This window comes from Vitis riparia, chromosome 4 (assembly GCF_004353265.1).
Source record: "Vitis riparia cultivar Riparia Gloire de Montpellier isolate 1030 chromosome 4, EGFV_Vit.rip_1.0, whole genome shotgun sequence".
Classification (NCBI taxonomy): Eukaryota; Viridiplantae; Streptophyta; class Magnoliopsida; order Vitales; family Vitaceae; genus Vitis; species Vitis riparia.
Genome location: NC_048434.1, coordinates 8,161,474 through 8,305,652, shown reverse-complemented (window position 1 = coordinate 8,305,652; position 144,179 = coordinate 8,161,474). Strand labels below are relative to the sequence as shown.

Sequence of the window (144,179 nt, the reverse complement as noted above, 5' to 3'; positions counted from 1 at the left end):
GGTACTCATTAGCAAAAAATAACTTGACCAACAAACCAGGGCTAAGGGAACACTCGAGCATTGATCAAATCAACTTAATCACAAAGCGACTAAAAAATGAGTCGTTCAAGTTATACTAGGTTTGTTGTTGATGTAGGAAGATCACCTGACCTACTCTTCTATGACTGTTTTGGAAAAATGAAGAGGTCATTGCTTTGACTCGATAGGATATTATGAAGAATCTTCCTATGCCTTATATCAACTCAACCTAAAGTAAAAGATGGACTAGTCCAAACCAAAGTCCATTTCCTAGTGAAAAAGTATCACTTGCCTTGCAATGCCATTCTTCAGCAACCTTTGGTACATTTTATAGTTGTAGTAACTTCCTCTTACCATCAAAAACCCAAACTGGGAAAAAGATAGTAGAAATCCTTGGAGATTGGTTAATAGCTCAACAATTTCGTTGGACTATTGCAAGAAGTCACCCACTTGAGCAAAAGAATAAATATCATACCTTTAAGAACCATGGTTGTTAATCAAGAGGAAAAGATGATCAACTTGAAAATTGTCGTCAACACCAAACTACAATAAAGTCACTACCACTACTTGAGGAACAATATTGAAGTATTTGCTTGGCAACCTCAAAGCAAGAGAGGGTAAACCCTGAGATATTCTTTCACTAACTCAATGTCTATAACTACTACCCTCTAACGCATCAGAAACCACAACCCTACAAACAACTTTCTTGTTGCATCAAGGATTGACTATGTCTTCGATCTTCATACCCAATGGAGGTGTTTACCTTTATACCATACCATTAAACCCAGTCAACCACCTTCTGTCATTACAAATGTATGTTAGTTGGCAGCAAATATACCAAATGAACACACAAGAAACTCTCCATTTCCTTGCATTTTCTTAATTTTGGCTTTGATGATGAGTAAGAGCTTAGGGAAGACTGAGTCAAAAATAGGAACATTGATTACTTTTTTTTCTTTTGTACATGCACATGATATACCACAAATTAACCTCTAAATAATAAACATGGAATGAGAAGTAAATGCCTTTGAATTATAGTGTTAGGGCGCAACAAGAATATTTGAATAAGAAGTCCAAATGATGGAGTATATGCTCTTCCAAATTTAAAAATTTGAGATAACTTAGCCAAAGGCACGGTATGACATTGGATTTGAATTTGAATTTTTTTCTCAAGAAGAAATTGAATAGAAGCTTAGCTTAGTATTGGAAAGAAGTACCAGGTCTCATATTATGAGACGCAGGGGCATTGGCTGAACGTTAGAAAATATAAATCAATATGTAGCTAGATTAATTATAACCTTAAAGATAGAGGGAAATGAAGGAAGAGGTTGATGAGTAATTTTCTTTCTATTTTTTTCTGTTCTTGTTTTTGCAGGAAAGTGAAGGAAATTTTGAGAAAAATGTGTATCTTTTTTCTTCATATGTGAGGGATGATTTCTGATAGGGGTGTCTCTATCATTTGAAATTTTATAAAAAAAAAAAATTAAGTTATCCTGGCAATAAATTTCAATTTTTTTAGAATCGAACTGGTCATTGAACCAGAAAAGTTATCGGTTCATAGTTCACTGGTCGGACCGGCAGTCAAACCACCATCTGTTGGAATTTTTATGTGTGGACTTACATAATCAATTTGATAATACCATAAATCAATGTTAATTTAATTTTTGCATTGTGGTCCATAATGGGATTGGACACATTATTGCTTGATTTCTATGGGCTCACCCTAATTCACTTGACTCGCCCATTAAGTCAAGTGATCCAAACTATGTATGTGTGATATGTGTAATATATATAGATAAGGGAAAAAGATAGGGTGGCTATCCTATTATGTTCTGTTTTTCTCTTTAGGACTGAAGAAAAGAACGTACTTCACGAATAATCTCTTCAGAGCACACACAGTTTTTGGGTGTAAAAAGGGAAGAGTCAATTGAACCTGGGGTTTCTCTCCTTCATGAATTGAGCGCATCCTTGAACACTAGAAGAACACGGGAATGGCTTTCTATGGGATCAATCAAGGTCAGCTTTTCTTAATTCCAAATGTTTATTGCATGCTTTAATGTCTTTCATGAGATCCTGTTTATGGTTTAAATTTTTCCAACAATTGGTATTAGAGCCACCATGGATGACATTTTAGCTGCATTTTTGTTTGGATTATTTAAGGTTTCCGTTTTGTTTTGGAAGCCAATTTTGGGGCTTTTTTTTTTTTTTTTGGTGTTAATTCTCCGTTTTGAAGCCAAATTGATGTTGGAGACTTGTAGAAAACACCTTTTGGAGGAAACCCCATCATTTTTTTTTTTTTTTTTGGTTTTTTGGAACTCAATTGATGGAATTTCAAAAGTTAGGGTTTCTTATGGTTCTTCGTTTATGCGTTTTTGTGCAATTGTTTTGTCAAGATTGATGGATTAATGTTTGAGGATGGAAAACTGATTGTTTGCATCGGAAATTGCATAATTTTTAGCCAAAAAATTTTTTTTTTCTTCTTCAGATCTGTTCAACCCGAACCAGGTCTATTCAGCCCATGAAGAAGACAATGACGTCATCATGACATCATTAAAAAAAAAACAAACAAATTCTTTTTTTCTTTTTTTTTGTCTTGGCATTCTTGGAATGATAATGCATATGTTGGAATTATTATGCATTTATTAAATTTGGCTTTATTGGAACAATTATTATTATTATTATTATTATTATTATTATTATTATTATTATTATTATTATTGTTGTTGTTGTTGTTGTTGTTGTTGTTGTTATTATTATTATTATTATTATTATTATTATTATTATTATTATTATTGTTGTTGTTGTTCTTGTTCTTGTTCTTGTTCTTTTGGGTATAATTTTTGTGTTATACCAATAATGTTGTCCTAAGCTATTTTTTTGAATATCTCAATTTACTATGACATTGAAGAACACTTGTGTGATTACCTATTGCAATTTCAAGTGTGTCAAGTTGTGCAAATTGAGATATTTTGAATTCATCATGACAATAGTGAACATATATGTGGTTGCCTATCATGATCTTATATGTGTCAAATTGTCTTTGTTGAGATATTTAATCTCCCACATTTTTTATTGTTTTATTATTGTGATTACTAAGGTCCATATGGGTATTGTAATTGTCCTATTGATGATTGTAATACTTGGTAGGATGCTTAGATTGGTGAAGGAAATTAATTATATATTATGAACCGTACTAATTTTCTTTGCCCTTTCAGTAATAAAATTAGTGTATCTTGGTTGTGATATTTAATTAGTTGTCTTTACCATTGTGGAATTTTCAAAATTCTAAGCTATTGGTAAATTGAGAAATTCTGGAAACTAGCAAATAGCATGATTTTGTAGTAACTTGCCTATTGTTTAATTTTGCTATTTTCCAGCTACTATCAATTTTGGTATTACTCTGTAATTGTCTGTCATCAAGCCTCTTACTGGAAACAATTTTGAGGAATGGTTTGAGTCTTTCAACGTGCATATGACTTTGCCAAATCTGGACTTGGCTTTGAGAGTTGATGAGCCAAGTAAGCCCACTGATATGAGCTCTGCAAATGAAAAATCCTTCTATGAGAAATGGGAGCACTCCAATAGGAGTTGTTTGATGGTGATGAAATACACTATGGATAAGTCCATTAAAGAATGTGTGCCAAAGATAGAAAGGGCCAAAGATTTTTTGGAATATGTGAAGGCCAATTATACCAAGACTGATAAGGCATAAATGGCAACTTACTTGAAGCTTCTCACAAGCACTGTGTATGATGGAGTAGGTGGTGTTAGAGATCACCTCATCAAGCTAAAGCACTACTTCAACAAGGCAAATGAGTTGAAAGTGGAGTTGAGTGAGAAATTCCTGAAATGGTTGATACTTGAGTCTCTTCCTACTTCCTTTGATGCAATGAAGTTAACCTATAATGCCTTGAAGGAAGAATGGACTTTGGAGAAGTTGATGTCCATTGTGGTGCAACATGAAGTCTCACTGAAGAAAAATGAGACTCACTCCATTGCTCTTGTTACTAACCAAGAGAGCAATATGAAGAAAAAACCTCCACACAAGAATTCTGGAGGCTCTAAGCAATTCAAGAGGAGAGGGAATTCGAGTCAAGGAGCCTCTAGTGGATCTGCTTCATTTAATGCTACAAAGAATGAGAAATTCAAGTGGAAGTGCAACTTTTTCCACAAGGTTTGGCATAAGCAGTTGATTGCTTCAAGTTTAAAAATTGGTTAGAGAAGAAGAAGAAAGATAAAATTGTGGTTGTGGTTGATTTGAATGCAAACATGATTGAGATTAATATTGTTGATGTTCATGCCAATTCTTGTGGTTAGATACTGGTGCCACTATTCATGTTACTAATTCTTTGCAGGAGATGACAAAGAAAATGAGGTCGTCAAAGCATGAAGAATTTGTGTATATGGGTGATGGAAGCAAAGTGAAAGTATAATTTTTTGGCATGATAAAGCTAAGATTGACCACCAAAAGCTTTTTACTATTATACGATGTTGTTTACATACCCTCACTTAGGAGGAATTTGATTTTTGTATCCGTTTTGGATAGACATGGTTACTCTTTCCACTTTGGAGATGGAAAAGTGGATATTTTTAGCAACTCAGTTTTAATTGGCAATGGTGTTTTATTTGGCAATCTTTATAGTCTCAGTTTGCATCATGGTCCTTTGTGTGATTCATTTTCTGTTAATTCTATTGTAGGTTGCAAGCGTGCTAGAATGAATTTGAGTTCTTCCATGTTGTGGCACAAACGCCTAGGTCATATTTCTAGGCAAAGATTAGAGAAATTTGTTAGAGATGGTGTGCTTTCTAATCTTGATTTCTCAGACTTTGAGACTTGTGTTGTTTGCTTAAAGGGGAAGATGATAGCTAAGACTAGAAATGAGAAGATTGATAGGTATGGAAGCACTTTAGACTTGATCCACACAGATATATGTGGTCCTTTGACACCAACTGCTTTAGGGGGTTATAAATATTTCATCACTTTTATTGATGATTTCTCTAGATATGGTTATGTTGAACTAATCCATGAGAAATCCGACTCCCTAAATGTGTTTAAGGCCTTTAAGGCTAAAGTGGAGTTTTAGTTGGAAAAGCTCATTAAAGTTGTGAAGTCTGATAGAGGTGGTGAGTATTATGGGAGATATGATGAGACTGGGCGGAATCCTGGACCATTCGCTAAGTTTCTATTAGAATGCGGCATTATTGCTAGATATACAATGCCAGGCACTTCTCAATAGAATGGGATTGCAGAAAGGAGGAATCGCACATTGCTAGATATGGTGAGGTGCATGTTGTCTAATTCTTCCTTGCCAGAATTTTTGTGGGGTGAAGCCTTAAGGATTGCGGCATATATTTTGAATCAAGTGCCCAGTAAGTCTGTGCCTAAGACACCTTATGAGCTATGGTCAGGGAAGAAACCGAGCCTTCATCATTTCCATGTTTGGGGATGTAAGGCTGATAACGGCCATATAACCCACAATCAAAGAAACTTGATCCTAAAACCATCAGTGGTTTCTTTGTTGGCTATTGCATTGGATCAAGGGGTTCCAGATTTTATTGTCCATCTCATACCACTAAGATCATTGACTCAAACAGGGTTGTATACTTTGAGGATGAAGTTAATGTTGATCCAAATTTTGTGCCTCGTGAGATACCTTTTGGAGAAGAGCATGTTGTGATTCCTTTTCCTACATCTCATGTTCCAAATGTGGATGTTCCTATTGTCCAACAGCCAGCCACAAATCAAGGAGAGCATGGTGATCAAGTGGAACCTGGCATTCCTATTGATGGTACTGTTGTTGATGGGATTCCTTTGAGAAGATCATAGAGGGTTCGTAGGCTGGCTATTTCAGATGACTACATGATTTATTTGCAGAAACATGAGTATGATGGTTATGATGCTTCTAATCCAATCACTTATCAAGAAGCAATTCATTGTCCTCAATTCACTTCTTGGAAAGAAGCCATGGATGATGAAATGAATTCTATGTATATGAATGGAGTTTGGGATTTGGTTGACTTGCCACATGGTTGTAAACTAGTTAGGTGCAAGTGGGTCTTTAAGACCAAACGTGATTCTAGCGGGCGAATAGAGAGATATAAAGCTAGACTTGTGGTTAAAGGTTATAGTCAAAGAGAAAAGATCGATTTTAAAGAAACCTTCTCACCTGTGTCGACCAATGACTCTTTTAGAGTGATTATGGCCATAGTAGCTCATTTTGATTTGGAGCTACATCAGATGGATGTCAAGACAGCTTTCTTGAATGGTGATCTGGATGAGGACGTGCATATGGAGCAGCCTATTGGTTTTACAAAAATTGGAAAGGAACACTTAGTTTGCAAGCTCAATAAGTCAATTTATGGTCTTAAACAGGCTTCGAGGCAATGGTATCTAAAGTTTGATAAGATTATCACCCAAAATGGTTTTAAAGATAATACAGTTGACAAATGCATATATTTGAGGGTCAGTGGGAGTAGTTACATATTTCTTGTTTTATATGTTGATGATATACTACTCGTATCAAATGATTCTGACTTGTTAATTGAGACAAAGCACATGTTGTCAACCCATTTTGACATGAAGGATCTTGGTGAGGCTTCTTATATTTTGGGCATAAAAATTCTTCGTGATAGGGCTAATGGGGTGCTTAAATTGTCTCAAAGAACCTATATTGAGAAAATATTGAAAAGCTTCAATATGCACAACTGTAGTTCTACTAGAGCACCAATTGTGAAGGGTGATAAGTTTTCAAAGGCTCAGTGTCCTCAAAATGATGATGAGAGAGAGGAAATGAGAACCATTCCTTATTCATATGTGGTTGGCGGCCTTATGTATGCTCAAGTATGTACACGCCCTGATATTGCTTTTGTTGTGGGCATGTTGGGAAGGTACTCAAGCAATCCTGGGAGTCAACATTGGAAAGCTGCTAAGAAGGTCCTTAGGTATTTGCAAGGAACTAAGGACTTAATGTTGACATATCGGCGCACCAACATACTTGATGTAGTTGGGTTTTGTGATGCTGATTTTGCTGGCTGCATAGATGATAAGAAATCCACTACGGGCTATATTTTTATGATGGCAGGAAGAGTTGTATCTTGGAAAAGTGTCAAGTAGACACTTACAGCATCCTCAACTATGGAGGCAGAGCATGTGGCATGTTATGAGGCTTGTTGTCATGCTATGTGAATGCGGAATTTTATTTCAGCTTTGGGAGTTGTTGACTCCATTTCTAGACCACTGAAATTATTTTGTGATAATTCCACAGCTGTTGCTTTCTCTAAGAACACTTGGAGTATTTCTCGCTCCAAACATATTGATGTAAAGTTCTATTTTGTTAAGGAGAAAGTGGCAGAGTCTCTTATTGATATTAAGCACATGTCCACAAAAAGTATGTTGGTAGATCCATTAACAAAAGGCTTACCCATAGGTGTGTTTCAGGAACATGTATCTCAAATGGGGTTGTTGGAAGCCTAGGTTGTATTAAGTTAGTGGGAGAATCTTATGGTATTGTAATATTATGTTATTGTTGGAAGGATTGCTATTATTGTATATTTCCTTGTGAATCAAGCAATAAAGCATATATGATTGCTTTTGTTTTTGTTTTGATGAGATTCTATGGGACATCGATTTATGATTATGTATATGTTGTGATGTTTGATTATGTAGTCCAAGTGGGAGAATTGTTGGAATTTTTATATGTGGACTTACATAATCAATTTGATAATGCCATAAATTAGTGTTAATTTAATTTTTGCATTGTGGTCCATAATGGGGTTGGACACATTATTGCTTGATTTCTATGGGCTCACCCTAATTCACTTGACTGGCCCATTAAGTCAAGTGGTCCAAACTGTGTATGTGTGATATGTGTAATATATATATGAATTATATATATATATATATAAGGGAAAAAGGCAGGGTGACTATCCTATTCTGTTCTATTTTTTTCTTTAGGACTGAAAAAAAGAACGTACTACACGAACGATCTCTTCAGAGCACACATAATTTTTGGGCATAGGAAGGGAAGAGTCAATTGAACCTGGGGTTTCTCTCCTTCACGAATTGAGCACATCCTTGAATACTAGAAGAACACATGAATGGCTTTCTATAGGATCAATCAAGGTCAGCTTTTCTTAATTCCAAATTTTTATTGCATGCTTTAATGTCTTTCATAAGATCCTGTTTGTGGTTTAAATTTTTCCAACACCGTCGAATCGGTGATGTCATAAATATATAATTTACATATTATTTAAATTTAAAACTAATATAAAAATAATAATAATAATAATAATAATTTATATATTATTTAAATATTAAAATTTTATTTGAAAATTCATAAAATTAGTTTCAAATTAGAAATTAAAATTAAAATTAGAATATTAATTTAAATTTTGAAATTTTAAATCAAAAACTTATTTTATAATCATAAATTATTTAAAATTATAATATTTTCATTCATTTAAATTAAAATCACAAGTTTTAAAAATCATGAAGTAAAAAAATAATAAATATAAAATAAAATAAATAATAATGTTGATGGAGTAAAAATAAAATAAAATTTGGAAAAGGCGGCCAAAAAGGTAGGAAAATGAGAATCTCGTATCTTCCTTAGGAAGGAAGGGTTTTGGGGGCATCGGAAAAGGGGTTGGGGCATTGCGAGGGGATGAGAAGAATTGTATTTAACATTTTATATTATTAAAAACAAAAATGGAATATTTTTAATTATATTAAACTAGTAGATTCATTATTTTTGTCTAATTACTAAAACATTTATGAATGTTGGAATCAAATTTATAGACTATTGTTAATGTTTAATTAATAACTAATGATCTTTAAACATGTTTTGTTTTTATTATGTAGTTTGTTTATATCTAATGATTTTTAAAATAATTATTTTATTTATTAGGAAACTATTTTAAAAAAATTTATGGTGGAAAATTGATTGTGCATTGCGTCTTGACTTGGAGTTGGAGTTGAAATGGATTGGATATTTAATAGATGAGTTTGACTTAAATTATAATTTTTATTTAATTTTGATTTAAAATCTGAAATCCCAATCCTAATGGGAAAAACTCCAACCCATTCGTGTTTAAGAAATTAAGATTATAAAAAAAATGTCATTTAAAAAAGGAAAAGTAAGAGTAAAATAAGAATGTTAGAAACAAGGGAAATTGTCAAACACGGCCTTATAGTGGCACAGCTGCAATAAATAGGCGAAAGGTGTGAGGTTTATAAAGAGAGGGAGAAGATTTGAAGCGAGTCTCCAAACCCTAACTCTCCTCCCAAATCAGCTTTCCTACCGACCACAAGGCTCTCATCTAGGGTTTTGGTTTTTAGGCTTTCTTCCTCCCAATCTCTAAAGTCTCCATGAGCAACAGCAAGGAGAACTTCAACATTGGCGATCTCGGCTCCTCTCTACATGGTGCTGTCGCTGATAACAATTTCAGCAAACCCTAAAACCTATAATCTGTCTGGTTTTTATCCTTTTTTAGTTTTTACCTTCTGTTGTATCTATAAATCTCAGTTCTTAATATTTTGATTTGATGGGGGGAGGTGAACCGTTCAGCTCACCCGAAATCGACTAAGTCATCCGGTTCACCGGTCCGACTGCGGTTCTGACTATCCGACAACGGTTCAAAGGCCCCCTAGCTCAAATGGCCGCGGATTGGTGACCGGCCAGCGGTCAAACCGGTCGAACTAGCCTATTCGGTCCGGTTTTTAAAACAATGATAAATTTTAATTGGATTATGCTTAAAATGGAGTGATCATTTTGGGCTTAATAAATAAATCTTTGGCCATAACTTTTGGGCCGGGTCAAAAGGGGAGTGCGCTCTCTTCAATAGTTTTATTTTATTTTATTTTAAATATAAATGTAAGATATTTTAAATTGTCCGTGGCAGTGTCATAGCATGGGGTTATAGCATGCGGGCACTAAAAAGACAAAATTATAGGAAAAACAAAATTTGGGCTAGGAATATAAGAATATGATGAATTGGCCAGTATCAGCACATCACTACTGTTCATCATCTTAAGTAATTTTTTCCCTTGATCATCTACGTTAATTCATACAGGCACAGATCCTTTATAATATGCGCATGGAGTTGACCTAAATTCAAACGTCAACTGAATTAGGCCAGAGTCATGGTGCTACTTTTCTGTGAAATACACAGTAGGGTATAATCAGTTATTCACATGAACTACTTCAGGTACTTTCAGCTCTTGCTTTGAATTGGCAAGCTCGATACCAAATGCTATCTCAGGAGGTGTCTGCCCATTTGGACTCATTGGATCACCATATTCGGAAGCAGGTGTTGCTTGGTCTCTGGAGAAAGCAAAATTACTCTCTGTTTGGACTGAAAGGCTTAATGGACTCGGCGGGTAGTTTGTGGCTGGAGAGGCAGTCGCTGCATCCATGCCATTGGTGCCACTTCTATCTCCCATTTCACTTTTTCTGAAAGTATGGGAGCTGAGGTCCTTGTTATCAAAGAGGGTTGCCAAGGCTTTAATTTTTCTCCATACTGAAGCTGGGGGATCCAATTGTACTAAAGTATCTGTGTTTTCATAAAGGAAAGTGGCCATGCATATGATGAGAGCTGCAGATGAAGCCACTCCAGCAATAAGGAATAGGCCCCAAAAACTATCGACTCCGATGCTGTCTGAAGACAACAAGCTGTTGAGCCCTGGGCAACTCGAATTCTGCCCAAACCATGCTTGCTCAAATTTCGCCATTTGATCTCCCTCAGTCACATTTAAGATTTGCATTGAAACGTCAGAAACCAGAGGCGAATGCTTTGGGAAGACCTGAAATTCAAAAAATAAATAAATAAATAAAAATAAAGGGCAAGAAAAAAAGGAAAAAATGAGAAACCAGCATAAGACATTTTGAGCAAATTTAGATGTGAGAGACTTACAAATCCAAAACCATCGAACTTGTACGTTGGCTGAACCACAGTATATTTGGAGCAATATTTTGCTAGAAAAAGCTTCATGTAAGGGATTTCATCAAATGCAGCAGCAATGCCACCTTTTTGGCTCCCCTTTGAAAATAATTCATCTAATTGTTCAAGAGAATTGTATATTACAAGGTTCGATTCATGGAATTTCATCCGTTCCAAAAATGCAAGAATGAAGGAGCCATTTTGGTAGCCCACGCGCTGCCCTGTTCTTATGAGCTCGTTTATGTCAGTTATAGTCGGTTTGAGCTGTTGAACCGTTAGCATCGAAGTCAAGCTGGCCGTGTAACTTTGAGTAAGAATCAGCACCACAAAAAACCATATGATCACCACGAACCGAGCCAAGTTGCTGACAATTCTCTCCCCTATAAATACGATTTAATGTCAAAGAAAAGAAAATCAACAAGAAAACATCGACATTAAATACTCAATATGAAATCTGAAACACATGAAGTAGCATGAAATTTTTAGATTCGCATACGTATGGAGTGTTATACATGAATAGAGGTTAGTTGTTGCTAGTATGGCAAACAAACAACAAGGCAATTATAGGAATTGGTTCAGTTATGTTTTCCAATATCATTATAAAATTCCAAAATCTATTTGGCATTGCTCAACATGCTACATATTAATTGTGCATTTAAATTCAAGGAAGCAGAAGAGAAATTACTCTGAGCAAACACCAATGTTGAGAAGGAGAAGCTGAAAATTGTGCCAACTTGATGTGAACGAGGCCCTCTGAAATCTTCATTTATTCGATGTTCAAGAGTCCAAATCACAAAGCCAATGAAGACAAAGAAACAAGCACTTGTCACCCAAAGGTCCCAAGTTAATGGCTTCAAAAAGACCCATGCACTTTTACTTCTGTTATCGATGATGGGCACCATCATTGATACGCCAGACTCGGTGTAAGGTAGTGTGAAGTCTACATACAAGGACCTGTTCGCTAGAATAGTAGTATCTCCCACCACAGCGTCATACTTCTGTTCATGATAAAAGTACTGGTAAAATTGATGAGATATTTCATTGTAAAAGGATGTCAGTTTCCCTCTATTTGACAGTTGATGACCATAGTTGAATGAAAATTATTATGTATTAGGGAATCTAAAGAGTATGGCTGACCTGAAAATATACTTGAGATATCAATTCATCGTAGTTACCAGCAGCATTTCCATCAGGTGTCTCAAAGGGAACGTATTCGTAAGGAACAGCATATGGTAATGTTGCCATTACGGCATCGAAGATAGCAATGCAGTAGCCAGTGACCTTTGTTGTATTAGTGATAGGATCTCGCATCACCTTCACAAATTCACTAAAACCCTCCTTCACTGGAACTCCTATCTTCAACTTCTTTCCGTTGGTAGGAAGCACCCAACCTTTAGGAACAGAAGTAGATTCTCCTGGCCATGTAATGGCTCTTAGATTGACCTTAGAAGTAGAATTCGGTCTTCTTACAATTCCATTCTCTTGTGTCCAAAATCCAACCCCTCTTTCCCCTTCACCAATCACATTAACTATCTGGAAAGCTGATGAGTGTAGTTGCCCATCTACAATTTGAAAATGTCCGATAAGGCCTCTGAATTGAGTACTTAATAGTGAATGGAGAATATTTGGTCCAATTGGGGAAACTCTAATACTCTCAAGACTGATTGAATCTCTGGAAATATTAGTCTTTTGGAAGCTGAAGTTTCCCACGCTAAGTTTTTCAACTGCTATGGCTAGTGCAGAAGCAGCATCATATGCCCGGAGTCCAAAAATGTTCAGCTCAGAGATTTCATTGATTGGATATTCTTCTTGGAATTTCTTTTTCCATCTGATTTTAACACTGTCAAGCTCTTTGGTTCTTGGAACATGAGGCTTGACGCCCAACACCCCTTGCATGGAATCAATGGCTGAAGGGTCCAAAGTACTCAAAAAGTCAGTCATCCCATCAGTTAGTATCCAAACATAGCCTTCTTCCATCATTCCAACCTCATTTGCTTTGGTAAAAAGCCGGGAGCCAAGAGGCGTAAACATATGCACAATGAAAACCCTAGTTGACATCGTCATCAACTTGTAAAGTTCTTTAACGATTTGATCATCAGTTGCCGATGGATGAATGGCGCTCCGGTAGGTCACATGGGTGTCCACCTCCTGCAAGGCACTAGTCAGAGACGGTATGACTCCATTGCCATACTCATTGTCCACGCAAATAAGCACAACTTCTCTCCATCCAAAGGCTTGGACAATTGCCTTTATTGCTGGTACTTGAGCTGAGTCATTTAGGGTGGCTCGGACAAAATATTGACTCTGGAGCGAAGAAAGAGAAGGACTTGTTGCAGAAAATGAAATGATGGGCACCCGAGCTTTGCTTCCAAGACCGATCATAAAGTTGGCCTGCATCGATGATCCCGGCCCTATTATGGCTTCCACTTCTTCATTTTGTAAAAGGTCGAGAGCTGAATTCCAAATCAGGTTCAAAAAGTAAACAAAGCATTTAAATGAATTAATAATAATAGTAATAATAATAATATATTCAAGGTGATTCCCTTATCATTTATATATTTCTTTTAATTCAATTTAAAATTTGAATTCAGTTTTATATTTATAATAATATATAATATATTTATTAATTATTTATAATAAAAATTATAATATTAATTAATTTACTAGGATTAAAAAGAACTAAAATTTTAAAATTTATTAAACCAAAATATTAATAAAATAAAACGTTAATATATATACACAACCAGAAAGAATTTGGGCGAGGTCAAAGTTCTTGAATGAAAAAAACATTCCATTTTTTAAATATTAATAATGTTAATATTATTATAAATATGTATTATTATATAATTAGAATATTAATATAATATGTATATAATAAATAAATAAATAAATATGTATATAATTATGTCATATTTTTTTTAAGGGAGAATTGTGTTTTACACTCTATTGGGCTTGAAAATTGGCCCAAGATCCTTATATCTTTTATATTTAAGCACAAGACCTAATAGAAGAGTGAAAATTAAGTTGAAGGACATTACTTTTCAAAATTTCTTGAAATGCCCTTGATTGTCAAAAATAAAAAAATAAAAAACAATGGGTTTCCCACTTCTCTCTCATTCTCTCTTTCCTTTTCTCTCTCTCTCTTTATTCACTTTACCTTTCTCTCACATATTAGTTGGTGGGACCATGTAAATTAATTCCTAGTTAAGGAAGTGTCATTATTTCTACCAATTATTTTTCTCTCAAAAAAATATTAGAAATCAATGGTTAAAAATGATTATTACTACCTTTTTTTAAGTAAATATTTTTTAAACACCTTACAAAATGGTATTATTCTTTTTTATCTAATATATATATATATATATATATATATATATATATATATATATTATATAAATATCTTTTAAGGTTATAGACAATTATTTGAATATTTTCTCTATTTTATGCATAATACATAGATATTGTCTTAATATATTCTTTTGTAACATAATCATCTTTTAACTAATGATGATAATTGATTTTTAATTGAATAATGTATTATAATTTAATAATTTGAAAAATATTAAAATACCCTTTTAAATATGGAATAGATGTGGACTTGACATGGTTTAAATTATTAAAACGTGGTGTCATCAAGTCAAGCAAATGTATCATAATTTTCTCTTTTTTTTCTTTTTTTTCCTCATACATGATTTCACAAAAAAGGTAGTACCTAAATATTGTGGTTAATTTTCCTTTATATGGGATGTAAATGTACTAAAACAAAATTGTTAAAACTACTCAAACGAAATATGCAATTACAAATTTTGGATGATGAAATTTAAAAATTCAAATTATAACAATTTTTAGGTGAAGGAATGTGTGGGGGGAAAATGTCTAATCCTCAAGTGACAAGAAAAAAAAACGATTCAGAATTTATTGAAATCTTGCATAGAAGGTAGTTTTATACACTTCTTGTATAGTTAGTATTTTTGTCTTATATAGTTAGTACATTTTCTTTGTATAGTAAGTATAACACCCTTGTACAGTAGTACAAATTTCATATACAATTCGTAGGTGACAAGAAAAATAAAGAAGTGATTCAAAATCGATTAAAATCTTTCACAAATGGTAACCTTGTACACCCCTGTACACTTAGTACATTTCTCTTGTACAGCTAGTGTAACACCATTGTACAATGATGCAATATATCCCTCTTAAGTTATGTGTCCATGTAGGTATGTTAACCATATTTCTAATGGTTTGGTTGAGAAAATGGTGGATGAATTAGGGCTAATTTTTTTTCCCCAAACATTATTACTAGGGAAAGTATTAGAATTTTCATGTGGGAGTTAAATAAAGTGCATGATATGAGTATGTAATCTGTGAGTGACAAGAAAAATGAAGAAGTGATTTAGAATTGATTAAAATCTTTCACAAATGGCAACCTTGTACACCCTTGTACACTTAGTACATTTCCCTTGTACAGTTAGTGTAATACCATTATACAATGACGCAATATATCCCTCCTAAGTAATGTGTCCACATACGTGTGTTAACCATATCTCTAATGGTTTAGCTGAGAAAATGGTGGATGAATTAGGGTTAAATTTTTTTTCCTCAAACATCATTATTGGGGAAAGTATTGGAATTTCTATGTGAGAGTTAAATAAAGTGCATGATATGTGTATGCAATTCATGGGTGACAAGAAAGATAAATGAGTGGTTTAGAATTAATTAAAATCTTTTATAAATGGTAATTTTTTACACCCCTTGTACATTTAGTACATTTCCCTTATACAATTAGTGAATACCTTTGTACAATGATACAAATTAAATATGATTTAGTAATTTGATTAAGAAAAAGAGCGAAAAACTTAAATCCAATTTTTTTTTGTGAACATATTATATTTTTGTGAAAAAATATACAATTGATCAATTTATTTATTTAATTGCCAACATATTATATTTTTTATTTTATTATTAAAATAACTAATAGAAAAAATAAAAAAGAATAATCAATAAATAAAATTTAATTCTTTTTATTATTTTCATACAAAAAAATAGTATTAAACAAGGTATTCAATTTTCATTTTTAAAAATAATTTTCTTTTTTTAATTAAACATATTTTAAAAAAGAGACAATATAGAAAATAAAATTATTTTTAAAAATAAAAGAAGTAAAAACTAAAAATATATTTTAAAACCAAACTCAAACATAATATATATATATAATTTTTAACTACCGTTTTTCATTAAAATAAGTAAATATACCATTCAACTATTTTATATAAGAAAAATTCAATCTTTATTATACTCTGTATTAATATAATCCATTTCTAAATATGAAAATATTTTAATTAAATATTTAAAATAAAAACTCTTCATCCATCCTCTTTCTCATTTTTTTTTATTTTAATAAATTTTCAATTAAGTCAAATTATTAAGAAAATTCCTTAATAAACAAATTTATAACATTTCATATAACCTATTACCAAAAGTCTATGTTAAAAAAATTATTAAAATAAAGAAGGACGAAGATTAAAAAAAATAATTTTTTTATTTTATAATAGTAAAAAAAATAAACTTTAAATTACTTTTCTAATATAAAAGAAAAAAAATAGTAAATATATTTATTTTAAATAGTGTTTTAATCATTAAATTATTTACTTCTAAAATGTAAAAGATAATTTTTATTCATTTAAATTATTTTTTTTCAAAAGTATTTTCCAAAATAGTTTTTGAATCATTAATATAATTTTTGTTTAGAAAATAATGCTAATTTTTCAATTATTTTTAAAAGAGTTTAAAAAACAATAAAAAATATTAAATAATGGAGAATTTTATGGAAGTGATATATAAAGAGTGGTCGTATAAAGATAAAAATGATGGTTATAAGTCAAAAAGGTATTTTTGTCTATTCTTATCTCATATCCTTCTAATCAATTATGGATATTTGAAGGACTTTTTATTAATTATCAAAGCCAAATGGCTTTAAAGCCTAATTCTCCCTTTTTTTAACAGGAGGATGACCCATTTATTGTTTGTTTAACACGATACAAACCTACAATTCATTTAATAAAAGAGGCCAATTGGGTTGGAAGTTTATCAAATTCACACAAAAATAACAGCAATAATTCATTTAATCCCAGTACAACTCTCAATTACCTAACACAATTAAGATTAACTTAAATCATTTAAAATTTAAATCAATTAAAAAATTTCGTTTACGTGAATTATATATTAGCATATTTTTTTAAAATAATTTATCAAAAATATAATACAATTTTTATAATTTATTAACAAAAACCTTATTTAAAAAATTAAAATATATAAGGGATAGTACCTGCTGCAGCTGCACCAACAACATCTCTTTGTGAGTCTCTGATTTTTGTAATCACCCTGGTTTTGTAGTGGCCATGAGAGGCATACCAGTCTGAGAGGGCCATGGAGATGCAGCTCAACTCCATCTTCCCAACCCATGTATCCAAGTCCAGAACCACTCCCACTTTAACTGGGATTGTTGTGTTCTGTGCCATGCCCATTTCCATGAAGAAAATCGTGGGAAAGAGAGAGATAAGGAGTTGGGTAAGGTTCTTTCTCATCTTTGCACTTGTGGGAAGCTATGGTACTCCTAATATTGGAGAGAAGGAGATTTCTTTATTTTTAGGACTTAGAATTTTGAAGCCAGAAGCCAGCTGGAAGTAGCTCCGCAGTCAACTTCAGAAGGAGACCCAACTGGAGTCGTGTCTTTACCCACGGGTGCAAGAAACTTGTCTGTCCCGTCAAATATAACAAAGTTCGTACATATATTTGCATAATCTAAAATAAAAGAATTATATTTATTTTATAATTCATTTTAAATAAAATATTATTAACATTTATCATCATTACTATTTATTTTTAACAAAAAATATATATTTTATAGATTTAATTGTTAATAAATTAGTATTTTTGTTTTATAATTTTTATTAAAATATTATCATTTTCCAACAAAAAAATACATAATTTCATTATTTTTAAAATTTAGCATCATATTATTTATTTTAATGATTATTATTTATTTCTTTTTGTTTATTTTTTATAATTTAATAAACATGTTACTTGAGTTTGGTTTTGTAATTTAGATCACTTATGGAGCAATGGGTCCAAATTATATGAACAAAAATAAAATTTTGAATTGAATAGTCCACTACCAATTGGATTGCTAACTTGGGTTGGGGAACCCACCTAAGTTTCAAGTTAACAAAAATTTAGGATTGAACTTAAGTTAAAAAACATATTGATTTAAAAATATTAGAATTAGAATTGATGTGATTAAAGATAAACCTCAATCTATACATTATTATTCATTTACTATTTTTTAATTGTATTATTCATTATTTATTTAAAATATGAAAAATATAAAAGAAATAAGGAAACAATTATAAACTTTTTCATATTTGTTGAACTATATTCAACTAATAGGTTAACACTATCTATCAATGTTTAAACTTGAGTTTGAGGTTGTTTGTTAAATTACTAATTAATGATATATTTTTTGCTTTGAGTCATGTTTAGTGGACGTTTGGTAAACCAACTTAATAAGTTAAAGTCACTTAATAACTTAATTTAAATTATTAAGTAAATTAAGTATGTTTGGTAAAATAACTTAATAACATGACTTAAAGTCAAAAACAACTTTAAGTAATAAATAAAAACAATACATCTTCATTTTACTTTTTTATCCTCATTTGTCAAAATTATATTTATAATCTTTTTTACTACTTTATAACTTTTATTATTATTTGATCTTTTTTATCTTAGTTATAATCCATGAGGATAAATATATCAATTTAATGATTTAGAATAATTTTATCAAACAACCTTAATATTTAAAGTAAAAATTAAAATTTAATTTTTAAATTAATAATTTAAGTATAATTTAACTTAAAATCAATTTAAGTTATTAAGTAATAAGCATTAAATTTTATCGAACACCCTCCAAAGTCTCACTATAACATCAAATAGGTATTTTTTTTTAAAGTAAAATTAATTAATTAATTAATAATTATATCATATCACATATATATTTTAGGTCTTATTATTTTGCATCAAATCCGATTTTATTATTTATAATTGAATCTAATTTTTTTTATGTGGATCTCATATCTTTGTATATCCATCCTATAACTTAAATCTCATGGTATATTTGTATCTTCCATGGGTATCTATTCCATGTATAGCTTACAATTTTCCATGTAATTTTCAAAACTATTTGTTCCACATGTTGTTGGAGCGGGACCTGTATGGATCACAGATTCACAATCAGAGATAACATCTCTCTAATGTAATTCGTTAACCTGTACAAAATCAAAGTCTCCTTTGTAAAATCTGCAACATCCTACAAGATACATCAAAGATATATATGCTCCCTGTACAAAGACTTTTCTGCGAAAGAGGCAAATAAATGTTGGGTCTTATCGCTGCAGGGAAGGTTAATTTGGCAGCATCCGCAAAAGTCCAACTCCAGGCATATTTATGAAACACCGCCTTTGATTTTTTTTTTTTTTTTGGTCTTTTTGGTTGGGGGTCCTAGAGGCTGAGATGTGATGTTACTTCTGCATATGAAGCTTCGTGGCGACATATATGATATCTTCTTCCTCAAGTTCAAAGTTGACCCTACCTTCTGTCGGTCTTTACGTCCAGTGTACGTAGGTTTTAGTACTCAAATATAGATAGAAAGGTTACCAGCTTCTTTTACATAGGTGAAAACTCTTCTACTCCTTTCAATTACAGTGGCACGCCTTCTTTTACTTGTTAACAAAACCTGAATGATAGAAGGCTTAAAAACAACAGTTACAGACTCAATCATTGCAAGTTCAGCGGGGAGTTCAACCTCGACTACATCCTCTGCAAATCACAATAAAAATGATTCAAATTTTACAATCCAATGGCATTTTTCCTGTATTCCATATGGAGTCCCAATACTCAGCTTCCACATGAAATCGTGTCGGTTGGCAATAGTATGGAACATGAAAGAAGTCTACATCTTCGATATTTCAAGGTTTCCAGCTTTTGATGGTAGTGCTTGGCAAGCGTTTAGGTTATATTTCCACCAAGTGTGAAAGCAAATCTTTTCTTGCGACTTGCTGTCTTCAAGAGATAAGTGAAAGGACATCAGCTTGGAATCTTGTCTTTTTTTCTACCTGCGCGCACATGCTACGACTCCAGTGGGCCTAAGTAAAAAGCTCCGAATGAGAGTAGTTCACTCTCTCTCTGAATTTAGTGTTAGGTACAGCAACAATATAGAAAAAAAATTCTAGGCCATGAGGCATATGTATGGTCTCCCAAGATTTCTATGACCTTGGAATAATTTAGGGCAAAGTCATGGTAGGAGAGAGTTGAATTTGAATTCCTGCAAAAATAACAATAATAAAAATGGAAGTAATTAATGCCATGGTCTTGGAGACTAAAGGGTCTCATATGTCATAAGATGTAAGAGCATGGACTGATCATAAAAAGACAAATCACTGTTTTCCCTTTGATCTTCTTTCAAACCAAGTAGAGAGGATTCTTCTTTTGTTTACCTTCTTTCAAATCAAGTAGAGATTCTTTCAAACAGAAGTTTTTTTATCATAGATGCAGATGAACCTGTGTCTAAAACAAGTAAGCAGTTAACCACCCCAAAGAGGAAGTTTGTTTGTTTCCTCAAAGTCTCATATTTTCTATTTTGAGTACTGTTTATATATATAGATAGATAAGTAGAAATATAGGTTTAAGACCAAATCTATAAAATGAGAGTCTCTTATCGAAGGAAATAAGAAAATGTCATTGGAAAAATGAGGGGGAAAAGGGCTTTAATTTATGTATTTGAAACACTAGGGTTTCTTGGGTGTTCAAGTGCCCCCTCAAATTTCCAATATATATATACGGCTTATAGTATATATTAAGAATTTTAACTACTAAAAAAAAAAAAAGAAAAATGAAAATCTTACCCTCCTAAAAATTTAAATTTTTGAATGTTAAAAGTTATTTATAATTAAATATCATTGGAGAAAAAACCTTTAGGGTCTGTTTGTTTTAATTTTAACTTAAGTTATTGCTTGTTTTTTTAACATAAGTATATATTATTAAAATTTAAAACAAATAATTTTAAAAGTGATTTAAGTATTATTTAGACTCATATTAAATTAAGATCTATTTAATTAATTTCAAAACAAAAACACAAAAGTAACCTTGCTTTCTATATTAAAATTTCAATAAAATTAAAAAATTAAAAATAAAATAATTTATAAATTCTACTTGATATTAGACTTATTTATTTCTTTTTTATTTTCTCTTCATTTTTTCACACAACTATTATCCTAATATATTTTCTATTATCTTAATGCATTGAAGTTTTCTTTTCTTTTTTTTAATTATGAATTTTTCAAATATGATTGAATGTTTTATGATTTTGTATTTGCTATTTTATTAAATAACAAGTTTATTAATGATGGATTCTTTTTATTTCAATTTTAAAAATTTTAAATTATATTTATTTTTATATTAGATTTTATGCTATTTGATTTTTAATAAAATTTAATCTTATTTAATTATTTACATTAAAGAATTTATTTTTAATATTAATTATAAGAGACAATATAATATAATAAGATACTTTGAATTATAAATAATAACTACAAACTTTGGGCCTTTAGTACTTGTAATGCCTTATGTAAGTGATACTCATTAAATAAAAAACTTAATATCACTTTCAATTTATTTATATTTAGTTATTTGAAAAATAAATCCAAAATCTATTATATAAATGATTTAATTCTTTGAATTTTTTGGCAAAAAATTACTAAGATTGTTGAACATTTTCTAGCTATTTTTTTAAATTCTTTTGATGAATTTCTTTGAATGCTTTTTATACAATTTTTAATAAAATTTTAAACATTTTCTAACCAATTCTTTCGGTACTTAATTTGATTATTTATCATAACTTTACTTCTAATCAATGGACTAAGCAAAGTCTATATTAAAAAATATTTTATACTTTATAACATAGAGATGTGCATGTCTTGTTTAATTAATAGATGATTCTAGAGATGAAACCAAATTTAAAAAGACAACTTGATTAAACACAAAAAAAATAAGTCCCTATATTGTCATCAATCAAGCCAGCAAAACACAAACAATTAAAGCGTAGAATGTCAATTCTTATACTTGACTATCTTCCTCATATTAGGATTAGTAAATTGATTAATGTAATTTGAAAAGTCATATATTTTGATTCTTGAAACTACTTAGAGGAGATAAATAAGTACTCCCAAGTTTTAAACCCATAATTTCGATTTTTTTTCTCATTTATAAATTTTTTTTAATCAATATGAGCTAATCAAATATCATGATAAAATCCAATGTTCATAAAAGAGACATAATCTACCAAAAACTTTATAGATATAAAAATCATGCATCTAATGAATCGTAAAGCAAATCTACTACTTTTAATAGAAAAAGTACATAAATTTACATAAATTGGACACTATCTTCTTTAAGAGGTCCAACAATATTGGGCAACACTTACCCTGTCCTCACATCTATGATGTCGTACGGCGTTCTCCTTAGTGAACTCTTCAATATTGTGAGGGATGAAGTTAACATTATGTATAGGCATGTTTTAACATAATAAGACATTTATACGGAGAAACTCTACCAAATTAAATCAAATAACACCAATAAAAGAGGAACAAAAATATGTGAAAATTGCTCTAAGTCCTTGAGTCCTTGCAAGGGATGCTTGAGTGCTATTCTCATTAAACTTTACTTTTTTGAACCCTAAATTTTACATATCATTGTAAAGACAGATATATATATATATATATATATATATATTAACCCAAACATATTTAATAATAGTTACTTGAATGACCTTAAATCAAAACTAATTATGATTTGGAGGCTTCAAGGACCAATATAAATCTTGAAAAGTATGTAGCTCACTGAAACAAAAATTTCAACCTAAAATAATTACTCTAGCTTACTAACATGATTAATTTGGATGTGCTATTAAGTACAAATCCAAGTTATTCTGATAGGCTACTCTTCATCAATTTTGTCCTATTTTTCGTGCAACCAAGTTACCCACAAAGTTCAGTGATTATGCAAAATAAAACTAATGATTTTATTTTTGTCTAAATTATATTTTTGTCAATTTTACAAAATGGGATAATTTCAAAGTTGAGGTTACCTAAAACTAGAAGAATATGAATAAGATTAAAAATGAAATGAAACCTATCAAGTATGGCCATGTTTTGAACAAAATAAAGAATTCTTTTTACAGTCACTCAAAGCCACAAATTCAACAACAATTTAATTATAAGCTAATTTAGAGAAGATTTAAGAGGGGTTTGGTTAAAAAATAGATTGAAAGAGGAAAAATAGATGGTTCCATTTATTAATTGTATTTCAAGACCAAAACCTCCATATGAGAAATGACATTTTCTATGGTATCCAAACACAAGAAAATTATTTTTTGGCATTTTTTTTCTTCTTTCATAGCACTCTTCAAGAACCAAACATGTATATACCCTAACAATCAAGGAAATGACCAAAAAAGACCCCATGAAATTTCATCTATCACTTATAATCACCTAATAAAAATATCCACTACAAGGAAAAAGGGCTATGTTGATGGTATTTAACCATCAACATTGGCCTATGTTGTTGACAAGGGTTAGTGTCATTGATCTAGGTGTCAACATATGTCTATGATACATTGAAAGCATCCTACCATCACCATAGGCATATAATGATTTTCTTAAACCGTCAATTAATGTAGTTTAACCTTAAAAATATCTACTACAAGGAAAAAGGGCTATGTTGACGGTATTTAACCATCAAGATTAGCCTATGTTGATGACGAGGGTTAGCGTCATTGATCTAGGTGTCAATATAGGTCTATGATACATTGAAAGCACCCTACCATCACCATAGGCATATATTGGTGCTCTAAAACCGTCAATGTAGTTTAACATGTGTGTGTGTGTGTGTGTGTGATCACTTGATTTCTCGTTGTTTATCGCATCAAAACACAATTTATAACCTAATTTACTATTCTAGAGTAGATTGTACCCGATCAAAATATGGTTTTAGTACAAACTACTATAATATAGTGGGTTTTAGGTGTCGTCCACTAGGATAGATTGTTCTCGGTAATTAAGTCTTGAATGAGATGAGAAGAAATGATTGTGATTAAGTGAAATTGATTTTAAAATTTATGGTGAAAAATCAATTTAACAATGGTCTCAAATTAAGAAGAAAAATGAAATGTAAAATAGAAGAAAATTAATAGAAAATGAAATTCTCAGAGTTAGGATTTTCTAGAAAACAATTTCCATGGTGAATAGATGTTGAGATCTAATTTTTATCAAGTTAGATTGAAAACCTAAATTTTCATCTAAATTGATTTTTGATTTAGCTTTAGGTCTAAATCTAATTTCTCTTGAAATTAGGTCACTTAATTCAAGAGATCAATTCAAATCATATATTCAATTCATCTTAAATTGTTTTCCAATGATTCACACAATACAACTATTCAATCTCATCAAATCTAGCTTTAAGAATTTAATAAATCTACCTTGTTTGCATTGTAGTAGTCATCCAAGACAATTTGAAGAGAAAAATCCTCAAAATTCAATTAATCAATCAATTGGATCAAATTACTTTTATAATTCAAGTTCATTTCTCTAATTCACTATAGATCTTGCCTCTAAATCCTCCCCCCACTACTACAAAAATAATTTATGGTGTCACTTTTAAAATAATGACACCATAAGGTTTATAATTAATAAAGGTGACACATAATATTAAAAATCTTCAATTGAGGTAGTTAGATGATGTTAGTTTTATATTAATAGTGTCATTTTTCGGGAAGTGACATCATATAAAATAATTTTTTTAAAATATTATAACTTAATGAGCCTACTTGAGCCCACTTTTAGAATTAATAATGAGGACCAACATATAAAAAGCCCATTGTTTCCACATGATACCCACAATCCAAAAAATCTCAGTATACAAACCCTATATATAATAAAAATCATAATCTTCTTCTACCTTTTCTCTCACCCATAGTCAACACACTCACAATCGACATTCTTCTCTTTGTGGACTCCCAAGTAAGCCAAAATCTCTTAGATCTATCATCTTTTTTCTTTTATTAATGTCATTATATTGATTGTTTCAACATTTTTGTATTATGGTTTTTATGAACTGCGTTTTTTTGAGTTGTAGGGAAGAAAAACTTAGGTTTAAAGTTCTAGCATAGAAGAAAAAACCTGTAGATTAATTGATTTTTTAATCTGAACCAAACACATGATCAACTCCATAAAAACAAGTGGAAAACAAGAAAAAAAAGAATGATTTTTAATATGTATTTGTGTGAGAACGATAGGTATAGATTTTTTTTTTTAGATATACTGCCACATAATCTTCATCCTTTCTCAAAAATGAGAGAGAGAAAAAAAAAATGATTTTTCTGTTTGTATCTAAGTGAGAATGAGATATAGAATTTCGTTGAGAGTATCCAACCCCAAAAAGACCAATCTGGGAAGACAATATCCAAGGTGTCATCACTTGCACAGTAGCGAAACAAAGACGACACCTGCTTATGAAAACGCATTAATTTTATCTCATACTGCCATGCTAGACCAAATCAGCCCTTAACGACAGCCACACTGTTTTGGGGGGGCTACTTTTGTTCCATTATATTTAAGAGGTCGTTTGGGGTTGTCACAGAATCTTCAAATCCATTCTTTGGATTGATCTGCATGAGGAAATCTGTTACTGTTAGTGACGGAAACCTGTTACTGTTAGTACCGGAGTCAATTGTTTGACTGGGTGGGTTCCAATCAGACCCTAAGGAATGGGTCCAAAGGTCATCCATCAGAGTTAATGGAATTCATTGTTGTTCTTGTGCCTTGATGTGTGAGCCCAACACGCACAGATGCAACAGTATGAGTCATGTGCAGGTAGATTTGAGTAGACACATCTTGGCATCGGGATGGCTTGAGCAAGGTGTAGTCTCCTACAATAGGAAGCATGGTGAACTAATGCATCACATGAGCAAGACTCCTATTGCATGAGACATACTCCTATCACATGAGACTTCTAGTCAAAGTGGGAGATTGAGACCTGATGCAGGAAGAGAAATGGACTCTTGACATGAGAAGACTCCTAATCGGGATAGGAAACTAAATCTTCATGCATAAGGAGATAGAGAGATGTGGCATGAGAGTTTTAGATTCAGTAGGACTTGGAGTCCTACTCAAATTTGTCTTCTGTTTGAATTTTCAACATGCTCTCCTTATCATCATCGATGCTTTTGTCATGAAACTGGTTGTTCCATCTGGAATTAGTTGTCTTTGATTGACATGTAAATCATCTTCATCAAATTATTACTAATATATGTTTTGTTGTATGATGAATTACTAGAAAATGCTAAGGAGACTGGACTACCTCCACCTGGTCCAAATGACATATTAGGTCAGGCATTGGGTAAGCCTGATCATCCAGGACGTGTGGTAGGTCAAGACCGTTTGGTTAGGCCTAGCTCATACTTTCATCAACCATCTAATGACATGAAAAAAATCAAAGAAGAAATATGGGAAATGGTACGAAAAGAGATGGAAGATGCTGCAACAAGACAAGTTATGTCTCCCCCCACACCCGATTCTGATATGGGTAGTAATAACATGAGACAACAACTTGTTTTACAACCAGTTGTAGCAAAAAAACCAATGTTTAAAATGATAGAAGAGCCCCAACCACCAGAACCACCACTGAAACACAAGGTATGCATTTACTTACTAATAATACAAGATTAATATAAGTGATATAAAGCCTATGTAAATGATATTATTTGTTGTATTGAAGGTAATTAAATGTAAATTAGCAGTGGAAAGAAAAGGAAATGTTGTTGCAACTGGTACACTAATAGAAGAAAAATGATCGAATAGGTTGGTTGTAATAAATGTTGCACACAAGCCAGATGCTAGACTCCCATTTCCAAATCCATATGAGATTATCAAAGTTGGGGATGCTATTAGCTTTGAGCTTGACTGGCCAACAAGCCTTGTCATACTTGAAACTGAACATCCTCAGGTATGTCATTTTATGCCTATGGTAAATTTGATTGTAACTTGGTATTTTATTGTTTAGGAGTATATATATCTAACATTCCTTCCTTTTTCATAGGTGTTGGATAAAGGAAAGAAGAAGATAGTGAAGACACCAATTATTCGAAAATCTAAGCCTCAAAATCATTCGGTTATTAAAAATTTTCAGAAATTTGTGGATGGTTGTCTTGGTAATGACAAGACATACCCAATACAGCTCCCCATTTCACTATTTGGTGTCGAATTTCAAACATATATATCTAGAGAGGATTGTGAATACATTATTTCATCTTTAGAGGTGTCATCAAACTGCATCTCCTTCTATTTATGGTGTGCACCTTTTATTTTCATTTGTTTTTATTTTTTAATATGAGTTGCCCATGTTGAACGAAATTGGATATGATTAATGATAATTTTCTTTTGGTGTTTTGATACAATAATAGGCACATGCATGATCAACTACATATTGCCAAAAAGGAATCACGATTTATATTTGTTAATCCTTTTACAATATCACGAGCAAGCCTTACTCCTCAAACAGAGAAAAGAGCACAATTGTTGTCAAAACGCTTAATGGAGTGTCAAGATGCTAAATATGTTTTCATACCTTACAACCCCGAGTAAGTGACAAATATTATACTTTAATTTGAGATTTTATGATTGATTTATATTTCTAATTAGATGCTACTTTTGTTTTTAATGTTTTAGCTTTCATTGGGTCTTGGTAATGATTGACCAAGGAAAATGATAGTCTACTATCTTGACCCTATGATCACAAACCATGTGAGGACTTAAAGGATATCGTAAACATGTAAGTTCTTCCTATTATTTTTCATAGTATTATTTTAAAAAAAAATACATTCATCTCAAACACTTTTTTTATTTATTTATATATATGTTAAAACATATAACATTTACATATTTTAAAAATGTACCCATTGAACTTATTTACATAGGGCTCTTCGAATATCTGCAAAGAAAACATCTAAAAGGGAGCCATCTTGGCAACTAGTGCAGGTGACATCCAAAAAATTTTCTTTACACATTAGTTTATGCATTTGCACCATTTATATATATGAGTACTAATGTTATTTTATAATTGATCGATTAGTGTCCAAGACAAGAAGGAGGGTTCGAATGTGGCTACTTTGTTTTGAGATTCATAAAAGAGATAATTTTTTATCCTACAATTATTGCTTCAAAGGTATTACAAATTTAATGAATTGTACATAGTTTTAGGCTTCTAAATGTTATGCATTTTAATGTTATTTTCTTATTTGATTTTAGTTTGGTGATAAAAAAAAAACATATTCTCAAGTAGAATTCGATGAAATTAGAGGAGAATGGGCTACTTTTGTGCTACAACTAATCATGAATCATGTTGATGCATCATCATCACCATGCATGGTGAGTCCTTTAGCTACTACATGAATTTTTCCCTAGGTTCTTTGAATAATGTTTCTATTTGAAAAAAAAAAAAATATATATATATATATATATATATATATATATATATATATATTTTCATTTATGATAACATCGATCCTTGTTTATTTTCTTCAATAAAAATCTATAAAACTCATTAAACTATGAAATGCAGGTATACACTTTTGGGATGGTGGAATGGAGACTAAAAAGAAAGAAGAAGGCAACAAGATTTTGGGTTTTTAAATGCAACTCTTATGTCATACGTTGTAGGACATAAATGTTACTTTAATTAGTACTGAGAAATTTAGATTTTTAGATGAGACTTTTATGTCATTTTATAGTTAGCTGGTTTTATGCTTATGAAATGGAGGTATACATGAATCTTGGGATCTTTAACATTTCTAAATCATGTTTTGGTATGTATTCACTCTTCTTTTTTTAGTTTTGATGGGTTTGATATGTTGGATGTACTATCTTTTTGTGAACATTTAATATACAAATATTATTAGATGATCAATGTATTATGAGTTATTCCAAAAACATTACAGAAAAATGAGTTAAATATAATATGATTGTTATATTTATGGACAAAATATAAACAGGTTAATCTTACTTATTCATAAGCATTACAAAAATCTATAACTAAAAGCAATCATATCTTCCACAATAATTTACAATGATGTAACACCATTACTCAAAGGTGATGCATTTAATATAACATCATAACTCAAAGATGATGCATTTAATGCGACACCCTATCATCACTAGAAATATATGGTGTCACTTTCGAATGGGTCACCATTTATCTACTTTGGTGTCACTTCCAAATACGTCACCAATTGGTACCCTCTATGGTGTCAGTGGAGAAGGTGACGCTATGTTGTAGTGACACCCTATGTTTATGGTGACTCGTTATAAATGTCATCATATATCTTTTTCCTTGTAGTGCTCCTCCAAGAAAAACAAGATTTAGCCACTCATGCTTAGAGATTTGGTCTCACAAGGCATGTTTGGCTGGCGAGAAAATAAGAGAAAATTAAGGAAAATAGAGAATTCTATTAAGAAAGAAAATCTAAAAAATTCTACAATTAGAAATGTCCAAAAAGTTCCTTTAATGAGAAAATCAAGTTTTTATTTATAAGCCAAGGTCAAGTGGACATTTGACGTCATCTAAGAGGTCTTCTGGAAGCTTCTTCATCAAGAAATCTAGAGTTTAATAATATAATGGTCATTTCGTACGAGATCCAGCAATTTTGCATGATTGTGTGAAATAAAAAATGTGATAAGAGCAATTTACATCTTCTTGGAGCATTTCGCATGACTGTGTGAAATTTTCACATGACTGTGCGAAATTTTCGCATGATCATGCGAAATCAACTTTGAAATTTCCCTTTGCTTGCAGCACAAATCCACCTTCTGGTCCATTTCACATAGTCATGCGAAATGGAAACATTTAATTTTTAAACTCCTTTTTGTCATTTCTTCCATTTCTTTCTTTTGAATCCACCTCAACCACCTCCAAATCAACTCCAAATCTTGGTCCAAGTGCATTGATTCTTTCTCATCATTGACATTATTTGCCCTCTTCAATTCCATTTCTCTTTTGTCACTCAATACTTCAAAAATCACCTTGAAATATCTCCAAAACTTCATAAAAACCATTAGTATCTCTTGCAAGGGCAACAATGAATTACTTGGGCATATTAGGTATAATTGCTATTCAAAAGGTATGGAATTCATGAGAATTATTATTTAAAATGTGTTGTTTTTTAGTAGTAATCTGTCTGTGTGTGTGTGTGTGTGTGTGTGTGTGTGTGTGTGTTGATTGCTATTTTCTCATTAAGGTAAGTCTTTATTGAGCTTTTTTTCAACATCACTACCAATAGAAGCTAAAATAATACATTACTAAATTTGTGTAATGAGTTAATTCCATGAAATATTTGTTAAATTGGTTTCATAGCAAATGGCTAAGAACATATGGTATGCAAGTTGCTTAAATCCATTTATGGATTAAAGAAAGCATATCGCTCATATAACAAACTTTATGATCAAATAGTCAAGTCCTTTGACTTTGTTCAAAATGAGAATGAACTTTGTGTACACAAGAAGGTGTAAGGAAGCATGATGGTCTTTATGGTCTCGTATGTTAATGATATTCTACTCATTAGTAATGATGTAGGGTTATTATCATCAATCAAGATCAGGTTGTCTACTCAGTTCTAAATAAAGGATCTAGAAGAAGCACAATATATTTTTGGGATTAAGGTCCTTAGAGACGGTAAGAATAGGAAACTGACATTGTCTCAAGCCACCTACATAGAGAAATTTTTTGTCAAGTATGTGATGCAAGATTCCAAGAAGGATTTGTTATCCTTCAAGCATGAAATTCCTCTTTCTTAGGATCAATGTCCTAAGACACCTAAGGAGATATCATTGTTCTACATTTCCGCAATGGGTAGCCTTATGTATTTGATGTTATGAACTAGGCTAGATATTTGCTTTGTAGTAGGTATGGTAAGCATATATCAATCAATTCCAAGCCCAGAACACTAAACAATTTCAAGCATATATTCAAGTATCTTAGGAGAATGAGGGATTATATGTTTGTGTTCCAGAGTGACGAGTTAGTACCTAGGGAGTACACAGATTTAGACTTATAGTATGATAAGGATTCTCATCAGTTTACCTCCATTTCTTTTCTTTTTTTTTACTCTTGGTGGTGGTGTTGTTGGTTGAAAGAGTTTGAAGCAATCTTGTATTGTTGACTCCACTAGGAAAATCAAGTATGTTTGAACTTTTGAAGTAGCAAAGGAAGTCGTTTGACTCAAAAAGTTCCTCATGGAACTAGGGGTCATACCCTTGGTTGTACAACCCATGATATTGTTTTTTTTAACAATAATGGAATCCTAAAACAATCTAAAGAACCAAGAAACCATCAGAAAGGTAAACACATTGAGAAGAAATACCACTTGATTCATGAAATAATTCAAAGAGGTGATATAGTGGTTGAGAAGATACCCTCTATGGATAACCCAAAGGATCCCTTCACCCAAACAGAGATAAGAAGAGTTTTGATAGTCTCAAGGATAGCATAGGTGTTAGATTCATACTTACCTAGTATATTTTAGAGGCATGATGTTTTGAGGGCTAGTAGGAGATTGTTAGAATAAAATCCTTAAAAGCATGACATAATGTAATAAACTTTTAGATTTTATTATTAATTAATAAAGTTTCAATTCACTTTTATATATTTCCATGCATTATACCTTGTAAGCATTCTGACTTGTATCTATTGCATTGTACATGACTTAGATGCATTAAGAGTTACATAGAAGATCTAGGTCATGAGTTCCTAGCAGGTAGATGACTTGTTCATAGTCAGTTCATGGGTTTAGGCAACCTATTAGAGGTTCTAGTGTACTAGCTTCTAATTGGAAGATGGTTAGTCTTGGCCATCGAGATGGATTTCCCATGAGTGAGTGCATTGATGTGTATGGTTGCACATTGGACAGGACTTACAATGTGATGACTTAAGGTTATCAAGTAGTCATGACTTTACCAAGCTGCTTCATTGTGTTGTCTCTTAACCATGATAGAATATTGAGTTTACACTAAAGTTAGTAGTGGTTTTGACCTATAGATGAGATTGAAAGTTGATTATATATTCCTATAGATTGGGTCACTATTGATGGAAGCCAATAGTAATAGGTATTTTCAATAAAGACATCATGATATTTCATAGGATTGAGATAGAGTGTCTCCTTAGGTGATCTTAAGAAGGTGTATTCATATAAATTATGGTCATAGTAGTTCCTTAAGTGGAACTTGACATAGGCTCTTTGAGAGCTAAGATATGTCAGTTAAACACATAATAAAAGAATTAATAACTCAAGGATTGTAGTGTTGGCATCTTAGATCTAAGCAACAGAAACAATACCAATTTGTAAAATACATTAATCTTTAGGGTTAAAGTATTACCCTTTAGGTTTGAATGTTCTTAAACCTTATATCCAAGTGTTGAAGAATCAATTGATGTCATTGAAAGTCTCATAGACCCAAGATTTTTCACTCGATGACTCAATCTTATTCCTTAGCACACAAATGGTGGGAAGTTTAAGATTGTGGAGGCTAGGACTCACTCTTCTCTTTAGGTAGTGGAAGACAAAAAGTGATGGAAACCTTAATCCCTATGGGATATTTATAAGGTTCTTGATTAGGTTTAAATCACTTAAGTCCACATGGGCTTGGGTCATTTAATCAAACCCAAGTTATGTCCTAATTGATTAATTAACCTAATAGGGTCTACTAATGAATCAAATAGCTCAATCCAAAGACCTTATTCACTTATCCATATGCAACATTGCATAATTACCAAAATGCCTTTATGCATAAGAGTGAACCTAAAGTCAATTTGACCCTTATAACTCGTACCAATAAGGCATTTGAGCTCGAAACGGGGACCACTGAGCCTATAAGAGTACTGGCTCCCTTAAAATCCATTTTTAAAGTTTATTCAACATCTCATTACAAAGAATCAATTGAACTCCAGTATCCTATGTAAATAACAACGAAACACTATGTACTTGGGCCTACGACCTGCTATCCATTGCCTTCAATCTCCCCATGAACTAGTGTCTATAGTCTAACAAAGTGAAAACTATCAAACTTTCAAAACTACCTCTACTATTGTTGAGTTACAAATCCTTCTATTGTGTGTTCAACTAACATGTCTTAGCTCTCAAAAAGTTTAAGTCAAGTTCCACTTAAGAAACTACTATGATCATAGTTTCCCTAAATACACTTTCTTAGGATTACCCAATGGAACACTTTGTCTCATTCCCATGAAATATCATGGTGTCTTTATTGAGAATACTTATTGCTATTGGTTTTTATCAATAATAACTCAATATATAAGGAATACATGATCAGCTTATGATCTCACTGACCGAAATTCTCTATTGTACCAAAATACTTAGCCTTTTTACGTAGTAACTCTGGTCAAGAAAAACTAGAGAAAGGGTCACTACGGCTTTTATAGTATTCCGGGTATCATTCTTAAGGACTGGCTTATGAAAGCTGTCAATACTAGAATAAATGAATTGTTTTTGTTTAAATCCTTAAGTGAAAAACAATATGTGAATAATGTGAAACTAAGTAAAAGAAATTAAATTAATAAGAAAAAATGAATATTGATTTTAAATTCAATTGATTCAAGTTTGGAGTTTTCCACAATCCAACCTAGGGTATAGAAATTAGAGAAAACAAGAGTATTTTAAGTAATATGATCTTAGGGTTTTAAGATCCTTGGCCGCTCGCGATCAAGTTGAGTTCTATAACTCAAGATTGCATCCAAAACCTAATTTTTCCTTTTTAAAACAGATTCCTAAAACCATCAAATGAATGAGATTGATTATCAATTTAAGATTTGGCTTTTTAACCCTTCCTACTCCTTATAGTTTTGTTTAGGGCCAAATAACGATAGGGAAGACGAGGATAACTAATGATCAAGAATTACCAAGAATCACTAGTATCAAGTAATAACCTACCGTATCATTCCCTAAATGAACTCACAAGGATAGGATAAAAAAATGATAAATTGTCACCCAACCAATAATTAATCTCATTGTTATAATAATTTACCCATTGTCCCTATAGGTTTCCTAGCCCTTAGGTTTTCATGCTTCAAACCACAAGTTGGCTCTTAGCCTCTCATGGGGGTGATGTCACATTCACAATCATAATAGGGTAAAAATCCATAATTTGAATCAAAAGAAACTAAAAACAATATATTCAATAGAGAAAAAAAAGAAAACAAACCAAAGTTCTCGTCTTCTTCCACCTTCAATGTCAAACTCTCCAGAAAAAAATCAAAGATCCCTAAAACCTAGAATTGAGAGAGTTTATATAATATCCTCAATTACCTAACATGTGGCACACTCTCATTGGCCACTTATTACAAAATAATTTCCTAAAAATGATTAAAAAAATAATAAAATGGTGATTTCTAGTCGTGTGGGGTCCACCTAGGACGGATGGAGTGCTTTAGATGCAATTCCCGAGGTAGAGGAGGCGGAACATCAAAGTGGCAGTGGGTGAATTCGAAATTGGTGTCATTTCGAAGTGGATTTCGAATTCATAAGTTGAATTTCGAAATCATAAGTTGAATTTCGAAATCATTTCGAAATGACCCTCCAGCTTGGTGCAGTTGTCTTCAAATGGCCATAACTTCTTCATTTCAGCTCCGATTTGCAAACCATTTGAAGCGTTGGACTCCTGACTTCCTGAGATTTGAAATGATATATAGTATGTATATAATGGACTCCATAAAGTGCTCCAAATTTGTCCTTAAAGTCAGAGTATATAATGCCATCAGATTTTTGAGTTCTAAATTTCCATGTAGCTAAATCTTGCTTCATGCCTCATTTCCCATGCTTTCTTGCCTTCTTTCTTACTCCATAATGGTCATTTATCATCTTCCAACCTCATGATATCCTCGTTTTGCCTTTCCTTACGTTCATTGAGTCTTGACTCACTTATTTCCTCATTTAGCCCTTTCTTGATCTTTCAAAATATAAAATCATTCAATTTGCACAATTTTCTTCCCTTGAACCTGAGATAAGTCTCCAAAGTACAAATTAAACTCATGGCTAGGGTCTTAGCATTGATTTAGGTCAAGTTGGGTGATTTGAATGTCCTTTAGTGCACAAATCATATAGAATATGTGCCATTAGAGCACATATTTTGGGTCCAATCACTCACCTGTAGGTCAAACCCAATACTAACTTTAGGACAAGCTCAATATTCTTTCAAGATTAAGAGACGACGCAATGAAGTAGCTTGGTGAAGTCATGACTACTTGAGAACCTAAAGTCATGACTCACCGTAGGTCCTATCCAATGTATAACCATACACACTAGTGTACTTACCATGGGAAACCTATCCCGATAACCAAGACAAGTCATCCTCTAATTGAGAGGTGGTGCACTATAGCCTTTAATAGGTTGCTTAGACCTATTAACCAATTGTGAACAAGTCATTCATTTGTAAGGAACTTGTGAATTGGATCTTTTGTGCAAGTGCTAATGCACCCAAATCACATACAATGCAAAAGATGTTAGGTGAAAATGCTCATAGAGTGTAATGCATGGAACAAGGATAGATAAAAGTGAAATTAGAATATCATTAAACAATAAATTCCAAATTTGTTACAATCATGTCATGCTTTTAAGGACCCTATCCTAACATGTAGAGAGGTAGTCTTGAAAGGCTAATAGTTTTCACCTTGTTAGACTACAAACACCAATTCATGGGGAGATTAAACATAATGGATAGTATGTCACAAACTCGAGCATATAGTATCTCATTGTTATTTACATAAAATATTAAAGTTCAGTTGATTTTCTATAGTGAGATATTAAATCAACTTCATAATTGGATTCTGAGGGAGTCAATACTTCTATAGGTCCCAATGGTCACTTATACCATGATAGCATTGATTATAAGGGTTGGATTGGCTCTAGGTTTACTTTTATGCATAAGTGTGTTTTGGTAATTACATAAGGTTGCATAAGAGTAAGTAAACAAGGTCTCTGGATTTAGCTAATTGATTAATTAGTAGGCTCTGTTGTGTTAATTAATTAATTAAAACTCATTTTGGGCTAGATTAAGTGACCCAAGCCTTTAGTGGGCTCGAGTCACTTAAGCCTAGTGGGGAACCCTATAAATACCCTCTTAGGGGTTAACATTTTCATAACTTTTCCATAGAACCGTCTTCCACCTCCAAAGAGAGAGAGAAAGTCATAGCCTTTACCATTTTTTCCCCTTTATCGAAAGTGTGACAAATCAAGGTTCGAGTTATCGAGCTAAAGAGTTTGGGTCTACAAGACTTCCTATAACAACAATCCTCATCTTTGTTATCTAGAAATCTGAGGTACGATTTTCGTTAACACTTCTTGAATCCTCTTAAAAGTTTAAAAATACAATTTTTCTACTATGCATATGATTTAGAAAAGCCTAGGATAGTTTCACATGTTCCTAACCTAATCTAGGCTTGGGAAATAGAGAGACCTAGGTTTCCCTACACTTTAGTAGGGTTACATCTTAATCTTGATGTACTTAAGAAAACTGCAATGTCAAATGCCAAAGCTAGTTCTACTCTATTGTGTTCCAACAAAATGTTTTCCCTTCATGATGGTATTCCATTCTCTAATCTCACTTCATATAGAAGTTCAATCAAACCTTTACAATATCTAACTATGACACACCCTAACATTGCATTTTCTATCAGTAAACTTATCCAATTCCTATATGCTCTAACTAAAAATCATTGTAAAAGAGTTCTTCATCACTTAAGGGACACCATTTATCTTAATATTCTCTTAAAACCTGCATTATGTCTTCATCTTAAAGGATTTTTTTTATGTTGATTGGGTTAGTAGCATTGATGATCGTTACTCCACCTATGGCTATTGTATCTACTTAGCATGAAACTTGATTACTTGAAGCTCTCAAAAACAAAAAGTTGTGGCTCACTCATCTATGGAGGCAAAGTATCACACCTTAGCTCAAGCCGCAACAAAGATTGTGTGGCTTCAATCTATTTTCATTAAACTAGGGATCACAATCTCTTCAATCCCTGTTCTGTGGTGTGATAATCAAAGTGCTAGTTTCATGGCTTTTAATCTTGTGTTTTATGCTAAAACAAAACATATCGAGATCCATGTACATTTAATTTGTTCGTGAATGAATTGTTGCTAATAAGCTTAATGTTCAATATTTTCCAACTAATGATCAAGGAGTTGTATATATATATCAACTCCTTTAGATTTGTACTTTGTTATGTACATTAACTTTTAGGATAACATGATTAATGGAAGTATAAAATATAATTATCTACCTTAATTAGGTGATGTTGGATGCACTTTTTATTTCTTATTTTTAAAAAATAGAAACTCCTACACAAAATATAACATGTCTTATACTTACCTCATACTCTTAAAAATAAGTATATAAGTTGTGTGATTTTCAAAATTGAAGTAAAAATTTTTCAGTCAGTACATTTTTAAAGATTGTCAAACTGAAAGAAGTTCACTTCTTCAAAATTTAAAATTTTAAAAATAATTTTTAAGAGTACAAGGTAAATATAAGAATTTTTCTATTTAATTTGTGTAGGATTTTTTTAAAAAAAAAAAAATAAGAAATAAAAAAGGTAACCAAACACATCCTTAGTGTACTATAACATGATGTGATAAAAAAAATTAAAAAGGAGGTAGAATTGGCATTAACTCAATGTATGCCTGGTTTAGAATGAAAATTAATAATGAGATAAATAAATATTTATATGGATACAGTTTAAATAAAATTATGAATTGGCTTTCAAATTGAATAGTTTGATTTAGAAAATTTATTGTTTCTATTTGTTAAGATAAATATTTTTATTTGGCATCTATACATGAGAAAAAAATAAATGAAATAAAATTTGTACTTCATATAACCATGAAGCACGTAACTTTCAATTATGGATAAAGTAGTCCTTGAGGTTAACCTCATCTCAAGTTCACGGGATTCTTGACCTCACTCTATTTCTCACATTTTGTCATGCAATTTTTCATTTGCCAACTTCCAATCTTTCAAATAATATTGCTTCTGCCATTTTGGTTAAGCTACTCCTGAGCTCATGTTTGTTACATGGGAACGTAAAATTGTAATAAAAATTTTCTTTTCATTCTCATTTTTTCTTAAATAAAAATGAATTTGATGGTTCTAATTCTTGTATTCAGATGTATGCAAAAATGTATGATTAAAATAATTATTTGTTTTTATTTCAATTATAAGTAACAATTGAAACGAGAATGAAAAAAATAAAAATAAATTGATAATAATATTTATACATATAGTTGAAAATAATTTTTTTTTTTAAAAAATTCTTATACTATATATATTTTAAAATAATTTTCTATATTTATTTTAGAAAAAGAACATTTTTTAGAGTTGTTTTTGCTAAATAATAAAAACCCATTTGGGCTTGTGATTTAAAAACAAAATTGATCTTTAAAAACTAATACTATTGTTCTGGAAAAACAATTTTTAAAAACAAAATAATAAGTTTCACAAATTTTAAAAATAGTATTAATAATTATTAATTTTAAATTATTACTATTTATTTTTAACCAAATAAATAAATTATATTTTTATAAGATGCTAAAATCCATATTTTGATAATATTTATATAAAAATAATAATTTATGATTATATCATAATATTACTACTCAGATTTTATTAAAAAATATGTATTTACTATTCATAAATAATAATTTTATTTTGTAATAAAAGCAATGGATGAAGTTACAACCTCCCTTAGGAGATACACAATGAGAACCATTAGTACGAGTATGAATACTCTGTTTATTGCACCAAAAATATCAGCTCAACAAAACTGCTCCCTCCCCTTTATTTCAACCACCAACGGAGTTTTAAGGGTTACAATCCAACCAGAGAAAAATCAACAGCTTCTATGGACACTTTTGTATTGATGAACAAAAGAAAAGAAAGGATTTGACGGATCTAACTTGACTTTGGCTGGGTGTATCGCAATATCCCATAGACGTCAATGATGCCGGGAGGGAAAACAGTATCAGTTGCAGCTCTGACAGCAACTTTAGCCACCGATTTTACATTAACTGGTGGAGTGAAGAGGGGTCCTACAAGTGGGACTTGGTTCAGTGGTTTTGCATGTTTGAGAACCTACATGGGTAAGTAAAATATGATTAGAAACTGACTAAAAACAAAGAACAGATGATTTCTTCGTTGTTGGCATACTAATGTTTCAGTGAAGGAAGCAAGAAATTAATTGGCTTAATAAATAAATCACATAGAGGAAGAACATGAGATTTACCATTTCCAACGGCGAGCCAATCACTCCAAGAGGTAACTTCATGCTCCCAACTTGGCGAGTCCCATATATAAATCCAGGCCTCAAAATTACACCTGAGAAAGGAGAAAAAAAAATTTCATGTATTCTGAGTGTCACATTGTAAAGAGAGCCATGTTATATTTATCACTTACCATACCTCAGGTTGTAATTTCAACTACACCCAATTTTTGTTTTTGCCAAAGATTAGAGCCAAAAGAAAAATTACACAGAACAACTGCAAGGCCAAGTAAGCTTGATGTTTTTATTGGGCAGCAAAGAAAAATATTCAATGAATCTATAGTGAAAAAATGTATGATGTTAAAATGGAGTAGCTGTAGCACATCTGAAGGCATAGCAAGAAAATGCATGCATTTGCTAGGAGGTAAAAGGCAACATAAATTGACAATCAAATGAGAATATGACGTTAAAGATGGTTTAGCCATCTGCAGTGAAGGCCAATGACGAATGGCTTGCACCAACATAGAGAACGAGTTTATTCAAATTGGAAGTCGAGGAAAAACAAGAGAAAAGTGGGTTGAGGTAGTAAGAGAGAAAAAAATGATTGCCAAGGATTTAACAGAGATTCTGGAACTTAATGGAGCTGAATGAGGACCTGGAATTCATGTACAGACTTTTCTAGTTAAGTTGTTCTTGGATGGATACTTCTTTCACTTCTCAAACTTTATAGTAGTCTCCTTTGCTCTCAATTATATCAACTGTTAATTGGTCTAAAAGGTTAGGCAGTGTTTGTGAAGAAGCTCACCTCCATATGGAAATTTGGTCAATAGCTCCGTCTCAGCACCTCTCTACACAAAAATAAGTAAACCAACATTTTCATGAGAACAAATTAAACGAAAAAAGGTAAAACTTCAACTGTCATACATTACTAATCTCTTTTTCCTTTACATGACAAAGATATTATCATGATTGATGTACAGTCAGATTAGAGAGGCAAGTGTTACCACTTGGTAAGAGAAACTAAGGATCTGTTTATAAACTCTTCTTGAAAACAGTTTTCTATCCTAAATAACAAAAAATTTATTTATTTTTTTATTTTTTATTAACACAACTTTTTTATTTATTTTTCAATAAAAATAGGTTGTTTTGGAACTAACTTGAAGTATTTTCATATACCTGTTGTAGGGTGTTTTGAGAAATAATTGAATATATGAAGAATACTTTGAGAACTTTTATACTGTACATAAGTGCACACTAATAAGCTAAGAAAACTGTTACCTATATTTAAATTCTCTAAGGCTATGTTTGATTGCCGGAAAATACTAAGGGAAAAAAAATGCTAAGGAAATTGGTTATCTCATGTTCGATTTTATTATAAAAAATACAAAAGAAAATCAAATATAATTAAAATTAGTTAGAAATTCATACATTTTAAAATTATTTAATCTCCTATAATCAAGAAAAATAAGTGAAATGAATTTGAAGAAGCGTGTAAAAACAATTTATTGACTTTAAAAAATAAATAAATAAAATAAAGAGAGAAGCATCCATAATAAATGTGTGAGTCTTCATTTTATATTTTTATTGCTTTTTAATAGGCAAATAAGCATTGTCTTGATAAAAATACACCCAAGAAAAAAGGGGCCCATATTGAGTACAAGTGGGGTATGCAGAAGGCGCCAAAATGGTGAGAGAAAAATAAATAAATAAAACATCCTCAATGACAATCTACTATCTAGACCCTAACCAATAAATGAGGTCCAACAAAAAAGTACTGTCAAGAAAAGTTTGTCAACATGAAGAACCATCAAAAAGAGGTCAGGACCATTAGAGAATGGTGCATTTGAGAGTATTCTTAATCAAATAATCTGAGTACTCCACACCACCAAAGTATCTACACTCCACACCACCAAAGTATCTACCATTACATTCTTCCCATATGATCCAAACTGACATAGGGGGGCTGTCATCCAAACTTTCCTCTTCCTCCCCACTAAAACTACCATGTCAGCCCTAGAGAGTCTCCCCCACTGAATTGAAGAGAATCCAAGATATTTTGGAAAGAGTAAACAAAAGATACCACAGTCCACTTGCTATTCCACACTGGCTAAGGATGCGATTAGCCGATTATTCTTCTCCCTTATGCTTGCAGCAACTAATTGCAAGAGAACACCTCCTTTTCTTAAGTCGATCTAATGTCAGAATCCTTCACTTAAGCTGCTTCTCAAGCAAACAAGTCTATCTTGGAAGGTGACACAGAGCTACAAACCTCCTTCAAGGGGAAAGCCTCTCCAGCACCTGTCTCCATAGCGTGATAGAAGGATCTAAAAGAGAACTACCCATCCATCCTTGGAACCTTTCCAAATCAACATATCCTCATCTTCTTCGAGTCCCCCTTCCTTATAAAGCCTCCTAAGAAACCCTTTAACACTTTCTACTTCCCTATCTTTTAACTACCATAAGAAACATTGGTTCTTGAGATCCTACGCACTTGAAGGGAAAGCATTGTTAGAAGCTGCAATGGAATACTGAGAAGGGAAAGCCTCCCTCAAAGGAGAGTCACCACACCAAATTGCCAAAACCTAAAAGTTTTCTCCCACGGCCCACCTCTAGCCTGGTTTTGGCATGGAATGCCCTTCCATCCTCTTCTTATTGCTTTCCACAAACCAAACCATAGCCTGCCCTCCCTCCATTAAAACACCAACCTCCCAACTCTACCACAGATCAAACAAGGACAATTAAAATACTAAAAAGGTTTTGGCATGAGTATAGTTAAATATCATATTACATTTAGCATAAAACTAACAAGATCAGTAAAACTAACAATATCATATAGTAATATAGCTATATATTTTAAGGAAATCCTTTAAAACACAAGGACTTATTGTTTCAATTTTAGCAAACAGCATGTAAGTTTCTATTCACACACATAAAATTTTAAATCAAAACTTCTAACATGTAACATATGAATACTTTAGAACAAGTGAAGTTTGCCAATAAAACATGTGTTTATATAACATATAATAATAATGCATCATCATCATTACTAACATATATATTAATATAATAAGAGAAAATCATATAACCACACACCACCTAAAAAAATAGAATTTTTGAGAACTTTAACATTTTTAGGTTTCAGAACAAGTACAGGTTGGGAAAATAATCTCATCTGCATGCACTCCAACAGTAACATTACCACAATTCCAAGACTATACACCTCTTCTACCACCAACCAACTACTTTGAATTTTTTTTTTTTTTTTTAAACTTTGACATGATAAATCAATTGGCTCACATCATGCTTGACAACTTTTTTTTCTCTTTTCTTTTTTCACTCCTCCCCCATATTACCTCAAGTGACGCCTCTTTTTTTTTTCTTAATATGTTCTCTCCTATAACCTTTTTAATTTCATTTTTTTACTCTTTCACCTTTTCATATTTATTGATTTTAATTATTTATGAATATTTTAATCACAAAATAATAATATATAATAAATAATTAATGAAAAAAAATTTGATATCTACATAAAACATAATGAACAAATTTAGAGATTTAAGATAAAAGATTTTATATATTCATACTAAATAAAATATTTATTTATTTTATAAATCTTATCACATATAAATTAAATAAAAATATATTTATCATATTATTTTATTGTTTATATTATTTAAAAATTTTTAACTTTCATGTAAAAATCAGATTCAATAATCATGGTTTTAGCTTTTTGCTTACGGTTCTAGCTTGATCATGATTATAACCTTTTGCTTGGTTAAATTTTTTAATTTTCTATTTATATAAAATAAAATATATTTTTCATGCATAATTGTATTTAATATTTTATATTAATTTTCTCTTCTTTTTTTTAGGAATTAAAATTTTTGCAGACCGAAATTACCAATGTTTTAAAAACCGGACCGGTCATTGAACCGGAAAAGTTACCTGTTCACGGTTCACTGGTCGGACCGGTGGTCGAACCGGTTGAACCGGTGACGTCATAAATATATATTTTTATATATTATTAAAATTTTAAAAAAATTATAATATTATTTTTTATATTTTTATTAATCAATTAAATATAATTTAAAATAAAATAATTAAAATTAGATTTTTTTTAATGATGAACCTTAACAAATTCAAAGAATATCATAGTCTGAGGTAGCATACATTCAACTCAAGCCACGGTTTTGATTTAATAAAAATTATGATGAATTATTAATAATTAATAATTATTTATATGGAGGAATTCTCTCGCTCGAGGCATCAAGAAGCCCTTTTCTGTTTTCTGAAGTTGCCCTCCCCTCCAGGCGACACAATCCCTAAAAGGTAAAAAAGCCCTACTTTCCTCTGCCACTCTCAATCCTTGCAGTTACTAATCTAATCATGTTTTTGTTTTTTTTCTTTGCAACCCCTGTTTGATTCCCAAGAAAATCCATTCCCCATTTGATTTCCGGGAAAATTCATCGTCGTTTGATTTCCGAGAAAATCCATGCAAAACCCCTAAGGAAAACCAAGAAAATTGTTATTTTTTTGGCTCCATGTGTTTTCTAGATCTGTTCTAGGGGTCTCTTTGCTTTTGTGCGAATGGATTTAAATTTCACGAACCCTAACTCCACGATTTTTGAGAAATATCGCCAAAATTTTTCGATATTTCAAACATTGCCGGCAACAATGGGAATAGCCGCGGGGGATGGGGGGTTGAGTGGCCGGCGATGGGGCTTTGCAGCATTTTGGGGGAGGGCTTTCCAACGCGTGGGGCCTGCTGCCAGTGGGACGACACTCCAGTGACCGGCGACAATGGGAACAGCTGCGCGGATGCTGGGAGGAAAAAAAAAAAAATTTGAGCCGGACGGTTCGAAGGGAACCGACCGGTTCGTCCGGTTCGGCGGTCTGATCGTCAGTTCGTCCGGTTCGATTCCGACTCAACCTCTTTGCAGGCCAAATGGCCGGACCGGATCGGAATGGTGACCAGTCGACGGTCAGACCGGTCGGACCGGCCGGTCCGGTCCGGTTTTTAAAACATTGGAAATTACACACCTATCAAGTGTAACTTTTAAGATACACGACTTAAATTACCAACTACTTTAAGATGCACTAACTTAGTGTTTTAGGAGGGTGCACTATTTTTGTCTAACACAAAAAGGTATGCAACTTTAGTCTATATAAATTTTAATTTCTAATAAATTTAAGAGAAAATTAATATAAAATATTAAATATATCTTTTTATGAAAAAAAAAAAAAAATATATATATATATATATATATATATATATATATATATATATATTATTTTATAAAAATTAAAAATTAAAAATCTTAACCAAGAAAAAAATTAGAACCATGGTCAAGTTTTTATTTTATATAAATAAAAATAAATAAATATTTTAACCAAGCAAAAATTAAGAACCATAGTTTAGTTAGAATCATACACAAAAAACTAAAATCATAATCATTAACTCTGATTTTCACATAAAATTTTAAAAATTTAAATAATATAAATAATAATATCATGACAAAGATATTTTTATTTAATTCTTATGTGATAAGATTTATAAAATAAATAAATATTTTATTTAGCACGAATATAGAAAATCTTATGTCCTAAACCTCAAAATTTGTTCATTTATGTATTTATGTTTACATTAAACTTGTTCTCATTAATTATTTATTGCATATTATTATTGTGTGTTTAAAGTGTCCATAAATAATTAAAATCAATAAACATAAACAGATGAAAGGGTGAAAAAATATAAAGTTAAAAAGGTTTTATGAGAGAACGTATAGTCAACATATTTAAAAAAGAAAAAAGGTGAAGTGTGACTTGAAGGTAATATGGAGAAAACAAAAAGAACAAAAAAAAAAAAAAAAAATTGACAAGCATGTCGTAAGCCACTTGACTTGTTGTGTCAAAGCTAATATGTGTGTGTGTGTGTGTCTTAGAATTATGGTAATGTTACTATTAGAGTGCATATAGGTAGGATTATTTTCCCTAACTTGTAAGTGTTCCGAATTCCATTTTTTTAGGTACTATATGGTTACATGATTTTCCCATATAATAATGAAGATTTAAACGCAATTGAAAATTTAAAAATCTATAATGAAAAAGGGAAAAGAACCGTTAACAAATTATTTGTTAGTAAAATTAATCTTCCAAGAAAAGGAAATTTTAGTCCGCGGTAAAATTATTGTAAGAAGAATCGATATTAAAAATAATAATAATTTAAGGGTAAAAATCAAGTTTAAAATTGATAACAATTTTAGAAACCACTTAACTTTGTGGCTGTAAGCATTTAAGTCCGTGTTACTTAGGCTCCATTTGGGAAAATTCTTTGCTTTTGGCTCTAACTAAAATCTATCTCACATCTCAAATCTCAAATTTGAAGTACAAGAACTCACCTAAAAAATGGCCTTGAATGGTACTTGGATGACCTTTTTTTCCATCAAAAACTGAGGTAAATAATTGATTTCATTGATGCTAAACAATTTAGATTACATTGGTAAATAAAAACTTTTGTTAGTATATTCTAGGAAATTACATATGCTGTTTAGCCATTAAGCAACATAATTCTAAGGTCAATGATAGCCTACATCACTACAATTAAAGGTAGAATACACACAAGGAAATAACACAAAAATAATTTGAAGTCATAGGAAATTAATATGGCAAAATGTCAACACCCCCATTCAAGTTGGCCCAAAAATGTTTTCTATTACCAACTTGCTTAGAATTAACTGAAATACAGACCTTGGCAACCCTTTAGTAAGGATATCAACAAGTTGATCCCTCGAAGCAATATAAGGAATGCAAATCTCTCCATTTTTAATATTTTCTTTAATAAAGTGTTGATCAATCTTCACAAACTTTGTTTGATCGTGATGGACAAGATTATGTGCAATGCTTATAGCATATTTGTTATCACAATATAGCTTGATATGATCTACTATCTTTATTCCCAAATCTTAAAGGATGACCTACTATCTTTATTCCCAAATCTAAAAGGATGATCTTTATCCAAAGAAGTTTGCATATCCCTTGAGCTAGTGATCTAAATTCCACTTTGGCATTTGATCTCGTCACCACAAATTGTTTCTTGCTCCTCCATGTGACAAGACTACCTCCAACAACCATGAAGTATCCACTAGTGGACCTTCAATTGGTGATAGTCCAAGCCCAATTTGCATCACTATAAGCTTCTACTTCCAATTTTCCACCTTTTCTAAATAAAATGCCCTTTCATAATGCTGACTTTAAATACTTAAGGATTCGGTAAGCAGCTTCCATGTGTTTTTCCTATGGTGCATGCATAAATTGGCTTACCACACTAACTAGATAGACAATATTGGGTCTAGTATAAGAGAGATAAGTATCTCAAAACTGACAGAGAAGTATCAGCAATTTGTTGCATGGTTTGAAAGATTAGCTCAATCACTCTTCAAATTTGGTTTTCATCTAAGTCAAGGAGATCGTGCTCTTTTCTTTAGAAGATAATCCATAGGGAATTTGTCGATTTGACTATACTTTTTGTTCGTGTAGACAATGTCATTATAATGGGTGATGATAGTGAGCAAGTTCGGAAACTAAAGGTCAAGTCGGCCAAAGAAAGTTATAGATCTGGATACTCTGAATTATTTTTTAGGAACCAAAGTGGCTAGGTCAAAAGAAGAGATTTACCTATTCCAAAGGAAATATGTCCTAGATCTTCTCAAGGGAACTGGAATGCTTGGAAGCAAGCCTACAAAAACTCCTATTGATCTAAACCACAAGCTCAATACAGTTACAAATGGTGCTCTAATGGATTAAAAAAAGGTACCAAAGAATTGTGGGAAGATTAATTTGTCTTTCCTGCCTGAACAAAAAACTTACAAAGCCTATCATAAAGTGTGATTAGTTAGTTCATGCACTATTCTTTAGAAACTCACATGGAAGCAGCTGAAAAAACACTGCAGCAATCCCTAAAAGCTACTCCTGGAAGTGGATTTCTATTTTCTCAAAATGGTCATGAGGACGCGGAAGCATATGTGGATGTTGATTATAGCAGCTCTATGATTGACAGAAGATCAACTTTGGCTATTGTACTCTTGTTGGAGGTAACTTAGTAACTTGGAGGAGTAAGAAGCAACCTATGGTGGCCAGGTCAAGTGTGGAAGCTGAATATGATGCCATGACACTTGGAATATGTGAGTTGATATGGATAAAGAAATTATTGAGGGGGTTGCACATAGAATCAAAGGGTCGCCCTATCAAGCTATATTGTGATAACAAGACTACCATAAGCATTGCATACAATCCGATGCAGCATGATAAAATAAATGTATCAAGATAAATACACTTCATCAAAGAGAAAAATTGCTAGTGGAGTGATTTGCACTCCATTCATTTCTTCCAAGTTGCAGCTAGTGGATGTCTTCACTAAAGGAGTTCCTAATCCAGGGTTTGGCTCAATGATCAACAAGCTAGGAATGAAGGACATTTTAGAACCAACTTGAGGGGGAGTGTTGGAAATCAGCTACTAATTTGAACCTTGATTCTAGGGGGATCTTTTACTAGTCTAAGACTATTTAGGAAATTTTGACTTAATCAAACTTAGTAATTAGGTTGACAAATATTCCTAGCACTGGTTTAGGAAGTTTATACTTATTCTTTTCTTAGATTATTTCTTCTATATAAAGATGTATACTCTATTGTAAATAACTCTATTGTGGATAATATAACATTCTTTCAATTGGATTCTAAACCAACAAATGTTCTTTCAAATGGATAATGCTTCCACTTTTCCTAATACTTAAATGAATTAGGAGGGTATTGCCTTGCTACAGAAAACAGAAGAAATTATTCAACTTTTATGATAAATACCCTTCAATGTCAGGTTGATTCCATTCTCTTGTGCCCAAGTTTAGTCTCTATTTACTGACCGATAATTTAGATAGTGTTATGATAGTACCTTTCCCTCATAATATCCTTGCAGTAAATAATTTGCCACACCAAAGTCAGCCGCAGAGATATAAACAAATCTTTTCACACCTGTTGACAAGAATGAATTACTACCAATTACTCAAATAAATAATCAGGGGAATGCTAGAAATTGAAGTGACTAAAAAGAAAAACTATTCCTTTCACCATCAAGCCTAAACCACTCTCCCATCACCCTCTATCAAGCATGAGGTAAGGTACTATAAGAAAACAAAATAAACATCTACATTATGAAGAAGAATCTTGAGGCACCCAAAATTATATTTATAATTGTAGACAAAGAGCTGATATCAGGGAGCCAAACTTTTAACAAGCAAGTGGGGGAAAATATTAAAAATCTTTATGTCCCATTGAGTAGAGAAGGGAATGTAGGTAACGGCAACACAAGTCAAAAGACACGGCTGTGGCTATTTTGTTATATATATATATGCACTCTTTTTAAATTTCTCATGCTGGAATCTGCATGTAATATATCTATGTCCCAGGTCCTTGTTACTAGCCTTTAATGTTTAATATATTGAGAAATTACAAAGATGGTTTTTTTGGGGAGGGTAGATAAGAACAGTCTTGTGTAAAATTTCGTTTATCAGGTAAAAATTCTGGGCCAAGACTCAAAAGGTTTACACCTCTTACAGGTTGGATGATTACAACTACGGCTTCCTTAAGTGGTGCCCAACAGGAAGTTGGATGATTGCAAGGCAACCTCAGCTTGCTGATGACATGTGTACCCTACAAGGCTTATGAAACAACGACCTTAAGAGAGAAAGATTCTTAACTTTGAAATACAAATGTGAAGCATAAAATATGATTGCAGACAAGGTGTTGGATAAGATTCATGCCAAGTCTCTAAAGAATCACTTCTACAAAGGAACATATTATTATCAACATTTATAAAGGAAGACGGGGATTTGTCTAATAACCAACTTTTGACATGATTAAGAGAAAGATAGAAGAACGAGTTTTTTGACCCTTTTAGGTGTTTGAACAATTCACCCTATCCAAGGGAGAATATAAAGGGTGCATGATAGAACAGTTGTCTGATAACCATTATTGGTACACTACCTAATAAATTAAGCTTTTGCTTTAATTACTGATTTAACGTGGTACAAATCACTAATTACTATTTGTTTGTCTGTGATTGCCTGATTGGTTCTCCACATAAGAGGAGGGGCCCATTCCCAAATAACTTCAACTTTTTGGGTTGGGTAATTTCACAAAAACCGCATGAGTGCCCTCTGCAGATATTTTGAAATTATCAATCCATTTTAAATAGCCTGGAAACAGAACTACTACTCAGAAATTTGGAAATACCAGTTATCTAAGGGGTAGAAAATTTTCATATGGGCATTGGCGAGTAATGAAACCTCAATAGTTAATCTTGAAACTCATCCATCATTAGTGAGTAGCATAAAAAAAAGGATCAATAATCCCTTACTATATTACAGTCTTAATTGACCAGTTCATTTGCAAAGAAAGGCTTTCTTGGTGAATGGTTTGGAATATACATATTTTATGGCCGATTTCATAGTCAGAGTTTCTAATGATGTGCTTCTTTTGCATGCAAAATGAAAGGGGGGAAATGTTCTGAATTCAGAACTAAAGCTTTTTGGTGACTGGGAAGTGCCTCCAGACCCCTGAACAGCTGCAAAAAGTGGGCCCAGTCAATGAGCATTTTGGATGAGTGGTGAAGCAATCTAGAATTCTTCCTTGTGCCCAATGTAGGGGATCCAGGGAGAGTAAACTAGAAGAAAATGAATGTTCTTTGAGAGTGATAGCTTCTGATGATATAAATGGATATGGAGTTACTTTTAGTACACAGAAAATCGGTTTCATGTATGGAAAATTTTGAAGATACAGAGTGCATCAAAGTCAAGAAAATTAGTTTAGGTTTATCTTACACATTTATATATGATTTGTCTCACTCTTCAGACATTGTTTCTATCTAGGACAGCCTGAGTAATTTACTCACCAAACCAGTTATGCTTCAAGAGGTAAAAGAAATAATAGTTTATTGAACTGAAAAGGGATACCTTTTTCTGCAGCAGCTCTGATTGCATTTATGTTTGCAGTTCCATTGATCTTATACATGTATGAGCTTGAGCCAAAACCACCAACACAAGAGATCTACAAATTTGAATTGCACTAATTAAAATAAAAATAAAATAAATAAATAAATAGAAAAAAAGAAGAAAAAAAAAACTGATATTAAACCAGCACACTTAACTTTTCTCCACTAAAAATATCCCAGGGCAAAGAATATGATGACTATAAAATTGAGATCACGTAAGAGGAAAAAACAAGAGCCCAAAAAACTACATAGTAGCCTTGCTAAAGAAATTATTGCATTTCACATTGCTCCCCATGCAAGAATCATAAATAGAACCTTCTGCTCTAATGAAATGCCAAGATAAAGGGAACCCTAGTGCATGCAAAAGCATACCAAATACCTTATACCCCAGTCATCAACAGTGAAGATTCAAGTTAGGATCTCTTTCCTTATGGGCATAATGTATTGCCAAGATAAATTTAGCACCCATGTCAATGGGAATTCCTTTTAGTATGGAATGCATAATATCAGCGCAAAGGTAATCATAAGAATTTCTTTTTATAGCATCAAAAGCATGAATTGTCAAGAATACATTCAATTCAAGAATTTTTTTGAAGGACAAATATTTGAAAATGCAACCAGAAATAGTCTTTTATTTAAAACATAACCACTGACTGAAATGAACAAAGCTCCACTCCAATGACTTAAAGTTCAAGAAATTTAAAGGATTTCAATTTGCCCAAAAATTTACCAGTTCTACATTGAAAATATTGTCAGTAATCAGGGAAGGGAGAAAAGGGAAAAATTAAAGAAAATGAAAAACCTCAACTCTACTACAATAGGATTAATTGATCAATGTAAATAGGAGCCACCAAAAGAATGTTGCATAATCCAGAATGGGGATAAGAATTGGGTAGATGGCGTAAGCCGAATTTTATTCAGAAGTCAGGAACACTATTTAAGAAAATTAAAATTTGCAACTCATTAAGATCACATTAGTAGACTCTTGGAGTTAGCAGCCCCACCAATGTGATGGAAGTCGCATATGACTCTACTGACCAGGGATCTCTGAATTGGAGCTAGATCGAGGAATATGGCAAATGATTGAGACTTGAGAACCTTCTAGAATTCTGATAAGTCGTGGAACAGCAAAATGACCAAGACCACCCACTTGAAACAATCCAAAACCTACAAAATTTTCTAGGCCGGAATACAATTGTAATAACCACTTAAGCTATGTTTGGTTCATGGAAAATTTGAGGGAAAATACAAAGGAAAGAAAATAGAAAGAAAAAGTAAAAGGGAAATAAAAAATAGATTTAAAAAATCAATAAATTATTTTTATATATTACCTTATGCTCATTTCACTAATTTTAACTCTTCTATATAAAGATTAAATGATTTGAAAATGCATAAGTTTCTAACTAATTTTAATTATATTCAATTTTCTTTCGTATTTTCCATCATAAAACCAAACATCTTATCTCTCTCTCTTTTTTTTTTTTTTTTTTGGACTTTCTTTAGCACTTTCCTGTGGAAAAAAATTACTTGGGAGAATAATTTTCTTAGTCATTTGAGAAAATTACTTGTGAGAATGTAGAAAATAGACCAATGATAACCAAAATAGACGTGTTATAATAGCAATAGGAAAATCACTCAAAATCATTAGAGAGAAAAGAAAGTCACTGAACACTCTTCATCCTCACTCACCCCACCCCATCCTATTTTTTCCTTCTCCAAAACTTAAAGATAAAAAACACAAACAAAAAAAAAAAACGATGACTATGAGTACTACAAAGGAACCTAAAAATCCTTTTTAGTATAAAAGGAACAAAAAAAAAAAACCTACTCCAGAACCTAAAACATTAAAACAATTTTTTTTTTTTAGGGGGGGGGGGGGGGGAACAGTAACAATTTCCAGCATTTATGGAATCAAAAACCGATTACAAAATAAAGACACTTGCAACAAAAGAAGTATATGGATCAGAAATACAAATAAATAAAAATATACATAACAAGTTTGCATCCATTCCATTTGACAACAATGCTAAAGCTATGTTGAAGAGTTAAAGGACTACATACAACAGAAGTCACCCCACTCAGCGCTTCCTTCCATGAATCAGATGAAAGAAGGTTTCCTGCCAAGAGGAAGAAAGTATGACAGTTTTACAACTTTTCCCATGAATAGCATAATCAAACAATACATTGTAAAGACAGCAAACCTCGATGCCACTCTATGTTGTTAGCCCAAGGATCATTTATAGATGACCTACCAGACCTGAAAAAAACAAAAAAAAAAAAAAAACAACCACGTCAGGAAACTGAAAGGAACAAGATTATACATATACACAAAATACTAGAGAGAGAATGGTGAGGACGTTGAAGGTCTCTGTGGAGAGGAAGACCTTCTTGGTTAGGTTTGAAGGTGAGTCCGGTGGTATTTGGTGCTCGCTTACAGAGCACAGTAGAGGTTTTGTTTTCACCTTAGGCTTTGAGAAGGAAGAGGTTGGCTGGTTGATTGAACATTTGACGAAGGCCATCAAGCTAAAGAGTTACATGGCTTTCAACAGAAAATACAGAGGAAAATCCAAAGTTCATTTAATGGAGGTATGCTTCAACAACCATGGTAGGTTTATAAGGCTTTCGGAGTTCGCCTCCAACAGAAAGTCAACTTTCCTGGTAATACCTGAGGGTGAGAAGGGCAAGGGATGGGAGCAACTAAAAAATGAGTTGTCTTCAATGTTGGTGGTCCCCTCCTCAAATATAGATGAAAAGGGAAGGCAGTGCAGGGACGAAAGCATAAATCACAAACATGTGGGTCCTTTGTACCGGTCCTTCGCGAATGTAGTCAGGGAGGAAGGACCGAGGAGAGGAGGCCTTGTTCCAGTTGGGAGATGGGCGAGAGATGTGGTGTGCAAATGCCTCGCTGATTTTGTTAATTGGGCTGAGGTTGGCCGTGCTCTAGCGAAAAGATTAAGGCAAAAAGGTGTGGTGACTATCCTCCCTTTCTTTGGCGGAAAAGGTTTATTTTTTGTAGAAACTTTAGAAGAAGCTTTCTCTCTCTAGGATTTAAAGGTTTCTCAAGATTAAGGGAGGGTATACAGCCCATTTGAGAAGGTGGTCGCCAAGGGAAAATTCAGAAATCGTGGGGAAGTTCAGAGGAGGATAGATTGAATTACGGGGATTGCCCTTTCATTTATGGTCTAAGGAACATCTAAAGAAAATTGTGGATCAATGGGGGACGGTGATAAAGATCAACTGGCGAACATTGAAATTGTATGATCTTTGTAAGGCAAGGATGAGAATTTTAATGAAGGAACGGTCAGTTCTTCCCGCATTGATTGAGGTGTTAGATGGGGGATGGGTTTTTACAATTTTAGTTGCAGTGGTTGGAGTTGAAGACGATAGGCGAGGTAGAGAAATGGGTGAGTCAACTCGGGAGGATTATGAGCCTCATTTGTGGACAGGTGGCAGAAGTCTGGTTGTGAAAGCTAAATCAATGACTAAAGGACGGTCTTCTGTTAGGGCAGCTGGCAGAATGAAAGAGGGTGGAGAAAGCCAAAAGACTGAAGAAGTTTCCATGGGGACACATGGCAAGAGAAGAACGGAAGTGGGGAACAACTGGTTCCAACCCTCCTTTTCGTTCAATTCGAATTCAAATAAACAGAGAACAGGGCCTATTGGGCCAAAGCAGGTTGGTGAAGTTTGAGCTGGAGGGGACAAGGCCCACTCAAATGATGAGAAGTGGTATTGGGCCTCTAATGCGATGCAAGAGAGAAGGGTCCAATCTCCTCATAAACCCAAACCACTGGTGGAAGCAAATTTGGGTCGGGAGAGGGGTGTGAATTTAGAAGGCCTATTACCGATGTTGGGCCAAGAAATAGGACGAAAATAGCCCATTTCTGAGAAGGGCTCTTTAAGCAAAGAAGACTCCTCTGTAACGGGAAAGGGGAAGGCAATGTCAGAGGTCTTTGTTTCTCAGTTGAGGGGTTCCTTGATGAAGTTCGGTTCAAAGAAGCTATGGACTACTCTTATCCCTCCAATTTCTAGAGGCCGACAAGGAGTTCAAAGTCGAAGCGAGCCTCTAATGCATGAGATTCCAGCTTCTGATTTTGTTGCTCCTCCAAAGGACGATGCTTTCGAAGCAGGAACACAGATGGAACGAAGGTTCAGTGCAAGTCCTCTTACTTTCAATAGATTGTTAGGGTTTTGAAAAAGTTGTTCGGGGAAAGGAGCTTCGTCGACAAGAGGAGACACAGATAATCAACAAAGGTCTTCTCTTAAGGCTTCTATACTTTCAAAGAGGAAGGAGAAATTGTGCAAATCCTCTAACATTGAAGAAAGAGCAGGCTCTAAGGGTTTCAAGGGTTTTGTTCACCATGGCTCTTCAATCACGGTTTTTACTTCTAATCCAATAACCAGAGAAAAAGGACTCAACTCTGTGGGGACTCATGGAATGATCGTAGTGGAAAAATTTGAGGTATCTTATTCTCCACATTCTCACTCTTCTTTGTCAATTCCCCCCCCCCCCCCCCTTGGGCTTGGCACTTCCACCTCTGAGTTCTTCTAATCCCATTTTTCTCAATTCAGTAATTCAGTCTCAGTATCCTACAAAATCTCGAGTTATTTCTGAATGTTTTTCAAAAAAATTGACGATGGTGCTTTATGTCAAGATTTTGTTGGCAATCCTAACCTAGATGTTGTGAAGTCCCAGTTAGCTTGTCTAAACCAAATGTCCGAGGGTATTAACTCCCTTAAGACCATGTCCAGCACGCCTATTGAGGCCCCCAACCTGGTTATAGTTAGCCAGGGTGAAGCTGAGTTTTCCCCTTTGGGTGGGTTTCAGATAGAAGGCTTTTCTCCCAGCAAAATGGCTAAAGTTCGTGAGGTCTTAAGTTCTATGGATATTAAGGTGTATTCTAGGCGGAAGAACAGATTCTCCACTGGTATTTGAGACCTGTTGGAACTGGTATGGAGGTTTAGGGTTAGAGAGGTTTATCCATGAAAATCATCAGTTGGAATACTAGGGGTTTGGGATTTAGGAAAAAATAAAGGGTGGTTAAAGATTTTTTACGGCTTCAAAATCTGGATGCTGTGATGTTTCAGGAAACAAAAAGGGAGGTGTGTGACAGAAGGTTTCTTAGTAGTGTCTAGTCGGTTAGGAATAAGGAGTGGGCTACTCTTCCAACGTGCGGGGCTTCAGGTGGGATTTTGATTATTTGGGACTCAAAGAAACTGTCCGATGAGAAGGTGTTAATAGGCTCCTTTTCAGTCTCAATCAAGTTTTTGTTGGATGGATGTGGACCCCTGTGGTTGTCCTCAGTTTATGGCCCAAACAATTCCTTACTTAGGAAGGATTTCTATGTGGAGCTATTAGACATTTTTAGCCTTTCTTTTCCTTTATGGTGTGTGGGCGGTGATTTTAATGTTATAAGGAGAATTTCAAAAAAAATTGGGAGGCTCTAGTTTAACTTCTAGCATGAGGGACATTGGTGGATTTAGAAAAGATTGCGAATTAGTTGACCCCCCTTTACAGAACGCCCCTTTCACTTGGTCAAACATGCAAGAGTCACCTATGTGTAAGAAATTGGACCGGTTTTTTTACTCAAATGAAATAGCTAACATTGATGCCGTTGAGCAAGAAGGGATTCTTTCTTCTGAACTTTCAGCTCAAAGAGCTTTAAGAAAAGGGGAGCTGGAGGAATTAATTTTGAAGGAAGAAATCCATTGGAGACAAAAAGGTAGGGTGAAATGGGTAAAAGAAGGGGATTGTAATTTAAAGTTTTTTCACAAAGTGGCTAATGGTAGACGAAATAGGAAATTCATCAAGTTTTTGGAGAATGAAAGAGGTTTAGTGTTGAATAATACTGAGAGCATCACATAGGAGATCTTACTTTATTTTGAAAAGCTCTACTTGAGTCCTCCTGGAGAGTCTTGGAGAGTAGAAGGCTTAGATTGATCCCCTATCTCAAAAGAGAGTGCTTCTAGGTTAGATTCCCTTTTTACTGAAGAAGAGATTTCTAAAATCATTTCTCAGTTAGATAGGGATTGATGGATTTACCATTGCAGTGTTTCAAAATTGTTGGGATGTGATCAAAGAGGGTGTTCGCAGAGTTTCACAGAAATGGGATTATTAATCAAAGCACCAATGCCACCTTCATTGTTCTTTTGCCTAAAAAAGGCCAGACAAAAAAAGTTTAAGACTTTAGACCATTTAACTTGATCACTTGTCTCTACAAGATAATAGCCAAAGTTCTATCATGACGATTAAGAGGTGTACTACATGAAACTATCCATTCTACTCAAGGTGTTTTTGTTCAAGGGAGACAAATTTTGGACACAGTTCTTATAGCCAATGAGATAGTGGATGAGAAAAGACAATCAAGGAAGGAAGGAGTTATCTTCAAAATTGACTTTGAAAAGGCTTATGACCATGTGAATTGGGATTTTTTGGATCATGTGTTGGAGAAGAAGGGGTTTAGTCCTAGATGGAGGACCTGGATGAGAGGTTGTTTGTCTTCAGTCTCTTATGCAATTTTAGTGAATGGAAGCATTAAAGGGTGGGTCAAGGCAACTAGAGGATTAAGACAAGGTGATCCTTTATCCCCTTTTCTGTTTACTATCATCGTCGATGTGTTGAGTAGGATGTTGTTGAGAGCAGAGGAAAGAAGTTGGTTGGAGGGCTTTAGTGTAGGTAGGAATAGAACAAGGGTGTCCCATCTGCAATTCGTAGATGATACCATCTTCTTTTCTAACACTTGTGTGGAAGAATTGCAAACTCTTAAGAGTTTATTGTTAGTGTTTGGGCAAATTTATGGGCTTAAGGTCAATCTAGACAAGAGTAACCTTTTTAGCATCAACCTTGATTAGGATCATCTCTCTAGGTTGGCCTTGATACTTGATTGCAAGGCTTCTGATTGGCCTATACTCTACTTGGGTCTTCCTTTGGGAGGGAATCCAAAGGCTTGTGGCTTTTAGGATCCAGTGATTGAGAGAATCTCGCAAAAATTTGATGGGTGGCAAAAGGCTTATTTATCTTTTGGAGGTAGGATAACTCTTATCCACTCATGCCTGTCTCACATTCCTAGCTACTTTCTTTCCTTATTCAAGATTCCCACTTAAGTGGCTGCAAAAATTGAGAAATTGCAAAGGGATTTCTTATGGTCAGGGATTGGGGAAGGTAAAAGAGATCATCTTATTAGTTGGGATGTAGTGTGTAAACCAAAGGCAAATGGGGGATTGGGGTTTGGGAAGATTTCTCTAAGGAATCTCGCTCTTTTAGGGAAATGATTGTGGAGGTATCTTAAGGAGAGTTCAGCTTTGTGGCATCAAGTCATTCTAAGCATTTATGGGACACATTTTAATGGTTGGGATGCCAACACTATGGTCAGATGGTCACATCATTGTCTTTGGAAGGCTATTGCACAAGTCTTTCAGGATTTTTCCAAGTATACTCGGTTTGTGGTAGGAGATGGGGAAAGAATTCGCTTTTGGGAAGACTTGTGATGGGAGGACCAACCTTTGGGATTCCAATATCCAAGACTATTTAGAGTAGTCACTGATAAAAATATTCTCATATCTTCAATTCTCGGTTCTACTTGCCCCTTCTCTTGGAACTTTAATTTTTATCGTAACCTTTCCGATTTTGAGATAGAAGATTTAGAAAGCCTCATACATTCACTTGAGTGTTTGCATTTATCCCCATCGATTTCAAATGCGAGATCCTGGTCTTCATCTTCTTCAGGGTTATTTACACTCAAGTCTTTTTTTCTAGCCTTGTCCCACCTTTCCGATTTATCTCCAATTTTCCCTACTAATTTTATATGGAATTCTCAAGTCTCTTTTAAAGTCAGGTCCTTTGTCTGGTCAGTGGCACACGAGAAGGTAAATACTAATAACTTGTTACAATTGAGAAGACCCTACAAAGCTCTTAGTCCTAACATTTGTAAGTTATGTATGAAGCATGAAGAATCAACAGATCATCTTTTCTTACATTATTTTTTTACGATGAGATTGTTACACAAATTATTTCAGTTAGCCAAGATGGATTGAGTTCCCCCGAGAAGCATTTCCGACATGATGTCCATCAATTATAAAGGTTTTGGAAAATCCAAGAGAGGGATAGTTTTGTGGCAAACTGCGTGCATTGCTTTAATTTGGGTTGTGTGGCGGGAAAGAAATGATAGGATTTTTTAGGATAAAGCTAGGAACTCCGAGAATCTATGGGATTCCATTCATTTCCTTGCTTTTCTTTGGGCTTTTTGCTCCATTGTTTTTAAGGGCATTCCCCTTAATGTGTTACAACTAGATTGGCTAGCAGTGTGTAGCTCCAATGGGAGGGTCTAGCTAAGAGAGATTGTTCATTGTTTTTACCTTTTAGCTTCTTGTTTTTGTATTCTTGTTGTTTAGTTTTCTTTGGTGGAAGGATTCCTCATCCTTCTTTTGTACTTCTTAATTCTATCAATATATTCTTTGTTGTCTCCTATCTAAAAAAGATTATACATATACACATCTACACTACAGGCCCTCTATCCTGGCACACAATTTAGTCTTGTCTACGGCAAACACATGCATAAAAATATAGTAATCTGATACAAGACAACATGGATCTGAGATATCAAAGATACAAAGACCATGAAGAAGCCAGAAACTTAAAACAAAAGGTATCTGGGGTCTTTTGCACTGACACTAAAATTGATGAGTAAATTTCAAATCTCACACCTTGTACTAAATAATAATAATTTTGAGTTCAACCTACTAAGAGCATAATAAGGGATCTATTGGAAGTGGTCATGGGACAATCAGTAAAATTATCAAAATGAAGTAAGAAGACATACAACTAGCAGCAAAGAATAAAAGATAATGGCTAGCTTCAAATGGTAAACAAAATGCTGGTGATTTTTCAGAGTTCCACAGTTAAAGTTGAGTTGATGTTATTATTAGAAGGCCACATTCACTTTCAACACATCCTTTGACCATTATATGATCTATGATCAAATAAAAATCGGAGTGTCCTTATCAGAACCTTTTTTCAAATGACTCTTGACCAATAAAATGTTAGTAGAGTACATTACTCAAGATATGACACATTATATGAATCCACCAACCAATAACTCAAGATTTAAGACATTAGATGAAGTGACCAAAGAATCCAAAAGCCCCTTAGCCTCAATAGATGGCCCAGGTTGACACATCTGTTCAGACAACCACCACCAACTAAAGAATCTTAGAAATGACTAGAAATTATTATAAGTATAGTACCTGCTAAGGCTAGCAACAGCGATACCTCGACTTAAAGCTTCTTTGCAAATATGAGAGCCAACAAATCCATTTCCACCCAACACAAGCAACTAAATTGAAGTACATAAAAGCCACACATTAATAGCAGAAGAACACATCCAAGAAATCTATAGGATGAAAAAAAAAAATAGCAAATGATAGCCCATTCTGCTGATTACCTTCTCAGTTGGAGGTGGCGGTATATCTACTGTCTCTGCTTCCTCAACTTTCAGGGGTTCATCAACCTTATTAGAATCTGTTGACAGGCATCTCCCATTTCTGAAAGCAGCCGTTGCGCTGTTTCAATAGAAAAATCACAACACACCCCTCTTATAAGCAGATGCACAAAATAAACTACAAAGTTCATGCCTTAAAGACAAATCCAAAAAGAATAAGCAAGGGGGGAAAACACAAATATGACTAATTTGGAATAAAGGAAACTGGGGCACGATCTATGGCATCAAACTCTTAGCAAACTGTAAGCATGATCATACATTTAATTGATTTTCATTTTCCAGGATCTCAATCTTCAAACTTGCTTATAGCTAGGGAGTCTAATTTCCTTACCTGATATCCTCTTAATTTCCTTTTCTAGCCCTGTACTGTGTACAGGTAACATTTGCTTAAAAAGAAGGATGTTATCAGCCATAACATCATAAACAATAAGCTTCAGAGAAACAATTATACAAACAGATGACATCAGCTCTTGAATAAAGTGCAAATCTAGAAAAATAAAAGAAATAAAAACAGAAAAACTGGTAGGCTATGGCCAAACTCCTTCACCTATGTCAACATCCAATTTCCCACTTTTCACATAGACTATCCACTTATGGCACACACTCCACTTTAACTTGTTAGTTTCTCACCAAATACCTGTAGGTGCCACCATGTGGACAGTGACCCAATGGCATGCATATCAAATAACTCACTCCATGGTTGAGGCTATGTTCATAAAAAAGGGTTTACCGCCCTTTCCAAGCGAGGGTGGCTCCCAAACTTGTTCTGTGACTGTTTCTGATCATCTCTATATTCCCTCAAATGTTACCTCTTTCTTGAGATATAGCAGCTTGATGCTATTGCATAAGCATGAATTATGAGCGAAGATCAAGAAGCCTAACATGCATTTGGTTCCCTTTTTGAATCGTCATGTTACAGCTCCCATCACAAAGTATTTGGAATTGGTTCAACGTTTTTGGTCTCATAGATAGTGAACATTCACTGGGGCAGGATAAATCTAAGCCTGTTTGACCAGCTCAAAACAAGGGATCCATCATGTTCATCATCAACACATGATGCACACATCACAGACTGACCCATCCACGTGGCAGGCCAAGGTCTCCTGTTTCAGCAGGCTTAAAAAGGCCTCCAATTCGTAAGAGAGGCCTCCTAATTCATCAAGCTTAAAAGGCCTCCAATTGTTTAAACTAGGCTCTGTTAAGTACAATTTCCCCTTGAGATCCAATATTAAAGACCAAAAGGAGCTCACTTGAAAGGAGAATGTTTTCCATCTTGAAGAGCTCTAAGCCTGATGTGAGGTTCTGTAAACTTCTTGAGATCTCTTCTAAAGGCTCCAACCTCTTTTGGGCCACTACCAACTATTTACACTCATTTCTCCTCACTCCACTCTACTTGCTTCTTAAAACTTAATAACTCATCATCCTCATGGCAGGCCTCTCCTACAAAGAACTGATAATAAACAACTTATTTGGTATAAGTCATTTTGGCATAAACTATGTCCACTTGACTGCAGCGAATCACTATATCTTTTAGATTTATTTTAAAAGGTTTTTAGTCCTTGTATTGGCTTATGTTCTTGACAAATTATAGTTGCAGCAACTTTTTTTTCCTGAAAAATAAAAGAGTGTATAAAAAGGAGCATCACAAAGTATATAGGAAATATACACCAATTGTCAAAAGGTGGAATCAACCGAAAAGAGGGGCTACAAAAAACAACACCTGCCCTCACCAAGAACCCAAGTAATCAATAAAGCTTATTAAAGACAAGGATCATCATCTATAAACACCTTAGTCCACAACCACAGAGGAAAGAACCTAAGACACACCAAAGAGAGCAAAAAGCAATTTTCATATAACTCTTGTCTTTACACAATGAACAAGGATGTGGTCAATGGATTTTTCTTCATTATGAAAAAAGAAACATCTATTTGCTATAGACCACTCCCTCCTCTTAAGGCCTTTCCCAACATCACCTCTCATGCAAAGAAGCCCACCTTAGGCGACACGCTGAAGTTCCAAATGACGCTCATCGGAAAGGAGACTAACCTCCCGGCTCCAAAGCATAATAAAGGATTTTAATTAAAAACCTTCCACTCTTTGACTCTATCCAAAGCACCTTATCTTTCTCATCCTTAAACACCCTCTTCTCCTGAAGTCTCAGATCCCTTCCACATTTTCCACCTCCCAGTTGTTGAAAGGCTTAGAGAAGCAAGGAGTCCAACCACCCCCTTCAACCGATCAATTCCAAACATCTACCATCCACACCTCTTTTGAAACAACTAATGCAAATAAAGGAAGGAAGGTAACACACGATGGTTTGTCTTTGCACCACTTGTCCTTCCAAAACCTCACCCTCCGAACATTACCCACTAAGAAAGAAACCATACTAATCAAAAGATCCCAATCCTTCCTTATGGCTTTCCATAACCCAACACCATACCCATCCCTCACTTCACGAGAGCGCCACCCTCCTTCATCCCCATACTTCCCACTTATAACTTGCTTCCAAAAAGGGCCTCCCTTTCATCAGCAAAATGTCAACTCCATTGCAGAATAAAGCCTTGTTATGTGTTGATAAGACACCTAAAGCCTAAAGCCCCCCTTCCTTTTATCTAAACAAACAATTGGTCACCTTACTAAGTATGGCTTTCAAAAGAGAGCCCTGCCACTCCAAAGAAAACCTCATTGAATCTACTCCAACCTCAATTTGATCGACCTTGGCATGCAAAACAAAGACATATAGGCATACTAGAAAGAGTGCTTCGAATAAGAGTAATTCTCCCTTCATCTTAGATATATTGTCTCTTCCATATGGCAAACCTTTTATGGAACTTGATTTCCACCCCACCCCAAGCCGCCACTGATTTAAACAAGGCTCCCAAAGGAAGACCCAAACCATGTGAAAGCCTTCACTTTAAAGACAGCTTTAGATTTCCACATGAACTTAGCCAAATCGTAACAAACAAGAGGATGAAAGTGAATGTAAAGGGCTCTAAAGAAAGAACTAATTGAGAATAAGCCTGATGAGGTCAAAGACCAAACCCTCACATTAGAGTAAAAAGGTAACAGATACACATGGGCTACTCAAGACAATAATTGAGCTAATTTCTCACATTCTTGATTCTTGAGATTTTAGCAAAAGTGAAAATTCCAAGATGGGGTGGGGAATAACGACACCAAAAAAAAAAAGTGGAAATAGAAAAATCTCTCAACCTCAGTACCTTAAAAAGATTTGGATATTGACTATAAATGGATAAATCATCACACCAAGTATCCTCCCAAAAATGGATTTTTTTGCCATCACCTATACAAAAATGCATGTAATGATAGAAATCAGGTAAGATTTGGGCAACCACCTTCTATGGACAGTACTGTGACCACCTAACACCAATATTAGCATCCTAACCATTAGAATGTGGCCCAAAGATTCTCAAATGGCCTTGTGCCATAACGCATGTTCTCCCTAGGAAGCCTCCATAGCCACTTTCCTAAGAATGATCTATTTCTCAAAGAGAAGAGCCTACACCTAAACTCCCCTCCTTTTTGGATTTACACACCACATCACACCCAATAAGGTGGTCTCTCTTACCTTCCCCCACCTTCGACCAAAGAAAATCTCTCTACAATTGCTCAATCTTATCAACCACCCTAAGTGGAACTTTGCATACCGAAAGGAAATACATAGGAATAAGAGACAAGCAAGAGTTCACAAAAATTATTTAGCCCCTAAAAGATAGATATGTTTTCTTCCAACCATCTAATTGTTTGGAAATCCTATCAATGATTGGATCCAAAAGGAAACTTCTTTTGGATTGCCCCTTAGGGGGAAACCAAATAGGTTATGGACCATTCAAACACCCCACAATCTAACAAGGAAACTAAAGCCTAAAATTGGTCCTAATTCATATTGATACCCAACGGAGTGCCCTTGTTCAAATTAATCCGGAGCCTAAAGACCCACCCAAAAACAATCAAAATTAATTTTAAATTTTGCAAGTCGAGTAGTTTACTATGTCAAAAAAAGATGGTACACCTACAAACTATAAATGGATTACCCTCACTCTAAATCCACCCCTTAAAAATCCATTTAAAATCCCACATTGCTTTGCTCTCAATATCAATCTACTCAATATATTAGCCACTATGGTTAAAAGAAAACAAGAGAGCTAGTCACCCAATCTTAAGCCTCTAGAAGCCTTAATCCATTCTTTTGCACACCCATTAATTAATATGGGAACATTAGTTGTCAATATGCATCCATACATCAAAGATCTCCACATCACTCCAAAACCTTTTTTCTAAGACATTATTTAAAATATAGCATTCCACATGGTTATAAGCTATTTTAAAATCAATCTTAAATAGCACCCTTTTTTCTTTTTTTTCTTTTTTTTTTTTTTGATAGGAAACAACAAAGAAAATCTTAAATAGCACTCTTCTTCCCCTAAATGTCTTGTTTCATCTTCCAATTCATTAACCACTAATACTTCATCTAGTATTTGTATACCTTCAATGAATTCTCCCTAAGAGAAGTGAATGGTCTCATGAAGAACTCCACCTAAGCACCAAAACACTTTAGCAATGATCTTACAAATGCTAGTTAGCAAGTTGATGGGTTTGAATTCAGAAACTCTAAAGGCTTGACCCTTCTTAGGCACAAGAGCAATGAAAGTAACATTAGTGGTTCTATTAATTGTCTTACTATCAAAGAATTCTTGAAAAACATTCAATATTTCCTACTCAATAGAGTCCCAACACTTTTGATAAAAAGCTATATTAAAACCAGTTGGGTTTGATTCCTTTTCCTTATCCATTAGAAAGATTGCTTCTTGAATTTCCATGTCTATAAAAGGCTTCTCCGATCTATTAGCACTCATCTCGAAAAGAAGGACCCAATTCAAACCTTCAAACCTTCAAACCTCCAAGTCTTCATTTGATTTACCATAGAGTTTGTTGAAGACTCATAAAATCTCATCTAAAATGTCATCTTGGTCATCCAACAAAACACCATCCTCATTCAACAACAATTTAATCACTTTTCTTGTTCCTTCTATCTTTGGCTCCCCTATGGAAAAATTTTGAATTACAATCACCTTCCTTAGCCCATCTAATTCTAGATTTTTTCCCCAGCTCACCTCTTCTTTTAGCAACAACTCTCCAATTCCACTTTCATAATAGCACTTCAAGGGGGGACTGCCTTGGTCATCTTCACTCCCTTCACCACCTCCTGACAGCCAACCATCAAAGTAATCACCTTCATGATCATCCATGGTCTCTTGAACATCACCAGAGGACAGCTCTGATACAATATCATTTTCTTCATCATCATCATCAACAATTTGTTGCTACAAGGTGGTAAAAGGTAGAAAACAATGTCAGTAGCTTCTCCTGGGGGTAAGTGTTGGTTTGGTGTTGAGTTGAAGACGTTTGAGATTGGCATAGAGGAGTTCAAAGGAAAGGTGTGTGGGAAGATTTGTGAAAGATGTCCCAAGTTCTCTTCATGGATCAAATTCGGAGGGAAAGGCTTGTCTTTATTGCTAGAAGGGGTGGAGTCTTGTTGTAGTCTAAAGGAGAGAGCTCCTTTCCGAAAGTTTTGGTCGGAAGGAGATAGAGACTACAGTCTGGAAATCCGTAGTAATAGAGCAGGGAGATTCTTGTTTTGTGTTGTGAGAGATGCGAAGAATAAAAGATTCACCTTGGCTTTTCCTAAAGGAAGAGGACTTGTTGGGGGCTAGAAACTTCTTGCTAGCAAACTGAGAAGTTTGGGAGTCTCTCCCCTTCAGGGGAATGGAGCTCTGTTGGAAAATCTCATGCCATCTCAAGCTTCGCCTTGTAGATTTGAGGGAAAAAAAGGGTCAACTGGACAAAGACATGGCAACTCTTCGGGATTGCTCTACGCCTTATGATGTTGTTTGGTTAGAAATTGAGAAAGAGGTCCTTGATAGAAACGAGGAGTTGTTGGGCAGGTGTCTCATGGGTAATTGGGAAGGAGACACTAGCCGCCTCCTTGACCTCGTCTCCTTTGGACTGTGGGCGAAAAACTCTTGGCTTTTGGAAAGGAACCTTTGGCTGTCAGACATGGGAGGAAACCTTTGGTTTCTGGAGTTTGATTTTGCAGATGAAGCAGAGAGGGTGCCTAAATCAGGGGTGAGACGTTTCAGAGGAAGAAGTTTCTGTTTAGAAAGATGGAATCCCTCCGTTGGATGTCTTGAGGGAGGAAGAGGGGGTGCGCGCCTTGTGTGGGTCAGAATTTTGGGCCTTCCTCTGCATCTTTGGGGAAGATCTTCAAGAGGTTTGGGGATTCTTGCGGGAGATTCGTGGTTGTGGATGAAAATACGGCTGAACGTCGGAATCTTCAGTGGGCCAAAGTCCTCGTCGAAACCAGAGAATGGCAGCATCCACATTCTCTGAGGAAGAAATTTTTGCAGCCTTGAGTAGCTGCTACGGTGATAAAGCCCCAGGCCCGGACGGTTTCACAATGGCATTTTGGTTGTTTTGTTGGGATGTTGTTAAATCAGATATTTTGGGGCTCTTTAGAGAGTTTTATCTCCATGGGACCTTCCAGAGAAGCTTAAATTCCACATTCCTTGTGCTTATTCCGAAAAAGGAAGGAGTCGAAGACCTAAGAGTTTTCAGGCCAATCAGCCTGGTAGGGAGTGTGTACAAATTGCTTGCCAAGGTCCTTGCTAATAAGCTGAAATTGGTGATAGGGGAGGTGATTTCTGATTTTCAGCAAGCTTTCATCCAAGGAAGACAAATTCTAGACACTGTTCTAATTGCTAGCGAAGCCCTTGATTCTAGATTGAAAGACAACACGTCGGACCTCCTCCTTAAGATGGATATTGAGAAGGCATTTGACCATGTCAATTGGGACTTTCTTATGGTTGTGATGTCCGAGATGGGATTTGGGCATAGATGGATCGATTGGATGAAATGGTGCTGCTCTATGGCTACCTTCTCGATCCTCATCAATGAGAGCCCTCCAAGATTCTTTCGTAGCTCTAGGGGATTGAGATGGGGCGACCCCCTTTCCTTTTCCTTTTGACCATGGAAGCTCTTAGCCAACTGTTGTCAAGTGCAAGAAATGGTGGCTTTATTTCCGGTTTCAAAGTGGGAGGAAGAGGAAGAGAGGGGCTGATTGTGTCCCATCTCTTGTTTGTCGATGATACCTTGATTTCCTATGACGCTGATGCAGAACAATTGCAATATCTTAGCTGGACTTTTATGTGGTTTGAGGCGATTTCAAAGTTAAAAGTTAACTTGAGCAAAAGTGAGGCCGTCCCAGTGGGTGAAGGCGTTCCTATGGAGACTCTTGCCCCGGTCTTGGGATTATAAGATTGGGATTTTACCCACCTCCTACCTGGGTCTCCCCCTTGTGGCCCCTTACAAATCCACTAGGGTGTGGGAAGTAGTAGAAGAAAGATTCAGAAAAAGGTTGTCTCTGTGGAAAAGGCAATATCTCTCCAAAGGTGGTTGGCTTACCTTGCTAAAAAGCACCCTCTCTAGCCTCCCAACCTACTTTCTTTCTCTCTTTGTGATTCCCAAGAGAGTGTGTGCAAGGCTCGAAAAGATTCAAAGAGATTTCTTGTGGGGCGAAGGCGCCTTAGAGAATAGACCTCACTTGGTGAGTTGGAAGATTATTTGTGCTGCTAAAAAGGATGGAGGCCTAGGCATCCGCAGCCTAGCTGCCTTTAATAAGGCCTTACTTGGGAAGTGGTTGTAGAGATTTGCTAATGAGAATGATCTCCTATGGAAGCAAATTATCACTGGAAAGTACGACCTTCAAGAGGGGGGGGTGCTCCAAAGGTGTAAGAGACCGTTATGGTCTAGAGGTTTGGAAGGCCATCAGAAATGGTTGGGAGAACATTAGAACTCACTCCCGCTTCATCATAGGAGATGGTACTAGAGTGAAATTTTGGAAGGACTTGTGGTGTGAAAATCAATCTCTGGAAGATGCTTTCCCAAACTTGTTTAATTTAGCAGTCAACAAAGAAGGATGGGTTGCTGAGGCTTGGGAGGAGGATGGAGTTGGGGGTAGCTGGGGGCTACGTTTTAATAGACACCTAAATGATTGGGAGGTAGGGGAAGTAGAAAGCTTGTTAAGTAAGCTTCATCCTTTGACCATTAGAAGAGGAGTGGATGACTTGCTTTGGTGGAGAGAGAACAAGAATGGGACTTTCTCAGTTAAGCCTTTTTATGACTCGTTCTCAAGGGCCACTAGACCTCCTTTCCCGGTTAGAGTTATCTGGACGCCTTGGGTTCCAATTAGGGCTAGCTTTTTTGGTTGGGAGGCGGCTTAGAGCAGGCTACTCACCATTGATCGCCTAAAGAGAACTGGTTGGAACATCCCCAACAGGTGCTATCTGTGCAAAAATGAAGAGGAAACCACATATCACTTTCTTTTGTTTTGTGAGAAGGCTAGAATGTTATAGCTTTTAATCTTCTCCCTTTTTGGGGTGCAATGGGTGATGCACTCCTCTGTTAGAAGGAACCTCTTGGGATGGCATGGTTCTTTTGTGGGCAAGAAAAGGGAGAAAGCTTGGAGAGCTGCCCCCCTCTGCTTGTTGTGGACCATTTGGAAAGAAAGGAATAAGGGGGCATTCAACGATGTTGAGAGGAATGACCAATAAATTAAATCTATTTTTTTGTACACTTTTGTGAATTGGGCTAGAGTGTATATAGAGGAACACACTTTCTCTTTGATTGATTTTGTAGACTAGTTAGCTACCAAGTAAGGGACAGGCTAGTTGCCTTGTTGTTTTTTGTTCTTTTGTTCCCTGGTATATTCCGTGCATACTCTTTAGCCTCTTTGGCTTTTAATGAATTTTTCTTTTACCTATCAAAAAAATAATAGCACTTCAAGCAACCAACTTAGAAGATTAAACTCCTTCCCCCTCCCAAGAGTCAATTCTTGTAATGTTTCTCAATATGGCTTCCTTTCTCTCATTGATATCCCCAAAAGAGTCTTTGTTCCATATTTTCTATTTAGTTTTTATTCTATCACTTATCATATCTCATGTTCAACCAACCATGAGATAGAACAAGTGGTAAGATAACTTATCCAACCTCATTTCTATATATCCTACATATGGAATGTGATAATTCTTAGTTGAGATAAGGGATATACACATCCCATGAATCATAAATTTGTTTCTATCATTTTCTTCATTTTTTTTTTTCTCAATTTTTATATTAGTCTTTATGGAAAACAAAAAAAAAAAATTAAAAAAATACATTTTAATTTGAAAAAAAAAAGAATTAAAAATATATGAATAATACAACCTAAAATAATGTTGTTGTATAGTAATATTTAATATATATATATATATATATATATATATATATATATATATATATCAAAATGCTTTTATATTTTTACAAACAAATACAATTTTTATTTATATATTTCAAATATTATAACCATAAAAATTGTGGACATTTTTCCTTATTTCTTTTTTCTTTCCTTGATTTTCATGTTGTATGGGGAATTGCATGAAGAAAATAGAGGAGGATAGCGTTAGGCGAAAACAGAGCACAAATAAAAGTTTTTGGTGAAATCACATTGTATGGTATAAGAAGAAGCCAGCTTCCTTGAAGATAGATGATAAGAGGAGTTGATCCAAAAGACTCTTTCTATGCTTAGACAACATTCTTAGGCAAACAATTGAACATTAGCCACTTGTTTTTACTAGAGAAAATCATCCCAAATTGGTGTTACATGCAAGCACAATGAGGATATGTTAGATCATTTTGATGCATTGCAAAGTGGAGCTATGACACTTTCTTCTCAATTAGGTTGCATTTCCATGGGCTTGTGCCAAAGATAGTTTTGGAGATTGTCATATGAGATGCATTGTGCTAATATACATGTGACCTTGGCATCTTTATTGAATTTTATTACCTATTGAAAAGAAATAGTGCCCTTCATTCTATCACATTAGTCTGCTCCTAGAAATTATAGGTTCTCATTCCCTATGAGAAAGGTAAAAAAATAAAAATAATACCTCATCAGGTCCATGAAAGAGAGAATGATCCAAGGCCACTAGCATAGATATGTTAATATATTATGTTAATCAAAATTTTAACACAGTCAAATAACATAAGAACAAAAATATTCTAGTAAATATAAAAAAATTAGAGAACCCTGGTTCAGGGTTGAGCATAAATTTGTACCTATAAAAAAAAAAAGGTTTAGCATAAAATTAGTTGAACAATGTCATCCTATTCATCAATGTATACAAACATATACTCAAAAGGACTCATCACAACTCAAAAAGCACTAATTCCAATTACTTGGGGGTCGAATACAAATTTACAAGAATCCATTTGCACCATTCAGCTTCAATGAGAATCACATTTCTCAGGATCTTTGGTTACAAAATTATTGCTTGCTACCTCTACCAATTTCTCCCTTTTGTCAATCATCTTGTCCTTTTAGATAGATGCCTTTCTCTTGTCCTTTCAAACAAATGTTTTGAAGGTTAAGTGTACCAACATGTGCAACTAAAATTTTTATTACTTAATTCTCTGCTAGATGGGTCAGATATATTTTTGGGTAGGGAGAGATTTTCTTTTCCAGTATTATCTGACCTATTGATCTTAACCTAAGGCTGGTGGGGAGGAGGTTTCTACTCTAATTTTGTTCTTTGGGTGATTCTTCTATGCTTCCCATGTATTGATCTTACCTCTACCAGGCTACCTTTTATGACTGCACTCTCATTTCTTATTCTATCTTCCTCTGTAGAATGAACAAGATCCCTATCACAACAAAACTACACTTTTATCTGAAGTAGTATTTCAATCCATGTGGAAAAATTAAAGAAGTAAAACTACTTGGAACCGGCATAATTGTTGTAAGACCTAAAATTTTCAATTAACTTCCTACACCTGTCTAAAAAAATGTAGAAGAGCACAAGCAAAAGTTCAAATCTAACACTCCATTTGGTTGCTGACAAAATAGGTGAAATAAAAAACTACACAAAAAATAAAGTAAAAAAAATATATATTGAAACTCATTTTTTATTGACTTGTTATAAAAAGTATTGAACATTTCAACTAAGCCAAATGGTTTCATTAGGCTCACCTAGCTAGAGTTTTCATTTCCAGATATACTGTACAGAAACATGTTATCTTTCAATTTGTCAATTTCCCTCTTTTTTTCTCTCCGACATTTTATCAGCAACTAACAGAACCGACCAACACTCCATTTGCTATTCTTCAAAATGTAGTAAAATATGGAAAATTAAAATGGTGAATTACAATTTCAATGAGCTTAAAAGTTTCTCTCCAAAATAGAAAAGGAAAACACACAATAATTTGGTTTAATTTAAGTAGGGCTTTCATCAAACTAAACCTCAAAAAAAAGGGAGATTTTTCTTTTACTTCTCCACATTTTCCCAGCAACCAAATAAAGCCCAAAATAAAAACATGACCACCCTCCAATGTAACAGAAAACCCACAAAATTTCATGACAGGAATGGTTAAAAAAAAATTAAAAACGAAAAAAAATCGTTTTATTTTCTTTTTCTTTCCTAAAATTTCACGACAACCGAACAAAAACAGGGTCACAAACGCTTATGCAGTGAAAAACAAACGAATTCAAGCAAATTTTCAAGAGGAATGGTCCAAATTTTATAAAAATAAAAAAATAATAAAAATAAAAAGGCATTCTTAAAACTTAGAATAAAAAAAAGGGACACTCTTACATTCTCCGTTTCTTTTCTACATTTTCTCAGCAACCAAACAACTAAAAGACCAAAAAAACCCACAAGATTAAAGTAAAATTAAAGTCGGTAATGTTTAAAAGGAAAAAATAAAAATAAAAAGTCTTACTAGAAACGAGACAGGGACGATCTCGAATGGATCAACTGCGAAATGATCGTCTTCATTTGAGTTCTCTTGAATTATTTTACGGGTCTTGTCCGAATCAGTTCAAGATGGTGTGGAAGAGGGCTAGGGTAGAGAGAAAAAACGGTGATCAAACACTGGCGTTTGGAACAAGTGAGGGATCCAGAGACGGGGAGAGGGGAAGAGACTGGAGTATTAACAGGACACATGACGCGTCATGCTAGTGACACGTGTCGGTGCGTACGTGGCTTTTTGCCTGCCCAGGAAAAAAAAAAGTGAGAGGACTAGAGGAGTAATAAAAAATAAAAATGACCTTCTAGAATGTGACCCCAACCATGACGGCTCAATCAATGCACAAATGTCTTATATACTTGTTGTGAGCTTTAATGTATTGTTTTTCTTCACAAAAAATAGAGATTTTTAATTAAATTCAGTATTTTTAAAAAGAAATTTGCAATATAAAAAATTAAAAAATAACTTTTAGATTGATAAAGTTTGTTAAGAATTAAGTAAAAAGTGTTTTTTAGGCAAGTGATTTTTATTGAAATAATGAAATGTGAAATTGTTACTTTTAAAAATGGTTTTATCTCAAATTACTTTTATTTTTAAAAGTAATTTTATTAGAAAAAACAAATATATAAATGATTTTGATGTGATGGGTAATGCTCAATGCAGTTGTAGTCAATGGTTTGAGATTAGGATAAGTGGGTATTTGATATATCAATTAAATAATTTAATTTAAGTTATTAAATAAATTAAATATATTTAATAAAATAGATTAATGATATAACTTAAAAGTTAAAAATAAATTTAAATAATAAATAAAAATAATTAATTTATTTTAAAATCTACATCATTATTTTACTTTTTTATCTTTATTTATATTAATTATCTCCACGTCTTTTTTACTATTTCCACAATTTTCACTCTTACTCGACCTCCTTCATTATAATTATAATTTATAAAAATAAATATGTCAATTTGCTAATTTAGAATAAATTTTAAGTTAATTTTATTAAATAACCTTAATACTTAAAAATAAAAAATAAATAATAAGTTTTGAGTCAACTATTTGAATATAATTTAACTTAAATTTAATTTAAATTATTAAATAATAAGTATTAAATTTTATTTAATACCCTAACATATAAAAAAAAAAATACAAGCTATATACATAAGAAAATAAAAAATAAAAAGAGTTAAAACAAGTATGCATTTTATTATCTTGGAAAGAGGTTACACGTGGCATTTGCCATATCCTATCTTTTTAAAAAAGCTAATTTCAATAACTTTTTTAAAGTGTTGCATTCAATAGACTTTACTCCTCAACATTTTATGTGTTTTACATTTTTGCCCCCATATATTCAATACCTATCATCTCATAAACTTGAAGAACAATATTTTGCCTTTAATTACAAGTCCTTTATAATTTATAAAGGAGGTTGCTCTTTATTGCACTCTAAGATTCCAACTTAAGATAAACCAATTTTGAAGTGAAATTTTTTTAAATGCTTTTAAAATATGGTAGCCACCAATTTTGATTTTTAATTTTAGAAAGACTTTATATGGCTATTCGTGATTTTTAAAGTGTGATAATTTCAAATTTAGATTATAGTCGTTTTTATTTGCATTTCAACATTATTTCTTCACTTAATAATTTGTTTATTGATTTTTTTTTTTTAAGTTTGGACGAAAAATTATTATTCTTTATTAAGTTTGAAGGATATGATGTTTAATTTTAATCATGAAAGAAAAATGTGTGAAACACCCCAAAGTTTAAAGGATAAGGTGTAATAATTCTAAAGTTTTTTAACAAAGGTTAGAAGTACTATTATTTTTTTTTTCAAACTTATATTTAAAAAAATGAAAATTAGGATAGGATGTAATAAAAGAAAAATATTTAAATAATTATGACTAATTTTTTACTTTTTCAATAAATAAAAAATTACAATATGTGCTAGTTTATTTAAGGAAACTAATTACTACTATTGGAATTTTAATAGTTTTTGAAATTGAAACACTATAGATTGGGTTAAGGCAATTATTTGTCTTAAATTTATAAAAATGGTAAAATAAGGATGCTTTAGTATATTTTCTTATTTAATTGTAATGATAAAAAACCAAAAATAATAATAAATATACATTATTTGAAGCCCTCTATTCTTTATTTCAAAAGTCAATGATGTTGTAAATAATTGAAATTTATATATTTATATATTTAAATTGTTTTGTTAGAATTTCTTTAAAAATAAAAGTGCTCAAAAAATACTCTTTTTTTTTAATTATGCATATTTACAACTATAATTAATGACCTTTTTAACTATTAAAAATAGAAAAGACACACTAAGTTCTATTAGTTTAAAGAGAGAAAAAAAAAATCAACTCACCCACATAAATTTTATATGAAATAACCAAAAACACAACATTACCAATATTATAAAAAAACATAAAAATCAAATCAAAACAAAATAAAAATTTATGTTGAAACAGAGAACAATTTGAAGTAAATTATGTTATTTAATAATTTTGGTAATGTTTTCCTTACAAGGTAATAAATAAACAAATAAGGAATTTTTTTAAAAAATTAATTTTAAGGAAAAAGATAAAGTTGAAATGGACAATAATTTGAATTAACATATGGTATTTAAAATTGGGATAAAGGTATTTAAACAATATGAAGGTCATTAAGAGGATTAATGAAAATAAGTTATGATTTTATAATTTCATATTAAAGAATTAATTTGTAGATAGTACCCATAGATAAATGAGTTTTTACATCTAGAAAATAAATTTTTTTTTTTATTTCCAGTAAAATGTTATAAATATAATTTTGAGTTATAAGTTTTTTGTGTGGAATAAAACATATTTCAATTTTTTATATTCAAAAAGTGAAAAATTACTAATATTTTTTTAAATATTTTTTCCTTGTTATATACTTTCTTAGAGTACATTTGATAATGTTTTTATTTGAAATAGTTTTAATAGAAGTGTTTATAGGAGAATCACCCATCAAGTGTTTATTCTGAAAACACTACAAGTGATTTTCTAACTTTTTCAAAATTTTAAGTGTTTCCTAAATTTTACTAAACACTTAATTTTTTTCAAAAACACTTTTTAACCTAAAAATGCATCTTAAAAGTACTGTCAAACAAACTATTATAATGCGTTTCACAGTATTTTTACTTATAATGTTTTTAGTAGAAGTATTTTCTTCAAGAGTATTTTTAAGATAATTAAGTATTAAGTGTTTCTTTAGAAAATATTATAAGTTATTTTCCAACACTACAAGTGATTTTCCAGAGTTTTAAAAGTGTTTTTGATATTTTGTCAAACGTGTATTTTTTTCAAAAACACTTTTTAGGCCAAAAGAGCTTCCTAGAATCATTGCCAATGGGACTTTTACTTTCTCTTTCATAGTGTCTTTAGGCTTATTTTCTAAAATCTTGAAAACAAGATGTGTGGAGCCATATGTGGGGTTTATCATCCTATTTTCTTTCATTTTTTATATTTCTCCTTATATATAGCATTATCTTTTTCAATCTTCCTTTTATGGGTTACAAAAACTTCATAAAGAAAATGTTGAGATTAATGAAATATAGAAAGCCTTTTTCATTCCTCAATTTTTTAATTATGGGATCAAAGTATAAGCTCTAATTTGAATCCTCTCATACCTGACAGCTTGTTTGATTGATGATCCATCAAATCAAAGTGTCGTTACAATTGCTCTACACCCTTTCTTAAATCCATAGACATGGACTACTTTGATAATCTGATCATCATTCTTCTATTACTACCACTTAATGGAGATACTTATTACAAATCAATGTGTATGGCCTCCAAGACAAAAAAAAACAAATTGGGTTTTATGATAGGCTCAAGCCAATGAAAAAATGATAGAAAAATTATGATTTTGATAGAACCATTTATACCTCTAGAGATGTTTTATTTTATAAGTATACTTTTTGTATCATTATTTTCATGTTTAATTGTCGTTTTACAGCACTGGTGGTAGTTTTCAACTTTAAACTTCATGGGCAGGCAATGAACTATGCTTCAATTTGTCCAATAGTACATATGAAAAAGTGAATCTCAATAATGGACTACACCTAGAGGGGAGGGGAGGAGGGTGAATAGGTGTTGTAGAGCAATTTAAAAAATCTTCTAACAAATATTACCTAACCTTAGACTTTCTCAATGTCAAGAAATTTTTCTTCCAACAACTATTCAACAAAGCATAACATCCATAAGCAAGAAAGTATACACTCTCCTAACAATTTATAAATGCAAATCACATGCAAATGCTTCAACAATCCTCAAAAATAAATCTAAAAAACAATTATCTCTTCAACTCACATCAATTCACTTCATAATATCATTAACCAAAATGAGCAGAAAAATTATTAAGAATATTCTATGGATCATCACACTTATATCACCTCATATTTCTTCCATTCAACATGTATACCCAAGTAATCAATGATATTAAAAACAGAAATTAAATCAAAGTGTAGAGTAAGAGAAAAAGACAATTAACACCGAATTTTAATGTGGAAAACCTCTGAAGAGATCAAAAACCACAGGCCTACCACCGATTGAAAAACTCCACTATGAAGAATAAAAACTGAGTACAAGGTTTTACCTAACTCAAGCCAATAAATCCTTCCCGGACCACTTGACTAGTACCTTCACTTTCAGCTTCTCACCTTCATCTTTCGGAGCACACTTGGAGTCCGCACCAAGTTCAATATCGGCCTCTTCTTGAATCCACACAAGAAGAAAATGAGTTTTTGCACAAATCCAAATAGAATGAGAGATTGAGATATGATTGAAGGAATGAATCAACTCATTTATTACTTAAGAAAATCCATTAAAAACTTGTTTGGAAAACATTAAGAGAAGTGGATTTTCTTTGCAATCAAAACCCCCCAAATTAGGAAAAAAGATGAGAAAATGAAGAACACATGGAGTGGTTGATCTCTCCACATTTTCTACAGTCACTCTACAGAAAAATGAGAGAAAATTGCTTTTTAAAGAGTAAAAAGAAGCCCTTAATTTAATGGCTGAGATTTGATCTAAAAAAATTAGTTGGATCGATCCACCCCTATACTTGGATCGATCCAGAAATAGGGGAATAAAAGTCTTGCACCAAAAACTATTTCTCCCAACTTTCTAACACATTTAAAGATTAAAAATCGGGTTGATTCACATTCAATCACCACACACTCGGCTACATACCTCGACCTCTTAGCAAAGTCTTAATCTTCAAAGTCAGGTAGTCCGAAGAGGAATTGGAAAGCCGAGTTAGGGGACACATAGGAATTTTGTTCGGAATTGCCAACCTAGCTAACACTCACAACATAGGTAACCTCTCTATTTATGCAGAGGTATGCTTATAGCTTCCTACCCATATATCTTTCAAACTCATTTTCTGAAGCACAACCATTGTTTCCACATGCATGAATATCTCTGTGGATTGGGGTGTCAAGCTCTTTCTACTTCAAAAATATAAAAATTGCAATAGTGTGGGGTTACCTGAAGGTAACTGACTTAATTTGTAAAATATGATATTTCTGTGTGGAGTTTGCAAGAAAGGCACCAAAGCAGGTACTTTTATTAGGGCCTTGATAGCATGGATTTGTTGCTCATAAAAATGATATATATATATATATATGACTTGTGCAGGGAAATTAATTTTATAAAGTAGGTGCTGCTTGGTGAATTACCTATGATGAACAGAGTAGAGAAATTGAGGAAGTCGTTTATGTAATTGAAATTTATAGGAACATGGCATGTAATGCTTGTAGAAATATATGCCCCTCGTAATTGAAGATTTTTGTGCACTTACTTGTCTTTGATCTTTGAATTGTAACAGAAGTGTTGATTGACAATGATTCTTTCAACTTGTATACCAATTTGTTAGGGCTAAAGTTTTTGGATGAAATCCTAATGCGATTGAACTTAAGGTTAATATTAGTCACACCCCCTGATATGATCCCAGTTTGGGTTGCGATTTGGGGAAAGCTTTTTCTCAAACATGTGATTGCTAGGATTATCTACAACATAATCCTCATTGGGTAAAAAGGTAAAAAAGAGAGACTGGATGAGCCGCTCATGTTTAATTATAATGGTAATTAACCAAAAATTTCAAGATCCTTATTCTAGGAACCAACCATGTTTCCAGCTTCATACAGATCTGTATAAGTTGCATTTCCTTCAACAAAGAATCCAAAATAGACCGTAGTCAGCAAAATGAAAGGGATTATTCAAGTGCTATCTCAAAATCATCATAGTAGAAAATATAAAACAATGAGGAAAAAATGTATTAAAAATTAATATAATGTCATGTTTGCTTGATTTTGTTTCATAGGGTGTGGAGGACAGAAGATGAAGCACTTGAAGATGACCACACTCTACAAATGAACAGTGGTGGCATTTCAACTACCACTTGCCCAACCTCTTTCCCCAGCAATTTCAGAAACATTATATTTATCCAAAACTTAATGCAGGTGAGACAGACAACATAACATGCATAAAACACAGGCTGATTTTGCCACAATGGCTGCCCATCGAGATGGTTTGATCGGAAAAATTACCCTCTATTTCCAACAACAAAATTTCCTCTAGAAAAAAACACTATTCTAAACTAACACGCCGGATCTTACATACAAAGTTGGGTGTTGGAAGATCAAGATGATTTCCTGCATCTGATTTTAAAAAATCCTTCAGCTGATCTCTTGGAGTTGAAAGGCATGAGTGGAATGCAGCTAGGATTGGAGGGATCGACATTGATAAAGTAGAAAGTACATTACTCAAATACTCGATGTTAGTTGATAGCTGTTGTGCTCCACGATCTGTTATGTATTGAATCCCTCACAATTATTCCATGTAAAGAGCAATAGCTATTGGAAAATTTTTATATGGGCTAACATTAATTGAATAATTTGTATTTGCAAAAACGGGTTAATGGATAGTCTATTATATAATGAGCTCAATTAACTAGTGATCACAGTTTGGATTGGGTTTTGCATCTTTTGAGTAGAAGCTCAGTTGAGTGGCAAGTGTGGGCTATGGGTCTCATTGAAGCCTATTATGGGAGGACCCAATGAGAACTCAATATTGAGTTATGCTAAGTCCCCTCTCTAATCTAGATAAAGGGTCTTTCTGTTTTCCCATAGAGCTACTATAGTTGTTATCAAGATTATAGAGAGGAAGACTTGGTTATAACAATCAATCACTTTTATTTTGTGATGGCTCAAACAGGTATGTTCTTTATAGCGATTTTCTATTGTTAGTATCATTTAATCATGTGTGATTAATTTATGTGATTATGTAAATATTCTACATGTGGTATCAGAGCCAGATTTACATGATTTATGATATACAATTAGAAATCAAAAATAAAATTTTTAGTTTCTTATTTTATTTTATTTTCGGAGCCAAATCTGTGATCCATGACTATGTATGGTTTTTTGGTTTTTTTTTTTTATTGTAAAACTTTAGGCCTTTTTTTTCCTCTTGTCACAAGTTTCAAATTGATGTATCATATGTGCAATTTCGTTGTTTAAATTAGGAGTAATTAAGTTTTTCAATTTTCGGAATTTTCTTGTTTAAAGATTCAAGAAAAAATTTATTTGTTCAAATTATTGTGTTTTACTCAAATTAAACTCTTAGATTTTGTTGTTTCATATATTATAATTGATATGTGGCATCAATTTCGATTTTTTGGCTCAATTTGGTGAAAATTGAGAATTCGAAAATATGGGTATGAACCCTAGAAAATTCGTTTTATATTTTTTTTAAAGATTGAGCAAGATTGAGAAGTTTTTTGTTTAATTAATTATTGTAGAGAGATTTCTTATATTGTTAAGGTAAAAATACATGTAAAATGAGGCCGAAATAGGTGTTAAAATAAAATTTTTCGATCTTGGCTATGGAGGTATAAAAACCGAATTTTGTTAATCAATTATGGAGATCTTTAAGTTGGTTTTTTTTTTTTTTTTTTTTTTTTTTTTTTTTTTTATGATTAAATGACTTAGAATTGTTAGAAACAACCTAAAGTTTAAAACCCCTCAAGATCCTGATCAAAAAACCTTTTTTTTTTCAATTGTTTGTAATCCGGGTAGCAACCGAGTCATTTGATCCGAATTGCAGATTTTTTGACCCGCTGCTGGAGGTTGAAGATGACCTCCAGCACATGCCACACGTACCACATGTGCCGCACGTTCCTCATTCGCGGGTCAAGTGTGTGAGGCGCGTGTAATCTCATCCATTGTCCGTTTTGAGCCTCGTTTTTCCTATGTGCTCGTTTTTTTGTCATCTATTTTTTTGAATATATAATTTTATTTTTGGGGGGTCAAAAATATTTATTAAATAATTATTACTTATTTTTGTGTTTTAATTAGCTTAAAATTATTCTTTGGTATAGTTTTCTATTGAGAATTTACAAAAAATTATGCTAATATATATGGAATAGGAGTGTAGTACTCACTCCCTCTAGATTGAAACTTTTTCAAGCATTCTCTCCTACTTGGTCTAAATCACATAAACTAATTAAATAATTAGTTTAAAGTGTAATAAAAAAAAAATTGTTGTTCAAATTCTTGTAACTATAATTGATCATTGAAAGTACATTTTGTGACGTACTTCATCTTGTTTGATCATATGCATATATATCGCTAATATGCATTATTGTTGTTGGGCAATATTGTTTTTTAATTTACCTAATTTTGGAACGTTGCATGTGAATTGTTGAGGTTGTTTCACCCAAGTGATTTAACCATCAAAATTTGCAAGTTTATAAGTTCCTATTTTGTTGATGGGGAAAATTTTAGATTAATTTGTACAATCGTCTGCCCAAATGAGGTTATTGTGCAAATTAATTTAACAACATGAAGATATTGAATGAGATAAATAATTTGATAAATTTATTTGCCCAAAGGAAATAAATTTTAATGAATTATTTATTGAACTTCATGCTTAGAGAATAGTTGTTTATTGTGGACTCTGCCCAAATGGAAGTTTATGATAATACAATTGATTTTTGTATTGTATTGCTTATGCTTATTTAAGCATTTTACCTATTGCCCATAATTGATCTAGTTGTAAATTTTTGTCAATCAGTTTCTTTTGTTGTGAACAACAATAATACTACAATTAAAATTCTAAGTGGGTCGAACTATAAGAGATGGAGACCAAACATAGAGTTTGTTTTAGGAATGATGGACTTAGACATGGCTCTACGTGAAGATGAACCCCCTAAGCCTACTAATGAAAACACTGAAGCTATGAGAGCTCATTATGTGAAATGGGAAAGATCGAACCGTTTAAGTCTCATTTCAATCAAGAGGTCCATTGTTGAGCATCTCCTTGGAGGAATACCTGAGAGCAACAATGCTAAGGAATTTCTCGTTGCTGTGACAAATAGATATCATACATCTAACAATGCCGAAGTTGGGTATTTTATGGATGAATTGATGAATATGAGGTATAATGATATGAAAGGGGTTCATGAGTATATCCTAAAAATGGTGCATCTTCAGGCTAGATTGAAAGTACTAGACATTCCCATTCCCGATAAGTTTATTGTTCATCAAGCCTTCAATACGCTACTATCTTTTTTCATCCAAATCAAGATCGCATACAACACCTTGAATCAGTCTTGGGGTGTGAATGACCTGATCACTAAGTGTGTGGCGAGGAAGAAAAATTGAAAAGAGAAAAGAATGAATCTACTCATCTCGTTGCTCTTGGAAAACCGAATAATCAGAAGAGAGTTGAAAAGGCTAGAAAGCCCAACTTCCATAGTAGAAAAGCAAGAATTTCAAGAAGAGTGGGAGTGAGAAGCAGAAGAATGGAAATGCCAAGAACACGAACCTTAAGTGCTATCACTACAATAAAAAAAGTCACAAGAGGGTTGATTGCTTGAAGTTTAAGAATTGGCTAGAAAAGAAAAAGAAGGAACAGGGTATGTTATCTGCCTATGTATGTTTTGAATCTAATTTAGTTAATGTTCCTTTAGATTCATGGTGGCTTGACAGTGATGCTACTGTTCATATTGCAACTTCTTTACAAGGGATAAGAAATCTAAGGAAGCCAAGTGAAAAAGAGTCAAAGCTTAAAGTTGGCAGTGACATTGGGATTGATGTTGAGCATATTGAGATTGTTGTTCTAGAATTAGATTCTGGTTTTCAGCTTGTTTTGGACAATGTTTTTTGTGTTCCTTCGTTTAGAAGGAATTTAATTTCTCTTTTAGTACTTGACAAAACTGGATATAGTTTCACTTTTGCAAATAAAAGAGTTGAGGTGATTTATGACTCTAAAGTGATTGGCAATTGTGCTTTGTCTGACGGGCTTTAGAGATTGACGTTATTATCTGCTTGTTCTTACAATGTTGAAAACAACGTTGCTAAAATACCTTTGACCAATGAAATATCTTCATTGTTATGGCATAAGCGTTTGAGGCACATTTCTAAAGGAGTAGAATGCTTAATTAGTTCTAGGATTCTTCCTCACCTTGATTCTGATGACTTATAAATTTGTGTTGATTGTGTGAAAGGAAAATCGACAAAGACTAAGAAAAAAAGTGCAACTCGTAGTCAAAATTTGTTGGAAATTGTTCATACAGACATTAGTGGGCCTTACTCCACTACCTTGTGTGGCAACAAGTACTTCATTACATTCATTGATGATTTTTCCCGGTATGGTTATGTATATTTGATCAAAGAAAAGACAAATGCTCTTGAAATGTTCAAAGTTTTCCGAATTGAAGTTGAGAAACAATTGGGGAAATTCATCAAGATTGTAAGATCTGATCGAGGTGGTGAGTATTATGGGAAGCATGGTGACGCTGGACAACAAAAGGGACTTTTTGTAAGGTACTTACAAGATAATGGTATTGTTGCTTAGTATACTATGCCTGGTAGTCCTGAACAGAATGACATGGCAGAAAGGCGCAACCACACTCTTATGGAAATGAAGAGGAGCATGATGAGTAGATCAAATTTGCCAGAATAATTATGGGGTGAAGCCATTAAAACAACAACCTACATTCTGAACCGTGTTCCTAGTAAGTCTGTGCCTAAAACACCGTTTGAACTATGGACAGGTAGAAAACCTAGTTTGAATTATTTTAAAGTATGAGGATGTCCAGCTGAGGTGAAAATCTATGATCCTTCTTTAAAGAAGACAGATTCGAGAACTACTAGGTGCTACTTTATTGGGTATCCTAGTCACTCAAAAGGATACAAGGATACAAGTTTTATTGTTCGACTCATGGCCCTAGAGTTGTTGAGTCTCAAGTGGCAAAGTTTTTAGAGTTGGATGTTGTTGATAGTATACCCTCTCAATCCAATGAAAGAGTGGAACCCATGGATGTTATTTCTTTACCTTTGCCAGTCTCAGACGTTAATCTTGATGTTGGAGCTTTTGATTCTAGGATTCAGCAAGGAGTTGCTACTGTCAATTTCCCCACTATCAAAATAACCCCTATTGTAAATGAGATTCCTCCTGTGGAAATGAGGAGATCGCAAAGAACTAAAAGGCTTGCCTTATCTAATGATTGTTATGTTTACCTTGGAAAGGGAGAGTATGACATTGGAAAAGAAGTGGACTCTACTACTTATCGTGAAGTTCTTAGTAGTGATAAGGCAAATGAATGGCCGATTGCCATGAGAGATGAAATGTAGTCTATGTCAGACAATGATGTTTGGGAACTTGTTGATCTTCCAAAAGGATATAAACCCATTGGATGCAAATGGGTATTCAAGACCAAAAGAGACAACAAAGGAAATGTTGAAAGATACAAGGCTCGATTGGTTGCTAAAGGGTATACACAACGAGAGGGCATTGATTTCACAAAGACTTTCTCACCAATCTCTACCAAAGATTCCTTTAGGCTAATTAAGGCGTTGGTAGCTCATTTTGACTTAGAGCTTCATTAGATGGATGTCAAGACAACTTTTCTCAATGGTGATTGAGTGAGGAGGTCTACATGTCACAACCCGAAGGATTTAAGGAAAATGGGAAAGATAACATGGTATGCAGATTGAAAAGGTCAATTTATGGTTTCAAGTAAGCTTCTCGTCAGTGGTACTTGAAATTTAACAAAATTGTGATGTCTTTTGGTTTTTTAGAGAACAAGTTTGATCAGTGTGTTTACATGAAAGTCAATGGGAGCAAGTAAATTTCCATGGTTCTCTATATCAATGACATTCTACTTGCTAGTAGCGATGTGAATCTCTTGAATGATACCAAGTGTATTTTGTCTGCTAATTTTAACATGAAGGATCTCGGAGAAGCATCTTTTGTGTTGGGTATTGGGATTTATCGTGATAGATCTCGAAACCTCCTTGGGCTATCTCAGAGAGCCTATATCAATCGTGTGCTTAAAAGATTCAATATGCAGACGTGCAAAGCTGGTGGTGTACCTATTGTGAAGGGAGATAAACTCAATAATGAATAGTATCCAAAGAATGATTTGGAAAAGGATGCCATGAAGACTATTCCTTATGCTTGTGCCATTGGTAGCCTGATGTATGCACAAGTATGTACGAGACCTAATATCGCCTTCATTATTAATGTTCTTTGTAGATATTTATCGAACCCTGGACATGATCATTGGGTTGCTACAAAAAAAGTCATGAGATATCTACAAAGAACGAAGGATTTTATGCTTGTGTATAGGAGGGTGGATAATCTCGAGGTAGTTGGATACTCAGATTCTGATTTTGGCGGTTGTTATGATGATCGCAAATCTACTCCAGGATACATTTTTATGTTAGTTGGTGGAGCCATTTCATGGAAAAGTGTCAAATAGAGCCTAATTGCATCCTCGACCATGTATGCTGAGTTTGTAGCTTGTTATGGTGCATCATCTCAAGCTATTTGGCTAAGAAATTTGATTTCAGAGTTGCTAGTTGTGGATTCCATCTTTCGACCCATTGTGATTTATTGTGACAATAATGCAGCTGTGTTCTACTCCAAGAACAATAAGATCAGTACGGGTTCTAAGCATATGGAAATCAAGTACCTTACAGTCAAGGACTTAGTGAAGAAATGAGATATTGTGATTGAGCACATAAGAACTGAGTCCATGCTAATTGATTCTCTAACCAAAGGTTTAAAGCCCATAACGTTCAAGGAACATGTTGTGAATATGGGTGTCATTAAGTCTTTTGATTCTTTGGTTTAGTGGGAGTTTTTGTGATTTTCCTTATTTCAATTATTGTTATGCAACTTGCAAAATTAATTTTTTTTTATTATGATCATCATTATTAAGTATTATATTATAGCATGTTGTAATTGAATTACATACACCATGGTATCTTAAGATATTGAACCTTGAGAATTACAGTTATAAACTATTGGATGTCACAAAAACCACTATTTTGAGTTCTTATGCTACATTGTTGGTGACATATGACTTGTTAAAGTCAAGCAATTTCATATTGTTTAGAAATTGCAACAATTTCATTTTGTTGAGAAATTGCAATTACAATTTCATTTTGCTAGTAAATTGTAATGAGGATTGATAAGAAACAATGCATATAGATGATGATCACATGTTGGCATTGATTTTTACTACACTACTGGGTTTACGATCCATGTCGATATGGTTATAAATATTTGTGACTATAAGGGGCATTATGTTTGTTGAGATTAACATATAGACCATCATAGTCCAATATTAAGACCATGTTGGACTGGATAAGTTTGTCAAGATGCTACTTATAGACAATCATTTCTTAAAAAAAAAAAAAAAAAAAAGGGTGTGGCCACACAAAATAAACTTTTCTGTACTTTACTCGAGAGTCTTATTTTCAAAATGAATTTAATGAATCCTCAAAAAACAATTAATGTAACCCAAGTGGGAGAATGTTAGAAAATTTTTATATAGGTTAACATTAATTAAATAATTTGTATTTGCAAAAACGGGTTAATGGATAGTCTATTATATAATGAGCTCAATTAACTAGTGATCACATTTTGGATTGGGTTTTGCATCTTTTGAGTAGAAACTCAGTTGAGTGGCAAGTGTAGGCTATGGGTCTCATTGAAGCCCATTATGGGAGGGCCTAATGAGAACCCAATATTGAGTTATGCTAAGTCCCTTCTCTAATCTAGATAAAGGGTCTTTCTGTTTTCCCATAAAGCCACCATAACTGTTATCAAGATCATAGAGAGGAAGACTTGGTTACAACAATCAATCACTTTTATTTTGTGATGGCTCAAACTAGTAAGTTCTTTATAGTGATTTTCTATTGTTAGTATCATTTAATCATGTATGATTAATTTATGTGATTATGTAAATATTCAACAGTAGCACCCTCAGCAACCTTTGTTACAGAAGGTATCATTAGACAAAGCATACACAAAATTTTCCGCTCATTTGAGAAAATAAATGATAAGTGAATTTAATTGATTTGTGTCTCAAGTACCAAAAGTGGGCACTTGGCACAAGCTTGCTAGGGTAGGAAACATCTGATCATTCAAAACTAGGGTCAATTTCACTCATACCTCCTGAGGTTTAGTGTAAATACATCAAATCACCATGAGTTTCAAATTCCGTCAATTAACACCTCTATAAATGTATTTCATCTATAAAATTTATTTTTCAATGGTTAGATACATGCTCCTAATCCTTTTTTTTTTTTTTTTGTTAAGTAAAAAATATATAAGAGAGATACATGCACCTAAAATCTTTTTATTTAAATCTTTCTACAAAATAAATTTATAAAATGAATACATCTATAGGGGTGCTAATCAACGAAATTAGAAATTATTGGTGACTTAATGTGATGCAAGTAAAATTAACCCTTCAAAACCATTATCCTAAATTCAACAAGTGGGTTGTTGGGTGTCTAATTTTTTTAGAAAACCAAATGCACAAAAAATTGAATGGTTCATGGCTTTTCATTTAAGGTACAGGTTGGTTACCTTGAACATCCATTCGGTTGCAAAGAACTGAGCTTCATCAGCATTGGGATCACTGCTAGAAATGCCCTCAGCAAGTGGCTCCAACTGTTTGAGGCAAAGTAAGAAGATATTCACCAACACTGGTCACATAGGCCTGAGGGTATGCATTGAAGCAAGGAAGATGAAAAGCACTTGGTTCCTCTACAGCAGACCAGATGGGCAAATGGGATACATCACTGAGGCGCTGCCGTACTTCGGATATGAGGACATCATAAACAAGTTCATTCACTGTGTCTGCAAATGCTGCAACCCTCTGAGATGCAAGTGGAAGTGCAAGAAACAAAGTGTCACAGAGAGAGAGAGAGAGAGAGAGTTAAGGCAGGCAGCCATTGATGAGCTAAAAGCAAAAAACAGAAATTCAGTAGTATTGTTGAAATATGATGAATGAAGAAGTTCTTATTAAATGGGATTTAGTTAATCAACAACAGTAATTGCCTTAAAAAATCTTAAGCTCAGAATTCTTTTGACTTCAATTGAACTTGACTTTTATTTTCTTGGACTGATCTGTTGGTCATTACCAACTGAACCAAGATATAATGGTAAAATCTTCCATATGAAAATTTTGGCGCCTGAGCTACTACCCTTCAGTTCCCAGGGAAACTAAACATCAGTTACTGAGGTATTTGAAACTAAACCCAGAAAGAATAGATTAAATAAGAAAAACAACCTATATTTTTGTATAAAAAATAATAGATATTAGCAGATTACAGCAACTTAATTGCATCAGGTCACTGTTAATTTTAACAATAAATGTGTGCTATATTCTATCATATTTCTAAGCTATCTTGTCAGCTTAGCTGCACAACAATTCAGGACCCAGCATTATGTGGGATGCATGTTTGCCCTTAGCTTACAGATGAGAATTGGTAACATATGGCTTCCAAAATAAAGTTAGGGCCCTTGAGCTTCCTTTTTCTTTTCCTTTATTTTTTCCTTTTTGTTTGTTTTATTTATTTATTTGTGTGCTATTTTTTTTTTTTTTTGCAAAGAAAAGAGATGAAATAAAAAGGACATAGACACAGAAGAACACTGACAACACAAAAAAAGGGCAAACAAAGAGGAAAAAAATCACCTAACAATTAAATACAATAATGAACAATTTGCCAGCTCCAGAGATGCCCTTGACCACCACTCCATAAGGGACTGGATGAAACTTCTTTCAATTTTTGATAACTACATAGTATATCATGAAGAAAAAATTAAGAGAAAAGGAGGAGGAGAAGGCATACAGAAGTAAAGAGCTCTGAAAAATGATGTGTTCAAAAGAAAAGCCTTGAACACATTTTAAATAGAATCCTCAATAACTCCAAAAAGAGATGATTGAACCAAATTCTAAAGACCAAAGACTTTAATTACTGTTAAATTTAGCCCTTGAATAAAACAAATTCTAACCATCAATCAAAAACTACACAAGAATTAAAAGACTAAAATCCCTTACTATCACAGTGACAGGAGTATAAGATACAGTAGCATGAAAGAATACCCACCATTGTTTACCATACTAACAGAACATTGGGTAAAACTAAACTTTCTTGCCGAACAGTATTGACTGCCTAACTCAAAACTAACTATTAAACTACCTAAGCCTACTCTGAAATGGATTTTGATGCTTCCAATATAAAGAATATCCCCAAAGACCAATTTGCCTCTTTCCTATTAACAAGCTCCATATGATCAATGTTTTCGACAGTTTATTCTTTCATTTTTCTTTTGTTGGATTCAGAGTGTAGGATATCACTATCAAGATTATGCCCAACTTAAAAATAGGACTTGGTGTTTCCACTGTCATATTCAGCAATACCTAATGTTGTCCTATCTTCTAGCGGTTGGTGTTTCTGCTGTCATATTCAGAAATACGTAATGTGTGTGTGTATGTGAGACAGAGAGATTGAGAGAGAGAGAGAGAGAGAGAACGGAAAAAGGAAATGCACAAATATTGGTTTCATTCACCTGATCTAAAAGATTGAAGAGTCTCCGAGCCTTCTGCGGAACATCAACCAGCTGCACAGATGCCACATCCAAGGCAGCCCTTCCAACCATAGACTATTCTCCATTCCCATCATTACTGGCTACATGTGACTGATTTTGGTCCAAATTTGAGCCAAACACTGAAAGGGACAAACTTGTGCTCAGTCTAGCAAGAGTGGTCTTCAAGGAAGCTTCAAAGACTGCGGATCTGCTTGTCAGACAATCTGCAACTGTGAGGATCTGCAATGCACCTTGGACAATAGACAACTCTTCCTCATTTGATATCAAGTCTACTTTGCGTGCATTATGATTTCCTTCTTTGTACCACCACCATCACCAGTATCTACTCCACATACAGCTCTCAATGATTTAAGGGTCTCTTAAGGGTAGAAATGTACTGTAACACTATGTCATCTATTGCTAGAATTAGTTCATCTATCTCAGAACCACCAGTAAAACTGATGCACCTCTCTACAGCCTCATCAAGGAACAGAATGACTTGGGGAATAGACTTCTACATCCTTTTAACCGTTTCATTGGGTTCAATCCTATTGTAGTATGTGGATCATATTATGAAAAAACATAAGGAGAAAAATGGGCAAATGCTGGAGCGAAGTGAAGTGGAATGGAGTGGAGCGATAACATTTGCCATTTAGGCTTGTACTTCTTTTGTTGTGGGGTAAATCATAGCTTGGGGAGTGCGGTTCAAGGGTATTTTTGGATTTTTCATTCCTAAGAATTAATATAAATACCCTTTTATATAACCTTAATTAGATACACAGTGAAAATCCTCTTTCCCTGTTCCCGTGGACATAGGCAATTAGTCGAACCACGTTAAATCTTCGTGTTCTTCTTTCTCGTTTTTCTAATTTTCGCCATTAATTGTTGCATGGATTCCAACAAATCCCCTGGGCTCCCACACCACACAAAACGGCTCCTCTTAGATCTACACCAGCAATTTCAGAAGAAAGTATGACACATTCCATCTGTCCATACCTAGAACACGGGTAAAATCATTGGTTATCTAAAGAAACACACATGCTCCAATTAGTAATGATGAAAAAGAAAGAAATGCAGATTAAACATGAATTAGAAGCAAGAACAGAAATAGTGACCTTATCCATCCCAGTTCCCATACTGGTCATCCTTACTCTAACTGAACAGTTAGACAGTTTGTCCAACTGCAAACCAGATATGTTCCTAAAAGAAGATTAAATTGCAGCACCAACAGCCAGACCATTGAAACAACTCAGCTCAACTGGTTCTCACAAACCAACTGGATCTCTGCATCTACAGTAAATGACCATATACAACGATAACATGACCCCAATTTCCATGACAAAGAACCCTGTTTTTCATGGAAGAATGAAGCACATTGAACTTCATCATCATTTTATTCGAGATCATGTTGCTGCAAAGGGTATGATTGTAGTCAAGTATTGTTCTTCAAAACAAATGTAGGAGGAAAGGGAGGCCATGCCCCCTCTCCCTAGTGAAAAACCAGAGGAGAAGCGCCTAAGGTACACAAGAATTTCATACCTATGTACCATTTTCTCGTCTCACTTGCAAGTCAACCATCTGAGGGCCATTGGCCAATAGTCTTGACTTGTTTACTTGATTTTTATCCTAATTTCCCATTTGTTTCTCATGAGATTAAGTTGAAACTTACGAGCATTTCTTTTCTCCCATACTCAATTTTATTTCTGGAAAGAACTACGCATTTGCTCTTGTTTGTTTTGCCAATCTAAGTGAAGTGAAAGAATGTAATGCTATTACTCCATGGGAAGAATTTTGGTTTTATTCCAGCAGTATATGAGCACGTTGGTTGAAATGTGAAGGCCAAGAGCAATACACCATGGATTTATCTCGGACAGATGAGTCCAGTATTATGTAGTATGTTATATGAGAGGAAAGGAAGATGATTCAAGTCAATGATTGCATTCATATCAGCATGTATTGGACAGCTAAAGCCTGGGAAAAATACCTCTGTTGCGCACCATTGATGTATAGATATGTTCATTTAGGGATATTATTTGGATTCTCATTAATCTCAGGTTTTTATATTTTCTCAATTTGAATATCTGCTTTGTGAACTTTGTAAACCATTTTTAGTCTTAAAGCCTGAAATTCCTCAACCCCAAGCAATGAAGATTTTAGGTCCACTAGTCAGTCAAATCTACTATACAAAGACCATTTCAAGAATTCTGTTAACTGGCTTCAGGTAATGCAGTAATTACTTAAGAGACTATTGAATTCAGACAGCTACAACAAAGCAAGGGTAAATCTTCATCTCTTAGGAAATCTTTCCTCAAACCAAACATGCTTGAAGCACATATAGTCAGATGCCTCTCCAAGAAAAGGTTCCTTGAAGGAAAATTTAGATGTATAACAGTGTAAATGAGTCTTCCCAGGAGAGCATCTTTGGTCTTGCCTCAAATTTTCACAAAAAAGAGGAGAATTAGTTCAGTTTGTGAAGGTCTTTTTAGAGTATGGGTGGTGGAAAGCTAACCATCTTCCCAACTCTGACTAAATCTGCAGTGTCCCTGCATAGTTGTGGACTTCCCTTCAGCCTTTTCTGCTCTCTTAGTCCTCTTGCCAGAACACTATGGTAGGAATCCAATAAAGATAAAAGAGATGGCAAGTGGGAATTAGGGCTGATAGAATTAACATTTGGACTAATTGATGATACTGAAACCATCCCACCTTTTTCAAATCTTCGGTCTTGTACCTTGTGAACAGGATAATCATATGAGAAGATGGCCTGATTAGGTCTTCAACCAAAAGGGCTTTTATTGATTCCCTTGGCTGAACCAGTTCATTCAACCAAAAACTTCTTATCCATACAGTTCCAGGATGGGTAAGTGTGGCAGCATTCCAAAGTATAAGCTTGAGAGAACGGTTCAAGAGAGAGGTGGATTTACCCATGGCTTGGTGACTTTGTCATAGTGAACAAGAAGAAGAGGTGCACTTTTGACTTGGGTTCTCCAGTTCCTTCTTTTGACTAAACCCTCATGGGTGGAGAAAATAAGAACTTACTCCTGTTTATGAGATAACATTCATTAACATCTAAGCCATTCTTTATGCTCTATGGATATGTAGGACCATAGGAATAAAGCTGGTTTTCCAATGTCAGCACTTTTGGCAGAGGCCAATGACCCTTTTAATGATTTTCTGCAAATCAATGAAGTGGTTGAAAGTAGAAAATTTGAACACTCAAATGCTTCTAGTCAAACATCTCATTGTTTCTGAGAGGTTTAAAGGACAAAACTGGTACCATTATATCATCTCTCATGGTATATTAATTAAACATACAAGGTAAGGTGATTCAACTGAGCTGGGATTGGGCTTCTTCGGTATGGTGCTTCATCAAATGATATACCATATTCAAAATATTAAGTGCTTGCTACAATCAGGTACCATTTTAATTTTATTACTTCGCTGTCTGATAGTCTTATTGCAGGACAATGCCAGATATAACTTGGGAAGAACTGCTTCGATCCATAATAGCGGCAGTTCAATCAAGAGCTATTTGTCTTATCAAGCTATCAGAATCCAAGAAACTCCATTTCAATCTCAGGAAGAATGAGGAAAAGAAAGCAAAATGCTGGAAGGTACTTCAAAGTGATCCTTTTCTCACATCATTTTCAGCATTAATTCTCTGGGCAGGCACCATATATATGGTCACAGCTTGATTAAGAGAACAAGCCATTTCAGCATTATGGCTCCTGATCCTAACTTTCTCAATGAATTTCACATAAGCTAGAACAAAGGAAGAATTACAAGGCCAAGAAACTGAATCAAACATCTTGTCTCAAAGGGCATCAGTGCATAATATCCATTCAACATGAACATACTTGGTATCAGATTATGAGCATATATACTTGGTATTAGAAAGATTTGGAGGCCATAAACAGTTTGCATCACCATCAACATCCAAAATTCTCTCGGAACCCATTCATACTGTGGTTGCCCAACTCACAAGACTCTATTAGATTGAGAAATCATCTGGGGTAGAAGTAATCATACCTCAAAATGAAATATTCTTATTCACAGATAGCTACTTCATTCCACTACATCCATCTAAACAGGAAAAAAAGAAAATGGATTTGAGCATAATATTCTTGTCTGCAGGTACATTCAGATAGAACTCATACATGGCAAACACCCATAATATGTACTTTTTAAGATGATGTAGGACGATGTCCCACGCATTAGATATTAAGCTGACAGACAGGATCTGTGAATATCTATTTTCAATTCTATTTTTATTCTTATGTCTTGATCAACCCAGTAAGAATCCAAAAGAACCAGGGTTGATGGGATGCTAAGACCCTTGTCCCACACATGAAAAACAGTGTAATGCTACAGCAGGATTGAGTTAATGCAACTTGCTGATGACACTAAGACTAAAGTGGCATCCACTCAGGAGGTGAGCCTTGATGGGAATAACACACTAACAAGATATCCAAGCAAAAATCAGAAGTTTCTTATATGTATGTGATTGAAGATAAAGAGGGAGGAAAGAGTTGAAAAACAAAATTGGATTCAGTGGCAGGACAAAGTGTGAGGGGCTTCGCATATAGGCAGCGAAAGACAGCCACTTAGAATGTGAGAGTCGTTCCTCAATGGGTGCATCTGTGCATTTGTACCCAAATGCATGTACTCCTGCACACTTGTATATATGAATAAATAGGGAATGGTGTTCAATATGTAGGAGATTGTCAATGCTAAAATCATTTGATGGTATAATTTTTCTTTTAACCTAGCTCTGGCTCTGTAACTTTTCATATATGCCATGTTACCTTCCAAAGTTTCTTGATTAATTCTGAAGTCTGCCGTAGCAGAAACACATGATATAGATCTCCTAGGTTGCCAAGGGCAGTGCAGATAGCTGTTTGTATATATATATATAGATTAATCTGCAAGTGTAAAAGAACATGTCTAGCTATATATGTATATATCTCCATTTATCTGGGTATACCCGAGGTTGGGTGCTAGCTGCCTCATCTGCAAGAGGAAGCATAACTAAAAAGGTGTGTGTCATAGATTCACCCAAGTGGGGGAACAAGTGCTTTCTCTCCTGTGTTGTGACGAAAGCTTCCAACACTCAGGACACACCCTTGTGTTGATATAGTAGATTAATTTGGACGCTAACCTTTGCTTATTAAAGACAAGTAGTTCTTCTCCAACCAAGTGCTCCTTCCACTATATCTTTTCAACGTATATAATATATCACACAATATGACCAGATTAATGCCTATAATAATGAGATACGATCTTATGCCTTTCTTTTCAGCTATCTGTAATAGATAATCAGTTAGTACTATACTGCTTTGTTATTGTAAAAATCAGATTAAAAGCAAAAGGTACCTGAAACTTGATCATGATCAATCATCAAAACCATAATCTATCTGCACTATATATATAAACTAATGTGTCTGCCATGGAAGCCACCTCACCTTCTCCATTCGGTAAACCACTCTAATACCCCCTTTCTGGATCAGAAACTAAAGACCAGATAATGATATATGTTGTATCAAACTGAAGTTTAAGTACAGTTTGATGGATGTTTATGGGATTCGTTTGAATGATATAACATCAGATTGAGTGAACTTGGTCTGATGGTTTCTACATAGGATTCATGCTCTTTAAACTATTAGGCAATGGGGATTAATGATTGAGAACTGTCACTAAAAGAACAAAGATTAATATGATTAAGAAGGGAGGTTAAGTACACAAAAGTGAGAATTGATTATCTGCTAATAAAGTATTTGAAAAGAAAGGTGACACTATGATTTGAAGGAATAAGATTTGGGATAGAGCATTTCAACCTCAAGTGGGCTTTATGTCAAAGGAAAGAATATTTTTTGACACCAAAAAGCAGAAGTGAAAGGAAAAACAAAAATGGAGCATCAAATTTAGTAGCATTATGTAAGATAAAAGAAAACAAAATGTGTGTGAATAGTTCTCATTGTTAAACATGTTGGATGTGTCATATTTTTTTAATGATATAGTCCTTGTTCAAGCATATAGAGGTACAATGTCCACAAAAGATTCGGATGATGTGAAGTCAATAAATTTGAAAAAAATAATTTATAGTGTTGGTAGGATATATACAAGAATTAGTTGATTAGAAAATATGAATAATCTTCATATTTGTGAATTTAACATTGTTCAATGTTTTTGTTTGAAAGTAACCATTTTTTGACATAAATTCCTTTGATTATTTCAAGTATTTACATATATGTTTCTTTTAAAAAATATGATATTTTTATAAATAAATAAATGAAAATAATAATAATGACATTTTTGTTAAAATGAGGTCAAAAAAGGATGAAGGGCTAGATTTTAAAATTTGGGTTTTTAATAATCATTTTAATCAAATAACCCTATATACAATTCTTATGTTGTGTTTTTTTCTTTCTTTCTTTAATTAATGGTAATTCCAACATAAAATGTAAGAACCTTTGTAAATGTATCTTAAAAAGATAATAATTTTAAAAATTATTTAAAAAATTAAATTATCAAAATAATAATAATAATAAGCTGCCTCAAATTATTTTATAAAAATTAATTTAACTTTAATAACATAAAATAAATTCATACATTTTATGTAAGAGTTCCTACATTTTATATACAAATTATTACTATTTTATATTTTTTTTAAATGACATCTAAATGAGCACTAAATGAATCGAGTCATGTTACATGTAACATTCAAAATAGAGATAACATTCAAAATAGAGGTGAATCACAACATCATTTGGGTGAGAAGAGCTGAAACCTATATGAATGAGTTTTTTGTTTTCATAAAAATTTTGATTCCTAGTTTTTATTTCTATTAAACAATTCAAATATAGTAATTGATGGAAATCGAATAAATTTCCCATTTCAATCACTTATTTTAGCATTATCAACATGCTCTAAAGATGAAAAAGTCGACAAACAAAAGTTAAGTTAGGGCACATTCTTTGTCCAAGTTGGCAGTTATGCGGAAAAAAAATAAAGAATTTGTATGGTATTTTATTAAACCAGGGGCTATGGTATGGAATTAATTATTAGACCCATATCAAAATGAAGAAGAGAAAGAAGAATAATATTTGCTAAAATAATACCAATGAGAGTGATATGAAGAAGAGAAAGAGGGATAACAATGGGTAAAATAAAATACAATTGAGATAGAATATTCATCGATATTGCCAAATGAGACAAGCAAATCTGAAATATATTGTTGGATATGGTGTCCTTGGGATGGTAAAGCTATGTTTAAGATTAAAAAATTCAAAGAAAATTTAAATAAAGTTAAAGCATATGTGAACATCAATTATACGTAGGGTAGCTTAAGTGACTTAATAGTAAAGTTAAGAAATAAAAGTAATCTAGATTTGACATGCAAGTGGCTAAGTGGGGTAGTTTGAACATTGTTATTGGGAAAAAAAAAAAATATTATCTACAAGAGGGATTTAGATTTGCTTAATTACCAAAAAGCCCAAAGAGTACAGTGAAAATCATTTTTGAAATTTAATCAAAGTTTTGATGATGTTATGTTTCGTCTCTAATTATTTCAAAGGATATCTTATTCAAAATATAACACTACTATAAAAAAAAATGATTGGTTTTTCGGAAATAAGAAGAATGTGTTTCCTTCAACAAAAATATCGTCAGTCAAACTTTTTATATTTATTTCACATCAAAATATTTTTTATAAAATTATATAAAAGGTATTTTGGTTCATTTGATGGTATATTTACAACTTTAAGCATATGAGGATGATTTTCAAAATAAGAAAAATATTTTAAATTTTTGGCATAAATATTTCTTATTTAAAAAGCTCAAGTTATTAAAAAGTAAATAATAATGGTTTCATGCATGATCAAAGCTAAAGAAGATGATCTTCCTTTACTAACTCAAAAGCCTTTGGAGCAATGCTCCTTCAACTCCTAATTAAGAAACTTGGTAGAAAGTTTATATCAATCAAATTAAGAAGTCAGTCTACATTGTGTGCATGTTATAACAAAAAGAAAAAAAAAAAATGAAAGCTCTAAAAATGTAACTTTCACTTTTAGTGAGGTTTTTATTAGTAGTCAAACCAAGGATTGATTTCAACCCATCAATAATCTTAGTTGACTAGTGATGCTTTGCTAAGACCATCTTCCACTTTACATGCAAACTATTTACCCATCTCAAGTCATTTTGTTCTTGCAAAAGTATTTTTTTGGTATTCTCGTTCAATAATTTAAATTTTATGTTATATCTTTAATGGTACGTAATTTTTGTTTTGTAAGTATCGCTATAATACCTTAACATTTTCCTTATATTAATTGGATGAAACAAGTAACTAAGAGCTTCGTACATGTTTCCAATAATAAAAGTTCTCAAAAATATAAAACTAAATTAATTTGATTGATAAAAAGAAAATGTCAATGAACCTTTATGAAATGGTTTCATAATATTCAACCATTTATCTTAAATCGTGAGAAATAATTAAGAAATATGAATCTATATTATCAAAGAATTTTTTGCGATTATTTCTTATATGGAGAATGAGTTAATCATCCAATTTAATATCTTATTAAACAAAAGTCGTAATTAATATCATGAATAACAATATCTAAATTATCAAATTGATTCATAATTGAGAATCGAATAAAATTTCTAAAATTAACACTACTTAGCTTTCAATTCACTTTTAAATTTTCAAATAAATTTTTGTTTTAGAAAACTACTTTCAAAACCATTTTCAAAAATTGTTTTTTTTTTTAAAAAAAAAAACCGTCAAACAAACTCTAGTTTCTATATTCCAAAATCAAATAATTAATTTTTTTTATAAAAAAATAAAATTTTAAGAATTTGACCTAAAGACAAGTTACTTTCTAGTAATATATTTTAATTATTTTCAGTTATTTTCTTAGGATTATTTCTAAAAAAATTTATAAAATATAAAAAATGTTAAAAATAAAATACTATAAATGAATTACTTTTAAAAATATGATATTTTAAGTTTTTACTAAAAAAAATATGTTTGAAGTGTTTCCGAAATTTATTTTGAAAAACTGTTTTCCAACAACCATCCCAAACAGCCCTCTTAGTGAGACTGATTATTTAGGGGTTAGGCCTAGGATACAAGTAAAACAAGTGTGTAAAATTGAGTTGGAGCCATGGTATTTTGTGGGGGCGGAAATTAGGTGGTGGATGGTGACGAATTGATAGGACCCACAAAGTGCTAGACCCGGATATGATTGGGGTGGACCCATCAGCCACGGCCGTGAATGGCAGCGCCTCTCACTCACTGTACGGCCATTCATTCTTTTCTTGTATTTATGCATAATATACAAATACAGTAGAGCCCTCTCAAAAGAAGAGGGCCCCAGGGGGCGTAGGAAATGGGGTATGCCGGGCCAAGGGGTGCCAAAGCAGAGCATAAAGTGGTGGTGGTAATGATGGAGGTGGTGCGCGGAGCCTAGTGTCCAATGTTCCCAAGGCCCCACTCCCCCCACCCCCAATTTGATCGTCATTCATGACTAGACCACCTGAGATGCTATTATTATTAGTATTATGGTGGGTAATAATCGGAGAAGGAATGGGTGTGAGGCTAAGGAAGAAGTCTCGCAATTGTCTCGAACCATCGCAAAGGTTTGTATACAAAAATATGGACAAATGTTGGGGAAAATGTTCTCAACTTAGTCTATACGTCATCTTTTGTTTTCTTCTAGTCTATTATAATCATTGTATGAAGACTTCTCAAAAACACTAACGTGGATTTAGGTTCAACCCTAAAATAAAAATTCGAACATACATGTTTGGACGGCTTGAATTTCATCTTCACTAAACATGATCTCTTGATTCACCCTCCACGGCATGATTGGAATGAGGATTACAAAAATTCTAGGGCTCATGATTATAATTAGGACAATGGGTTAAGTCACTTATGGGGTTTAGCAACACACCCACTAATTAAAATGAAGATTAATAAGAGTAGAGTGAAAGGTGAGGAGAAGAAAAAGGTCAATCAACATTCTTCGAGGAGTCAGCTACAAGGGATTTATCGTGGTGGAAAAGGAAAGAGGGAAAGAAAGAAAATTGGGTATGATTTTAATCTCCGAGCAGGACACAATAAGATGAAATCAAAAGCAAATGATGAAATGAAGGAAAAGCAGAAAGCCTGGCTCTCGCTTTACCCGCAATTGAATATATCTTTATCTTTTTTAAATGATTGCGGTTTGCTTCTCTCATTACACACTTCTTTTCACACCAAAATTGAGTGGGATTTCACTGTATCATTTGGAATGCATGGACCCCACCCACCGCAGCATTGTTTTTTTTTTTTTTTTTTTTTCCATTTTTTTAATAAATTATTATTATTATTTTTTAAATTTTAATTCAATAATCAAAGCATTACATCACTCGCTAAAAAACATTCCCTTCTAGACTTAAACAGTGGATGGATGGGCATAATTAACTCACACAGTCTCTCCCTTCTCCCCTTCAGTCAACAAATTAACAATTAATTATTTACTTAATTAACTATTTTTTTTTAATTTTAAAAATAGTTTTAATTTTATATAAGATATAAAAATTCTTAGACACTTACGTGAAAAAAATTAATGTTTTAAAAATTATTTAAAAAGTAAGGTAATTATAATTTAAAAATATAATATAAATTTTTATTTTTGTTTTGTTTTTAAATAAAATTTATCACTAATTCTTATTTTAAAAATAAAAAATAAAAATTTGTATCCAATCAAATACTAAATATTTATTTTATTTTTTTTAAAAAAAATAGAATGTTAGAAACTTTTATATAAAAATAAAACTAATATATAAATTTATGAATTTACCTTATTTTTTTACCATGAACGTTCACAATTTCTTTGTTTTCTTTCTCCTTTCTTTTTCTTGATGATTATACTTTCATTTTCATTCACTTTCTCTTTATAATTATATTCCACGTCAGTGCCACATGGGCTGCCAACAGTCTTTGCAATCCTTAAATACGAGCCACATCATCTGCCAGAACTTACTTAAATAAACAGCAATAATGAAGCAGAGCCTTTACCCTACTCATCAGTCAGCACTTTGTATTATGAAAATCAGCAACATAATTAATGCTATCTTTGGTTACAAGAATATATTAAAAAAGAAAAAAATATTAAAAATATTTTTTTAATATATTAAAAAATTATATCTTTTTTAATTATTTAATTTGAATATGAAAGAGTTAAAAAATAATTAAGTGAAATAAATTTAAAGTAATATATAAACAATAATTTATTAAACCATAATTCACATACTTGATAATTTAAGATATGGTGGAAAAGTTTAATTAGAGAAGAAATTAAGCATTTAATTAATAGTAAGATGAAATTTATATGCATATGGATATGGAATATCCCCATGCACATGAAAGATGGTGGTCCCTACCAACATACACAAATGGACAGCGCACATCCATCAAAACTCACACTCAGATGAACACCACTCCCAGGTACCAAGGATCATACTTCCCTCCAACCCTGCCCCTCTTCTTTTCAAATATTTACATCTAATGCCCTCATCCCCTGCCCTACGGCCCCCACTCATAAAACCACAAAAAAGAAATTGATAAAAAAGATAAAAGTAATAACTCTCTCTCTCTTTCTTTTCCGGGTTATAAATAAGCCAACAATCCGTTCAGTTCCTCAAGCCCAACTTCCTTCGCATTTCCTTATTCAATACAATCTTAAAAACACCCCCTCATCTCTCTGGTCAGAGAGAGAAAAAAACATAAGGATGAGAACTGGTGCACCTTTCAACGCAACAGCAGCGTCGCCGGCCACGGTGCAGCGCTCGCCGTGGCATTCTCCCGTGCCGTACCTCTTCGGAGGCTTGGCGGCTATGCTGGGTCTGATTGCTTTTGCGCTCTTGATCCTTGCTTGCTCTTACTGGAGGTTTTCTAATGGGCATTTGGACAACGGCGAAAGTGGTGGGGAAAGGGACTTGGAGAGCGGGGACGATGGCAAGGGCGGAGACTCCCGGAAGGTGGGGCCGGTGGTGTATGAGGAGAAGATTGTGGTGATAATGGCCGGAGATGAGAAGCCGAGGTTCTTAGCCACACCCATGTCGAGTAGAGCTTCTTCTTTTGGAGATAACAATGGGAAGAGCGATGGTGAGGAGAAGAAGGAGCAAGACAAAGCAGAGAAGAGCGGTGAGAAGTTGAAAGAAGACATGAATCACTATGAACAAACAACAACAAGCCATAACGGGGAAACTCAACACACCCATGAAGCCCAAGAGCAAAACCAGTGAGCTCTTAGTTCCTGTTCTCGTTGTCCTCTTTGCAGGAAGATTTTTCCAGTCTTCTTCTTTTGTTGGTGTCTTCTTTTCTTTTCCCTTTTGATTTTTTTTTCCTCTTTTTGGTCCGGGAAATGTAAATTCTACATGAGATCAAATAGAAGAGACAACAGAGCTTCTCTTTTTTCCAATCACACCATTTCCACTTTCCTTTTGTTTTTGAAAAACAATATTGATTTCAAAACACAAATTCATGCTTTAGGAAGCAAGGGATCAAAAACCCTATATGGCAAAAGCAGTTTGTAGCAACCAAAGGTCACACAAAGACAAAGACACAGACAAAGACGACTCCTTTCATAAACACAAAGCCGCTTGTTTAAGGGTTCATGCTGAGATCATGAATTAAGAAAGTGTTTTTTTGAAGTGGGTTCTTGCGTTGTGCACAGATCAAAAACAGGAACAACAATTTTTCTTATGATTTAATTCCAAGATCACTTTTTAAAATCAAATATGTAATGGGGTTTCAAGGAATAATCGTATGTAAAAGAAATGATTAAATAGTTTTATTGGAAGAATAAAGTTGGGAAAAATGATGAAGGAATTATTCGGCCACTGCAGGGAACTTCGCCGGCGACGGTGGCCGTAAAGGAAAGTACGGTTATGGGACATCGAAGAGGGTGTTAGGAAAAAGATGAGGTCAGTTATGCATTTCTTGGGATGCAAGTTGGGTACACGTGTTGGGTTTTAGTTGGACTGCCGCTGTTGGAAAGCTACGTGTAAAGTTCAGGAGTTGAGTTGTCACTGCGATGCGGCGACGCGACCGCGTAGGCTCTTAAATGGTACTTTTATTACGGAATTGCCAGTGAACAGGGAAACATGCTAGAGTGGTGGTGAGCTGTATGATGATCCACATATTGATCGCTCCGTGATCGTTCGGTCTTTAACTTTATACAAAAGCTATATTGATCATTGAATAGCTTTAGTGTCAAATAATAATATTTTAAATTTTAAATCTGGATAAGGTGCCGTGATTGGATTCAGAAATAAAAGTGTTACCATACACATCCAAAAACAAAATGTTTTGTAAGTTTGGTGGAATTCCCAAATTACAAAATTATTTCATAATTCTAATTCAAATTGGAAAATCATACCCGAAAAAGACTTCTCTTACTTATCGATAACTATCATTACACTACAAGGACATACTCTTCTATTAAGCTATGAGAATAGATTGCGAAATTGGTAGGAGAAAGAAAACACCATTACACTTAAACTTTCGATATGAAAATGAGTACTATTTGAACCAAACATAGGTACAAATTTTGAAAACGAAAATTCTGAGGAAGAGTGACAAAAAAGAAGAGGGATATACATTTTGAGACTTTGGTATTTTTAATTAATTTTAGTTTTTTTTTTCTTTTTCTCTTCTATATTCTTGGTAACCAAACAAGACCTATGAGGAGAAATCCTCCACCGTGTTGGGTTGATTTTATGTTATTTGAAGAAAACAATAAGTAAGATAGAAAAACTATTTAAGGAAAACAATAAATAAGATAGAAAAACCATTTAAGGAATTTGCATAAGGGTGAATACATTCATATCTAATATATTTCTTTTTATGATTAAATTGTGGTTGTTAATATTCTCTAAGTAGTTCCTCTCTAACTTGGTTCAAGTGATACTTGATCCTCCTTTTGATCATTGGACAACTCATTTTGATTGATCATATACAAGGTTGACATGAATCTTATGGATGAATTTAGGGTTTCATTGTCAAAACAAGAACAAAGATTAGGGTTAATTCAAAATAGTTTTGAGATTTAGATTTTATTTCCAAATTAAAGTTCTAAATTTAAACTAATCTTAAGATTTGGTTTAATCTTGGATTGATTTTTTGATATTCAAAGTTGGGAAAATTCCACTTTCTTTGAATGGATTTGAAATAAATTTATGGGCTTCTCAAGATGTCTTTTTTGATATTTTAGAAAATCTTCATTCACACTTTTATTCCTATTTATTTATATTAAGGTTTTATTGTAATTGAGATTCAACAAACAGTTGGTTCTTCTAATTAAAGTAACTAAACACATTAGTTTAGTGCTAGTAACAGAGAACAAAAATTCAAATACAAGCTAAGGTGAACCTATCTCCTATTTTTCTTGATAGAGTTTATTACATATTTACGATTTAGTATTTACATAAGAAAGATAATGTATCAAGAAAGTGGCTTTATCATTGGGAATTAACATTGTTTAGTTGTTTTTAGTTGAAATAATTAACTATTTGTTGTTAGGTTAGGTTAGCTATAGTTTTTAGGTTTGGTTGCATTGTTTAAATTTTGGTTGATATAATATGAGTTATTTGTTGAATCCTTATGTTGATTTTATTCCTATATCACAAGTCATTATCATGTAGTGATCAATTGGAAATTTTTTAACAAAAGTGGTGTAGAGATATTGGCCAATGTTGGAGGAGTTATGTAGAGTATTTACATGTTTATTCACTACATAATCTAGAATTTTAGCAAATTATAATAAAGTTTTAAATCTTAAGTTGCATCACTTTCCCAATATAATATCAAGAGGCCAACTTTTAGGCAAAACACTTTACAATTGTCTAGAGATCTTAAATGTATTGATCAAAAGAAATTTAATGTGCTATGAATAATAGAGCGAAGAACATGAAAGCATACAATGATGAACATCAAATTGAAAATGTTGAGCTTAGCTAGGAGAATGGTCAAGACTCTTCGTATGGTGCAACATTTTAATTTCCTATTGTTAATGGTGTTCCAAACAACTAACAATTAGAAGAATTTCTTAAGGAATTCATGTTCCATTATATGGAGTTCAATGTCAACCCCAAACAAATTCAATGCACAAGTTTCACAAGCTTTAGATGAAATCAATGCTCAATTAACTAATTTGTCATTTTCAGATTCAAAATAATGACGTAAATGTTGGAGCTAACTTACCTTTAATTGAAAAATTGGAGGAGTTTGATGTTATGGACCTTCTCATTAATAATGCACATGAATTTAACTAAGAAAATTTTGATGAAAACGTGCATGCATATTGAAAAAAAACTTGTTGATGGTAGAAGGGGTGACAATCATCAAATTTGCATTGAACATGTTTTTTTATACTTCATGTGAGAATAATGTGGAAGGTAAAATTGATTCAACCAAGTTTTTAATTCAAAAATCAACCTAAAGGAGTAATTTATTAAAACTTGATGGCTTCTTGGCTTGAAGGGATGAAGACTAGGTTCTCTGTTTTTTTTTTTTTTTTGGAAGATAGAATAGGTGAAACAAGCCCTAAATCCTAAGGGGGTTTATATAGGTTTGCATGTGAGCTTAAGTGACTTGAACCCATCTTAAGCTTGCATCACTTTATCTAGGTCACTAAGTCCTAATTAATTAATTAACCTTATTGAACTTTAATTAATTAATTAACCTAATCTAAAAAGATAATTTATAAGGTCTTGTATAACCTTACATTTTTTTTAACCAAAAATACTCTTATGAACACATATGAATAAAGAACCTAAATATCCTTCTAAAATTGTGCCACCAAGGAATATGAGTTCAAGTAGAGACCATTAGGATCTATAGAAAAATACTAGTTCCCTTAAAATTCAATTCTAAAATTGACATAACATTCTACTATAGAGAGTTAACTACACTTCAGTGTTTTATGATATTAAAATGAGATGAAGCTTAGGTCCATGACCTACAATTGACTACATGCTAACTCTTGATGAATTAGTTTTTGTAGTCTAATGAGATAGATGTTATCAACTTCTTAAGATTATCTTTACAATCATTAAGTCTCATATCCTCTTATTATGTAATTAATTGACATACTTTAATTCATAAAGAACATATGTTAAATTCTACTGAAAATTTTCTATGGCTATAATTTACATGATCATAAGTTCTTAGAATAACCAAAGGGAAGACAATGTCTCAATCCCTTAAGATATTATGATGCTTATCTTGAGAATATCTGTTATCACTTGCCTTAATTAACAATGACTTAATCTATAAGGAATATATTATCATTATTAACCCAAGGTTCTTCTAAGTATATTTTGATGATAACAAAACAAGATTAAGAGTATTCATGTGTTTTAAATCAAGTAAAGTTTCAAGTTTTATAGTTAAATTCAAAAGAAAACTCAAGATCACTTAGAAGAGATTCAAACGTCATAAAGATATGGATATTTGAAGATGATGTCCAGTAGCTGGTGTCTAGCCAGTCGAGGGCTAGTCAAACCTTAATCTCACTAACAATCACCTATAAAGCATTAAATGCCCTAACGCTACCCTAACAATCAAATCATAGCTCAATTGGTCAAACACTTTTTACTCAATTTTGGGCACCTAAAAAGTCTTTCTATAAATTGGAGAGCTTCTATATATGTATTTATTGATAAGAGAACACCTGCATTAATTTTCTCACCATTCATTTTTTCTCATTTAAAGTCTTTTTTCAAATACATTAGCTCCTTCATTTGTAAATCTTTTAGTGCACTCATTTGATATCATCCTTGCTATTTCTTTATATTGAACCTTGTGTTAGGATTGAGTGAATTAAAATCTCACTTCTTTGTTCAAAGTTGAGCATTTGAGACTTTAAGTTGGTGAAGAACTAAAAGGGAATGTAGTACCCATTGGAGCTTGAATCCAAAAGTACAAGATTGAAAGTTCAGTTTGAAGCCTTGATTAGTAGAACCCTCACTTGAAAAGGAGATTGAGGAGAGTGGACATAACCAAGATTGGTGAACCGCTATAAAAGTGTTTTCATCTCTCTTCACTCTATTATTTACTTACTTGCTTTAATTGTTTCTTTTTTATTATTTATTGAATCAAGTTTGAATTTTTTTTTAATCATCGAATTCACCTTTGTCCTCCTTCTCCCCCTTGAGTGTTTTCATTGATTATTTAGTCTTGTTTCACAATCACCTTAAGATCTCACCAATAGGTCAAAACCAATGAAGACCTCAACACTAACTTAATATTCTCTCAAAGTTAAAAGCTTATGTAGTATAGTAACTTAGTAAATCATGACTACTCGGTAGCTAATGCATGTCATGATTCATTGTAAGTCTTGTTCAATGTGTAACCACACACACAAGTGCACTCACCATGGGAAAATCATCCTGATGACCAAGATAAGTTATTAATTTAATTAGGAAGTAGTGCACTATACTTATCATCTGGCAAGAAACCCATAACATGGATATTTTGTACAACTACTAATGCACCAAAGTCATATATATACAATGCAAGTAATATATGCATGAAATTAAGGATAAAATAGAAATTGAAAATTGTAATAAATGTATATATTAGTAAAATCTTATTTCATTACATTATATCATGCTTTCAAGATCTTTATCTTAACAATTGCCTCAATTAGTTCTTCATGTTGTAGCAATTGTAATTTGTGTTGTGCAAAAGAAAGATAAAAAGGATTCATATCAAGGTGGCTAGCCTTGAGGTTGACGGAGTGATATTCTCATTCATCTCAAAGGGGAGCCAAATAAAGAATTAGGAGTTTTGGCAAAAAAGACTTGAATGTTTTTTTTTGGGGGGGAAGTTATAATAACCATATGCACAAGAGGTTTGGACAAGCTCGGTTATAATATCATTAAAGGAATTAGGTTAGCAAAGAAGATTTCCATAGTAAGAAAAAAACTCTTATATCCCAATCCAACTTCTCTTCATTAGGTATTTAAAGTTAAACATGAATTCTCATCATATACAGTAATTATGTGACTTAAAACTTCCTTAAGAAAAAGTGATAAGCATAGAGGGATTGTTTATGCTTGATTTTTTATTTTTTAAAATCTATTCTTGTTATCTTTTATACTTTTTTTTAGAGACTTTAATTACTAGCTTTAGTAGGTAATGTACTTATCTTTATGGAGTTTATGTAAAATGCTTCAATAAAAGGTGAAGTGTCAAAAGTGTAAATCCGAAGGATGAGAGCTCTTTAATTTTCAAGGAGTTTATGACCTTCTTTATATACATATATATATTTGCCCCTTTTCTTGTTCTTCCAATCACAATGCCCCTTATAGTGTTAGCAATTGCCAACCCAATTGAAGTAATTATCACAGAAGTGAACAAGCTTTTTCAAGTAGAGATGAACTTGTGATAATATGAGAAAGCACTTTTCTTCCCCCATTATCAAGGCGTAGTCTCTAGTTTTATCAAACACAGGATTTTTTTTTGTAGAATTCTTAACCTCATAATCAAGTTTTTCCTTTGGATGAGCAATCTCAATAGAAGCAACACTTCGCGTGGTTCCTTATTAGGGAATTGCTTTTCAACTGAAATAGAACTTTGTGCCTCACTAACCAATGAAGTCATTGGGTAGGCATTATTTGAATTTGAATCCTATAAGTTGTTTTTCCTCTCCCAAATCATTTCATCCTTGTTTATCTTTATATATTGGAAACTAATAAATCAAATTGTTTGTATTCATTTGTCTAGATACACTTTTTGAAAAATTTAAGTACAATCTTCATAAAAATAACTACATTGTTTAGCATATTAAGTACACTATATGGAATTCATATACATTAGTGCTTGTCCATAATTTATCATAAAAATTTCACTTATTTGTTCTTAAGCATGGCAGAATAAGAAAACCATGATGATTTGTAACTAGATAAATAAAATTGTACATATTCATTTGTTCTAGTACACCTTTGGTAAAAATAAGTATATCTTTTATAACATTAATGAATACATCTTTCATAAAAATAAGTAAATTGTTTAATAAGTGAGTTATACTAAAAAAAAAACTATGTACATTAGTGTTTATCCATAATTTGGTATAAAACTTTTACTAGTTTATACTTAAAGAATGATAGAATATATATGATAAAATATGATGTATATATATATAAAATAATTGGACGGCTTCTAACTTCCTTTAGCAAAAGTGATTAACACAAAGATTGTTGATGACTCACTGTTTTTTTTTTTTTTTTCTTTTTTAAATTCTATTCTTATTGTTTTTTATACTTTTGATGGAGACCTCAATTACTAGTTTTGGTAGGTAATGTACATATCTTTATGGAGTTTATGAAAAATGCTCATCACTTTCCTCCTTTTGCTAAAGAAAGTTTTAAGCCACACAAATACTTGAATAAGAACTCCATAAACACAAGTATATTACATACTAAAACTAGTAATTGATGTCTCCACAAAAGGTATAAAAGGTAATAAGAATAATTTTTTTTTAAAAAAAAGAAAAATAAAGGCACGAGCAATTCTATGCTTTTATCTAATAAAATGATACTATTCTTAGTTTGTATCTTGTTTTTCTCTAGAGCTATTCATTCTTTAATTTATGCTTCATTTTTCTTTTTGCATAAAAGAATGATGCCTACAACAATTTACAATTCATATGATAGTACTTCATAAAACCAACCTTGTATTCTCCGAGTTGACATGGTTGCAAAAAAGTAAAGAGGAAAAGCAACTCAAACATTATCCACCATAAGTTATAAATGTTCTCTTCCTTGGAGAAATAAATAGAATAGGAAGAGAGAATCAACAATTAAATCAAGCTAAGATGGAAAAGACTTAAAGAGAGAGTAGATGTGTTCTTCTCTTTTGGGTGGAAGTGGAAAAGGATAAGTATATATACTTGAAATGAATGAAAGATGGATGCTCTCGTTTTCTCTTCTCCTCTTCCCTTGTGTCTATGCTTTGTACTCCTCCACTCATTTCAAGTTCATTAAAATTTAACTTTAAAGTGGATAAGAATTGAGAGACAACAAAAAGTTTTTGTACTCTTCTTCATTATTTGATAATGAATTCGAATTTTCATTTTTTCTATACTTGACAAATTATTTGAAAATTGTCAATTTAGTATGTTTTTTGAGCCAAAAGTAAATTAAGTTACAATCATTAGCGAGTATAATGTATTTGCCTTTTTTATTTTCCTTTTTCTTAAGGTAATTACAAGCCTTTAGTAGGCTTATGACTCAAAAATACAGTCTTAATTAATCATGGATGCATTGATATAAAGCATTGTTGTTAATGGGCTTCCAAAAAAATGAATAAAGAAAAAAGTGCTTTAAAAATGAAACAATGCATTATTACAGAGAAAAAAAACATTACAATTTGGCTTCCTCTTATAGTTGGTAATGAATTTATATATAAGAAAAGGCCAAAGAGTGGTACTTATGTTTTCTTCTTTTGGTGGAAAGAGATAAGTATTGAAACCAACGAAAGATGCTCTATTTTTGGCCATGCTATTTGCAATAATTGGTAAGGTAAGATAAAAGCATATAAGTATACTTTATGCAATGCTTTTTTAATATTAAATCTTATAAATGTAGTAACCATGGAAATTTTCAAAATACTTTTTCTCTATTCTTAAGCAAAAAAGGGTTTACAATTCTATCGTACAATTTTTTTTTTCACTCAAATTTTAAATTATCAATCAATAAATTATAATTTTCATGCTTGTAATTTTAGAAAAATTTATATACATGTGATAATATTTGGCTAAAAAAAGTAACAAATTAATTCATTTTCATTTTCACTTTTCATGTCTTTGAACATCAAGACACGTATCTCACAACTTAGTAAGAGTATATAATTGAAAATAATTATATCATCAAGTTAATTAATAAAGGTAGGAAAAGTAAAAAAGAAAGCATATGTAGCTGATTTTCCTAAAAGAAAGATATGTATACAATCTTTTCTTTTCCCTCCTTGTTATACCCTAACCAATATTCTTTTTTCTTGATCCATCCATTGCAAGTTATGAATATTTAATACATTTTTTATTAAATTTTAGTTTGTTTTGTTTTGGTAAAGGGAAGTTTCTAATGTGAAAATTTGAAATAGAAATTGTAGTATCAAATAAGAAAAATGAAAAAAATAATTCCTTATCTAGCTTAATAAAATGATCTTTTTTTCTTAAAACAAAATTATATTTGTTTTATCTTTTGGAGTTTCAAGTTTTATCTAATTTGGATATAATTAATTTTGTCATTAAAGATGAAAACAAAAAGAGAAAAATAAAATTAATATTTAATTTCTTTAATCATATCATATTAGTACAACTTGGGATGTTGAAGCTTAAAGCTAATTAATTTTTTAAGGTAAAAGGGAGAGATTTTAAGGTGAGATTTGTTTTTTGGCTGAATATAAAAAGTCAAAATATTTAACTTTTTCTATTATGTTAAAAATAACTCATTGATATCAGCCAATATAATTAAAATGAACTTTTAAGGTGATATTTATTTTTTAATCGAATATAAGAAGTCAAAATATTTAATTTTTTCTATTAAATTAAAAGTAATATATTGATATTAACCAATATAATTAAGGTGAACCTATTGATAACAAGTTCACTTTAGTTATATTGGTTGATATTAACATGTAACTTTTAGCCGAATAAAAAAAAAATCAAATATTTTATTTTTTTCTATTCAATCAAAAAACAAATACTACCTAAGATTTGTTCTATAAAAATGTCTAGTACCTTGTTTGAACTAACTTTTTGAAAATTAAAAAAAAAAAAAAGTCTTTTTTAAGTTCAATAAGATTTATAAATGGGTTTTAGTAATTTAATTAAAGAGTATCTATCTTAAAAAGAAGATTAATAAAATGGTAAGAACCATCTTCTCATGACACTATAAGGTAGCATCATAATTGATTTAAAATCTTACTTAACAAGTCTTTCAATAGACAATGATTTGTGAATAAATCTTATTTCAGTCAAGTCTCTCACAAGTATATTCATTGAAAATATGCCTTACAAAAATTGAACAGTTGATTATAGGCAGCATCCTACCATCCATTTGATGATCATAAGTCACTTGGTCATGAATAGCAAGTAATACATAAATAATAACATATATATGTTCTATAACATTTCATTAATAGGGTTCAATATCAATGATAAAACTAGCCATTCTATCTGTGAAGATTGTTATATATATACTAATGCAATGATCAGCCTAGGTCATGGGAATGGGATTCCTCTTTAGTATATTGCAATGATCCCCTTTAGATGCTTTCTTGGAATGACACATATGTTCTTATATTATAGGGTTGCTTTGATTAGCCAATGTGTGGAACACGTCTGATGGCAAAGGCCTTAGTTGGGTCATGATCATATAGTGACACTGCATCAATATATCAAATCTTGGGAGGAATCTATGAATGTGGTGGATGGGTTGATCATCAATCCAAAACCTTGGTATCTAGTAAAGAGTTTTCTAGGTCAATTTTGATTCTCTATGTACTAAGAGATCAAGATATTTATATGATTTCATGTGGAACTGATGACCTGCAAAAATCATGGTGGCCTGCAAGATGGTTACAGCAGAATATATGGTTGTAAAGGATGACATGTTAGCTAATTCTCCCTCACCATTGGAGATGACACAACAACCTAGATCATGGTGGATTATACAAGAGCCCACATTCTTGGTTCTTGAAGGATCATAGGTAAGAAGATTTGTGGTCTTTGAGTTTACTTTAAAGAGAGAAGGTTCTTGCTGTTATTGGAGACATGAACATCATTGCCTGAGCAGGTTTTTCTTTCAATATTTTTATAATTCAAACAAAGTCAGCAAATAGAAGAAAAATTTGACATTACTCTTTGAAAAACCCTTGCACCTCATAGAAACCGACCAATCAATGGGGTCACCTCCTGCAACCAAGTCAGCCTAGCGTGTGGAAGAAGATCGAATTGTGGAAGCTAATTGGCTTATCGGACAAGATCAAATAAGAAAACATTAATTCCCAACCACATGAAGAGGAAAAAGCTGGGAAGGAATTTGCACAATTGGAGGACGGCCTAACGTTTCCAATATACCAAAGTTTTGAAAGCTATTGCTCACGGAAAATCATTTATTTGATGCCTTAAAATACCCGTTCACATTGACACCAACCCACAATTTGTTGGTGAAATTGACTTCTCCATGCAACCATCTTAATCTATTCAATAGTGATTATTAATTAATCGATCATCCAATTTTTTTTTCCCTTTTTTTTTTACTAAATAAAACTTTATGCAAAAGTATTTATACAATATAATCTGGGATGCATTTCATGTTTGTGGGTTGTATGTTTATCATGTCAAAACCCAATCAATTGACTAAACCGATTAATTCAAACATGACATGAATAATAATCAGGTTAAAAACATATCTATACTCATATATGACATAATTATTAAATAGATATATAATGCATTGTGTAATCCATTTAATAATAAAATTTTATTTAATAATAAGATTGAATTATGTCTTATTTGAATCAATATGATTAACGTCCCAATATGATATGTTTCTAAAACCGAGATCGAGTTCTGCTGACAGATCATGTTAAATTTTACTATCCTAAATATAATATGAATGAAAGGAAGGAAATGATGGAACTAATATATACAAAACATGGTAACTAAGTAAATTTTACTTAGTTGGGTAATTACATGGTATGCCCTAGATTTAATTCTTTTTTTTTAAATGATTTTAAATTTTTTTCCTTGATGAAAAAGGGCACTACACCACCTTTTTGAAAGAGTAGGGGATGCATTATTGCTATGATGCTAGATCAAAAACATTCTTCTTGGACTATACTGTGTGGTTTGAACCTCCCAATTATGTCATAATAAAAAGGACTGAAAATTACAACTCAAAGGTATATATATATATGTATGTGTTTGGTTGACAATGAGGGTATGGAATGTTGATGCCCACTTGACTTCCCATCCATGGGGACAAATAATAGTGGCTCATAGTGGAGTTTGAATGTGTAACCTCAGGGGGCATATTGAAAGCAATGTTTCATTTTGCTTCAAAATAACACTAGGAAAAAACCTCTGGAATGGGAATCATTGGATACCAAATGTGGAGAATTTGGAATAAGTACATGGGGGGTCCGGTCCTTTTAAATTCTATGAACAATATATGAAATAATTCTATGGAACAAAGGAGATTGGATGCTGACATCTTGGAAACCCTAGAAATGGAGTGGGGCTGATTCATGTGCCATTGTCTCACAACCAATATGATTTATGTCGACATCCCCATAACCTAGGGGTATATTTGTCAATGAAATTGATGACAAAGATGATCATTTTAACGGGAATTCTATTCCCACCATGTTTTTCGGTTTTTCCTTCTAATTCTCTAGGGCCCTTTTTTTTTTATATATATATATATATAAAAAAAAAGAATATTTCAATTTTTAATGACAATAATCATTATATAATCCCATCTTTTTTCTCTCCACAAATCTTCTTCTCCTTCCACTTACTAACCCTGTCCTAGGAGTCCAACATATAGTGGTTGGTTGATGCAATCCGAAGTTTGAATTGACTTGAATAGTTATTTTTAATAATATATTTATAACATATATTATATAATATAATAATATTTATTTATTTTTTAAAATATTGTTTTAAAAATATATTAAACCATAATCATAACTTATACTTTTATATTTTTTTTAGAAAAAATATATAAATTTATTTTATTTTTTTGTTACTTGGTCTTATTTACTATTTAAATTTTAATATATATATATATATATATTTAAAAAAAACTTGTATTGATTGTTTCTTAATTCGGATTGGACTCAGATTAATCATCAATTGGCTAATCCATCCAAATGGCAAAGCTGCATTTTCCTTTTTTTTTTTTACTTTATTTTCTTGACATACATGTATATTTTACATATCCATTTTTATTAAAAAAAATTAAAAAAATTTAAAGGAAGAGATCTTTCTTTATCTAGTTATTTATGTAAGGTACTTATAAATTATAAAATCAAGATATTTCTCGCATATTATGTTTATATTTAAAGAAGTAAATTCATACCATATGACTATGGGAAGAAGAAAATTAAGTGTAAATGATTTTTTTATTATAACTCCAATACAATTGTCAACCACACTATCTTTCAAAAAGAAAGAAAATATATAAACATTGATGTATATTAGTTTTATTGTTGAAGTATATTCATTTCATTGGTAAGAGAGAAGTCCATAAATTGTAGGTTTTTTGCCATACTTTTATAGTCATATTGACCATAAAAAAAGAAAAAAAAATGGATTATGAATCATTAATATAACTTATTGGGGTACAACAATGTCACTCTCAAGTCCAATGATAAATCACTTAAAGGATAACTTTTAAAACAAACTTATGTGGTGTGACATCGAATATTATAAAAGATTTGACATGCTTTCACTAAACATCAATTAGTTTTCAAATGAATTGGTCAGAGTTTGGTTCAATAATTGGTATTAAAGCAAAATGTGCCACTTTTAATCATAATCGTTTGATCCCTCCTTTCATTTAAGAATATTGAATAAATAAATTTATATGGAGATGATAAAAGGTTTTCTTCGTCATTTGTCATAAGTGCATGACTATTTGAAATAACTTTTTATACTAAGTTACTATGAAATCATAACACAATAAAGTGAAGATCAAGACATAAAAAAACAAACATAGACGCAAAGTAATTGAACGCTTCCAACTTATTAATGTTGTAGCCTTAAAAGGATATATTTACATTATTAATTTACATACCATAGTCCAAATGGTTATATGAAATTCATGCATGAAGGCCCTTTTATATAAACAAGAAAGAATTTTAAAATAAGCAAATTTTTAAATAATTTTTATTATATGCTTATATAAATACCAAATAAGAAAATTTGGTGTTCCTTCAATTTTTTCTTCTTTCCCTAAGGCTTTTAAACGGATGAATAAAAAAAGCTAGAAGAAGTCATAGCTTTAATAAAAAATTAATTCTTGTATTTAATCCTAACAATTAATACTTTAAGAAAATATTAAAATAAAAAAATAAAATGAAAGGGAAAAAAAGGTGGGGGAAAAAAGGAAGAAGGTAGATGGCGAGAAGACTTGGGTCAGAGTAACCCAGAAGTTTGATTGAGTTGGGTTGGAAATCTGGTAGTATGACAAAATTTGAAGCCCAACCCAAACAACCTAGGCCTCAAAACTATTTTTAGTCAGATAGACCAACCACGAAAATAGAGATCTGAGTCCAAAACCATGGTCCATTGGGCCTTAAGCCCAATTCTTTTTATTTCCTGAGATTCTCGTCTCTCTTCTTCTTCAGGGGTTTTCAGGGGGTGACTGGGTGCTTCTCAGCTGCTATAGAGCTGAAATTTGTGGAAAACCCTGGGCCATTGTATCGACTGGCACTCCCTCTAACTCCAACCCAATGGGTATCCTGTTCACTCGAATGTTTTCTTCAGTCTTCGGCAACAGAGAAGCTCGAATTCTCGTTCTCGGCCTAGACAATGCTGGAAAAACCACTATTCTCTGTATTCTCTCTTTCCATTTTTCTCTATATATTCCCAATTTCTACGATTTTTCACCCTACCATTTCTGTATATATTTCCTGTAGATCGGCTTCAAATGGGTGAGGTGGTCTCCACGATTCCAAGTATGTGTTTGCTTTTGGGTTTTTGTTTTTGTTTTTTTTTGGTTTTTGGGGGTTTTGAGTTTTGTTTTATCTATGTAGTGTTGATTTCCATTTGATCTCAAATTCCTATTTGTTTTGATGCAGCAATTGGGTTTAATGTGGAAACAGTTGAGTATAACAACATCAAGTTTCAAGTCTGGGATCTGGGTAATTTCGGATTTCCTTTTTCAATCATGTAAAGTGAATTTTGTTGTATTGTGTGTGTTTTTGCGTATGCAGTGAATTCATCTTGTTTATTGCACAATTGATGTCTAGGTGATAAAGAGGAAAAAAGTGAGCACTTATGGAAACAATAATGCGTTTTATGTAAGTTATAAACAATGTAGCATTTATATTTGGATATCTTTGGTCCACGTTAGATTTTGGGTGAGCTTGAGTCAGATTTGGAAGTCAGTTTAGGTGGGAAAAAATGAAATGAAATTGTTATAAAACTTAAATCTATATAATTTGGGAACTATGGACTAGATCTTGGAGATCCGGTGTGCTAATATCATGTGATGGTTACACCCCTAACATCATTGAAAGCAACATGCCATTTCAAAGTGCTAGGGGTTCAAGGTAGGGGATACTCTTTTGCTCTATTTATTTGTTATGGCAATGGAGACCCTTAGTTGTTTTTTGAAGATGACTAAGGAAGGCTACTTACCTGTCGGGATTTAGGGTAAGGGGAATGAGGTTTCTCATTTGTTGTTTGCAAATGATACCCTTATTTTTTGTAGGGCTTCTCAAGATCAAATAGTTTATTTAAGTTGGTTGCTCATGTCGTTCGAAGTCATCTCTTTTATTAAAATTAACCTAGAAAAGAGGGGGTTGATTCCAATTGGAAGGGTGGTTAATGAAAAGGAGTTGGCATATGAACTGGGATGTAAGGTAGGAGAGATTTTGTCTTCTTCTTTGGGGCTTCCATCGGGCAGTCCTTTTAAATCAGTGATAGCTGGGGATGGAGTGGTAGAGCGGTTTCACAAAAGGTTGTCAATATGGAAAAGACAATATATCCCTCAAGGGGGAAGGCTTATTTTGATTCTGAGCACATTATCCAGCTTGCCCATTTATTTTACGTGATGGTTTTCTATTTTGAGAAAAATAAGAATGAGGCTTGAGAAGATTCAAAGGTATTTCCTTCAGGGAGGTGGGGCTTTGGAGAAAAAAACTTTTTCTCTAGTGAAGTAGTCAATTGTCCACACCAAGTTATATCACACTCATTCGGTGCACTCTGGTAAGCATGTCTATCTATCTCATGTCCTTGATGCGTATGCCAAGAATTGTTAAAATGAGACTTGAGAAAATCCAAAGGGATTTCCTTTGGGGTGGGGGAGCGTTGGAGAAGAGGCCCATCTTGTAAAATGGGCTATTGTTTGTTCTCATAAAAAGAAGGGTGGTTTGGGGATTAGAAATCTTTCTATCCTCAATAGGCCCTTTTGTGCAAATGGAATTGGCGCTTTGTGGTTGAAAGGGAGTCTTTTTGGAAGCTTATAATTAGTAGGAAGTTTGGGGAAGAAGGTGGAGGGTGGAACTCCCGTGAGGTTAAGGAGGGCTATGGGGTGGGGTTTTGGACGGAAATTAGAAAGAAAGGTTCTCTGTTGCTTAAAAATGTTTAGGGATGGTAGAAGGGTGAGATTTTGGAAGGACATTTGGTGCTGGAATAATCCCCTTTGTGAGGTTTTTCCATCTTTGTTTGCCTTAGCGGTCTCTAAAGATGCGTGAGTAGCCGATTGCTGGGATTCGGTGGGGGATGTGGGGGTTTGGATTCCCCATTTCTCTAGAAATTTTAATGATTGGGAGGTGGAGGTGGTGGAGAGGCTCCTTTCGACCCTTCAAGGAAAGAGGCTAGCTGTTGGTTTGGAGGATAGAGTGACGTGGAAAGTACCGAAGAATGGGATTTTTTTCTGTAAATTCCCTTTACAATTCTCTTGATCCTAGCTGTGCAGTCCCGTTTCTGTGGAGTATCATTTGGAGCCCTTGTGTTCCTACAAAGGTGGGTTTTTTTGCTTAGGAAGCTTATTGGGGGAAGGTTCTAACGAAGATCAGCTCAAGAGGAGGGGCTGGATTTTAGTGAACAGGTGCTTCTTGTGTTGTGCTGAAGAGGAGACGATAAATCACATCCTTGTTCATTGCCCCAAGGCGAGGGTCTTGTGGGATCTTGTGTTTTCTTTGTTTGGTGTTAATTGGGTCCTTCCGCTTACAGTTAAAGACACTCTCTTAGGTTGGTTCGCTTCCTTTGTGGACAAGAAGCGGGGAAAGACTTGGTGGACAACTCCTCTCTGTTTATTTTGGACGGTTTGGAAGGAAAGAAACAATATAGTTTTTGATAATAAGGTTTTGTCGATTCAAAGAATGAAAAATTCTTTTGTTTGTAATTTCTTCTCTTGGGCTAAGTCTTGTTTAGAAGTAGGACCCCTTTCTTTAATTAACTTTGTTGATTGGTTGGGTTCTTGTTGAGGGCTGGTGAGTGCTTGCCTTTTTGTCTTTTGTCTTTTGGTAACTCATGTATACTCCTTGTATGCTTCGGGTTGCCTTTTAAGCTCCCTTTTTCTAATATATCTTCTGTGGGTTTATCTATCAAAAAAAATAAAATTGTCCACACCAAGGAAAGAAAGTTAGATGCCTTTCTCTACTTAATGAGGCTCTTTTGTGTAAGTGGAGTTGGCTATATGCATTTGAAAGGGGAGCTCTCTAGAGACAAGTTATAAGTGGGAAATATGAGGATGAAGAAGGAGAGTGATAGTTTTGTAATGCAATAGATGGGTATGGTGTGGGGTTATGGAAAACCATCAAGAAGGATATGGGCATTAATAGTAGAACTTCTTTTTTGGTGGGGAATGAGAGGAAGGTGAAGTTTTGGTATGATAAGTGGTGTGGGGATAAGTCCTTGTGTGTTTCTTTTCCATCTTGGTATGCTTTAGTCTTACCAAAAGAGGTTTGGATGGTAGATTTGTAGGACCAAACAAGCAAGAAGGGTCATTGGAAAATTTGTTTTTCTAGACATCTAAATGATTGGAAGTTGGATAATGTAGAGCAATTTTCCTCTAGATTACAAGGTAAGGTAGTGAGCAAAGAGAAAGAGAACATGGTAGTTTGGATGGATTCTAGGAATGTTACCTTCTCCATGAAGTCCATATGTTGCCTTAGAGTCAAGGAGTTCAATTCCTTTTCCAACAAGGGTTATTTGGAATCCTTAGGTTTCATCTATAGTAAGTTTCTTTGTATGGGAAGCTTATTAGGGAAAGGTATTAGCTCTTGATTAGCTTCAGAGAAGAGGATGAACTTTGGTTGATAGGTGCTACCTATGTAAAGCTGAAGGTCAATTGATCATATTCTTATTCACTATGTTAAGACAAGGCCCAAGTGTTCTTTAACTGTTACTCTTCTCTTTGTTTGGTGTTCCTTGGGTGTTGTCTACCATAGTCAGAGATTTTTTTAGGGTTGCATGCATTCTTTATGGGAAGAAGTCATAAGAAGGTTTGGAGAGTTGCTTCTTTGTGCATTTTTTGGACAATTTAAGAATGAGGGGCAGTCTAACCAAGTCTTAAAGAGCCTTTTCCTTAGTAATCTCTTCATGTGGGTGAGCTTGTACATAGATGTAGGCTCAATGTCTTTAATTGATTTTGTTGATTGGTTAGGTTCTCACTAAGGGGGGAAATTGTGGTTGTATCTTGGTGTTGTTTTTCTGGTGCTTGTTTATAAAATCTTATTATTGCCATGTGGTGCATTGCTGCATGCTTCCACTTTTTGCTTTTGCCAATGTTACCAATGTGTTTTCTAATGTAGTTTTCACTTTGGGAAACAAAACTGCAACAATGCAGAAGATGGTCTATGCTTTACCTTGCTATAGTAAATTTTATATGTGAGAAAAGTTTATGCATGTGCACTGTTGCACTCTGAGTTACTAATTTATGGTTTTGATGTATATTGTGGTTTGTTGAAACAGGTGGACAGACAAGTATCAGGTAACTTTCTTGCTTTGTTCCTTTGTCTCTTTTTCTGAAAAAATTGTTTTGCATTTGTTGTCAAGAATGGCAACAATCTAACACCTAATATGAATTGCTTCATCATGTGCATTGTAAATGGTATGAAAATCTACATTGTGGTTTTGCTTTTTATCAGGTGCTATATGAATCAGAAGATATACTTCTTTACATCATCTTAATTTGTTAAACACTAAATGTCCTAATTGAAAACTTGATTTTATGAAATTGCTCTTACCTTTCGACAATTTATGTCCAATGCTGCCATTTAATTCAAGTATGAACAAACACATTATTTTATTGACATGGAAACTTTCAATAATCTAGATATAGGTAATTGGCTATATATATATATATATTTAAAATGAAGTAGAAGGTATTCATTTTCTTTGTTTTGGCTTTTGTTCTCTATGGAAAAACCAGAACCATAATGAAGAAAGCAATACTTAGCTCCAATTTGACAAATCCATAATTCCAACTACTTTGGAGTCAAGTACTTGAGAAAGTAATAATATTTTTTGATAATTGTGATAGACTAATAAAGAAAGTAATAACCTTCTTTAGTAACTAATATATGTGTTGAAAGTTTAGGTCTTACGATTTTTCTCCTTTTAGGACTCTTATTGTACAACTATAAATTAGTTGGGACTTTTTGTACTTTTAGGACTCCTCTTGTACAATTGTAAATTGGTTAGGACTTTTCTTCCTTTAGGGCTCTTTGTGTACAACTGTAAATTAGTTACTAAGAGATTTGAATTGATTTGAATTACCGTGCATACTAGGAATTATCCTTTCTAGGATAGGGGAGGCTATATATATATATATATTCTGGTACATCTCTTGATTTTTGTGACTAAGAATAATTTAGAATTTCACATGGTATCAAAGCTATCTCTAGGTTTTCGATGTGCTTGGTGAAAACTTTGAGTGCCACTTATCCTCATTTGATTTTTGTGGTGTTTTGATTGCTTGACCTTTATTGTTGTATTTGATTCCTCGACCTTCATTGTTGATTTCTTTCTGATTCGTTCTGCCTGCTTTCATCACTAGTATTATGTTTGAAATGTTACACCATACTCCTACCACCAATTCTATTGAGGAGACATTTTAAGCGTCACTAAGCCAAACCACGAGGGAACTATAGAACCTTCAAGTTGCCTACCATCTTACTGAGAAGAATTATCTTCAATGGCCACTAAGCCAAACCACAGGGAAACTATAGAACCTTCAAGTTGCCTACCGTCTTACTGAGAAGAATTATCTTCAATGGTCTTAGTTGGTGCAGGCCTTCCTATAGGTAGAGGAAAATTGAGCTATTTAATTGGCGTAGGACCAAAGCCTGAAGATCCAATATTTAAGAATTGGGATGAAGAGGATCATGTCTTGGTTATGGAATTCCATGACCCTTGATATTAGCGTAATATGTATGTTTTTTACAACGGCTTGGGAAATTTGGGAAACCATTCGATAAACCTATTCAAAGGTACGAGATTCTGCTCAAATTTTTGAAACCAAGGTGAAAATTTTGGCCACAAAACAAAAAACCAGATCCATTAGTGAATATGCCAATATCATGAAGAATTTATGGCAGGAAAATGGCTACTTCTAGAGCATTCAAATAAAATGCAGTGAAGAATGCAATAATGCTCAAAAAATTTGTAGAAAGAGAACAAATTAATGAATTTCTTGTTAGGCTCGATGTGGACTTCGATCAAGTGTGAGTCCAAGTTACCTATCAAAAAAAAAAAAAAAAAACAGAAAAAAAGTGAGTCCAAGATATGGGAAAAGAGGAACTTCCATCCATGAATGAAGTCATCTCCATTATTCGTGCTAAAGAAAGTTAGAGAGATGTGATGCTTAAACTGCCTTTTATTGATGGTTCTGCCATGGTTGCTACAAAGTCAAACAAATTCAGCCCAAATCTTGTTGGCGAAACTGGGCATTCTGATGGGTCACAAAATCCAAACCGTGCAGAACTTCGGTGTACCAATCACAAGAAGCCCTAACAAACCTAAGAGAAGTGTTGCAAACTTCATGGAAAACCTTAAAACCTGAATCAGAATGGGGAAATAAAGCATGGCAGCAACAAAGTCAAGCAAATATAGCAGATTGTGAAGGAGGCCCTCAAGAAAAACCCAGTTCCAGCAACAAAGAATTTGGAGAACTAAACAAGAAAAACTTCCTTTCCATTTACTTTGGTGCATGGTGATGTTTGGGGTTGTCTTGAGTTCTAAATGGTTCTGGTGCTAAATGGTTTACGTCATTAATTGATGACTGTACAAGGGTAACATGGATTTTCTTGTTAAAACAAAAGTCTGAAGTGAACAATATATTTCCCATTTTTCATTCCATGGTTAAAAATCACTTCAAGGTTTGTATAAAAAATGTCAGAATTGATAATGCAAGGGACTACTTCAATCAAATCTTGTCCCCATACTTCCAAAAAGAGGGGATAATTCATGAGTCATCCTGTGTTGATACACCTCAAGAAAATAGGATTGCTGAAAGGAAAAATGGTCATGTTCTTAGTGTTACTCAGGTATTATTATTCCAAAAACAAGTACCAAAGTCTTATTAGGGGGAAGCTGTTTTAATTGCTGCCCATTTGATAAATTGGGTCTCACCTAGAGTCTTAGGATTCAAAATTCCTATGGAAGTTTTTGCAAAATTCTTTCCTAATTCTCATACCTCGTATAAATTGAGTTCAAAGGTTTTTGGGTGTGTGTCATTTGTTCACATTCATACACATAATTGTGAGAAGTTAGATCCAAGGGCATTGAGATGTGTCTTCATGGGATATTCACCTACATAAAAGAGGGCTACCAATGCTATCACCCTCCTTTGAGAAAGTTTTATGTATCAATGGATGTAGCCTTACCAATCTACCACATGTCTTTATTGGTAATGCCTTGTAAGGTGAGCCTCAAATTGGAGAAGATTCAAAGGAACTTCCTTTAGGGGTGAGGAGAGATTCAAAGTGGGCCTCACCTTGTGAACTGGTCAATAGTTAGCTTGGATAAAAAGGATGGGGGTTTAGGTATCAGGAAGTTGCCTACTCTGAATAAGGCGCCTTTCTTGGGAAATGGTATTGGAGATTTGCTTTTGACAATGAGTCTCTTTGGAAACAAGTGATTGTAGGGAAGTATAAAGAGGAAGAGGGGGAGATGGTGTTCTAGAGCTTCGAAGGAGGGTTATGGTGTGGGCCTTTGGAAGGCGATCCAGAGCAAGTGGAAGGAGTTTAACAAAAGAATTGTTTTTAGGGCAAAAAATGGTAGGAGGGTGAGATTTTTTGGAAGAATAGGTGGTGTAGGGAGGGTCCCTTGGTTTGGGCTTTCTTAGAGTTGCTTTCAATAGCCTCTGATAAAGAAGCCTTGGTGGATTAGATGTGGGAGCAGGTTGGGGAAGTGGGTTGTTGGAATCTAGTGTTCAGAAGATAAATATATGATTGGGAAATGGAAGAGTTGAAAGAGTTGCTTAGAAGGTTGCAAGGGCAAGTGATCAAAAGGGGTGTTGAGGATGTCACAACTTGGCGGTTATCAAAGGGGTCTACCTTTGTAGTTAAATCATTTTTACTCCTTAGCAAGCTGCAATTTGAAAGGATTCTCCACAAGCATTGTGTGAAATCCTTAGGTCTTGATGAGAGTCAGCTTTTTTGCTTTGGAATCTAACTCTAGATCAACTAAAAGTGAGGAGTTGGTGTCTACCAAACATATCTTATTTATGTAAAGGTGAAGAGGAATTGGCAAATCATATCATCTTTCACCATCTTAAGGCAATCATGTTGTGACATCTTATTTTTGCTCTTTTTGATGTTGGTGATGCCTTTACCAATTAAGAATGTCCTTAGCTGGCAGGGTGTCTTTGTAGGGAAGAAAAGGAAGAAAGTGTGGAAAACAGTTCCTTTGTGCTTATTTTAGACCTTATGGAAGAAGAGAAATCGAAGAGCCTTTGAAGATTCTGATTTGGCAGACCAAGCTATCCTATGGTAATTTATGTACATGTTCTTGGAGTGGGTTACATCTAGGCTCCAACTTATTGTTTTTATTGGACTTTATTGATTGGTTGGGTTGCAATGAGGTGAGGGTGTTGTTTTTTGTTTATCCTTCCCTTTTTTGGCCTTGTATACATCATGTATACTTTTTAGCGTTTTTTAGGTGCTTTTAATACAATTTCTTTTACCTATTAAAAAAGGGATGTAACCTTTGCAAAAAAGGAAAATTATTTCTCAGGTTCTTATCTTCAGGGGGACACATTGCCTTCAAAAGATAAAGATCCTTCATCCCCATGGCTTGACCTTCCTGTGTTGCCCATGAATTTTGCCCCTTCAAATCCTAATTTAGTCCTTGTTGTTAGTAATAATTTTGTCCATGATATTCCAAATGAGCCCGAATTAGACCCATCTTCAAAAAAGAATGAACTAGAGCCCTTTGCCAACACTAGTCCAGAAACCATTGCTAAAAAACCATTGCAAGTTTACTTGAGGAGAAGAGCAACTACCATTAAACTTGTGCATACTCAAGAGTCTAAACCGAGGCCAGGCAATTGCTCTATTTCTCTTAGTGCTTCAAATGTTGACAATGATCTTAATTTACCCATTGCCATTTGGAAAGATATAAGACAATGCACTCAACATCCTAGTCCCACAAAAGTTTTCACGCATTTATACACTAACTACTTTACAAAAGCTTGTCAATGTACTTAATAATGAGAACTGGAGACAAGCCATGAGGGTTGAGATAGAGGCCTTGGAGAAAAATAGAACATGGAAAATAGTAGAGCTGCCTAAGGGGAAGCAATCAGTTGGGTGTAAATAGGTATATATGGTTAAGTACAAAGCTAATGGGTCCTTAGAAAGATATAAGGCTAGGTTGGTAGTTGAAGGTTGCACACAAACTTATGGGGTTGATTGCTAAGAAATCTTTGCTCTCGTAGCTAAGATGAATACTGTGAGGATGTTCTTATCATTGGTGACTAATTTTGGTTTGGGTTTACAACAATTTGATGTAAAACATGCATTTTTATATAAGGGCGTAGAAGAAGAGATCTATATGGAAATTCCTCCATGTTTTGGCAAAAGTCTTGGTAGAACCAAGGTGTGTAAATTAAAGAAAGCTTTATATGGCTTAAGACAATCTCCAAGAGCATGGTTTGAGAGATTTTCTAAAGTGATGTTAGCAATAAAATGCAAACAAAGTCATGGTGATCACACTTTGTTCATTAAGCATTCGACTTCAAGGGGAGTAATAGCATTGTTGGTGTATGTGGATGATATCATTGTTACTAGTAATGATCCTAGAGAAAAGGAGGTTCTTTGGCATTGTTTAGCTAGAGAATGTGAGATTAAAGAGCTTGGTAAATTGAAGCATTTCCTAGGAATCAAAGTGGCTCATTCCAAGGAGGGTATGTTTGTTTCACAATAGAAATATGTGATTGATCTTTTCAAAGAAATTGGGAAACTTGGATGTAAGCCAATAGACACCCACATAGAACCAAACCACAAATTAGGAGAGGTCTTGGAGGATCAAGGATGGGATTGTAGATCATGTCATGTACCAACGATTAGTGGGCAAACTCATTTACTTAGCACATACTAGATCAAAGATTGCATATGCTATGATTTGTGTTAGTTTATGCACAATCCCACAGACTCTTATCTTCAAGCTATCTATCAAATCATACACTACCTCAAAGGAACTTTCGATAAGGGATTGTTGTTTAAACAAGGTATGGAGTTGTGCATAGAAGCCTACATGGATCTAGATTATGTTAGATCAGTTTTAGATAGAAGATCAACCTTGGGGTGTGGTACTTTTCTTAGAGGAAAGCTAGTTACTTGGTGAAGTAAAAAACAATCAGTGGTCGCAAGGTTAAAAGTGTCAAAGTAGGGTTCCGAGCAATGACTCATGGAAATTGTGAATTTTTATGGCTTAAGATTATTTTAAATGAACTTAAAATTAAGTAGACACACCTTATGCAACTCTATTGTGATAATAAGTCTTCAATCAACATCACTCATAATTTAGTATAGCATGACCAAACAAAGCATGTAGAGCTAGATCGACATTTCATAAAGGAGAAGCTCAATAATGGTCTTATTTGCATTCCATATATTGGGATTGGTGGCTAACTTGCAGATGTTCTAACTAAAGGGCTAACTAATACCATGTTTCCAGGAATTATAGGCAAGCTAGGAATGAAAAGTCATATTCACCAGCATGAGGGGGAGTGTTGAAAGTTTGGGTCCTATAATTTAAGATTTTTCTCCTTTTAAGACATCTTGTACAATTGTAAATTAGTTAGGACTTCTTCTTCTCTGAGGACTCTTTGTGTACAACTGTAAATTAGTTACTAGTAGATTTGAATTTTTGTGTATATCAGGAATTATCCTTTCCTATAACAGGGGAGACTATGCATATATATATATATATACACACACACGAAAATTAGTTACTATATTTCTTGTGTATATTCTGATGTATCTCTTGATTTTTGTGAATAAGAATAATTCAGAATTTCATAATATGTGTGTGGGTGCACACGTGCACAAATTTTGAAGTGACAATGGTGGATTCCTATGAACATGTTAGGATTGTTGAACACATGAGACAATGGTGTCATGTTAACAAGTGTTGTACTCACTCGCACTAATTGAAGTTTCCTACATATCAATGTAATGAGTCTAGTCATATTTTTAATGGCTTGAATATTTCTTCTATGTTCAATTAGTTTTATAAATATTAGGTAACATTAATAAAATCTGCAAAGAAGTCTATCAAAAAAAAAAAAAAAAAAATCCGCAAAGAAGTCTATAAAAAAAAATTAATAAAATCTGCAAAGAAAGTCTCCATCCCCTAGCTGCCTCCTTGACTGTGCAAATAGAGAGTTCACAAGGATATCTTTGGACCTTTCCTTCCATAAACGCTAAAGGAAGCATAGTGGGGCCTTATTCCATTAGTGCTTCTTGCTAGGACTGCAACTCAATGGGTTGGGTTAGGTTGATGGCTTAATCTAAGCCCAACCTGAATTAAGAAACAATCAATCCGAGCCTAATCAAATCTGACCTCTAACTTGAGGTACTTAACCCAAATCTACCTTAACCTTATTTTTCTAAGCTTAGGTTGAGTTCGAGTTGGTTGAATTAGACTTGGATTCATTGGGTTATATGATTCAAACTCCACCCACAATTTTTAAAAGTTTTTTTTCTATATATTTTTACCAGCATTTAAATATTTAATAGGATGATATTGCAATATAATAACCAAAAAGTAAAAAATTTATATATCTTTCTAACAAAATGAAAAAGTATATGATATTACTATTATTTTTCCTTAAAAATCTTAAAAAATAAATAAACTAAATATTGTTATATAGGATAATATAAATCATAAATATTATAAAAATATTAAATTGGATTTGAGTTAGGCTCTAGTTCTCCAAACCTTTACTCGAGCCTAACTCAAATTAAGTTCAAATTGAAAAAATTTAAGCCAAAGCCAACCCAAATAGTAAACATGATTGGGCAAGCTCCCCCAAAAAGTAGGGTTGGGTTGGGGTTGTCAGGCCAACTCACTCAAGTTTCATCTCACCCCTACCTCTTTCCGTTGTGTGTCCTTGCCACCTAGCCAAAGTGGGACCACAAATCATCTCATGGTGAGTAAGAGTTTGATTAGTTTCTTCATGCTTTTTGCTCAAATAGCACTAGGTGATTAACATCCTACCTCTCCCTCTAAGTTGTTCTAAAGTAAGAATTTTGGCTATACCTAAGTGTTAAACTACCAATTGTTTTTTTTTTTTTATATAGATAAACACACAGAATATATATTAGAAAAAGGGCGCTTAAGAGGCAACCCGAAAAGTTTAAGTTAAACTTCCAATTGTTGTAAAAGTTTAAGTTGTTTGGATATGAGTTTGCAATATATGCTAGGCTAACACCCTACCTAACATGCAATCCCACATACCCACGTGTAGAGACAAATTAACAACAATTACATATTAAAATTAAATAGATGGGAACGGTAGTAGTAGGAGAGACTTGAACTTGAGTTTGGTTAACTAGAGGTCTCAAATTTGAGTTTCTCCTATTGTTAATGTTTCCATCTACTTATCTATATTCTGTAAGTGTTGCTGATTTGTCTTTTGATATGAGAGCATGGGGCCACATGTGAGGAAGGGTGTTAGTTGTTATACATTGTGGGCTCATAACCGTTTAAGATTTTGGAAAATTAGTGGCTTAACACAAATAAATTTATTTTAAAAGAGGCAAGTGATTCCAAAACCCTTTTATGTAGGAAAAACAATACCAATGTTTTGACTTAGAGCCTTATAGTAAGAATTGAAAAAGAAACAACCGTTTTTTTTTTTTTTACTTCTTTTGTGGTGTGGTGGAGAGGACAAGTTTTATAGTAGCTTATCTTCCCCTACCTTGATGAACAATCCCATCTTAGATATGCAATAAGAACAACACCGACAATTCTAATTCCTAATTGTGGAAGCTTGTGATGAACTTTAGGTTCCAATATTAATCATACTAGAAAAATGGTGCACAATTTCATAATCAATATGATTTGTATTGCTTTAGAGAGTGATGGAAATGAATAGAAACTTGTGAGTACTTGAAAACTTCTAAGATAATATAGGCGTATAAGCACTAGTGTGATTTGCATGTCTTAAGTCATTGATATCATGTCAATATGGCATGAAACACTTAAGAAATTCAAAATATATGAAAAATTAGAAGGAAAAAAAGGGGAATCAAAAGTGATAATAACTTAAATTCTTGGCCTTATGGCAATATTTTGAAATGGAGTGATCCTCTATGCCTTGGCTGCCAACAGGAATGCTACGGTGGAGGAGATGTGGGATCAGAATTCTGATCAAGGAGGGTGGAATCTAAGATTTTTGAGGAATTTTAATGACTGGGAGGTGGGCATGATAGGAGATCTGCTCCTTAAGCTAAGAGGGCTTAGGCCGTCTTTGGAGGAAGATTCAGTCTCTTGGAAGGGAGGAAAAAACGGTCAATTTAAAGTCAAGAAAGCGTACAGTTGTTTAATCAATCCCATTGACACCGTTTTTCCGGAAAAATGCATTTGGGTGGATAGTGTTCCTACCAAAGTCGCTTTCTTTGCGTGGGAGGCTACGTGGGGGAAGGTGCTAACGCTTGACAAACTCCAAAGAAGAGGATGGCAATTCCCTAATTGCTGTTTTTTGTGTGGGTGTGCAGAAGAATCTGTAAATCATATTCTTATTCATTGTATAGTGGTTAGAGCCCTTTGGGAGTTAGTCCTTGGGCTTGTAGGTGTTAAGTGGGTCTTTCCAGAAACTGTAAAGGAGGTCCTATTTAGCTGGAGAGGTTCTTTTGTGGGAAAAAAAAGGAAAAAGATTTGGAAGTCCATTCCGTTATGTATCTTTTGGACGGTTTGGAAAGAGAGGAATAGATTAGCATTCAAGGGGGGTGTGTTACATATTCAGAAGCTAAAGAATTTTTTTGTTTGTAATTTGTGGGGTTGGTCTAGATTGGATATTGGAGATGACTCCCTCTCCCTTCTAGGCTTTCTAGAGTGGATAGCTTCCACTTAGGGGGGGTGAGGTCTTCTTGGTCTCTTTTGTTTTTTGTAGTAAGGCTATAGCTATCTTGTATATCTCCTGTATGCTGTGTGGCTATTGGCCTCTGTTTTAATACATATTTGTCTTACTTATCAAAAAAAAAAAAAAAAAAAAAATTTGAAATGGAGTGATAAAAGGAACTAATTATGTGTGTTAAGGAAATTGATTTTAAAAATTTTGAGTTTCTAGAGGAGAATTTTCTAAATTTCAATGAGCAATTTTTAGAAATTGTATAGATATGGAGAGTAACTTTGCTTGTGTCTTGTGTTGCTGGAGAAGGAAGAAGTCATGCATTAGCAGCAGAAGACTATGTAGCATGGACATAGACATTCCAACATGACTAACAAAATGGGACACAAACACAAAGTTGATAATAATATATTTTAAATTTTTATATACATGGTAAGAATCTTCCTCCATTAAAGTCTCTCACTGACCCACACAAAGGAGCACACTTCAGAGGAAGCAATTGAAGCCTAGAATTCTTTCAAGGGGAAAGAAATGCAATTTCATTAGCATAGCAAAAGATAAAAGGACTTCACGACAGAAATACTCTTCTTAACTGCCAGCCATACCAACTTATCCTGACAATTCTACATGGTGTAATAAGGATGGATAAGCTGCCAAAAGGACTCTGCAGTTGTCAACTCCAATCTTGAAAGTTCTTCTGAATCTAACAACCAGTGGCCAAGGTTCTCCCCTTCTTCTACCTACAAATCCACAACTCTAGCATCTGTGTACAATGCTAGAACATAAAGGTCAACACAACAATCCTTTAATGCTATCTACCCACAACCCACATCATGCCAGAACTTAGTCACTCCTCCCATTGCTATGGATGTTTGCAGTGGATAAAATGAGGAATTCTGACCATTCTAGAATGGGAGAATGCAGTTTATTAGGTTTTTGAGAGGGATATGAAGTTTGGAAAGTGTCTAGGTATCTATTTGAGAGACTGAAAAGGAAATATAGGTGTTTTTTTCTGCTATAGAAAATGTTTTAGCTCTATTCTTGTCCCCAATTTATTAAGCTTACATGCTAGCCTAAAAGAGACTGCTCATGAGGCAGAATGGTTAGGGTTAAAGCCGCCCACTAACTAATGGTTTGAGCGTTTAGGTCAATTGGTAGCTTAATGATATCATTTTTATTTTTTTTGGTAAATAATAACTATTAATATAATATTACTCTTTCTCTAATAAATTGGAAGGTTGGTTTACTGTACATCGTTATGATTGGACATCATTGTCAATTGTAACTATAAATGTGGCTAACTAACAGAGATAGTGTGCTTAACATTGTTACCTTTAGTGCTCCAAGTACTTAGGGTCTATTTGGCAACGTTTTTTGGAACAGTTTTATTTTGTTTTTATGAACAAAATTTTGTTTGGGAACTCAATTCTAAAAAATAATTTTCTTGACTTGTTCTCCATGAAGGGCACTATGTGCTTATGTACAATGCGATATTCCCAGCCTCTTGATGCCTCTAAATTTTTTCTGAGAACATCTATAAAAGAACACTTGAAAAGCACCTCAGATTTATTTTAAAAAACCACCTTGTTTTCAAAATAAATATTCAAAAAAGTGTTTCATCCAAAATTTGCCAAATGCCTTTTTTTTTTTTTTTTAAGTTGAAAAACTATTTTCTATCCTAAAGAACATAAAAATGCTTTTAAACATAGTTATCAAACAGGCTCTTAGTTTTTTTTGGACAAGATGAAATTGTAGTGCCTTTAATGTACCACAGGCAAAGTCCCTTTAGAAGTTCCCATGTTCATAAGATGTATGTATCATGGTTCTCTTATTTCTCTTCTTAAATGGTTGGAACTAGAGGAGTAGAAATTAGAGGATCTGTTTTGTGAAAAAGAAGATTATGTAATTGAAAAGAGGACTCAGAGAGAAAAATATTAGATATTAAGTAAGTTAACCTGCTTTTCAAAGGTCAGTTGGTTTTGTACACCTCCCCTTTTAAACTGGAGGACTCAGGGAGAAGGTTGTGGAAATCAGGGAAGATTATTTCTGGTTTTCATGGTTAGTTGATGACCAAATCATTTGCTTTCCTAATGACATTATTATGACTCTTGCTGTTGCTGCCTTTTTTCTTTGGGGCTGTTGTTGCTGTTGCTGATTTTACTTGTCTAGCATTGCTGATACTACTATTTTCATGCCATGCATGTAGTGTCTCGTGCAATTTTTTTTTATGGCTATTTGAGAAAAAGGTTATGATAATTGAATTTACTAAATTCAATCTCTTTTAACTTTTAAGCTGCACTTCTTTATTTATTCTTTACTTTTAGTTTTTTTGCTTTATGAAGTTATACTGCCCTCTACCTACTAAAAAAAAGGATATATTTAATTTCATGCCCCTGAGGTCTGGCTCAGGTGGCATGGATTCAGGGTGGGAAGGAGGCTCAAGTTTGATTCAATGTAGAGTATGACACTTGTTTTTTGATTCAATATATAAAAAGTAGTTTTTTACCCCAGAAAAAGAGAAAGAAAGAAAGAAAAAGAAATAAGTTTTTTATGAATATCATCCCTTTTGCATCCTCGTCCGTACAGTATGACACTTGTTTTGTCTGTTGTTCTGTGAAGCTTATAGATTATTATGCTGATTGCTTTAGGTTATTATCTCTGCAATTCATTGGCTCATCAACTGTTTCTTCATTTTGTTACAGGCCATACTGGAGATGTTATTTCCCAAATACTCAAGCAATAATTTATGTTGTTGACTCAAGTGACACTGATAGAATTGTAATAGCCAAGGATGAATTTCATGCAATTTTGGAGGTATTTTCATATGATTCATGTTTTGATATTTTATGACTAATTTGCAAAAAAAATGGACTGCACTTTTAATCTTTCCTACCAAACGCACAATTTATGTGCTCTTTCACTTTATTAAGCTAATGCTAGCTTAGTGGTAAAGTTTATCCGAGGATGATGTATTGGACTTGAATTCAATTTCCCTCCTAAGCATGTACTCTTTATTCATCCACTTTCCTTCAAAAAGTGGTATTCAAATTATCAATATTTGAAGTTTTTATTGTAAGGTTATCTGATAAAAAAATGGCATATTGTAAGGTTATGGATGTTGGAGAAAAATTTTCAAGAATGCAAACAGAACAAGTGGTGTTGCAATGTTGGAATTGCAGTCATGTTTGCATTCCCTGCAGAGGTGCAGGGGGTGTTTCATGAATGAGATATGGGACTTGTGGTGGTTGAGAGATTCCTTGCTGTCAAAATCAGTTAACATGTTGCTTTGTTATTTTCTCTTTAATGGCATAGCTCATTGCTGCACAGCCAACAACTTGGTCTTGAACTGAAAATTGACGTTCTTTTCTGGTGCTAATTTGTATGTTTGCATCTACTGACAGCCTTTACCTATTTTTAGTGTTTAGCTTAGTGGGCATTTTGGAATGCTGATCTGTGTTATTGAACATTTGGGCAGGAAGAAGAATTGAAAGGCGCCATTGTCCTCATCTTTGCAAACAAGCAGGTTACTACCATTAGTCTTCTATCCTTGGATATTATCAGATAGGAAAATGTTCTTTCCAGAGATTTTTGTTCACTGTCCACAGTTCTCACTTGTGCATCAAGGGAGATGCTTCAAGCTGATTGGAAGCATCAAATACAATGCTTAAATTGTTTCAGAAATTTGGGAAACTTAGACGTAATCTAGTCATATTTATTATATTCTAATGGGGAAATTGACCTGATGGTCAAGCCCTAGTCTGCATTTTCCATATTTCTCCTTCGAAAAAAAAAAAGAAAAAAATTGTTGTAGCATATTATATACCCAATGTGGTGACAATTTTCTCTGCTCTTGATGGAATTCTTAGGACTTTGGTTCATGATTCATCTGATGGTTCAGCTCACTGTTTTAATGTAAATTAGGATCTTCCTGGTGCACTTGATGATGCTGCTGTAACAGAAGCTTTGGAGTTGCACAAGATAAAAAACCGCCAATGGGCTATTTTTAAAACTTGCGCCATAAAGGGTGAAGGCCTCTATGAGGGCTTGGACTGGTAAGCATGGTTCATTAGTAAGTGCTCATTTTTTCAGTTGTTTAATGCCTGCTGTGACGTATCAACTTGAGATCAAGTTTCTGTAGCATATTGCCATACTTGCCTTCATTCAAGGTCTATGCAAAATTGCTAATTGTTAGACATCACAGGCTCTTCCTTTCCTCTTGGGGCTTGTCATCTTATATGGTGCCTCCAAGACTAGTCCTTTATTTTAATCTCATAGATTGCCTTTGTACCATTTTATAGTTTCCAACAAAAGCTGTTGCTTTTGTAATCCTAGAGTGACAATTGAACCTCTTGCTGAAATCCTGCCAAGATCTTTATCTGCTGATGTTGAAGGCTTTATCTTTTGGCACTGAAAGGGATAAATACTGCAGATTTGAGGACGATGATGAAAACCACAAGCAACGCCTGAATCATCAACAACATTAATGCATAATCAACAGCAAAAATATCATAATCAGGAAATTAGTACATTACATGTGTATGATTAATTGATATTAAAATGTTGTCTGGATTCTTGTTTCTAAACTTAAAATCCAATGAGCATGATTTGCCTTTTACACAATATTCGGTTTGCACATCCGTGGCTGAAATCTAATCATAAAATTTATTGTCAAACTGCAGGTTGAGTAATACTCTCAAGTCAGGTGGCTAAATTCGTTTTCAGGAAGAATCAGAGGAAGCTTTCTGTAGATTTAGAAGTGGCTTTGTTGTCGACATGGCCACTGGGGCTTGGATTCCTTTTCTTAGGATTGGGGCTTTTTCTGTGAATTTTGGAGTAAAAAGATATTTAATCACCCTTAAAAATGCTGATTAGATATGATTTCAGGGAAAAGGTAAAAATTATGTTTCTATTTTTAATGATATATTGTGTATTTTATTCTTTTCTCTTTCTTTAGGACTTTTGCATTCTTATGCTTGGTAGGATTCTGGGTGAGGATCAGCTCTTTACGAAAAAGGAAAAAAATTGTTCGACATATTTGTATTTTCATTCTAAAAAATGAGGACGATTTTTGAATGTTTACTCAGTTATTGAACCGAAAAAGTTATTCATCGATAATTTATTGGTTGGAGTAATGGTTGAATTGACGATATCATAAATATATAATTTATATGTTATTGAAATTAAAAATAATTATAAGAAAATAAAAATAATAAATTCTATCAAAATTTTGATAGCATCTTCTCTATTTGTTGAATTTTTTTAAAAAAAATTAGCCCATAGAGGATACCATATGTCATCTTTAACACAATGCAAAATGTTATACTTTCATTAATGTAAATCAACACAATGTTTATCAAAAATATTAATAAATGACAAACACATATCAGTAAATAATGATCAAATTCTATAAAGTTGTTAACACATTATACATAATACAAATGTCTATAAGACTTAAAGAGTTACTCAAAATATAACATATAATATGTTAATATTTAAGTAATTTATGAATTATTTTTTATATTAATAAATATAAATATCATGCCTTTCATTTATCTTGAAGATTAAAATATGAAGATTCTAAAGGAACATATGGATAACCAAAGTTTTCCAAAGTAGCCCCCTCTAGAGCCATGTCATCATCACGCTCATCATCTATAAAAATATTGAATACCTATTAACAAGAAATCATTTAATTATTGAAAATTTGTAACTTTACATAGTCTATTAATCAATATGAGAAATTGAACCTTCTATTTCATTGATCCTTATGTGAACCCATATTTTTCACAATGTGTTCCCACTTGATTGGCGAGACTCGCTTTTGATTAAAGTGAAAAACTGATTTTTATAAAAAGTTGGAGTCGTCACTTACTTTAATTTATTTATAAAGGAGAAAAAAAATAAGAACAAAACCCCTAAAACTACTTCTGATTTTTATTTTTTTTTTGGAAAAACTGTTTACGAAAAAACTGAGTTTGGGTCCGAGGATTAGATTACCTAGCAAGAAAGTACCTCCAAAGAGGTAGCACCCCTGTAAGCCCTAACAAGGTTTCTACTAGCTTAGTTGAGGAAAATATGACAATTAATCAGTTGATTACGAATACCTAGATAAGTTAAGGTGATTTCAAAAACTCTACTAATTCTAACATGCCAAACAAGCATTCAAACCACTATCATAAAGAAAAGATAATACACATACCTAGATCTATAACTTAAATGCTATCATAAAACACCAAAGTTAGTTCAAGTATTATATTACTCAACATGCATTTTATCAAAGGAAACCAAATGAACATCAAGACACCCAAAGTCAATATTAAACAAGGATATAGTTCTTAATGACATACATATTCATGAAACTTTAAAATGGGAAGGTAGAGAGCGTACCTGTGTAGCAAGCATCAGTGATTCTATAAAAATGAGGTTAATTCACCAATAATAATGATAAGATTAAAGAATAATAAATAACAAAAATAACTAAATCTATATATATACACTTAGCATGTCTCAAGTCAAGGAAAGTCAAGGAAAGTTCACAAGTATGATCAAAAGTGACTAAATTATCAAAAGCCAAGGAAATATCATTAAAATGGTAGAATATCGGTTCACAAAATAAACTCCAAATAAATATCAAGAAAGGTTATCTCACCAAAATAAAAATTAGGTAACATCTTTGACATGTCTAGATAAATATCTAATAGGCCAAATTAATCGATTATATTCCAATCAATAACAAATTTATTCAAAAAGGGGTTACTTCACAGAAAAAAAGTCAGCAAACGATTAGAATAGACTCGTACAAAATAAATCTAAAACAAATACCTAGATGTTAAGTTTTATCAAAAAAAAAAAAAAAATAGAGAACATCTCCTATATGTCTAGCTTATCATCTAAGTGAACAAATTAATTAACCAGCCCTCATTTAGTACCAGATTTCATGATGATAATAATAGGTCTAGAACAAAGCATCTTTTAAAGGTATTCAATAATTGATTTTTTACAATTAACTTATAGATGTCCTAAAATCATATGAAAATTCACACAACTATATTAATGTGTTTATTTTATATTAAAAATAATCTTAGGAGATAACACATTCATAACATATTTAAAAATAAATAAAAATATCTTAGCTCTAGAAGAGCACTCATGCAGTGGACACAAGAATAAAAAATTATATATTTTACTTCAGGAATTATTTATTAATATTTTATATATCAAAAATTAAATTTAAGAAGTCTAGATTAAAATAAAAATATTCAAAGAAATTAAAGAGATTGTTTAGTAATTTAATTTTGTAAAACAATACTGAGTGTCAAAAACAGAGTGAAAACTGAACCTTCTAAAGAATTGATTTATATCTCCTAATTGGAAAACCATATTTGACCCAAGAAAGATTCCAAAATCAAGTTCAAGGAGCAAAGAATGTCCTAGAATAGTTAGAAAAATTTTAAATGGTTTCTAAGTTATCAGATTCCAATTTAGAGATGAAGAAGTACAGTGCACTATAATGAAAAATTCTAAACTAACTAAAACGAATTAAGATAAATCAAGACAAATTTCAAAATAAAAACTGCATCAACTAGAAGCCAACTTACCAAAAATATAAGAGATATTCAAACTAAAAGAATGGGATCAAACCAAATCAAAGCATGAACTATAACACCAAGGATCGATTAAATTAATGATGAAAAATCATAAATGGACCTAAACTAATTGAAATTAAACTAAACTAAAACAAGAATTTAAAAAGAGAACTTACCTTTCATAGTGTAAGAAGGGCTGCTGTTAGAACGCTCTTAATCCTTCCAATCTGATGCTTTATATGCTGCATGTTCTAAAAGAAAATCCCGAGATGTCCTCAAAGTGACAGCTTGTTGTCATCTTCTTTGCATGGTAGGGTTGCTCTCCAAATTCATCAAAATGTGTGGATGCCTTTCACAAAATCTGGTGGTGCCATATTCTTAAAGTGGCAGTTTTTTTTTTTTTACAAAAAATAAACTAATGTGTAGTAGAGGTTCAAAGTGGCAGCCTTATTCTCATCATAGTGGTGCGTGGTGGATACCTCTCACAAAATCTGGTAGTGCAAAAATCTGTGTGGAGGGGCTTTTTGAGTGGCAGCCTGCTGTGTAAATCCACGGATGCAGCCTTGATGGAGATCTCTCAATGGAACTGATTGTGAGAAAAATGGTGCCATCCTCCAAAGACCATGTAGGATGATGATCAGATTTTCTCCCCATGAACTCACGATCTTGTTAATCATGTGATACATGTATAGTTTCTGTTCTCAAAACTAAGACATGCACACACCCCAAAGTGGAGTTCCAAATTTTGTGTGATAGTAGAATCCTCCCTACAGCCAGAACTGATCTTCCCTGCAAAACTCAAGAACCGTCCTTAGTATTCTCAAAATGGATGTTAGAAATCATGTGGGACCCCACCAGAATTTACATATCAACATTTGAATCAAACCCACAAAAACCCATTTGCCAACTATTGCAATCAAGGGTAAATATGATGATGGTGATCGAGGGTTGTAGTGTTGACCCACTTCTTAAATTGTTTAAATCTTCATATCTCTGAAGATTTTTCTTTTTATTATCATCTCCGAGTGGCAGTCTCCTCCATTTTTCACCAGTCCATGATTCCCCTCATCCAAGATGCTCCTCCATTCCTTCGTTTGAAACCCCTCTTTACACTGTTCCAAAATTCTGCCAAAAATCTTTGTGATCTCTTCAGCCTCTCCTTAGAAAATTCTGGTGTTAATCTCCACCCAAAAAATTATGGTGCTTGTGTTCTCTCCCAAAAATATAATCTAATGATCTTTCTCTTTCAAAATCATGTCTTCAATCTTCAAGAGAAAACCTGGTTCTCAAATCTGATGCGCACTATTATTCAAGGACAAATTGATGACATTCTCTCACCTCCCATGGCTTGTGTTGATGCTTCCTAAAATCCTCAGATGGTTGCCCTCTTCATCGTCTATCATCTTCCTCTTCCATGCATCAACCCCTGTTTTTTAATGGTGTTCATCCCCACAACAAAATTTGCTCATCCTCTTGAAAGTTCCCAGAACGTCTCCTAAAAAAATCATACATGTAAACCTTCCTCATCCCATTTCTTCTCTCATGTCTCGTAAACCCTTAGCCTCCCCTTCCCAATGGAGGCTCTTTTCCACTTCCCCACTAATTTGTTTTTTTTTTTTTTTTTTACCTAAATAAACGAGTAAATAAAATAAAAATAAATAAAAAGGTATTTTTAAAAAAGAAATGAAAATAAAAATATAATATAATAGTAAGAATAATATTAATAATATTAATAAAAAAATAATAATCTTAATAATAATAATGACAATAGAAACAATGGTAACAAAAACAATTCTAATGATGATAATTAAAAAAAAAAATACAATGACTATATATATATATATATATATATATATATATATATATATATATATATATATATATATATATATATATATAAGTAGTTATGAAAATGAACAAATAAATAAATAAATAACTAGATATAAGTGTGCAACACGTATTTATAAAGAAAACATGCAAGCTGCGTAGGCCATGTAGGCCATGCAAGCCACGTAAGCCATACAAATGACTTAGGGGTGTTGGAGCAAGCCCTAAAGGATTAGGCGTACTTAAATGGGCCAAGTGTACCTAATGGGCCTAAATAAGTCTAACCAAATTGTCATAAATGTATATCTAGTATCTAGAATGACTTAAAGAGGTAAGATATGTGAGTAGCAATAGGCTTTCAAGAACTGCTATAAAGCATTGAAATAGTATTTAATCAAGGTATGTGTCAATAGGACAAAATGGAGGGTCTACACCTTCCTCATACAATTTTATTTTATTTTTTCATTTCTTCAATATCTAACTTTCTTGACTCATCACCATCAACTATCTAAAATTTAGTCTCATCGATGCATGCATAATCCATGGGATCATAGTTATTTTCCTTATAAAACCTAAAAATGAAAAACATATAATCATTCAAATCTTTCAAAGCAGAAATTTACATTCAAAATAACTAAGAAAATATTTATACCGATTTTTTAGCCACAAGTTTGGGAAATTTTGGTTTTGGGCTTTGTATATCTCAATATTATTAAAATGAGAACCCATTTTTACCATTTCTAATTTTACAATGTTGAACCCAAAATATTTTGGGTTTCATGCACTTTGGGCTAAGGTGTTTTTTAATGCCTAATATGTCCTCTCTTACCTTCCAAGTTAGCATCCACACACACATATAAACCAAAAAAAAAAAATTAAAATTAAAACGTTTGCCTTGTTCACATTCTCCACTACACACTGAAATCCAAATAAAAAATTCTCCATCTGCACTTTTCCATTTCGAAACCTAAATCCGGAAAAACCCTAACCTCTCAAAATCTCTTTTTTCCCCTACATTCGTCACTTTCTTTCCTACTACCTCTCACACCTACAACTAGCATGCTCCCTCTCCTTTTGGTTTCCTGTGATGAGGAGGTCTGCAACAAAGGAGTGGAAAATGGGAAAGGAATTATAGATCACGATGAAGATGAATCATGGGCAGATCGACGTCGCTTCTTTCTCTGCTCCTCTATCTATGGGCTTCTCTGCAACTCAAACCCACAACCTATTCAATTTCTCCTCCTCTTCACACTAATCAGGTTCTTTCTTTGCCAAAACCCTACTTTATTTTACAATTTATGCTCAAATTTAAAGCATCTATGAAACAGTGCTCATTGAGTTCTGCAAACTGAGAGTTGATAATCGTATAAGGAACCCTAGTGTTCGTAATTTGATACCCAAATGCCTGTTGGTCAAGTTATTACACCATGTTTTAGTATTAATGGAAACAACATATCAACAATTTGAAATTTGGTTTCAAATGTGTTGGAACAATGTGTCTTTTTGTTATGTTGCTTCAGTATGAGGTAATGAGGTTTGCACTCTTTATGGAAAGTATTTATCCTGCTCTGTGACTTGTGTTTAGTACACCACTTGTGTATGATTTGGAAATTAACATTCTTATGTAGCCTCCTTTCTCTAATAAGGCTTTGACCCATTCTTAGTGTTCTGATAGGGTAATTAACAATATTGTTGGTAGAAGTTGATGGGACAGTTCTCGTTTCTTATGTTGAAACAAAAATATAATGAGGGCACTTGTATTTTGAAAAAAGAAATATGATGCCAATTGAACTCTCTTCTTGCATATCAAAGACTTCAGATGCCTGATTGAACAAATCTTCATCTTTATTGTTGTTTTCTGTTTCTAGATACAACTTAATATTATTGATGTGTATCAAAATATCTACACTCTCTTGTATCCTTCTTTGTTGTTTTGCTCATGTCTAACTATCCTTGCAATCTAGGAACATTTGAGATAAGGGCTTTATTGAGTTGAATTCAGTTAGATAGCATAAGATGATAGGAGAAATTGTTTTTCAGAACTTAGGCAAATTAGGAATGTGCCTCTTTTCTTTTATTGGTTATTCTTACATTCCAAGAACAATTCATGTTGCATCTATCAGAGGAATTTAAGTCATTTACCTTTAAAAAATCAATCCCTATTAGTCCTAGAAAAAAAAAATTGTACAAAGTCTCTTTTAAACTATACTATCAGAACATTTATAACCAATATTTCAAGATGTTGTCAAGAAATTTATCAAGAACTCTAATTTTCCTTAACATTTTAGGAGCCAGAATTAATTTCTTTATTTTCTCAAAGTATTTTATGGGAATAGAATTGGGTACATTCCTTATTCTTAATTTTTTTTTTCACTCTATTCTTAGTATGATTTCCAAGGCATTCTAACTGTTTAGATGGAACTACAGGCCTTTACATGAATATTATATGCACTTAATTAAAATAAAAACAGAAAATAGTTCGTCAAAATTACGTATTCCTAAATCCTACTAATGCTACCTAATCCATGCTTTCATAAACAAATTATGCTATGGTTGAGCAAGGTGCTACCTAGGATTGATAAACTAACTACCCAAGGTTCACAAACGAACTACCTAAGCTCCATTAAGGTAATTCCTAAGGTTCACAAAGATAGTACCTAAGGTGCATTAAGGTAGTACCTAAGGTTCACTAAGGTAGTACCTTAGGTACATTAAGGTAGTACCTTCACACCATTAAGGTATTACCTAAAGGTTCTATCAACTAACCAATTACAATATAATAATGTCATTATTAGCAATTTGTTCAGGATTATGGAAAGATAAGTTAGCTACAAACTACAATACTTAAGTGAGATAATTTTAACTAGTGATGTCTTTATTATTGGATTAGGTGAAGTACACATGTAACAAAGAAGACTCATTGCCTTTGTAAGCAAAGCCTTAGTTACTACCTTAGTGAACCTTAGGTACTACCATAGTGAACCTTAGGTACTACCTTAATCAACCTTAGGTACTACCTTAATCAACCTTAGGTATTACCATAGTTAAACTTGGGTACTACTTGTGTGAAGCTTTGAAACTTCATTTGTGAACATTTGTGAGACTTAGTTACTTCATTTGTGAGCCTAAGGATTGCTAAGGTAGTACCTAAGGGTTACTAAGGTAGCACCCAAGGTTCACTAAGGTAGTACCCAAGGTTCACTAAGGTAGTGCCCAAGGTTCACTATGGTAGTACCCAAGGTTCACTATGGTACTACCCAAGGTTCACTATGGTAATACCTAAGGGAAATTTGAGCATGACATTTGTTTTCTATTGGTTTTTCCCTTTCAAACATCAAGTATTAGATGTTTCAACCTTAGGTACTACCTTAGTGGACCTTGGGTACTACTTTAATGAACCTTGGGTATTACATTAGTGAGCCTTAGGTGCTACCTTAGTGAGCCTTGGGTACTACCTTAGTGAGCCTTGGGGACTACCTTAGTGAGCTTTGGGCACTACCTTAATGAGCCTCAATTACTTCCTTAGTGGACTTTAGGTACTACTTTTATGAACCTCAAGTACTACCTTTGTGAATTTATGTACCATCTTTTCTTTATGTGGTTCAACCTTTAAGTTGCTTGGAAATGAAATATAAGGTTGTTTCTCTTTGAAAGGGAAAAGGAAAAAATGATATCTTTTGCCAATATTTTGGAGGTTGTTCATTCCAAACAATTTAATAGTGCAACACCAACTCAAGGATTCCATGGTGTGTTTTTTATCACTTATAAATTTGAAGGTACCACAATTCACCTATATACTATCCATATTATTTATTGATAAAGTTTTTTTGTCGTTATTAGACTTTATCGTTTGGTTGGCTTCTAGTTAAAGGGATGGAGGTTTATTTGTTTTACCATTTTTTTTCTTGGTTGTTTAATGGTTGTCTTACACTACTTGTATACTTTGGTTGGGTAAAGTGAAAAATTTTGATGTAAGAATTTTTGCATCATATTGTCTGCATCATATTCCTTCCCATATTTTTTTATTCTTATTTTTTTCTTGGATAAATACTCTATAAAGGATTTTGTATGCTCTATCTCAACTCTCTTTCTCATTGAATTATGATAGTTTTGTTGTGGGATGAATTTATATTTTTTTTTCTCAATTCTATGTATTTACTTTTGATTTGAATTTATATGTGGTTGTGGTACAGATATAGGATGTAAATTTTGCTATCCGAGGCTTGAAAAAAATCACAGAAGGCTTTTGTGGCTACTAATTTACTATTGCAAGAGGCACAAGATAGGGACAGTATCACTTCCATTAGTCATTTAGGTCTCATTGGTAGTACAGATTAAGTCAACCATGTATATATAATGTGCACTTGGAATCAAGAAGAAAAAGAAAAAAGAAAAAGAAGCCAATTGGACTTATACTTGGAATCCATCAAAGGGGTTGTCATTCCTCTTTGTACATGTGTGCAAAAAGTGAAATTGATTTTTGAATTTTGTAATGTATTATTTCAATGTCCAACTTGGGCATGACATGTTCCCTAGTTTCCATATGGGTGATAAGGACTTTCTATATTGCTACCATTTATTTGAGTTTTTAGTGAAATAGAAAATCAAGTTCTTGGGGAATATTTCTTGTATATAAGAACCCTTAACTGTGTTGGCTTTCCCTAGTTTAAAAACTATTTGAATACATATATATATATATATATATCTAATATTTTATCACTGTTTCGAGAAAGTTCCTCTTTGCCTTCATGTTTTCTAATGCACAAAGTGTAGTGATTTTATCTTCTTTGTTTTGGTCATATTTATAGAACTCTTTGTTGCTTCTATTGGAATTTAAATCATTGTTTTCAATAAGACAGAAAGAAGCTAATAAGGTCAAAACAAGAAATTTTGCAATAACCTACATGGAGTCTTGGCACACTAAGATTTTGGCTAACTTGAGTTTTCTTTACCAAGGTTAGCAAGGTTTTGGTTTATGGCATTGAAACAAATTATATGGACCATTGCCATTTACTTAAAATCACCAAACTACAAAAACAAAACCCATCATATAATATAGGTACCCATGAATGCATTTTCATTATAGGTAATTAAGTTTTTATCTCCTTGAGCTCTTCTCATTTGCTTGATATCCAGTTGGACCATATAATCTAGATTTTAATTGTTCGGGAAGACCCATCTTTGCTGCTATCATCACCTACACCAACTTCTTGTTTAATATAGTGACAAGTATATATATATATATATATTCTTGGCAACAATTAATTGGAATGTAAATCTTGAATAACTTTATATAAATTGTAACACAATTTATCAATATTTTTTTTTCTATTACTACTTGATGAAGTTTCAATCTAATCTTAAATTAAAAGAGATACAAAAATGGTACAGAAAATTCACACCACCACTAACGGAAAATTTCACGCTCCACTCAAAAGAAATGAAAAATTTTATGGAAAAGAATTAAATTAAAACGGATGCATCCAAAGATGCCTTCGGTTTGGGTGGTGTCAATCTACTTGCTGGACATAGAAAGCACACCCTTAACAACACCTGTATGCTCGCCTTCAAGGGTGACCCTATTGCTTCCATTCATTGAAAAATGATAATCAACAAAATAATCAACCTGCAAAAACACAAATGCAATAGGAAAAACTAAGGTGTTTTCACTTGCAAAATCTAGAAAATTTTACACTAATTAGCTTGAATGAATTCACACATTAACAATAAGTTCTTCCCAAGAAAACATA

The 144,179-nt window shown here is 33.2% G+C and overlaps 4 protein-coding genes and 1 pseudogene across 5 annotated transcripts; 2 read left to right on the top strand and 3 right to left on the bottom strand.

Moving 5' to 3' along the window:
- Window positions 1-9,961: 9,961 nt before the first annotated feature.
- Window positions 9,962-17,551, bottom strand: LOC117912359 (glutamate receptor 2.7-like). Its single transcript, XM_034826913.1, has 5 exons — window positions 17,282-17,551; window positions 12,094-13,409; window positions 11,642-11,954; window positions 10,930-11,336; window positions 9,962-10,819 (listed from the first exon to the last, which is right to left on the bottom strand). The coding sequence occupies exons 1-5, from the start codon at window positions 17,538-17,540 to the stop codon at window positions 10,199-10,201; spliced, it is 2,916 nt and encodes a 971-aa protein (XP_034682804.1). The 5' UTR covers window positions 17,541-17,551; the 3' UTR covers window positions 9,962-10,198.
- A 21,296-nt stretch (window positions 17,552-38,847) lies between these two features.
- Window positions 38,848-71,941, bottom strand: LOC117912737 (uncharacterized protein At1g32220, chloroplastic). 2 transcript variants are annotated; one of them, XM_034827426.1, is made up of 10 exons: window positions 71,747-71,939; window positions 59,857-59,974; window positions 59,660-59,748; window positions 52,621-52,676; window positions 52,481-52,536; window positions 50,382-50,475; window positions 48,323-48,402; window positions 40,184-40,226; window positions 39,403-39,494; window positions 38,848-39,251 (listed from the first exon to the last, which is right to left on the bottom strand). In XM_034827426.1, exons 1-10 carry the CDS (start codon window positions 71,800-71,802, stop codon window positions 39,072-39,074), a joined length of 864 nt encoding a protein of 287 aa, XP_034683317.1. In that variant the 5' UTR covers window positions 71,803-71,939; the 3' UTR covers window positions 38,848-39,071. The 2 variants fall into 2 exon arrangements, with proteins under 2 accessions (XP_034683317.1, XP_034683318.1); XM_034827427.1 differs by lacking the exons at window positions 38,848-39,251; window positions 39,403-39,494; window positions 40,184-40,226 and adding an exon at window positions 43,957-44,199 and having other exon boundaries at window positions 71,747-71,941.
- A 6,453-nt stretch (window positions 71,942-78,394) lies between these two features.
- LOC117913206 lies at window positions 78,395-91,627 on the bottom strand (annotated as a pseudogene).
- An 8,749-nt stretch (window positions 91,628-100,376) lies between these two features.
- LOC117913017 (protein GLUTAMINE DUMPER 2-like) lies at window positions 100,377-101,166 on the top strand. The gene has a single exon (XM_034827864.1). The coding sequence runs from the start codon at window positions 100,472-100,474 to the stop codon at window positions 100,985-100,987; it is 516 nt and encodes a 171-aa protein (XP_034683755.1). The 5' UTR covers window positions 100,377-100,471; the 3' UTR covers window positions 100,988-101,166.
- A 13,937-nt stretch (window positions 101,167-115,103) lies between these two features.
- Window positions 115,104-134,095, top strand: LOC117913179 (ADP-ribosylation factor 1). The gene is made up of 8 exons (XM_034828135.1): window positions 115,104-115,317; window positions 115,401-115,439; window positions 115,563-115,625; window positions 119,407-119,425; window positions 131,719-131,830; window positions 132,492-132,539; window positions 132,938-133,068; window positions 133,696-134,095. Exons 1-8 carry the CDS (start codon window positions 115,215-115,217, stop codon window positions 133,724-133,726), a joined length of 546 nt encoding a protein of 181 aa, XP_034684026.1. The 5' UTR covers window positions 115,104-115,214; the 3' UTR covers window positions 133,727-134,095.
- Window positions 134,096-144,179: the final 10,084 nt, after the last annotated feature.

What these genes read in the sequence shown, in the direction of transcription:
- LOC117912359 (XM_034826913.1), bottom strand. Translation starts at nt 17,540, where the DNA reads ATGAGAAAGAACCTTACCCAACTCCTTATCTCTCTCTTTCCCACGATT. An exon ending in TGTTGGTGCAGCTGCAGCAG is followed by an intron (nt 13,410 to 17,281) that starts GTACTATCCCTT and finishes TTTGGAATTCAG; the next exon opens with CTCTCGACCTTTTACAAAAT. An exon ending in AACATTGGTGTTTGCTCAGA is followed by an intron (nt 11,337 to 11,641) that starts GTAATTTCTCTT and finishes TCGTATTTATAG; the next exon opens with GGGAGAGAATTGTCAGCAAC.
- LOC117912737 (XM_034827426.1), bottom strand. Translation starts at nt 71,802, where the DNA reads ATGAAGACGATCATTTCGCAGTTGATCCATTCGAGATCGTCCCTGTCT. An exon ending in GCTGTTGCTAGCCTTAGCAG is followed by an intron (nt 52,677 to 59,659) that starts GTACTATACTTA and finishes TGTTTTTTTCAG; the next exon opens with GTCTGGTAGGTCATCTATAA. An exon ending in TGAGTGGGGTGACTTCTGTT is followed by an intron (nt 50,476 to 52,480) that starts GTATGTAGTCCT and finishes TCAAATTTGTAG; the next exon opens with ATCTCTTGTGTTGGTGGTTT.
- LOC117913017 (XM_034827864.1), top strand. Translation starts at nt 100,472, where the DNA reads ATGAGAACTGGTGCACCTTTCAACGCAACAGCAGCGTCGCCGGCCACG.
- LOC117913179 (XM_034828135.1), top strand. Translation starts at nt 115,215, where the DNA reads ATGGGTATCCTGTTCACTCGAATGTTTTCTTCAGTCTTCGGCAACAGA. An exon ending in TGGAAAAACCACTATTCTCT is followed by an intron (nt 115,318 to 115,400) that starts GTATTCTCTCTT and finishes TATTTCCTGTAG; the next exon opens with ATCGGCTTCAAATGGGTGAG. An exon ending in CTCTATGAGGGCTTGGACTG is followed by an intron (nt 133,069 to 133,695) that starts GTAAGCATGGTT and finishes GTCAAACTGCAG; the next exon opens with GTTGAGTAATACTCTCAAGT.